This window comes from Malania oleifera, chromosome 5 (genome assembly GCF_029873635.1).
Source record: "Malania oleifera isolate guangnan ecotype guangnan chromosome 5, ASM2987363v1, whole genome shotgun sequence".
Lineage (NCBI taxonomy): Eukaryota > Viridiplantae > Streptophyta > Magnoliopsida > Santalales > Ximeniaceae > Malania > Malania oleifera.
The window spans coordinates 76,658,190-76,802,368 of record NC_080421.1 but is presented as its reverse complement, the minus strand read 5'-3'; the positions used below and the strand labels follow the sequence as shown (position 1 = coordinate 76,802,368).

General features: G+C 35.7%; 3 protein-coding genes across 5 annotated transcripts; 1 reads left to right on the top strand and 2 right to left on the bottom strand.

Annotated features, from left to right (window-relative positions):
* Positions 1 to 6,551: 6,551 nt before the first annotated feature.
* Positions 6,552 to 12,383, bottom strand: LOC131155687 (glutathione reductase, chloroplastic). 2 transcript variants are annotated; one of them, XR_009136880.1, is made up of 12 exons: positions 11,962 to 12,383; positions 10,992 to 11,217; positions 10,605 to 10,883; positions 10,352 to 10,528; positions 9,948 to 10,001; positions 9,718 to 9,866; positions 9,070 to 9,133; positions 8,823 to 8,993; positions 8,595 to 8,732; positions 8,100 to 8,190; positions 7,905 to 7,972; positions 6,552 to 6,898 (listed from the first exon to the last, which is right to left on the bottom strand). XR_009136880.1 is itself a non-coding variant. In XM_058108993.1 (11 exons), exons 1-10 carry the CDS (start codon positions 12,330 to 12,332, stop codon positions 8,149 to 8,151), a joined length of 1,671 nt encoding a protein of 556 aa, XP_057964976.1. In that variant the 5' UTR covers positions 12,333 to 12,383; the 3' UTR covers positions 6,552 to 6,898; positions 8,100 to 8,148. The 2 variants fall into 2 exon arrangements, 1 of the variants encoding a protein (XP_057964976.1); XM_058108993.1 differs by lacking the exon at positions 7,905 to 7,972.
* A 32,811-nt stretch (positions 12,384 to 45,194) lies between these two features.
* Positions 45,195 to 90,276, top strand: LOC131155122 (E3 ubiquitin protein ligase DRIP2). Of its 2 annotated transcripts, none has more exons than XM_058108049.1 (8): positions 45,195 to 45,468; positions 45,548 to 45,771; positions 47,630 to 47,729; positions 68,457 to 68,790; positions 68,934 to 69,391; positions 69,509 to 69,559; positions 79,339 to 79,411; positions 89,612 to 90,276. In XM_058108049.1, the coding sequence occupies exons 2-8, from the start codon at positions 45,657 to 45,659 to the stop codon at positions 89,783 to 89,785; spliced, it is 1,305 nt and encodes a 434-aa protein (XP_057964032.1). In that variant the 5' UTR covers positions 45,195 to 45,468; positions 45,548 to 45,656; the 3' UTR covers positions 89,786 to 90,276. The 2 variants fall into 2 exon arrangements, with proteins under 2 accessions (XP_057964032.1, XP_057964033.1); XM_058108050.1 differs by having other exon boundaries at positions 45,209 to 45,468; positions 45,558 to 45,771.
* A 27,933-nt stretch (positions 90,277 to 118,209) lies between these two features.
* Positions 118,210 to 119,366, bottom strand: LOC131155120 (PRA1 family protein F2-like). The gene has a single exon (XM_058108048.1). The coding sequence runs from the start codon at positions 119,212 to 119,214 to the stop codon at positions 118,630 to 118,632; it is 585 nt and encodes a 194-aa protein (XP_057964031.1). The 5' UTR covers positions 119,215 to 119,366; the 3' UTR covers positions 118,210 to 118,629.
* Between the last annotated feature and the right edge of the window lie 24,813 nt (positions 119,367 to 144,179).

The window sequence follows — 144,179 nt, the reverse complement described above, 5'->3', positions numbered from 1 at the left end:
CAAATCATACATATAGCTCGGCTCGTATGCTAGAAAATATATAAAAATCTCGACCCATATGCCGGTTTTCCATTATAAAAATCTGTACCATTCACACATTCCCAGAAAACAGCATTTCATAACAATTTTTACTCATGCCACACTAACAGGCTTTTCGCATATTCAACATATCATCATTTCCAACAGTATTTTCCCAAATATAAATCATATATATATAAATATATATTTATTTATTTCCTGAAATCAAATGCTATAACAATATACTTATTTTCATAAAATACTAGCTTAGTTTATCCCCTTACCTGTGTCCTGAAAAGCCCCTAAATCAAACACTCCTGCACTCGTAGGATTCTTCGTTCAACACCTTGAGAACAACATTCCCTATAACTAAAGTTCAGTATTCTTACGTATACTACGCTTCCTTTAAATGTCAAAAATCCAAATATTGAGTAGAAAGTCTTACCCTGGATTTGGGATGGTTTCCACCTCAGTCCCATCGACGATCCGCTCCGGTAGACTTGCAGAGAACTTTACCAGGAGCTTCGTGGTGGCTTCAGATCCTCGAACCGGTGGAAATCCAGCCCGAAATCAAAGAGAGAAGGGGGAAGGACCGAAGAATGAGAGAGAGAGGGTTTCTGCGCTGGAAAATGGACTAAAAATCACGTTTAACCCTATTTATACTGTGGGATTCTTCGACGAGCCATGTCACCTCATCGACGAGTCCTGTAGAAAGTTCGTCGATGAACTCCAACCCTCGTCGATGAATTTCAGGCTTCTGAAAATTCTCTCTCGGTATCTTCTCGTCGACGAATCCTACCCTTGTCGACGAGCTCCTCCTATACCCTCATCGACGAGTCCCCTGTGTTCGTCGATGAGCTCCTCCTATACCCTTGTTGATGAGTCCCCTGTGTTGGTCGACGAGGAGCTAAAAAAATTCCTCAGAATTATACCATCCAAAATGTAATGTCGTCGACGAAGTCGACTACCTCCTTCTGTTCCTATTTCGATTTCCCTTTCTTTTATTATTTAAATACCATTATTCTTCGGGTCGTTACAATATATAGTTTTACAAAGAACATGAACTATTTATTACAGTTAAAAGTATGTTCAAATAGAAAGTTTATTTTAAAAGGCATAGGTGTGAGTTATGATATGTTTTACATTGATATGTTATCATAGTTACAGTTGAATTAATAATTATGTTATTTAAGTAAAACTCATTTGCCACACACTGGATGTAACTTATTCTGTCTTACTGAGAGGTGTCTCACCCCAGAATTCCAAATATTTCAGGTGATTTAGATAGGCGTGTAGAGCGTGCTCCGAGATAGAGGTGACTATTGTATTGCCCTAACTGCAAGGTAAGTTTTTGAGTTGGGAGTTGTATTTTTGGGTATGCCCCTAGGGCATTGTATTTGGTTTTGGGAGATGTATATTTATATTTTGGGAATTACTAAAACTCTGGTATTGTAAATAAGGTTAAAATGTTTTTTATGTTTTTCCGCTGCATAGGCGGTGTGTTTTGTGAATAGGTATCCTCGATACCACTTGAGGTCCAAGATGTCATAGTGGATATTGTTATAGGTATTAGAGTAATATTATATTGTTACAGGATATATATATATATATATATATATATATATATATATATATATATTATATAAAAAAAATGGTAATAATTTTGGGGTCGTTACAAATGGTGGAACATATCTCGAGAAATTCATCAAGATGTTGATAAGGATTTTCCATGGAGTTCCCATAAAAAGTGGGCAGCATCGAGATGATGGAAGTTTTGATCTCAAATTGTGCAACCTGGACATCGAGGAACCCGATGCATTACGGCAAGCTGTATGCATTAGGTACAAAGTATTCCCTACCCTAAGAGGTCTAAGCAGTTGCTCTCCCACCACAGGTAAGCGGGGAGCTTGGGGTTTCGGGATTTGGTCAACGGGAACCGGTGGACGTTCGGCCATTGCTTTAAGTTTAGACAACTCTGCAAAATCAGGGTTAGAGGTAGGTATCCTAGAAGACCTACGAGATCTCTCAATCTCGAGATCCAGGGGAACTATCTCTAGCTCCAAAGAACGCAAACCAAACATACACAATTTAAGCACAGAGATTCAAGACTTCAGACTCGGCAAACAAAAACAAAAATAAAAAGAAAACAAATAAAAACAAAGCAATAATACTCTAAAATGGAAGTTGGCTGATAATCGTAGCTAAGTTCTCGGCAACAGCACCAAAATTTGATAGACTCGCCAAGGCTTGGGTCCTTAACTACCAAAAATAATATTTAAGGGTGCACTAACCATCCGGAGTATGGTCAGGAACCAGAGTATACTCTATCACAACGATCATGAGAACCTCTATGGGAAACCATAGCCTACTACGTGTATCTAATTGAAGTTGTAGAAGTGTTATCCTATCTCCTAAGTGTTCATCACAATCAAAGCTGTAAAGGAAAGCATGTAAATCAAAGCAGTATAGGAAAGCAATAAAAAGAAAGCATGTAAAGATGGCTTCTTTATCCCAGAACAAATCGTTTATCACTAACGATCACTCATACACAAAGAAAAGCATAATAGGAATGTAAATACAAAAGCATGTAAATCTAATCTACAGTGGTTCTCAATGGCGTTTCAAGTCTGTCACTAACCCAAAATCGGCCAGAGAGGAACCCACAGAACATGTTTGTAGCTATTACTTATACCTACTAGGGTTTACAAGATTTGGAATTCAAAAATGGCAACTTCTGCAAGTATCTCGCGATGCAAATCATTAGTTTCGACTAGGTCACATCCATGTTCTTCCTCGATTGCACCTTGGTCGGAGCTCCCGGGAAAGCAAGAAATTGAATTCAGCTCTTCTCGACATAGTCACACAATCGGGTCTTGTTGGTCGAGACTTGCAAGATCTTGGGTTTCAGGAAATCTCAGGAACTCGATTTTATCACCTGTAATGGTCTTTCTGGTCGAGCATTTGGTCAAGACTCTCAGTAGTTCTGTCTTTAGTCAGTTTCAATCTCTGGACCTAATCGCCCCAGAGAGTCACTGCGTCGAGAACTTGGTCGAACCTTGCAATTGTTCTATTTCAAGCTTGAACCTTGGAGTTTACATCTATTGCCTTGGTCGCCCTTGTTGGTAGCTAGTCGCTCCATATGGTCGAGCAAGATCTTTCTTCCTTGAATGCACCGAAGCTCTAGGGACTTGGCTAAACACCTGACTTGAGCTTTAAGTGTCCCAAATATTCCCTTGGCTTCTTATAATGCCTAACTACGTGGTTTTTAACCTGTTTTCCTTGAAACATGAACAGACCTTGCATAACTCCGAACTATGTTAACAAAGGGTTACCTACAAGATAAAAGAGAATAAACAAAGGTAATTGAGGGTTTAAAATCATGCATTTGAGGGACTCATTAGGCCAAGCGCAAGCTTATGACCTTCAACTAAATATAATGCCATATTTCCCTAAGCCTTAACAACCTTAGTTGACACTAGTGGATGACAAATTTATATAGCCAATATAAAATAAAGGTGTTATGCTCATTGTCATCGACAAAAGCACCCTTTTCGCCTATATATGCAACTAAGGAGCTAGATAAGATGCATTTGCAAGACAAATGTACCTTCATTCATGTGGTCAAAAACTGAGAAGTGTTGCAAGGTCCAAAAGAGTGACATTGAGGGAACCAAAAACTAGCCCCACAGGACCAAAATATCAAAGAGGACTCATAACTTCAATAAGAGATGTCCGCCTCAATCAATTGAATAGCTCTATGTGGATATCCATCATTCACCAAAAGAAGTTCGAACAAATTTCATAAAAAAAAATGTAATTCATAGGTGCACTCAACCAAAAACACATAAGAGGGCATGTCTTCCATACTAATATTTCTAGTGGAAGATTCTTAACAAGGGTTTGGATTTTTCGATAATGAGGAATGGATCTCCTAAATTTGGAAGAAGGAAAAGAAATGAAGAAAGTGTCGATGATGTATGTTCCATGATGGATGATAACTAAAGAATGCTCTTCAATATTGAGGTTACAACTCACATATTGGAACTACTTTGATTGTTTGCTTCATAGACTCATAATCAACTCACCCTAGTTGACCTTTATGGTCATAGGCTTTGTGAAAACTTTGGTGGACCTACTTGAGGAAGCCATCAAAACAAGTACCAGTTAAAAGACTATCACCTAGGAAGAAGATCAAGCATGGTTTTTAAGTTCTTGTCAATAACTTAAGATTCCATAAACGGAATGGATGAAAAGGGCAAAATCCTATACCAAGAAAAAAACTATAAATCGAGAAGAAATAACAACAAAAGAAAAACATAACAAAATCAGGTTGGGGAGATAGAAAGCAGCAGAATTAAATAGAAATATGAGAGCCAAAGAGGTTTCAATGAGTTTTTTCCCAATTTATCATTTTAAAAAAAGTATATATTAAATAATACCTTTTCTTGGGAAAATAATTCCTAGAATGATTCTGACGTAATCTCGCTGCTTGAAGTAGTGAAATTTAAAAAAATCTTGTTACTTCAAGTAGCGAGATTTGTCATGTGTCATTCCGGGAATTATTTTCTTAAAAAAGATATTATTTAATATATTTTTTAAAAAATGATAAATCAGGAAATAATTTTTTTTGCGTAATAAATCGGGACAAAAATTCTTTTAATATATTTTTAAAAAAATGATAAATCAGGAAATAAATTCTTTTATGGTAGCGAGATTTGCCACGTGTCATTTCGGATATTATTTTCCCAAAAAAGATATTATTTAATATATATATTTTTTAAAAATGATAAATCGAGAAATAAATTATTCTGCGTAATAAATCGGAAAATAAATTCTTTTATGGCAGCGATGAATCTAACGAGAATAATAAATAGATAATAATTCTTTGTGCATGGAAGTAGTGACTAAAGAGATACTCTCTAGTAATCTCAAGGTCGTTGTTTTTTGTGTGCTGCAATGAAGCGTGCAAGTAGTTATACAATGTATTTTTCTTTTGTGTTTTTGTTTTTGATATTGTGGTTGTAGGTGATGATACTTTTCTGGAGATATACGATCTTCTCTCAGAGGTGTTCGATTGCTTATTGATGCACTCGCCTCCTCTGGCCTTACAGAAGTTACAAGAATAGTTTAGACAAATTATTAGATAAAGAAATTATAACTCGTATTAAACTTAATTAAGTAACAAATTTATGATTATTTGAATCAGATAATTTATTGCATATGATGGATAATCTTTCATTCTCATTTTAAGTTCAAGCTTTTTTTTACCATCATAATTTATTTCGTAATATAATAACTAAGTTGTTTTTAAAATTATAATTTGATAAAATGTTGAGTATTTAAAAAGCTATCACAAAAGTTTTATATTATATATATGTTCTAAGTCATTTAATGTATAAATTAATTATATTTTGATTTTGATTAACAAATTTGTATTTGTATGATTTAATCTAGGCTTTAAATAAAAGTTTGATCTACATTATATGATCTAATGAGTAACTTTTTAATGTTGAAAACAAAAGCAAACGAATAAATAAAAAAATTTACGCACAAGAATTTATTTCGCAATTTATCATTTTTTAAAATATACATATATTAAAATAATTTATTTCCCGATTTATTATGCAGAAGAATTTATTATGCAAAAAAATTTATTTTCTAATTTATCATTTTTAAAAAATATATTAAATAATTTTTTTTAAGAAAATAATTCCCGAAATGACATGTGACAAATCTCGCTACCATAAAAGAATTTATTTCCTAATTTATTATGTAGAAAAAATTTATTACGTTGAATTTATTTCCCAATTTATCATTTTTAAAAATATATATATTAAAAGAATTTATTTCTTGATTTATTAAGCAGAAAAATTTATTTCCCGATTTATCATTTTTAGCGAAATTTGCCGCGTGTCATTTCATGAATTAGTTTTCCAAAAAAGATATTATTTAATATATATTTTTACCCTTAAAATGGTAGTCATAGATGGCCCGCTCACGTGGACTAATAAAGAAACAACATTGCAAGATGAGGATTGGCTACATGGCCTTGAGTCGAACTAAATGGGTTAGTTTCAAAAGTATGCAAGCAAGCTCCTAACCAAAACATGGTGAGAGTCAATGACTCAGCCTAGACATGATGAGCAAGATTGCCTAGATATACAAAATCAAGCCTAATGAAGTCGCTACCTAGAGAATTTTTAGCAGGAGAATACATTGCTACCATAGTGGAACCAGATGTCTGAACCACTCTTACTAATTGGCCTAAAAATCGAATAACATGGCTCGCCATCCAATGTGATTTCAAAGACATTAACAATTTGAGACAATTTCTTTTAAATTTCTTTTTATATTTTCTAACCATCAATAGTAACTGCCTATTTCTTATTCAATGCAACATAAATTAATCAACTACATATTTCAAAGTCACAAATACCTTATGCTATTACATGTCCATTTAACATCTGTGCTCGTCACAAGGAGCACAAGCTAGTTTATACAAATGCTGCAAATCTTTGAAACATTATTAGGAATTTGGGATCAAATCATTACGTTGTTGATTTATTATTCACACCTCGGCTAATCTATGCACTGTTATGAAGCTAATATACAATATTGATCCATTGACGCTTCAAAATTATATAGATATGGAAAACCCATAATATGGCTCTCAAAATGCAACGGCACTCACCTTGTGCAGCAAGTAAATAACTACATATAAATACACAACTACAGATGATTTCTCAAGACCTTTTACTTCTCAAGTTCTCTTTAGTCGCTCCCCAGCAGGGAACCTGCATTCTTCAGTCTCCCCTTCAGAAAGCCTTACCAACGACTGTTCCATTGTCAGGATCTCAACCTCAATTTCCTGTAACGCTACCTGCCCATGTGTTAAGAAATTTATAATGCAGAATAAAACCAAGATACTGTTTCTCTTATCTACTCACTTCAAAGAAATTAAATAATGGTACAAAACTGTTTAAAAATGAAGGAGGAGGAGGAGGAGAAGAAGAAGAAGAAGAAGAAGAAGAAGAAGAAGACCTCTATGGCACCCCTTCGCTCAGAAGTTGTACAAAAATATATTTAAGAAATTTATCGATCCCCAGGTTTTCCTTGAGTGTTTTTAGACGCTAGGTAACCTATACAATATTAGGCCTCCCTTGGTTGCAGCAGAATTCGAATCCATACTGAGGACGCTTACTAAGATTGTCCAGAATTGACTAAAACCTATCAGAATATTATTTAAGCTGGAACAACAGAAAGAAATTTGTATTGCCATATTAAAAGAAAGGAATAAATAAAGCAAAGAAGAAAAGAATGGAAGTCAATGAACTTGGTGGACTCATGTACGGGGAAATCCCATGCTAAGCATATCACACTAAGCTTGATATGAACAGTGCATGGTGAAAACAACACCCACATACAGGCAGAAAGTTTGAAGAGGGCTTAGGCAACACGGGCATGAGATGCAAGGGCACATTGGAGCCACCAATAGAAGCAACAAGGAAACATATGTAATGCTGTTGCTGTTTCCCACAATTATCTTCACATGTTTCTCAATTCAAATTTTTTTACTGTAATATGGGCCAAATTTTTTCCTAGGAAATTTGCCAAAGGAGAAAAATTTTGCCCAATGAATGGATTTTAATGTTCATTTGTCAGCTCAGTTTGGGAGATAAAGATTTGTATTTTCTCCAGAACAGTGACTAGATGTTTATCTATAGGCATGTCATGAACCACCTAACAAAATAGTAAAATGACATTGCTTTCATGGACATACAAAAGTAGGTTTGGCAGGTCAGATTATATAGCTCTTATGCTGCTACCCCTGCAGTTTTGATGTACAATTATCTGAGAAAAATGAGTATCATTTGTTATCAGCTCACCTTCACTGCCATTTGGAATCATTCGCAGTAAAAAAATTGTGAGTACCAAAATGAAAACAGTCTGGCTCCTGCAAGATTATTAAATTTCAATTTTTATGCACAAAACATACTGCAATATCTCAAGTTTTGTGAACTGGAATATAGATGATCTATGTTATTAAATGCTCTATATCTTGTCCAACACACTGTTCCTACCTAGAAGAAACTGTATCCAGTAGCAGATTGTTTTGAGATTCTAGACATGCTAAACCCCTGCTGCAGCTTTAAACTCAGGATCTGCCTTGCCCTGAAACAAATTAGAATAAGATTGAAGAATCTGCTAAAGCATATAGGTAGGCAAACAAATTTCAAATCTTCTAAAGCATATCTGTAGGCAAACAAATCAGTTGAGCTTAAAAAAGGCCACAAATGTCTACACTAATCAGATGTGGCTAAAACATATTGAGCATCTCAAAGCCTGGGAAATCCATGGCTAATCAGGTTGTGATCATCCCCAAGGAAAGGAGGTGGGTGTTCTAAGCAGACACCAGCAGCTAGGATATATGTAATGATTATGGAATAGATTATGAGCATAATTTCATATGGAAAAGTTGCCACTGATTTCTTTTCCCATTGAGGAAGTTGGGATTTTATTGCAATAATTAGGGCTAAAATGGTTGTTGACATAAACGTTCTGAACCCTAAACAAACCTCAGAAGTAGGATTGTTTCGAATCTTCCGAGTTGGACTCCTCATCGTGACAAGCTCCTCAGCCGCTGTTGGATGAATACCCACAGTGGCATCAAAGTCTGCCTTGGTCAATCCGGCTTTCACAGCCACTGCAAATCCCTGTATTAACAAAAAAATAAACACCACATGAATTGCAGCTCTCACAACAATAATGTCAAAAAACACTGAAGACAGAAACAAGGCAAAAACCTGCACAATTTCAGGTGAATCTTCGCCACACATGTGCAACCCCAAAACCTTATTTGTCTTTGCACAAACTATGAGTTTCATGAAGATACGATCAGGAAGCCCAGAGAGAGTGGCCTTCAAGGGTCTGAAGTTTGCAGTGAAGACATCAACATCACCATGTTCTAGGATTGCCTGAAAAACTTCTTAAAACGTCAAGTGCAATAGACCAATAACAGTTGTTGCAGTTATAACAGATGCTTAGTGTCACCTGCTCTTCGGTAAGACCAACTTGTCCGATGGGTGGCTGGGAAAACACAGCAGATGGTACAGCTCTGCTCAAGACAATATAGTATACCTATGAGTAAACTATTCGATAATCAACTCAATTTTAATTACTCATTCCTAAACCTACAAAGATTTTCTTCGTCAGAAAAATAAGCAAGAAAAAAATTGATGAAATTTGTCAAGATATTAAAAGTTCGGGCAAAAGACACTGACCTCCCCTAAAGTTTGGTAAAAAGACACCAACCTCCCTTCAGGTTTCAAAAATCCCATAGACCTCCTCTGAGATTTTAAAACTCTCACAAACCTCCCTTGACATTTGATTTTTGGGACACTTACATCTCTCAAAATTCTTGTCTTTTTTGCACAATACAAGAGGATGTTAGTGTCCTTTTGGCAAACCTCAGGGGAGGTTCTTGGAATTCTTGAAACCTTAGCTGAGGTCCTGGGGATTTTTAAAACCTCAGGAGAGGTCATTGTCTTTTTGCCAAATGTTAGTTTCCATTAATCTGTTAAATTCCAACAAAACTTGCTAAAGTCATTTCCTTACATTGGTATTTACTTAACAAGGTCTAGTTATAACTCATAGCTCTCAAGACTAATAAATAATTAATCTACGAATTAAACCAAGTACCGGTAATCTGGTACTGTAGGTTCATCCCCAAACAGTGTTTTGGCCAGTGCAGCTCCCTCCATTAATGCAACTGGAGTAAGATTTATCCTATCAGTAACATCTCCAACAGCCCAAATGGATGGAACTGATGTACGAGAGTATTCATCAACCTGAGGAAGTCAATAAATACAGAAAAAGATCAGGGAAAAAGGGAAGTACCAAAAAAAAGAGTTGAACCAAGAAAAGCCTACCTCTATTGCTCCATTCTCCGACATTCTCACCCCAACAGGCTCAAGTCCCAAGTTCTGCCATGCAGCAAACAAATTCAAAATCATGACGTACATCAAGCAAGCATAAGAATATAAGCATTGTGTTTTTTCTTATTTATTTTTTTCCTAAAAAAATTGATGAATCTGACACACACAACATTCAAGTTCATAGGTACTAGAGGCGGGGTAGTCCATCAAGATAATTGTAAACTGTCATTTCATTATAAAAGGAACTAACAAAATACTCACTAATAAAAGACACATTTTTATTATAAAAAAAAAAAAAATGAGACTCATTCATTTGCCTCCATTAGCACTGTGTTATTGGAAATGTAATGAATTGAAGAAACCTGAACCAAAAGGAGATTGCTCAGAAAAATTACCACCTTTGTGTTAGGTCTGCGTCCTGTCGCAAACATGATATGTGAGAAACCTTCCACAGTTCCTCTGTTAGTCTTCAAGGATAGTGAACCATCTGTTGATTTTAGAATAGCCTGAGGTAACTCCTGTGTGTGGAACTCGATTCCTCTGAGAGACATCTGTTCAGCAATGAAATCTCTCATCTGCAGGAATTGAAAAAAAAAAAGTTAGAAGAGTGAAGTTTGTGCAAGTCCAGCAAGCAGTATTTATGTTTCTCACCTCTTCATCAAAGCCTCTTAAAACCTTTTTCTGCCGTATGAATACATGAACCTCACTTTTAAAACCATTGAAGATGCCAGCAAATTCCAAAGCTATGTAGCCACCTCCAACAATTGCAATTTTCTTTGGTCTAGAAGGCAAATCAAGGGCAACATCTGAATCTATGGCAAATTCACTCCCAGGGATATCAGGGATGAAAGGGCGCCCACCAACTGAAATCAGTATGTGCCTTGCAGAGTAGAGCTTCCCGTCTACATCAACAGTGTGTGGACCCACAATCTGAATACATAATTAGAATCAAAGACAGATAAGAAAGATTACATAGTGAGCTTTAATCCAAGAGAAAAAACTGTGCTAATTCTAATATGACCTCAGACATCATCCAACCTTTCCACGACCTTCAATCAATGTGACGCCCGCATTTTTCAATATATTTTTGTAGATGCCGGTAAGACGCTGTAACTCAGCATTCTTGTTAGCCATCAAAATACTCCAATCATGCTGAGGATCAGTGTCATATTTCCATCCAAAACCACAACTTTCTTCAAATTCATGGGAATATTTGGATGAGTATACAAGCAGTTTTTTCGGTACACATCCACGAAGCACGCACCTACATTAAAGTCACACTTAGTGCATTGCCTATAAGCCCATAAGCCAAATAAGCACAACAAGAATTTCAATTCAAATATTTGATTAGGAAGACTCCTTATATAACAAGAAATTCCCAGGACCATGCATACGCAAGAGCTTTGTGCACTGGGCTGCCCTTTCACAACAAGAAATTCTATTCAAATATTTGATAAGGAAAGCTCCTTATATCACCAGAAATTCCCTGGACCCTACATAAGCGTTTGTGCACCAGGATGCCCCTTTGTAGAATTCTTTATATCACAAGAACTTTTTACAAGTGCATTTCACTATCTGTTAGAATGTGTTGGGTCCAACAGATCACGAGATCTCACATCACTTATGAAGAGAAGAAAAAAAAAAAGTATGCCGGTTTTCCTGTCATGAATTCATAGAATAGCAGGATAATGGTCTATCTATTTCCCCAATAACCAGATCAAGCATACATGGAAGCGTGAATCCACAGACTCTTTAATCCAATGAACTTAAATAAATTCTAATATCCAGGATAAAATTAAAAGAAAAAAAAAACCTCAAAACATGAGTCTATATTCAAATGAACTTCAGGAAAATCCAGATATAATAATAATAATAATAATAATAATAATAATAATAATAATAATAACTCAACCATAAACAAAAATTGTTGATAACCCACCATTCAGATTAACTTAATTTAATCTCAAGAGCCGATATTAATACAAAATTGTCAAAGTTCACAACTTACGTTCCACCGACCCCTCCAGCAGTCTCCGAAGAAATTGTGGCAAAAGGAAGCTCACACACGGCAACGGAAGCTCCAAAACTAGCTGCGAAGCGCGAAGCCCTGACGCCGCCGCTGCCGGCGCCTATAGTGAAGAGGTCGAAATCGTAGTGGGCAGGCTCGGCACCATTGTCGGACTCTGCTCTGACGGAGAAGCGGCGACAGGAAGGTAAAGAGGAACGGAAGTGAGAGAAACGGGGTTGGGCTTTGAAGAGAGTGAGAGATGGATGTTGAGAAGAGATGAAGAGAGGAGAGATTACGGGGAATCTTCTGCAAAGGGTTTGGAGGGTTGGACAAGAGAAGCAGAGCTTTGGTGTGCTAATGGAGGTTGCCATTGTTTTTGCTGTTTGTTTCTCGCTTGGGTGCTCGTTAAGAAGTGGAGACCAGAAATCGAAGTACATTTATACGGGGTCGTCTTTCTAAGGCCTAATTTGCCGTCGTTTTTAAATTACAATTTACAATCAAATGAGGTCATATGAAGGCTTTGTTTGGATGACAACATTCTTTTTTTTTTCTCTGTTTTTTTTTTTACCGCTATATGCATTATGAATCTTAATAATTTCTTTAAAAATAATATAGTAATAGATTTTAGATGTTTTGTAAACAATTTGATAACATAATTGAATTTTAAAATATAGCATTCCACACAACAATAACATCCTTTGTGCATTTGGAACATGAATTTAAATTTTCAATTTAAATTTATGTGAACTTGGAAAAATTATAATATAAAATTATATTAAATTAATTTTAAATACATAAAATTCTAAATTTAAAACTTTGAAATTGGCAAATGATACTTAAATAATATTATATTTAAAAATCATATTAATATTAAATTAAAATAATTGAATAATGTTGCATGAAAATTAAGGAGTACAAATGCATCACCTTCGATTTTTTAAAATTTTGGAAATGTTATTGATATATGACTTTTTTCATAGAAAATGTCAATAATTTATCTTTTTAAAAAAGTCAAGATTGCGGTAATTTTCTTCTATAATTAGCATGTCTAATGAGTAATATAAAACACAATTATAATACACTAATGTGCGTGTAAATCACTTTTTTTTTTTTTATATAAAAAATGTTAGGAGATGTTGCCATTAAAATATCACTGCTTTGATCTTTTCAAAAGGGAGCTAGAATTTGGAGGACTAGGGGTGTACCTTAAGGGATCTCTCTCATGCTTAAGTCGAGAATAGAAGATGTAAGGAAACGAAGGATAATAATAAAAAGTTGTGTTGTTGTGTGTTGTCTTACCTCCACCTTGAAGCTCTTTTTTTTTTTTAAATTGTAGGAACCCTTTTTAGCATTTTAATACTAGGTTTTCTTAATACACAAGGACTTACATCTCTTAATTTCCTCCTTTACGCAAGGGTTATAAGTTCATTATTATCTTCATTTCTAACCACCTTCAGTTACACTCCTAGTAGATATTTTGCGCACCATCAGTGGCCCTCAACTTCTAAGCCTAAAAATATTTGTTAGTCTTAGGAGTAGTTTATGAATTAAATTGCACTAGCTGAGCCGAACTGACCATATTGATCAAGTTGAGCTGTGTTAACCAAATCGAGCCACATTAGTTGAACCAAGCCACACTATCTAAGTTAAGTTACATTAACCGAGTTGAGCCATCTTTATTGAGCTTAGTTGCATTTGCTAAGCCAAGCCAGATTAGTCAAGCTGTCAAAACCTTTTGTCCTAGTCGCTGAGTTGTCGAGCATGTATTCGAGCCACCAAGCCATATACGAGCTACCAAGCCATGAATTTGAGCTGTTAAGCCACATATGCAAGCCGCCAAGCCACGTACATACATCGTTGAGCCTCGTGTTTTTCTCTCTTTCTTCCTTATAGCCAAGTGACACTTTATTCCTTTTTTTTTTCCTCTCTCCCTTCTTTAATTTAAGCTATGAGCCAAGTAGCTTAACCAAGCTAATCATGACCCCTTTTCCCTGAGCCAAGTAGATTGCTCCACTTTTGTCCAACGATTAAAAAACTTGAGCAGATCAACCTATGTTGTTTCCTTTTATTGTCAAGTATACCACTTAAAATATATATTTTTTTCTTTTTCTACTCTCTTTTGCTACTAAGTCAAGCCCTTCAATTCTATATCTTTCTCTATGTAAAATCTGCTTTGCAAATTTCTTTCATTAGGCATATGTTGACCTTATAGGTCACACCCAATTTTGATTATGGCAAATACTCTTAGTACTAATGGTTGTACTGAGAATTGCATGCAGGTTCACCTTGTTCGCACTTTAGAACTAAGAGACATATCATGATAACGTGCAGTGTTCGTGTCAAAGAATGAAGATCTATGTGTTGTATTTTGTATTCATTTGTTTATTTTTTTATTCTGGGATGTAATTTATTATGAACTGTGCACTTGTATGGCTTGTAATAATTTGCATCATGCATGGTAAGTAGGTATGCTCAAAACGGCCATAGTTGGACCTTAGGTACCTACACTAAAAACACAAGTCCCCTACATCACTTATCATAATAAGGGGAATCAAAATAAGGCTAAAATGAACTTAATGGGAAAAGATGAGAGGGTTCGGGCGACCGAACCTATGTCGTGTAAAGTAGCTCGGGTGACTGAACAAGTCAACATGTTGACTTGGTCTTCGGGTAGCCGAACCTATTTTGAACGTATCTTCCTCGAGCACCCAAAAGCTTATCAGAGCACTTTTCAACTACTCAGGCGACCGACCGTTTACATTCGAAAGAGGGCTCGGGCGACCGAATTGCCTAGTTCGGTTAACCGAACTGTGAGTCGGGCACCCGAACTATCGAACAAATTGCTACTAACTTTATTTCAGCCGACCGACTCACCCTTCAGGCACCCGAACCTCTAAAAGATGAATTTTTGACTGTGTCTATTTGAGCACTCGATCCTCTGGCCAAGCACCCGAACCTCGTGGGTTAAAATATTTTTTACTGAATTTTTAAATGAGGTAAAAAGGGTTAATATTCTTAATGGCCCTTTAAATAAATTTAATTATACCCACTATGTCCTAAACGGTAAAAAATTCCTCCTTACCCATATATACTCATTCATTTTGTCTTAATTAGCAAGAATTAGCAAACTTGATTAGGGAAAAATTCTCTCAACTTTTAAAACCCTATATTAGCCAAACAAAACTTCCAAACACTCACATACTCCTCATTCTTGATTTCTCCAAACATTGTGAGTATTTTCTAAGGCTATCGTGCTTAATCTCTGAAGCTAAAACTCTCACTTGCATTATTGTTTGATTGTTTTTATTTGAGAGTTTGGCATTAAAGTCCTTCCACCGATTTCATTTGATAAATCTTGTGTGGAAAGACCTTAAGGGTTGTGGTTCTTGCATTGTTGTTGCAAGTTACCTAAACCAAGATCTTGTGTGCAAAAATCCTTTCCAAAAGCTAGTACTTCAAACAACTTCGTTGTGTCTTGAATATTAGAATACATTATTGAGTTTGTTTGTTTGAACTTGCTTAACATATTTTGAAATCCTAATATGATATTGTAGTATTCACATAGCGTGTTTAAAATATTGCGTAAATGTACACTCTAGATTTGAACTGAAAATATATACGTGATTGAGTATTTAGCACACATTAGAGCACTAAGCATATTTATATATCATTTGTGCTTGCATTATTGATTGAGTTGTATAGGTGCACACATCTGCTTGTTTAGAAGCAAATTTTCATGTACACATTTTATACACATTGGTTGTATTCCAGGCGCGAGCCTGAAGAGGGAGACTAGCCATGTGGAATAGTCCCAGATTAGCTTAGACCCGGTTAGAAAAGTTAGGTGCACCATTATGTTAAGGCGTGTCGGTTGAGGTCAGCAACTTGAATTTACCTAGTTGTATTTGGTGTCGCTCCACCAGTTTAAGTGAGCATAGTAGTGGTAATCTTTGTGTTGATGTGGCCAAGGCGGGGACGTAGGCACAGTTGGCCGAACCCCGATAACATATCGTGCTTGTTCCTTACATTTCTACTCTTCATCTTTATTGCAACTATATGTTTATCTGTTGATTGCATAAACTGACCCTAGGTTGTATTTCACTGTTGATAAAACCAGTTAACCTAGGTGTTAAATTTTAAATACCCAATTCACCCCCCCTCTTGGGGTTGCACCAAATCTATCAATTGGTATTAGAGACTCGTAACCTAGACTTAGACATCATTCAGTTAAAAGATCATGATGGCTCGTTTTAGTGCATCCCCTTCATGTAAGGAAAGATTGGTCACACACCCACCTGTATTTTGTGGTAATGATTATGCTATATAGAAATTTAGAATGACTGTCTATGTGAAAGCTTTAAATTAGAAATTTTGGGAAGTCATTGATCAAGGTGATTGTGTGCCTATGAAATCTATTGGGTGTACTAATGTTCCTAAATTTGAGTGTGAAATGAATGATCATGATAAGAACGTAGTACAGGTAAATTTTGATGTCATGAATAGCTTACTGCATGCTTTAGATTCTAATGTTTTATGTGAGGTTATGGCTTGCAGCAGTACTAAGCAGATCTGGGATGAACTTGAGTGGAGGTATGGTGCATCCACGCAAAAGGAAGTCATCTCTCAGTGTGACTGAGGCTCCATTAATCTCAAGGGAGGTAACCATTGCTATGTGGCTTTAACTAATGATGAGGTTATCTCTGTACCCTCTATCTTAGTAGATAAATATGAACATGATTAGTGTGCTGAATTGAATGTTGTATCTAATTATAAATCATATGATAGTAGTGATAGTGAAAGCATGTCATCTTATGAAGAACTACAAATTGAATACATGAGGACTCATAAGTTACTTGTAAAATCAAATAAGAAATACTCTGTACTGAAAAACAAGTATGATGCATGCATTAAGGAAAGTGACTCAAAAATTCTTGCTGAAAGAGAAAATAATTTGAAAATTAAAAGACTAGAGAGCAAGAATGAATCATTAGAAAAGGAATTGGTTGTTTTGAAATCTAAAGCTTCTAATGATAATGAAAAAAACCACTTGATTGCAGATCTTGAAAGTAAAGCAAACAATATGTCTAAAGAACTTTTGAAACTTCAGAATGCTTATAAAGATTTGGAAAACTCAAAAATTCAAGATCTAGAGAAGAAAATAGAAGAACAATCTAAGATCATCTACATGTTCACTAGAGGTAAGGAAAACTTTGATAAATTGCTAGGTGCACAAAAGATGACCTTAGATAAGGAAGGTATAGGTTATAATAGAATTGAAAATAAGAAAAGAAAGAACCTATACATAGGGTACTTTGTAAAAGAATTAAAATATTATGCTAGTATCTCGTTTGGTCCATACACTCACACCACATGCATCTTATGTAAAAAGAACGGGCACACGAAATTTGATTGCCCATTTAAAAGAAAAGGTGTGAAACCCAAACAAGTATGGAAAACTAAGGAATCACCAACTCCTAACCCATCGAAAATAAAAGGAAGAAAAATGATATTGGTTGTTAAGAAAGAAAACCCCTTGAAATTCAAAGAAGAATTTGCTCAAACATGAATTACATGATCACACAATTCTTTTTTAGGAGTTAGGATTAGTTATAGGGGGTAGTATTCTCTAAGGGGCGAGGAAGTGGTTCAGGGCTGAAAATGTAAAGTTTTAGTATGTCCACTATTTAAAATCTTACATACTATGCATTTCGAAGAATCAAGCCAATCTGTGAATTCAAGTACATAACCAATTTGAACTTAATGAATATATTCATTGGTTGAAATATAAATTCATTGGCTGTTTAAAAAAAAAATCCACTCCCAAATGGACTTGGCTTGTCTACCTTGTATTTGAATTTCAAATTGCCTAACTCAAGCTCAATCAAAAATATCTTAAGTTAAGTATACTCTATCCATTACACAAGTCTAAGTGTTTAGGAAATAACTGACTATCATGAACTCATCTTGAAGCTCTATCAATGCCCTAAGTCTTGTAGATAAACCATAGGGTCTCTAGATTTGAAAAACTAGTCAAAACAAAACAAGGTGACCATGCTCGGGTGACCGAACCAAATAGTGCAATTGCACTTCGGCCGACCAAACTTGTAGTTTAACCAGGCCATTGACCACTATTCGGGCTGCTGAACTTTCATGTTCAAATAAGTTCGGGCTACCGAACCTCTTTGGGTCACCGAACTTATATTCGGGCTACTGAACGGGGATTTCGAGCGACCAATCCATTCAGTTCATTCTCAATTCAGGCGCCTAACCCTCGATTACACAAAATGGCGCCTAATATTCAGCCGACCGAACTAGTGTTCGAGCTACCAAATAAACTAAGAGAGTGCTCGTATTTAAAGCTGTTCAGGTGACTGAACTTATGCTCAGGCACCCAAACCATGTTGATATATATGGTTCTTCGCGAAAATCTATTCATTTCTTCCCACAACTTTTTAGAGCTTTCTCAGTTTTTCCCACATCTAACCCAGTTTTCCTTGAGATTTGTTTCCATGGCCAGAGATCAGAGACGTGCCACCATGGGTATTCCACTGGAATAGTGATTTCCCACACCCGATAAGCGAATCAAGTATGAGAGAATCTTTCGCCTCAAAGACCCCATTCGAGGAAAAATCCTTGATATCAAATTCATGCAAACCCATTTCAACAATGTTCTAGACATGTTTCGATACCAAGGGTGGTATGAGTTCATCGCCTTTCAGCCTAGGGGGGTGTACTTGTTGCTCATCTGACTCTTCTATGCCAATCTTGCACAAGATGGCCAAGGCTACTACTCCAGAGTGCTCGAGACGGATCTCCATTTCGACGATGCCTATCTGGCAAAGACATTTGAGATCCAGCGTGGCGACTTCATCTGCCCTGATTCTTCCTCCACCTGGATAGTCGAGTAGGACTTCACGGTAAGTACCTTTATCAATTTAGTTATGACAAATCCAGTAGCTGATCTGACCCACACTCCCAGCTACAGATCCTTGACTCTAGAGGCAAAGGTGATAAACCACCTAATTTTCTATAACATTTTGCCTAAGTCGGGATCGAGGGACCATGTATCCTATTTAGATTGCTTTGTGATGTGGTGCCTCTTCACCAGAAAGAAATTAGATCTCCCCAGACTGATCCTACAGTGGATGTCTGTTAAGACCGTAGGAAAGTGGATAATTCTACCCTACGGTGGCATTTTATCTAGGATATTCGTTAGGGAAAGGCTTAATAGGTCACCACTTGCCACCATCAAGAAGGTCAGACCCTCTTACATCTTTAACTCCACCACATTAAAGCTGATGGGATATGAGCTCACTGGCAACATGTGGTTGCCCACTGCACATGAGAGAAGTCTGAGAGCTCAAGAGATCCCACGCGAGCTGCCCCAAGTACCATCTAGTGCCGAGATCATGGTAGCCATCAACGATCTCTCTGCCTCGTTTTAGGAGTTTCGAGTCTCTATGACTAAGCAGGCATCTTCATCGTAGGCTAGACTTGACTCCCTTTACAGCGAGTTCATCGAGTTCCAGTCCGAGGTGCGGGCTAACTTTCATATCTTTGGTGAGCAACTGAGAGAGATGAATGACGAGGACATTGGGGAGGATGACCAGATGGAGTTAAGCGGTGAGGAGGAGGATGATGATCATGACGACGAGGAGACCTAGGAGTGCTTCATGAGGATCCATTTCATCATACTCCAGTTCCTTATTTGATCCTCTATTATGTCTCATTTAGATACACTTTTATTTGGTCTGTATGTATTTTAAAACATCTTTTATATTTGTTTCTTTTGACAATCATACTCACCAAACACACACGCAGAGACTATGATATGATGACTGTGCTATTGCTTATGATTCTACATATATATACATATATCTAACAGTACCTAGACTTGCATGTGTATTGTGCTTGGATGACTATTCTGTTAAAATGCATGCTTAGTGTAGAAAGCCTCCTACATGGCAGATGTAGTTGATGAGAATTGTCTGCTGGTAGATTATAGGTTCTCGCATGCCTTACTCTTGAGATACTGTTTGTTTGAGAATCATTTTTGTGCAGGTTAATTTTGGAAAATATCCTATTTACAGCCGGCATGCTGCTGAATTTTCTGTAGAAATTTGTTCAAATGATTGAAAAGATTTTATATATATATATATATATATATATATATATATATATATATTACCTTGTGTGCAAATGCAATTTAATCTTAACGTCTAAATATTTATGCTTGCTCATTTGCGTTGAAATTTTAAATTCCTTGGGGCTGGTTGTGCGTATATACTTAAAGTGCTTGAATATTGGTAGGTTTTTATGGATTGATTATATCTTTAGATAAAATGTTGCCAAAATTTTTAAAACCTTTGCACATAATTTTATATCATTTTCTAATGCTAAACTCCTTAAACTTGAGTTGTGTTTCTAAAATAATTTGTGAATTTTACTCAAGAATGATTTATAAAGAAAATGCAGATTCTTAGGGGGAGTCACTTAACATTAAAATCATTAGGCCCTGAGAAACAAAAATGTATTGTGCCTTCATTAGTACATCATTTGGCAAATACATTAACTAGGTGATATCAATGTGCATGTTTTGATAAAATCTTTATTAGATATCCCGCTCATTTCAAAACAACATGCCTTTACAAAAATTAGCATTCTTATCAATTGGTATGTTCATAATTGGTAGCCTCACTATCACGTAAGTATATCACTTGGTATCAGGATGACATGCTTTCATTATACTATGCCTTGTGGAAATACATGCTTGCTTTGGTAAACAAAAGGTGATTATGATAAAATTTACGTGAAAATATTTTTGAAAAGATGAGTGAAAGCCAAATGAAAATTTAATCTTCATCCTTACATAATCATCCATTGGGGGAGTATAGAACATTAAGATTATCAATATGTTGAATGCTACTCTTACTTCCTTGATGCACATTCTGTTTGGGTTCTTTAATTGAAATCTATTATATATTGTGTATGGAAACTCCAAACAGGTCACTTAGGTACAGGGTTATGATTGGGAATGCTCTATTTTCAAACAACATGCTGCCAAATTTTTTCTTCCTCCCAATATACCTTCTGTATCTAAATGACGTACTTTGCCTTCGCGTCTTATTGCTTAACCTTTTTTGCTGTTGCCAAAAGGGGGAGAAGGGGCAAAAGTGGGGTAAAACTGTGCTTAATTTTTCTTAATCTTTTATTACCCATTACTTTAATTATCTTTATGCATAAAGTTAGGGTGAGCCCTTCTTGGTTGAACCCACTTTTTGTATAAAGTATTTGTCATCATCAAAAAGGGGGAGATTGTTGACCTTATAGGTCACACCAAGTTTTGATTATGACAAATACTCTTGGTACTAATGGTTGTACTAAGAATTGCATGCAGGTTCACATTGTCCGCACTTTAGGACTAAAAGAGATATCATGATGGCATGCGGTGTTCATGTCAAAGAATGAATATCTATGTGTTGTATTTTGTATTCTTTTGTCTATTTCTTCATTTTGGGATGTAATTTATTATGAACTGTGCACTTGTCTGGTTTGTAATAATTTGCATCATGCATGGTAGGTAGGTATGTTCAAAACGACCATAGTTGGACCTTAGGTACCTACACTAAGAACACAAGTCCCCTACATCACTTATTATAATCAAGGGAATTAAAATAAGGCTAAAATGAACTTAATGGGAAAAGATGAGAGGGTTCGGGCACCAAACTTATGCCGTGTAAAGCAGCTCGGGCGACCGAACAAGTCAACATGTTGACTTGGTCTTCGGGCACCCGAACCTATTTTGAACGTATCTTCCTTGGGCACCCGAAAGCTTGTTAGAGCGTTTTTCAACTACTCAAGCGACCGACCGTTTACGTTCAAAAGAGGGCTCGGGCAACCGAATTGCCTAGTTCGGTTAACCGAATTGTGAGCTGGGCACCCAAACTATCAAATAAATTGCCACTGACTTTGTTTCAGCCGACCGACTCACCCTTCAAGCACCCAAACCTCTAAAAGATGAATTTTTGACTGTCTGTTCGGGCACTCGATCCTTTGGCCAGGCACCCGAACCTCGCTGGTTAAAATATTTTTTACCGAATTTTAAATGAGGTAAAAAGGGTTAATATTCTTAATGGTCCTTTAAAAAAATTTAATTATATCCACTATGTCCCCAACGGTCAAAAATTCCTCCTTGCCTATATATACTCATTCATTTTTCTTAATTAGCAAGGATTAGCAAACCTAATTAGGGAAAAATTCTCTCAACTTTCAAAACCCTATATTAGCTAAACAATACTTCCAAACACTCACATACTCCTCATTCTTGATTTCTCCAAGCATTATGAGTATTTTCTAAGGTTATTGTGTTTAATCTCTGAAGCTAAAACTCTCACTTGCATTATTGTTTGATTGTTTTTATTTGAGAGTTTAGCATTAAAGTCCTTCCACCGATTTCATTTGATAAAACTTGTGTGGAAAGACCTTGAGGGTTGTGGTTCGTGCATTGTTGTTGCAAGTTACCTAAACCAAAATCTTGTGTGCAAAAATCCTTTTCAAAAGCTAGTACTTCAAACAACTACATTGTGCCTTGAATATTAGAATACATTATCGAGCTTGTTTGTTTGAACTTGCTTAACATATTTTGAAACCCTAATCTAATATTGTAGTATTCACATAGCGTGTTTCAAATATTGCGTGAATATACACTCTAGATCTGAACTGAAAATCTATACGTGATTGAGTGTTTAACACACATTAGAGCACTGAGCATATTTACATATTATTCGTGCTTTCATTATTGATTGAGTTGTATTTGTGTACACATCTGCTTGTCTAGAAGTAAATTTCCGTGTACACATTTTATACACATTGGTTGTATTCCAAGTGCGGACATGAAGAGGGAGACTAGCCCTGTGGAATAGTCCTGAATTGTCTTAGACCCGGTTAGGAAAGTTAGGTGCGTCATCCTGTTAAGGCATGTCGATTGAGGTCAGCCCCTTGAATTGACTTGGTTTTATTAGGTGTCGCTCCACCAGTTTAAGTGAGCATTATAGTGGTAATCCTTATGCTGGTGTGGCCAAGGCGGGGACGTAGGTACAGTTGGCCGAACCCCGAAAACATATCGTGCTTGTTCCTTACATTTCTGCTCTTCATCTTTACTGCACGTGTATGTTTATCTGTTGATTGCATAATCTAACCCTAGGTTGTATTTCACTGTTGATAAAACTAGTTAACCTAAGCGTTAAATTTTAAATGCCCAATTCACCCCCCCTCCTAGGGTTGCACCATATCTATCAACATATATAATAAAACTTGCAGCGACACATGGCTTAAGGTTGTCATGTATGCGTTGCATTAAAAACCACAGGCTTTCTAATCTCTGATGATGAAGTCAAGTCTCAAGCTTCCTCCCTTCACTTTAATTTAGGCTCATATGCATGGCATGCATTGCATTAAATACCATAGCTTTCATGATTTAATCCATGTACACTAGCCTTTTGATCCTATATATAGAGCTAGCCTCTCGCTTCAAAAACAATATATGTGTACACACACACTATTCAAGTTTACATATGAATATACTTAATTCATATTCATATACCAATAAAAATAATATGAAACAAATGTGAATGCAAATCTTAAATGACAATATCATTGGTGATAATTAGATATTAGTTTAAAAAATTATTAATTATTTGTCTTCATTCATGCCTTTATTATATTGGAAAGGACTACGACTCCCCATTTAAAAGGATTATGTCAAAGCAATTATTTCTAAAAAAAAATAAACATATTCTTTAACATATGAATAAATAGAACTCATTTGTTAAAATTGGTTGAGCATGATCACAACCTTAAGCTAACTAAGCTTACCTCTTTCACCATATTAGGCCAAGCTTTGAGCCAAGTCAAACTAACTTTTCTTCTCAAGGCTATGAGCATTGGTCATCTGTCAATATGAGCATTACTCATCTATCAAGCTAATGGGCATTGCCCATTTGTGAATATGAATTCTACTCATTTGTCAAGCCTATGGGCATCACTCATTTATCAATATGATCTTTACTCATCTGTTAAGCCTATGAGCATCACTAATCTGTCAAGCCCCTAAAGGCATGACCCATCTCTCAATATAAGTTATGCTTATCTGTCAAGCTTATAGGTATTGCCCATCTATTAATATGAGTTGCTCATATTTCCGGCCTATAAGCATCACCCATCTATTAATATAAGCTCTACTCATCTATCAAGCCTTTACGCACTGCCCATTATTGAGTCTACTCATCTATTAAGCCTATGGGCATTGCCCATCTATTTGTAACAACCCCGAAATTATTACCGTTTTTTTATAATATATTATTACTCTGATACTCATAATACTATTCACTATAACGTCACGGACCCAAAGTGGTACCGGGGATGCCTATTATAAAACATACCATCTAAGTAGCGAAAAACATAAAACACTTTAACCTTATTTACAATACCAGAGTTTTAGTATTTCCCAAAATATACATATACATATCCCAAAAGAAACCATTGTCCTAGAGGCATACCCAAAAATACAACCCCCAACTCAAAAACTTACCCTGCAGTTAGGGTAGTACTAAAGTCCCCTCTATCTCGAAGCTCACTCCGCACGTCTATTTGGATCACCTAAAATGTTTGAAATTCTAGGATGAGACACCTTTCAATAAGATGGAATAAATTACAACCAGTGTGTGGCAAATGAGTTTTACTTACATAACATAATTATTAAATCATCTATAACTGTGATAGCATTTCAATGTAAAACATATTATAACTCCCACCTATGCCTTTTAAAATAAGCTTTTTATTTAAACATACTTTTAACTGTAATAAATAGTTCCTATTCTCTATAAAACTATATGCATTTATCTATATAAATGTGAAAGCTTCCCTAGATGGATAACTGTATGCATGAATTAATCTCGCACGCTCAGGTTGTGCGGCTCGAGGGCGAGACTTAACTCTGGCTAGCCTACTAGGTTAGGTCAAACTATAAACCTCTGTAGTACGATTGGCCTCCTCAACCTAGACCTGACTACCAGGGAGCTTTTGTCTCTCCTCTAGGCACAATCAGCTGAATAATCCACACTATATCTGAGATGTATGGTTGCATTATCTATACTGTATAGTTACGGTACCGTGCTCTATAATCAGCTCTGGTTCATCAAGGTTCTGATACTATATAATACTATGTCTGTATATTACTGCTTTACCATGATTCTATATAAACTATAATACAATGATTCTGTAATAATTATAAATCATAGCTCTGTAATAACTGTATATCATAACTCTGTAAAAGCTATATATAATCATGGTTCTATAAAAGTTGTATATAATCATGGTTCTATAAAAGCTGTGTATAATCATGTTTCTATAAAATCTGTATATAACTTTGTATTAAATCTTTGTACTATATCTGATATTTCTCATGCCACACAATTTTAAATGAAACTTTTATACTATAATCTGTACGGAAAAAAATGTATTTTCCTGCTATATAAAAATAATATATATCATTTGTAAAACTTTCCTATAACCCAAATTTTTGAATTTTCACAAGCATATAATAGATGCAAAATTAAAATCTCACAAACACGTGTTATACTTTAATTGATAAAATTCTCGAAAATTAACTGGCTTAACTTATTCCCTTACCTGATCGTTGAGAGGCTTGCTAAAATTCTATACTCACGCCCGTGGCGTTCAAAACTCAAAAACCCTGAAATCATATATACCCCAAAATAATATCACATTCAAATTTTCCCAAACCCACATACTCCGTTTAATCAATGAAACATCAAACAACCAACTATCTATTATTCTTACCTCATTCCCTGAGGAAACGCCCGCAGGGACCCTAAACCCATGTCTGCGGCGTTCGCACCAAAACCATGAAATTTACATTTTTCCCAGTTCAACCAACTTTAACCCACAATTATAATAATTTAAAACTCTCTAAACCCATATTCTTCATTTAATAAATCAAATACCAACGTTTAACACCCTTACCTCAACTCTGGAGTGGTGTCTGGGATCCTCAAAACATAATTATGCTTTGGTCAAATTGATGAGGATCGCCGCTAGGCCTAATGTGATGACCTGCTAATAAAATAATTTTTTTTCCCTAGTTTTAAATTCAATCATTAACCTAAACAGCGAAAGACCAATCATATAAAATAAAACCACACATAATACAATACCAGAGTGTCAAGTCATCCCACAATATACAAACATTGATGTTCTCTCAAAAACTACCCTAACAAATACCAAGGGTTTACAAAACATACCACTCAAAAACAATACTCACTCTCATAAGGGCAGTACAACAGCCCCTCTACCTGCAAGCCTGCTCCGCTTGCCTAGCTGGTTCACTTGAAAAAAAATTCAACACTCGGATAAGCCAACGCTCAGTAAGACGAAACATGCTATTACTAGGGTGTGGCTACCGAGTTATATTTCTATATAAATAATCTGATTTTGGAATAGTATGAATAATTGAATCTGAAAATGTTGATATTACATAACGTATAATAAAACCATTAACTATATTACTTAACATGCCAATCTGTATGAAACTACTTTCCATATTAATACTACTATTCCTGAAAGTCTGATAGTACTCATAATATTTGAGAAATTTTCCTGGATGGCTGTATGTCATGATTTAACCCCTCATAATAGGGTTGTGCGGCCCGAAGGCGGGACCTATCCTAGCTGGCTGACTAGGATAAGTCAACTGAACTCCGACAGTCTGATTGGCCCCCTCAATCCATATCTGATGGAGAGCCTATCCCGATGTGGGCATGATTGACCTCATACCACTTACTATCTGAGTAAAGTGGTTGCACTCTGAACTGAATATCTGTTGCTACGGTACCATGCTCTGCTGTTTGATCCATTAGGGTCTGATACTATATAGGTAACTGATATCAGTAATATACTGTTTTTACTGTGATTTCTAAAATAACCATAACCCTATAAAATTTATCTGAAATTCCAAATAAACTAACTGAAAATCTGATTTCAGTATAACTGAACTGCTGTCTGAATATCTGTATATCGAGGCGTTATGATACTAATAAACATGTTATTCTGAGATTACTGAAAATACATATTTCTGAGTATACTGTATACTGAAAAATTTGTCATTCTATAACATGCAAATAACATGGTATTTCTGTTAATAACTACAAACATGGTATTCACATATTCTATAAACATAGTACTGTTCGGTTATCAACTCAAGCCATACAAATACATATTAATATTATCAAGTTCTGGAAACTGTAAATATATATAACCTGAATAATAATTTGATAAAAATATATAATTCATGCTAAAATCATAAAAGAGTTTCCTAGCATAGCATGTTTCCCTTACCTGACTACTGGAAAGCACCTATGGTATACTGGTCTAACACCCGCAGGGCTTCTTACTCAATACCCTGAAACAACATTCGCCAGAATAGAATATCATTATTTCTTTACCTACTTCATTTCCTACAACTGCCAGAAGGTCAAAAACTGACTAAAAGACCTTACCCTGATTTTGGGAAGAAATTCAACTCGATTCCACTAACAATCTGCTCCGGTAACTTGGAGAGAACTTCACCACGAGCATCATGGTGGCCTCAGATAGTCGATCTGGCTACTGACGGGGCCGAAATCGAAGAGAGATGGAGGAGAGGTCGTAGGAGAGAGAGAGAGAGAGAGAGGAAGTTGCGTTGATTTTTCTGCAATTAAACTGAGTTTATGACTATTTATACTGCGGGGTTCTTCGACGAGCCACTTCACCTCGTCGACAAGTCCTGTAGAAAGTTTGTCGAAGAATATGCACCCTCGTCGACAAATTTTAGACTTCCCAAAAATCCTCTCTCGGTATCTTTTCGTCGATAAAACCCATGTGTTTGTCAACGAGGCCTGGAAAAAATTTCTTGGGTTATTATATCCAAAATGCAATGTCGTCAACGAACGCAAGTCTGCAGCCTCTTTCTGTTCCTGTTCCCATTTGCCTTTCTATTTATTATTTAAATAACATTATTCTTTGGGTCGTTACACCTAAAATACGGAGTCTGATCATCGATGGGGCGAGTTTCGAGTGAGAAAATGAGGAGAGAGAGAGAGAGAGAGAGAGAGAGAGAGAGAGAGCTCGCAACTTCCAGAGGAGAGAGAGAGTTTATGAATTTTTTAACAAGAAAATGACATGCAATGTGACACCCTAATTTTTTGAAACCATTTTTTTAAATCACCAATAATAATTAAATCATACACATCAAACATCACATCAGCCACATCAACAACTTTGATACCACTCACATGACCCGACCCACATTGGGTACCGGGTAAACAGACATTTTATTTATATTAGCTTAACAGCGGAAGATATAATGTACATACCATTCAAAATACAATACCCAAAGTATAAATATACATATACACACATTTCTATCATACCCAAAAACAACACAACGCTAGGGGAATTACACCTTTCTAGTCCAAAACTCACCCTGTATATCAGGGTATCCGCTCTCACTATCTCAGAGCTCTATCCCCTAGTCTGTCTCTATTCCCTGAAAAAGTTTAGATAATTCAGGTGAGACACATCTCAGTAAGAAGAAATAAATTATTTATAGTGTGTGGCAATATAAGTTCAGTTATAACATATTTTACTTTTCAAATCATCAATTCATCTGAGAAAAATACATTGATATATATGCTCATAATCATATAGATATAAAACACAAGCTTTTATAAGCTTTTAATTCCATTTACAATATCATTTGCATGCAACCCATATTTATCAGTGAAGTTCTCGAGAATAGGGAAGTCTACCCGCCCATACAAGTGGTTTCCCTCTGTCTTAATATGTTATGCAGCCAGATATGGCTACATCTGGTACCTATCAGGGCACTCACCTTACTCAATAAGCCCTCGGGCGGAGAGTTTTACTTCGCTTAATTATTTAGATTATTAAACTCACACTCTTTCATTTTCCATTTTCATCATTCTTTCCTTTTCCATTTCCATTTCACAATCCAACCTATGAGTGTCATTGATACCGAGTACCAACATCACGTATGTAACTCATGGCTGCCCTGAGGATTTTTCTCCACATCATGCTTCCCCCTATGAATAGGGTTGTGCGGCCCAAAGGCTGGATCTAACCGCGGTTGGCCTATCCAGTTAAATCAAAATGAAAATACATCCATGCATTTGCAGTACGACTGGCCGGCCTATAGCCCTGATCCGAACTCAAGAGGCACAACAACTCTACTAAATAGCTCAATTGACTGCTCACACCACACTCTCCACAAGACTGTATGGTTACACTAACACCTCACTAGCAACGGTACCGTGCTCAATATCACAACCCATCATTAGGGTTTCCATATCCATCCATCAGTGTTATCATTACCACATACTCGCAATCACTATGCGGTATTGGCATTTCATCAATCACATTTCAATGATCCCATTGTAGCTTTCGCACTTTGTAATGTTCACATTTTCCCAGTATTCACAATCAGTATTCTCATTTTAATCATTACATTTCAATTTCCATATTGCATTATTCACGTTGCAATATTCTTATTTTCTCATTCTCAACTCAGCATTTATTTTGTCATATTCACATTTCAGTATACCCATTTCAATATTTACATTTCAATATTCATATCCCAATTTCCACATTTCAATGTTCTCATATCAATGCTCATTTCATTCACATACTAGCATATATCATAATTCACGTGTGAAATATTTCTCAAAATACCCATATCAGTAATTCACACATCCTCATTTTAATAGAAATCGTTTCTATTCACATATAAATACCACATTTCATCATTTTCCACTAACATATCAATAATTCTCATTTCATTATTTTCTCAGAAATTACCCATCATTATATTTCACATTTTCAATATATGTCATATGCCACACAACTTTTGTCTAATACTCATAATATACTAATTTTTTAGGTAACACATCATATTCTGTTTTCACAAAATAATTCATTCAGTATTCTCCAAAATAACTGCTATAATTTATTCCCCTTACCTAGTTTCTTGAACTACGCTTGCAGGGGTCTCGAAATTATACCCACGACGCTCACCCGAGTCCTGAATTTCAAAAACCCAACTTACTCAGTTCAACCCTAGATTACCCAATATTTTAACATTTCCAAATCTACATTAATTAAATAACAATTAATCCCTAAATAACCTCCTTATCCTAATTTTGGGGCTATGCCTACGACAACCCCATGAGAAATCCGCTCTGTTAAACTTGTAAAGAATCATCCCTATATTCTCGTAGTGGTGTCTGATCATCAATTTGGCTTAAGATTTAAGAAAAAATTGAGGTAAAAGTGAGAATTTACCTTACCCCAGGAGATATACATACGTTGCTACTATGACAAATTTGCTCTAGTTGAAATATTGGTGACGGAGAATGGAGTCTAGTGGTATTCTCTGATTTTCGATCAGCCGAATATTAGTCAATAAATTGAGGAGAGTGGGAGAGAGAACGAAGAGAGACGGAGATGAGAGCATGAGAGACCAGAGGGGGGGCACCTATACTTCTTGCAGGAAATGAAATTCACTCCTGAAGCTTACTGAAGCTTTAGGAGTTAAATATATATATATAAATAATATTAATATATTAGTATATTATATTATATTATTTAATTAATATTAATTAATTAATTAATTTAATTTTTAATTTTTATTATTTTTGTTAGGATCACTACACTTAAATATTTTTGGGGTCATTACATTCTCCCCTCTTTATAAAAATTTTGTCCTCGAAATTGCTATTCATCATCTTCCCATCCTTAGAGAAAACACTTTCAATTTTATTAATTGCCCTCACTTATGGTGGAGGAACACCGTGATTACAAAGAGGGTTCTAGGAGATTACAACTATTCAAAATTCTTCAAAAGCCATTCACATCCCAAAACCAAAAACTCTATTTATCCTATGTCACAGTATACAAATCAAAATACAATATTATTATTCACTCTTATTTTGATCGGTTCAACTTTAAGCTCCACTAAATAGATGTGGGTACCCCTGGCGCATCTGCTTTTCTAATTCCTATGAAACTTCTTCTACTACATGATTGCGCCATAGTACCTTTACTAGTGGAATCTTCTTTGTGCGTAGCTCCTGTTCCTTTCAGTCTAAAATCTACACTGACACCTCTTCATAAGTCAAAGTATCACCTAACTCCAATGCTTCATAACTAATCACATGGGAGGGGTCTGGGATGCATTTCCTCAGCATAGAAACGTGGAATACGCCATGGATGCTAGACAGGACCATTAGTAATGCCAACCTATAGGCAATTGGATCCACTTGTTCAAGAATCTCGAATGGTCCAATATACTTAGGGCTCATCTTACCCTTCCTCCCAAACCTCATAAGCCCTTTCAACGGTGCCACTTTCAAAAATACGTGATCTCCTGCATCAAACTCCAACTCTCACCGGCGAGTATCTGCATGACTCTTCTGCCGGCTCTATACTATTCTAATCCTGTCTTTGACAAGTCAGACTCTATCCTAAGTCTATTGTATCAGTTCTAGCCCCAAAATCTGTATTTTCCCAATATCCTCTCAGTATAACGGAGATCGGTACCTCCTGCCAAATAACGCCTCATATGGTGTCATCCCAATGCTGGCCTAGTAGTTGTTATTATACACAAACTCGACTAGTGGCAAATATAGCATCCATCTGAGTAGTATTAATCCTTTCTTGTAGGGTGGGCTACAACACTAAATTGGCAATAAATGTCTAAGGACCACTCTCTACCAACTCTACACCGAGTCTTTCCAGATCCATCTGGATCGGATGTTGAACCTCCATAGCTGCTAATGCTAGTCCAACTGATTTCCTGCTCAGAGCATCAGTTACCACGTTTGCTTTCCCTGGGTGGTAAATGATAGTGCAGGCATAATCTTTAAATAATTTCTAACCACCTCCTCTATCTCATGTTTACCTCCTTTTGAGTGGAAAAGTACTTCAAACTTTTGTGATCAGAGAATATCTCGCATCTCTCACCATACAAGTAATGCCTCTAAATCTTTAACGCGTGTACCACTGTAGTCAATTCTAGATCGTGGGTAGGATAGTTCTTTTCATACTCTTTCAACTGTCGGGAGGCATAAGCTACAACCCTACCATGCTGCATCAATATACAGCTGAGCCCTTTCAAAGATGCGTCACTGTAAATTGCATAGCCATCACCCTCTGATGGAATCATCAGTACCGGTGCAGTGACGAGCCTCTGTTTCAGTTCCTGGAAGCTCTACTTGCAATCATCATCCCATTCAAACCTAGCATTCTTCCTGCTTAGATGCGTGAGAGGCCCTGATAAAGCTGAAAACCCCTCTACAAACCAACAATAATAACCCACCAGTCCCAAGAAACTCCTAATTTCCCAAACGTTCTTTGGCCTAGCCCAATTCAATATTGCCTCAATCTTGCTGGGATCCACTGAAATACCATCTCTTGAAATAACATGCCCCAGAAACGACATTTTCTCTAGCCAGAATTCACATTTGCTAAACTTGACAAACAATTTCTTTTCCCTGAGCATCTGAAGTACTAGCCATAAGTGCGTCTCATGCTCCTTAAGTCTACTCGAGTTGACCAGTATGTCATCAATGAAAACTACAACGAACTGGTCCAAATACTGATGAAAAAATCTATTCATCAAGTCCATGAACATAGTAGGAGTATTCATCAGCCCAAAAGGCATAACGAGGAATTCACAATGCCTATACCTGGTCCTGAAGGCCGTCCTCGAGACGTCTTCTACTTTAACTTTCACCTGGTGGTAGCCTTATCTGAGGTCAATCTTAGAATAGACCCGTGTATCCTAAAGCTGGTCAAATAAATCGTTTATACGGGGTAGAGAATACCTGTTCTTGATTGTCACCTTATTAATTTCCTTGTAATCTATACACATCCTCATGGACCCGTATTTCTTCTTTACAAATAACACTGGTGCTCCCCAGGGCGAAACACTAGGTCTGATAAACCCTTTATTCAACAAATCCTGCAACTGATCCTTTAATTCTCCCATTTTCGCTGGAGTCATTTGATAAGGGGCTTTAGAGATTGGCGCCATCCTTGGAAATAAATCGATAGTAAAATCTATTTCACAGTCGAGAGGCAACCCTTGCAATTCTTCTAGGAAAACATTTGGAAACTCTTTAACCACTGGTGTGCTACCAAGTTTCAATTCATTTTCTGACACCTCCTTTACAAGAGCCATAAACCCCTGACATCCATCTAGGAGTCGCCTTCTCGCTTCCATAGTTGACACTAATTGAGGTGGGGAACACACCTCCGACCCCGCAAACTTGAATTCTTGCTTGCCTGGTGGTTTGAAAATCACCTCTTTCAAATGACAGTCAATATTAGCGTAGTTAGTTGCCAGCGAATCCATACCCAGTATTACATCGAACCCATGCATGTCAAGTACAATTAGATCAGCAAGTAGTACTCTCCCCTGAATTTCTACTAGATAGCCCCTAAGCACCCTACGACACTTTACCACTGAACCAACCGGTGAAGCTACTGACAATTCTACATCTAATGACTATGTCTCGCCTCCAGAAAATTTAATAAAATTCGTAGACACAAAAGAATGAGTAGCAACCGAATCAAATAAAACAATATCATGGCATGATAAAACAATAAGGGTGCCTATCATGACGTTTGCGACAGTCTCAGCGTCTCTTGGCGTCAAAGCATAAACCCTCGTTAGGGCTACATTTCTCTACTTACCTCCACAAGACGCCTGGTAACCTCCCCTAAACTTCTTGGGAATAGGAGCCGTACCAATTGGTGTAGGACAATCTCGTGCCAGATGCCCCGATCCTCCACAACGATAACATACACCTCTCCCTGCTTGGCATTCCCCCAGATGCTTCTTCCCACATACCTGACATATAGGGTAGGTTTGAGCACCCAGAACCTCACAGCCCCTAGTCTCCTGCCTCTAACCTTTGCCATAGTTTCCTCTCCTCCACTGACCCCGACCAAAGCCCTGGTGGAAGCCTAAAGGTGTGGACCTCTTCTTTTGTCCCTACTCCTCTACACTCATCTGCTCACCAGCCTCAGCCAAAGGTACTCTATCAACTAACTCAATAAAGTCCTGTATTTTCAACACCATAACTTGCATGTAGATCTCACGCCTCAAACCCCTTTCAAACTGTCTTAATTTCTTTGCTTCGTCGGGTATGATAAACGGAGCAAAGCATGACAACTCGATAAACCTCGTCGTGTACTACTAGGCTGACTGCTGTCCTTGCTTTAGATTCAAGAACTCCTCCACTCTAGCCTCCCTGACAGTGGCTGAAAAGTATCTATCGAAGAACAAATCCTTAAAACGGCACCAAGTCATTTTTATAGGCACCGCCCTCTGATTCTCCAGTAATTTTACTGCAATCCACTATATTTTAGCCTCCCTTGTCAGTTTATAAGTGGTGTACAAAACTTTCTGCTCTTTAGTGCACTGCAGCACTGCCAAAACCTTCTCTATTTCCTGCATCCAGTTTTCGATGACTGCAAGATCAATTCCTCTTGAAAATGCTAGGAATTCATTTTGGTGAACTTTTCTATTGTGCACCCATGGACTGTAGACGAGCCTCCCTATTCTATGGAGCTCCGTGTAATCTCATCCATGACTTGCTAAGCTACACTACGTAATACGTCGTTTGGATCACCTCCGCCTGCACCTGAAGGTCCAACTTCATCACTGCGACTCACATGAGCACTACTACCTCCAGGGTCCATCTTGAAAAGACAGGAGCATGGCTTAGAAACCCTGTCCTAAAAATTTACGTATCTAACCCAAAACTCATATTATCTCTCTATCTTGACATCTCTGTCTTAATTCAAGATCTAGTCTTACACTTAGAAACACAACCCGACAATAGTTTACTATGACTTTCCTGAAATCGTCACTCCAGGAAAGGCACAAAAACCATCATGGAAATCCTACCTTTAAACTGTAGAACAAAACCTCAAATCCTTTTCCTATACTCTGATATTGTTTCCACTGCACTCTAAAGTTTACATAACCTAGCAATCTAGGCTTTGATACCAAACTGTAACGACTTTCCTAATTTACCATATATTTTTTTTCCATAATAAATACTCATAGTAAATCTAACACCTACTAAATTGATGTAATCATGATCAACCTGAACCCGCAGGTACCAAGGATAAACCTGTTATATAACTCTGATACCTAAGTAGCAGGGAACGTAATTACAAGCATGTCATCCAACCAACCAAAATACCAAAGTCCTACTAAATCTATTATACATATATATATATATATATATATATATATATATATATATATATATATATATACAATCATCCACCAAAAGATCAAAAAGTAACCTAGGCTCACTTCCCAAAAATAAATCTAACCCTATCTCAACAACTCACCCTTTTGACAGGGTAACTCGGTTGAACTCTACTGTCGCAGAGCTCTATCTGCTCCTCCACCTGGATTTCCTAAAATGTTTGAAATGTTGGGATGAGACACCTCTCAGTAAGGGAAATAAACTAACATTAGTGTGAGGAACCATGAGTATTTTCGTGTTATACATATAAACAGTATAATAAGCATATTTGGTAAAACTTGTCTACAACAAAACTGAGTAAATTATGAATTGTCATATCATAATAAGGCATACTAGATTTATGTACATACAAATCATCTTATATAACTGTATAATACTAAAATAACACCAGGATGGATAGCTAGCTGATGTCATGTTTTACCCCCACATAACTAGGTTGTGCAGCCCGAAGGTGGGACCTAACAATGGCTGGCAGACCATGTTAGATCAAACATAAGTTTGTAAGTACGATGAGTCTGCCCCTCCTCGTCTCGGACTGCCAAGGGAACAACTCCATTCTACACTGAAGTCACATCGACTGTCATCTCCCACACTACTGGTCGTGTGGTAGCACTCTCGTAATTCTGAACATATAGCAACGGTGTCGTTGTGGCAACTCGAATAAAAATGGAATTTAAATAATAAAGAGGAAGGGAAATGGAAACAACAACAGAAGGAGGAAGTCGACTTCGTCGACGACATTGCACTTTGGAAGGAATAACCCAAGGGAAATCATCAGGGCTTCGTCGATGAATACAGGGGCTTCGTCGACGAATACAGGGGCTTTGTCAAAGAATACAGGGGATTCGTCGATGAGGGCTTAAGAGAATTCATTGACGAAGACTGAATTTCGTCGATGAAATTATACCGAGAGAGGTTTTGAACCGATTGAATTTCTTCGATGAGGACAAAATTTCATCGACGAAATTATTGAAGGATTCGTCGACGAATGACGTGGCTCGTCAACGAATCTAATTCTATAAATATCCAAAATCCGAGTTTTAGCTTCCCAATTAAGAAATGTCCCTTCTCTCTCTCTCCTCTTTGGTTTTTTCTCTCTCTCTCTCTCATCGATTTTGGGCCGCATTTTCGCCGGTTCAACATTCCGAAGTCACCACGATGCTTTTAGGGAAGTTCTCTCCAAATCTGCCAGGGCGGATCGTTGGTGAAAGTAAGTTGGAAATCATCCCTGAGTTGAGGTAAGAATTTTTAAGCCAAATTTGGTCTTGAGATAGTTATAGGAAATGATGTACACATGGAAATACTGAGGTTTAATACTGGGAGTTTTCAATTTCAGGATATTGATCAGGAAATCCTACGAGGGTTAGATTAGGATACTTTAGGGGCTTTCTTAGTAGTCAGGTAAGGGAATAAACTAAAACAATTATTTTCCATGCAAATTACGACTATGTATGAGTAAGTTTATTTTCAGAAAAACATATATTACATATGAATATTATTGAGAAAATGTATGTTATTCAGAAAATACTGCTGTTATACAGGAATGTGATTTTTGAATGAAATGTACGAATTTACTCAGCTTTGTGTGGCATGAATATTATTTTCGCATGAATGTATTATGATATGGAAAATTTTATGAGAAAAAACATGTTTTCAAGAATCACGAAATAATGCAGTATATAATGACTTTGAATTGAATGATAATTGATTTATTTTCAGAATATTATTATGAAATGTTCGGCATCATACCGTAATTATGATATGTTTGGCACGAGACCGTAACTATGAAATGTTCGGCACGAGGCCATAATTATGAACTGTTCGGCACAAGGCCGTAATTATGAAAGATGTTATAATATCACGTACTATATGTTATCAGAACCCGAATGTTAGTTTAGTTCAGTTTCAAGAACTCGGTAGCGTAGCTATATAGATAAGATATCTATGTTCAGACTTGTGCTAACCACCCCAAGAGGGGGTGGGAGATGGATAGTTGATGTGACTTTCAGTGTAGAGTTGTAGACGTCCACCTGGCAGTCCAGACCAGGGTGTGGTGGGCCCATCATACTTACAGACACTTTTGATTCGACAGTGGTCGGCCAACCAATGTTAAGTCCCACCTTCGGGCTGCACAACCCGTCATGGGGGGTAATACATGACATCGGTTAACTATTCATCTTGGGTATGTTTTTAGTATTATCAGATATAACAAACGATTTATGAATGATATGAGTACTAGAATAATATGAATGTATATGATGATTTAGTATGTTTTGACGTATGTTCACTGATATATGAAATGTATTGTATATGTATAACTGCATTATATATATTCATGTTGCCACACAGTTGTATTTAGTTTATTTCCCCTTACTGAGATGTGTCTCACCCCCAACATTAATTAATTTTTTAGGAAACCCTGAGGGACCGGCAGGTCAAGGTCGCTGTTGAGTGGGTATAGCTTCCCTATTAGAAGGGTAAGCGTTACACCAAGATCAAGAGATTTTTGTTGTATGATCCTAGTGTTATTTTGACTTTTTGGAGATTGTATGTATATACAGTATTTTGATGATGTAGTAAACTCTTGTATTATGTCTTATGGTTGGATGATTGAGATTTTATACTTACTGCTGCTTAGGTTTCCGCTGTGATTGACAGGTGTCCCCGTTACCCACGAGTTCGGGTTGACTTTTCCATTTATTATGTTACATTTCATATTAAGAAATTGAGGTCGTTACAACCGTGCTCCTGAAAATGAACTAAACCATACCATCCGGGTTCTGATAACATATAATATGTTTCATATATTGAACAAAACTAGTTCGTATTTCATAATAATATCTGACATGGTAATGTTTCATGAATTCTGTTTTATCATACATGATTATGGCATCTGCGCCAACATGAATCACGACATCTGCGCCAACAAAAATCACGACATCTGTGCTAGCATAACATAATATACTAAAATGATTTCTTTGTACTGTTTAACATTATATTCATAAAATCATGGTTCATGTATTGTTTCATAATTGCCCTGAAAACTATCATATCATGCTTGATTTGAAAAAAAAAAAAAACATATTATTTTGATATATATAATTACATGGAAATTTAAACTCATGCCACACAGAAATGGGTACATTCTAAATGTAAAATATGTTCTAAAACCATAATTTCTGATAAAACATGTTTAAACCATATCCCTGTTCATAGCAGTATTTTTCAGACATAATTCTATAATATACATATTTTCCTGAAATTTAATGCTGTAGAATAATAAATAATTTCATGAAAAATTCTAACTTAGTTTATCCCCTTACCTGACTTATTGAAAAGCCCACAAATTAACCTATCTTGCACCCGTGGTGTTCCCAGCTCAATACCCTGAAATTACATTTCCCCCAACAAAACTTCAGTATAAACCCATCTAATACCTTTCCTCAGCCCATAAATACCAAATGCCTTAATAAATATTAAAATAATTAACTTACCCAAATTTTGGGATGGTGCTCAAATTGACCTAACCAACAAATCACTCAAGCAGATTTGTACAGAATCTTCTCAAGGGTAACGTGGCAGCTTTGGATCATCGAACCAGCGAAGAACGACGCCAGAATTGAAGAGAGAAGGTGAGAAAGACGTAGGAGAAAAAAAAAGAGAGAGAGAGAGAGAGAGAGAGAGGGTTTCTGAAAATTTTCTCGCAGGAAAAAATGAATTCTTAGCCTTTTATAGAATTGTTGTCCACGTGGCCTCGTTGACAAGTCACATTTCCTCGTCGACGAGTACAAGTGATAGTCTCGTTGATGAACACCTTCTTCTCGTCGACGAGTTTCAGGCTCTAGAAGAAGTTCTCTCGATAATTTTTCGTCAACGAGGCACGAGTTCCCATCAATGAGCTGAAGAGCCCTACTTGTTGACGAGCACTTCTTCACTCGTCGACGAGACCCTGCTGAAATCCCTTTTAAAATTTATTTTCTCTTCTTTTTTTTATTATTTAATTACTATAATTCTTTGGATCTCTACAGTCTAAATATCTGTTCTAATAACTATACAATAATCTATAAATGGAAGGTGAAGATATTCTCTAAGTGATAGGTGCGCGCGAGAGATAGGCATGAGCGGATATCGAGCAGATATAGATCTCTCGCGAGAGATCGCTCGATCTCGAGCGAGGCCTTCTTGAACAAACGTAGTGTTGTTTGACTCTTGGTGCTATAAGAACACAAAACTCTGTCAAGCTTTCCAGGTCATGGTTTTGTGTGTCGAGGGTATAGATAGAGAGAGATACTGCTTGTCGGAGATCTTTTAATGAACAAACTGGTAATATTTAGACTTGCAATCTTTTTGGAAGAGCACAAAAATAACAAGCTTTGCCATGGGCCATGGGTCCACTCGGTCGGGGGGGGCCCAAAGAATACATCTGATCCCTACTCTCTCCGGTCGCTCTTCCCTCTCGCTCTCTCTTCTCTCTCGTACGTCTCTTCTGCGCGAACGCTCGGGCCTTATGATCATTTACGCACAAACTTACGTTATGTTGGCAACCTTACCCTCTTCTGTACGCGCCCCCCAATCTGTATACATCTTTGCCATGGAGGCCCATAGGCATCATTAGTCAAAGAAGAGAGGTAGGGTCGGAACTACGAGAGAGAGAGAGAGAGAGAGAGAGAGAGAGAGAGAGAGAGAGAGTACTATAGATGATAGAGGTGTAGACAAGTTTTACTACTAGGCTGGGGAGGTTTAGTAAGCTAATAGTCGATAGGCGATGGTGGGCCTGACGACAGTTGGTAGTAAAAGTAAGAGACCTTTAGGGAAGAGGAATAGTGGGGACTAAGGTTTCATTTGCACTAGGCAGTATAGGTGGGGAATTGTGAGGGGAGATTGAAGAGTGATTTGATTTTGGGTTTGGGTTACATTTGCAAAACCATACCCCTCTTAAATGTTAAACTATTTAAAAATTAAACAGTATATTATATATTTTAAAATTTTACATATATATATATATGTATGTATGTATGTATGTATTATATCGTTTCGACTTGGTTAACCGCAGTTAGTGAAGCTACCATAATTGAAACTGAATCATTAATAAAAAAAATATCAAAATTTTGAACTGAAAAAAGTGGTTAACAAATGTTTTGGTTCAGTTTGATTTAGTTCTACAATTTGGTTTAGTTTTTCAATATTTCATACCCACCCCTACTCTCCACATCATCACCTTATAAATATTTGCTCATTAGGAACCTTATGGAGGGGACATCTTAATAATGCACATTTTATGAACCGAATGTAACTTAAATATTCCATTTGGATAGGGAATTTTGTGAGAAAAAAAAGAAAGAAAAGGAAATTAAGAATGTATCGTTAATAAGCCTAGTGGTTCATTAACTCAATTTTGATGATACCAAACAACTTGGACTAATTTTAATTTGTTGAATTTAAGTTGTGATTCAACAAGTTTTTAAGTAATCAAAACAGTTCATTAACTCATTTTTTATGATACCAAACTTCTTGGATTTATTTTAACTTGTCAAATTTAAGTTGTGAATCAATAAATTTTTAAAGTGATCAAAACAAAAGTTTGAGAGAGTATAAAGATCTTTCATTTGTAAATTTATACTTGAAAAATCTCTCGATTGTATTGTTATGTGTGCTTAAACTCTACAAATTATCATTTTATGGCACCACAAAAACAAGTGAAAGCAAACTATTTCAAGCTATGCTACATGGATTGGTAGAACATCCCAAAGGTACCAATCGACTAACCTTAGCAGAATGTTTGGGGGTTGATCCATCCAGAGAGATGGTTGATCGAATAGGTCGATCAATCAATATTGTAGTGATCCCAAAAAAGTATAATAATAATAATAATAATAATAATAATAATAATAATAATAATAATAATAATAATAAATAAATAAATAAATAAATAAAATTTAAAATTAAAATTAAAGTAAATAATTAACTTAATTAAATAATGATAATCATTAATTAAATTATACAACATAACATATTCATATATATTAATATAATATAATATATTATTATAAGATATAATTTTACTAAAGGATCCTGAAGCTTCAGCTTCAGGATCAATTTGACAGAACACTCACGCCCCCCTTGAAATTTCCTATGCGTCCCTCACTCTCTCTCTCTCTCTCTCTCTCTCTCTCTCTCAATTACTTGATGGATTTGCGACGGATCGAAAACAGAAGGTGCCGTTGGATTTCTAGTTTCGCCGCTGACATTTCTACTAAAGCGGATTTGTCGTGGGAGTGGCGTAAGCACCATTCTTGGGGTAAAACAATTCTTTTCTACTTTCTCAATTTCGCTTTAAATCTGCCGCTAAATCGACGATCAGGTACCACCATGTGGTTCTAGTCAAGGTTGTCGTCATTTTAGTGTGGATAAATTTTTAATTGGGGTTTTTTAGGCCCCACTCCAAAGCGAGAGTGAGATTTGAAAATTTTGGTAAATTGACTATATTTAAGGGTATAATTATTTATTTAGAATTCATGAGTTTAGAAAATATTAAAATAGTATTTTATTTAGGATTAATTTAACGGAACTAGAATTTTTAATTTCAAGGCCTGGGTGAGCGCCACAGATATTTTTGGGATCCTGTCAGCGTAGTTCAAGAAATCAGGTAAGGGGAGAATATATATTAAACCAAAATTTTTATGAATTTAATGAAAAAATAAATTGTGTTATATATACGTGTATATGTTTCGGTATGAGTTTAAAAGTGCCAACCATTTAAATTACATTTTTCGAGCTTAGGACTGTTTATTAGATACGTATATGTGAAAATGAACTGATGAAAGTGAAAGATTTTTTCATAATTATGTAAGAAATGAAAGGTATTTTCAGTATATAAATGTTAAATGTTGGTTGGCTTATTTTACAAGCAATGTATGAATTCTATTACTACATTGTGTGACATGAGTAAATGTAAGTTATGTGCAAATATATGTTAAATGTATGAGATGAAGGTTAAGTAAGTAATACATTGAGAATGAAATAAGATATGAACTATGTTGCTTGTGTATGTTAATGCAACCATGTAAACAGTTGAAATATGTTGGGTCAAATAACTGAAAGATGCTGGGTAAATGTATGACGACTGAAAAATGTTGGGTAAAATAGCTGAAAGATGTTGGGTAAAACAGCTGAAAGATGTTGGATAAAACAGTTGAAAGATGTTGGGTAAATATATGATAACTGAAAAATGTTTGGTAAAACAGCTAAAAGATGCTGAGTAAAATAGCTGAAAGATGATGGGTATGAAATGAAATGAAATGAAAATGGAAATGAATGAAAAGGAAATGAAATGTGAAATGTGAACAATGTAAAATGAGAAAGAGTCACGTAAAGTGAAATGAAATGAAAAGTAAAAGATGAAAACATGAAAGTTGAGAGATGCAGAATAATGACAAACAAAATAATGTATTATGGTATTAGTAATATTTATGCTAGTAGAACATGTTATATTTGGGCGAGGCAAACTCTTTGCTCGAGGCTTGTTGAAAAAGGCGAGTGCCCTGGTTGTATTAGGTGTAGCAGTAGGCTGCATAACGTGCTAGGGCAGAGGGAAACTACTTATATGAGCGGGTAGATTTCCCTATTCTTAGGAACCTTCGCCGATAAACTTTTGTATAAACTGTGTGAGTACGAGATTAATCTAATATTTGAGGGTTTACTGAGTAAGGTGAGTGCCCTGGTATGCTTTAGTAGCGACCCTAGGGTTGTCTAAGTATCAGAGCAGAGAGATGCTACTTGTATGGGCGGGTAATCACTCCTATCATCGGGTAATCTCGTGGGTTAAATCTTTTGCATGTGTTTGGTTAGGATCAGAGAATGATTTCAAAAATTATGTTAACGATTTTCAAATGTTAAATAATATGTTATTTATAAACTCATGTTGGCCACGTACTATTTTAAAATATTGTTTCTTCCCTTAGTGAGATGTGTCTCACCCGAATATGAACTAATCTTTTTCAAGACCTCCACGAGATCGAGCTTAGAGAGCTCGAGCTATTACAACACTTGAAAAAAAGGGTATAATTTTGATAATATTTTGGGATGTAAATATTTTATGTTTTAAATCTTCTAAATATTATGAATGGTTGTGAAACATATTGGTGTTGTGAATACTGAATATTTTTGGAAATATATGTATATATAGGAATACAAGTGGATGCATGGTTTATTATGGTGTGTAGATAGATTTAGAAAACTCTGGTATTATATTTGTTGGAAGATTATAATTATATTTTCCGCTGCGTACATGATATTAGAATGTAGATTATTTGGTAAATGAATGAATTAGTAGCACTTCGGGCCCATGCAGAGGGTCGGGGCGTTACAAATATGACTGACACATTATGAGGTAGAAAGTATACATTTGACCCCAAAATCTATATAAATGTCCTCTAATCCCAAATAAATGCAAAAGAGATTACTAATATCATATTTGTTAATCATATTATTCAATCTCTGTAAAATCTCATTTCCTTTAAAAAAGAGAAAACCCTAAAAGCACTATATTATGACCTGATTTTGTTGTTGTTTTTTATTTTGTTTATGTACAATGAAATAACATATTATAAAAGTGCGTTTGTTTATGTTGTCAGTTTTTTGTTTTTGTTGTTATTTTTTTTTTTTTACTATTTGTCAAAAAATTGAAAACTAGATTATATGGTTCTTAGTTATTTTGGTAACTCGTTGCCAAATATTTTAATATTCAAAATTTTTTTGGATTAAATTATTTATTTTATACACTTTAAAAATTAAAATTTAAATAAAAGGATAATATAAATTTAAATATAGTTGAAATAAAAATATTTAAAAATATCAAAAAATAATAATAAAGCCAATTACAAAATATTTTTGCTATTTTTCAATCGTCACGCCTAATAAAATTTTAACTGCAAAGTAAATTTTGAAAGTATAATAATTAAAATAATTGTAATAATTTTTATTTCTATTATTGTATTCTTTAATATGTATTATTTTATATTTTTATTATCTTAATCATATTTTTATAATATTATTTGATTTAAAGATGAAAAATATTTTTAAATTATTTTTTAATTTTATAAATATCAACTAAATAAGTTATTCGTTTCTAATTTTTTATTTTTATTTTTAGTTTCTGTTTCTTTAATTTTTAACAGTGATATCAAACGACATCTTAATAAATACATATTTTATGAACCAATTAATCAAATGTAATCTAAACATTTCATTTGGATCAAGAACTTTATAAAGATTCTAAATATTCTAATTTTATTCCTTCATGTTTTAACGATTTTGTTTATTCTACTTAAATTCCATTTTGAACATCGTTTTTATTGCCTCACCCTTAAAATATTAAAGTCCGATAAGAAGAAGAAGCATTACAAGGAATATCAAAGCTTTGATAAAACATAAAACTTTGTTTCTTTGGGAAGGACACAACAAAAAAAAAAAAAAAAAAAAAAAGACTGAAACATGTGTATGTTTCAACGAGCCCTGCCAAAGTAATGATGGGTGTTCGCGGAAAAAAATGTGTGTTCTATAAATAAGATGGCGTGCGCCAGAAGAGCACTTTTCCCCTACGGCCCGGCTAAAATGCGCCCGTGCGCAGGCATTAACACGTCCCCATTAATCTGGCCGTCACGCACGCGGAACCTTGTGCGTAGGCTTTGCCCAACGTACACCCCGGCGCATTTTATCCCATCTCCCGCGGTAAACGAAGTCGTGAGCTAGTTTTTATTTTTATTTTTTACAATTTCTATATATAAAAGCAAAATATATTAAATATTAAACTCTATAAATATAACAGGAAGTAGCAGCACACTTTCTTTCGGTTCACGCTCGTTTCGACGAGCCCCTCGATTTCGACTCCTGAACAGATCATCATCATCCGCGGCTCTGTACAAATCCGTCGTACCCCACGTCGTTTCTGCACAAACCCTCCACACCCACTTCATAATCTCCCCTGAATTGCTCTGTTTTTTCTTCATCGATCTTCCCTTCAGATCAATAGGTCTCTCAATCTCTATGCACGTCTCCGGATGCCCGTACAGTAATATTATTGCTCGCTGTATGTTGTTTCTCTTTTGGGTCTTTCTGTTCTTGTTCTTCTCTATCGTTTATCTTGTTTTTGGGGGGGTTTAATGCAGGTGAATGCAGGATATTGGACGTAAATTATGCGTATTTTGAGTTACGGCTGACATGCACCGAGTTGTTACGTGGGTGAAAGATTAAAGCAGCTGTGAAAGGGGTTGGGAGATGTCGAATCAAGTCGTGAAAGTTAGGAGAGAGACGATTGCGGCATGCATGACATGCCCGCTTTGCCATAAGCTTTTGAGGGATGCTACCACCATCTCTGAATGCCTTCATACGTGTGAGTTTCTCGAATCTGTATTTTTTTTGTGCTTCAAATCCTCCTTATTCGACCAATTTTGGTTTCAATTCTTCAGATTGTGAATCTGTTAAACCAGTTCTTTGCATTTTGCGTGTTCCATGATGTGGCTTATTTCTATTTTGCATCTTCTGACCTGGCTATGGCTTGGCTTGCCTTTTATTGGTCGGAGAATACAGTAACTTTACTATTATGCATAGGTTCTTTTGTATATTATTATTTTTTTCTGAGATCTCTGTTATGCTTCTTCTGAAGATCTGAAATTTTGAGCATTGGCATCAGATTACTGGGTGTTAATGTAATTATTGGATTAACTTAGTGCAAGCTGGATTCTTGTTTCATTGGTATACCAAATCAGAATAATGGGTGGATATTTTGAATATCGAGTGCGGATAGATTCTTAGGTTCTTTATTTTTGTTTTTTTCCACAATTTAAAAAAATATTAAGCAAACAAGGCGCAAAAGCCCCTTTTGGGAAGCCCTTGAACAGAGGCTGTGGTAAGCATTAACTATGAGAATACATTCTAAAATCTAGTTTGTCTTCTCTCTTCTGTTTCTTCCATAATTTCAGTATATCTTTGCCTCATGGTGTTCTACGGACACTTTGCTTTTGTCAAGTGTCTTTGTGTGTTGGGTCAGTAAGTGCTTCTAGATGAATTTGTTATGCTTGGAACTCTGAATTATATTCAATGACTCACCTTTCTGTTTGTTTTTTTTTTTTTTTTATAAAATTTAATTATCTGTTAGACGAACGAACAAATTTTACTGAACACTCTCTCTAGCCAATGTGACCTTGTAGGCCCAGAAATACAGGAGTCATAGCTCCATTTGGAATAACTATAAGCATTAAAAAACAACTTTGTGTGACATGTACAACAAAAATAAGATGGATCTGAATTCAGTTGCCCACGCAAATGTAAAAGTCTTATCGGTTGAAATGTATGCAATAGGGAGAGGGGACTTTATGTTCTTAATTTACAGCTTCTCCATGAAACACCATATGCCTTCTCAAAATTTTTTGTGCTACTTAGTCATTAGTAGCTGAAAACAAATCGAGGCAAACCAGCATTGGCTGCAAGAGACAAACCTCTAGGATGGCTTGTGGCTTATGATGGGCCACTTCAACCGTAGTCTCTGCAGAAGCAGAAAAAAAAAAAAAAAAACTGAACACCTCTGGAATCAAAACGCCTAAAGAAAAACTAAACGATTCATTAGTATTAAGAACCACAGAACCTGTATCATGGCGGAAGGGGAGCTTAGGTGCAACGGTAAAGTTGTCGCCATGTGACTTGGAGGTCACAGGTTCAAGGTGTGGGAACAGCCTCTTGCAAAAAATGTAAGGTATACTATAGACCAATTGTGATCTGCCGCTTCCCTGGGCCCCACATACACAGGAGTTTTGTGCACTGGCCTGCTCTTTTTTTTTTTTTTGAGCCTGTTTCATGGCTCATGAGGCTGCCATTTCTAAGCAGTATGTCTTATGATGAAAAATAGGTTGCAAGCCTTTAATAATTTTCCCACCATGTCTTTCCAAAAGGGTCCCAAAAAGCAAAATTTATCATACTACAAATTTTCTTCCCATTTCCAGTAAAAATCATGATATAGTTCTTCATAGAGTCCTTAATAGTCCCCATTTCTTCACATGAAAATGCTACCTTTTGATTTTTGTTTGTTTCAGTTTCTGTATAATATTTCAATGTAGAATTCATCAATACTTTATGTTCTGATGTACAACGCAAATTACAACCTTTGATGCATAACAATTTATTTTTTCTTGTGCTTATTTTCATGACCTATGAAAAGAAAATTCTAATAGCTTTTCCTATTGAAATTTGTGTAGTTTGTAGGAGGTGTATACGTAAAAAGCTCTCAGATGAAGAGTTAGAGTGTTGTCCAATATGCAATATTGATCTTGGTTGTGTCCCCTTGGAGAAGCTGAGGTCAGATCCTTCTTCTAGCTTAATGCTTTGCTACCATAGTACCATATGTGCATTGTGTGCATGTGGATCACATTTTCTTTACCCATATTACATCAATGCCATTGCTGTATGCATAATGCTAATTTTTGTTTCATCATGCAAAAGTGACTATTTCAAATGATATGATTAACTTGTAACAATATTTTATTCTGCAAAAGGGGAGCACCTCTGGTGCACATGGTGCATAAGCAACTATGCAGTACATGTGTAAGGCACCTATTGGTGTAGCACTTTATTAGAACATCAATTAATATTTTTTGTGAGATAAAACAAATATATTGAGTAGTTCCTATGAATTCTTCCCTTATTTTTTTGGTATAACATTTGGTGATGGATCGATGGTTTCATTCATTTTATTTTAAAAGAGAGCTGCAGATCATGTAATGAACCTTAGTACTGCCATTTGATCATATGATCTGTTAATTAAAGCCCATCAAAGATAAAAATATAATACTTGAAATTTCACCTTAATTTGTTAATAGGACTCATGAAACTTATTTCTTGGGAAACAAAGTCAAGGACTTGCAAAACCTATTTCCTAGGAAACAAAGTCATAGGCACCTAGGTTTAGAGCCAGACCAACTACTCCAAGAGTACTCATCCATGAATTAGTTACTTGTACAAATAACGTAAAGAAATGTAACCGACATTTATTGGAAAAAGCAACCCCAAATATTTGGGACCAAAATCGGTTAACGTAAAGAAATACTTGTGCAAATGCTCTATTGAACATTTTTTCAAATTCTTTGAAAATTTTATGACTTGGATGAGATTTGTTTGGTTGATGTTGTGATTAAAGAGTTGCATCCATCCTAGTACCCTCCTTTTGAAGGATACCTAGCTTTGATTTTTGTATTTTTGCAAGCTTAAGAAGATATGCATATCACTTTGCTAATTTCCAAGGATTTCAGCACTAAAATGATTTTGCATTTGCTTTAATTTCACAAACTAGCACTTGTTAATCTGTGATCCTAAGGTGAACATATGGAACAATACAACACATATGCCATGTGGATGGGAAGGGGGATCTAGATGAGGTTGAAATGGCAATATTTTTTGCTCATGCCTTTTGTATGGTGAATTTGAAAGTTTGATAAATGGATTTTCGAGGGTTCATCCCTAATGCCAATCTAAAATTGGGGTGGTATGACCATACGAGTTATTGATCTTTTAGAGTGAAGAGAAGAGGAAAGAAACAGTTTTTCTCCACTTCTTGTATTTGGTTCACATAAAGAGGGAAAAAGAGAAAAGAAGTGGAGACTGGAGAGAAAAAAGTGGAGAAAAACATCCACTTTTTTCTTTCCCGAATTGGAGAAATTTGGAGAGAAGAATAGAAACCAACTCATAACTTAGCAAAAAGACGATTATAGGTTGCAACAAATTAAAAGTTCCTAAAAGCACAAATCTTATGTATGTTATTTTATTACTTTATATGGTTTAGCTATGTTAAGGCTTGATATACATTGTTGGCCCACAACCTAAAAGCTTAAGCTTTTAGGCGAAGTGGTAATCTAATATGGTATCAAAGCTGGTTACTAGGAGGTTTTGGGTTCTAGTCTCGTTGCCTGCGTTTATTGTATTGTGTTTTATTTTGTGTTTATCTTGCCATGTGCTTTTGGGCTGCATGTGCAGGGGAGTGTTAAGGCTTGACAGACATGTTGGCCCACAACCTAATAGCTTAAGCTGTTAGGTGAAGTGGTAATCTGACAGGTTATTTCTAAGGAATATGCTCAATGAAAATATTGTGATGGTGATCAATGTGCATATAAGTTTGTTCTGCATTCAATGGGATCTTGAGCAATTGGATTAATCTAAAAAAAATTGCTATTTTATTTTTTTAAATGTAAAAAGTCATTGCCTTATTATCTACACTTTTCTTACAAGGGTAATATTGTAAAAATGACTACATAAAGTTATTTTCTTTTCTCTCCCATTAATTGAGCAGTACAGGAAGAAAATAGATATCTTCGTGATTCTCTCATGTTGAACCAAACATATAGGAGGGAAAGTAGTTTCTATTATCTTTTCCTCTCCTAATAGTTTCTTTCTCTTTTCGTCACTTCTCCCCAACCAAATGTGTTTTTAGTTTTACGTCGTTTTACACACACACCTACCCCACAACATGCAGGCTGCATATGTATGAAATCTACTTAAAAATAGACAAAATAAAATTATTAGGTGATTCCATCTCTATTTGGAAGGATTTGTGTGTCCGTGGATGCGTGTAGTTGGGATCGGTTCAAACTTTAAAGTATTTAAACCTGACCTTGGTTGTAGTTGAGGTTGGGGTTTACTTCAATTGGTCAGGGTTGGAATCACCTTGTTGCGATCCCCAAGTACTGCCTATCATGGCAAGTCACAAGTGCATGCTCTTATGGTAGAAACGATGTAATTTCTGCTAAAGCTTTTCAAAATAAGGATAGAGAAGAACATCATGAATGACAAGTTATATTTTAAATTTTTGGTGAAAGCATGTTTGACTAGAAAAGGAATGCCCCCTTGTTGGGGTGTGGTGAAGAGGAAGAAATGGGATCAATCTAATGGTTTACAGAAATCAATTGAGGCTTGTCTCAAGACAAGGCATGCCCAAATTGCCTTGAGGTTAGTCTAAAATGCCGAATTCTGAAAAGACCAGCACATTATACATTGAGGTGTACACATCAGTATGAAAGGCAAGCCTTTAATCAAGGCTTGTGCATTTTGGGTTTGTGAATCTTTCGTTAGATTTGGCTAGAAAGTTTTAACCACACATTTATATGAATGGAATATCTTAATATGAGTTGAACTCTAGAACTTTTTTAAACATTGGTCATATTAGTGAAATTCAATGTGTTTTTTATGTTTTTTTTTTTTGTTTTTTTTGTTTTTGTTTTTGTTTTTTTGTTTGGCAAGTGAAACAATATGGAGTACTCATCAAAGGATAATGATGTATCCAGGAAATTGAGAGCATTTGATAAGTGAAATTCAACGGGGTGCAAGGTCTTAAATTTCGATTTTGACTCAAATTTCGAAGCTCCAAAAGTACAGAAATTTTGACGGAAATTTCGATTTGAAAAAATAACGGAAACTAGTAGTAAAGCATGGAATTCTTTGTGAAACTTTAGAAATGGTTAGCAAACATAAAATATAAGTTTTAAGACTAATATATTACAAATTAAATACATCTATGTTTTGTATGAGGTGGAAAAGTTGTAAAATAGTATGTGTATCAAACATGTTTGTAAGATAATGTACATTAAACATATTCAGTTAATGCAAATGAAATTCATAAATCATTTAAATATTATTTATTGTACAAATATTGATAATTTAGACATGAATGGTTAAATAAAATATTACTATAAGTTTATTTTTTCGTATAATTTCAAAAGCGCTTGTGATAACCTTTTGTTTCAATAAAATAAATAAAAATTAAAAGAGAAATTTCACTTCACTCTCGAGGTTTTGATAAATTTCGACAAATTTCGCTAAAATTTCGAGGTTTCGATAAATTTCAGATGATTCGTTGAGATTTCGACAGAAATTATGCAAGACAGAAATCGACAGTCATTTCGATTTCGAAGGTGACGGAAATTGGAAATTTCGACAGTTTCGTGGAAATTTAAGACCATGACATGGTGCCTATCAAATTCAAAACATAGGTACAAAATGTAATGTAGAAGTAGGTGGCAATGGTGCTCATCATTACTGGTTTTCAGTTTCTTTTGTTGGTTTTCAACTGTTGTGGCAAAAACTGAAAACCAGATTTAAATAGGGAGGCTAATTTTCAGGATTTAAATAGGGATTGGAGGAACTGGCTGGTTTGATTTTTGTTGTTATAGCTTTTTTCTGGATTGAACCAGATTTTTTCCGGGAGATATCTTATTCTCCCTCCTTGTAAATTTTTTCCCTTTTAATGAAATTTCTTTTGCTATATATTAAAAAAAACTGAAATCCAGATTTTATGATTTTCTCCCTCCTTGTAAATTTTTTCCCTTTTAATGAAATTTCTTTTGCTATATATTAAAAAAAACTGAAATCCAGATTTTATGATTTTTAATTGTTGCAGCGATCTTCTGCCACATACCAAAATTCACTTTTGTAGAATAAATTATTCTGTACATAGTGTTTTTAATGAAAAAAAAAATGAATTTGTCATGTGATTCACTTAGTTTTAGTTTTAGGAAATTTAACCAATCAAGTTGTTAGTAGTTTTTAGTTTTAGTTTCCAATTTTTTGGCTTTTGTTTTTGTGCTTTTTGATAATGATACCGAACGGACCCTAATTCAGATTATGGAATTGTTTGGAACTACTTATAGAAAAGTACTTTTTTTGGAAAAGTACTTATCTAAAAAAGTGCTTACCTAAAAGCAGTTTGGGATTACTTATCATAAGTACTTTTTTTCAGAAAAATATTCCAAAAAATACTTATTTTTCTTTAAAAAAAATATTTAGGAAAAATACTTTTTGAAATAAGTACTTATTTAAGTGTAAACAAAAGTACTTATCTAAAAAAGTACTTACCTAAAAAAGTAGTCTAGGATTACTTATTATAAGTACTTTTTCAGATAAGTGCTTATTTAAGTGTAAACAAAAGTACTTATCTAAAAAAAGTACTTACCTGAAAAAGAAGTCTAGGATTACTTATTATTAGTACTTTTTCAGAAATTTTTTCAAAAAATATTTATTTTTCTTAAAAAAAAGTATTTAGGAAAAGTACTTTTTGAATAGTAATTATTGATTCAAGTACTTAATTTAAGTACTTTTCGTAAGTACTTATTTTGTAAGATGTTTCAAATAGGGGCTTAGTGTCTTACTAGTTTTATAATTGGTTTGGTAGCTTTTATAGTGTTTTGATTTTTTCTTTTTCTTTTTTTTTTTGCCCTGGGGGATGGGGGTGTTTCGTTTATACAACTTCTAATAAGTCTTTTCAAGCATTGAGATTGCAGATAGATAACACTATTCTAATGAATTAGAATGAAATTTACACACACTCTCTCTCTCTCTCTCTTGCGCGTGCACTCGCCATATATATGCTACATTACAAAAATAGCATGTTCTCTTCTAACACTCCCCACCTTAAGCTGGAGGTTTATAAATATCACCTAATTCTAGCTTGTTACAACCATCAAACAAGGGAGGCTTAAATGAAGCCTTCGTACTTCCCAAATGGGGTTCTCACACAACCTTTGCAAAATGAGAATCAACTTCAATGTGCTTTGCCCTCTCATGAAACTGGGTTGCTAGCAATATAAATGGTAGCTTGATTATCACAAAACATATGTATGGTGTCATTACCAGGAATCCCATTGATATGAGATTTCAACCACATAAGCTCACTCAAAGTATGAGCCATAGCTTGGTATTGCTTTTGCACTAGATCTTGCTATAGTAATTTGTTTCTTGCTAAGCCAAATAAAAAGATTGCCTCCCATAAAATGCAAATGCAGTATCCGCTAGTAGTCATTCCATCGTAAGCAGAGCCAATCTTATTTGTGTATCCCATGATCTGATGGTTTCTATTACATTTATGTATCAAAAGTCTGCCACAACAGCCTTTGAGATACCATAATATCCTACAAACATCCTCCCAATGTGACTTTGGGATTTTCCATAAATAGACTTACCGTCAACTTGCCAATCAACTGCCTATATTGACATTTGTCTTTAAGGTCTTGTCCAACTTGTCTAGACTACTTCACATTGGGATCTATAGAAGTATAAATTGATTTAGCTCCTAGCACTCTGGTCTAATTTAGAAATTGCAAGGTATTTTGTTGGTATAGATTCAACTCTTTCTTAGTACAATCTCAATAGCAAGAATGTAATCTAGAGTGCTCAGGCCCTTGATTTGAGATTTTGCTTGAAGCCATTGCTTGACATTTGCTATCCTGCCCTTATAAATGCTGTTAGAAGATAATATGTTATTTTAGTAATTAGGTTGTGTATGACGGTATTTTTGTCCTTTAATACTTTATTATTATTATTATTATTATTATTATTATTATTATTATTATATAAGAGGGCAGAACTGAAGCTGATGTAGAAACCAGGAAACTGCCCACTTTTTCATTTTTTTTTTTCTCTTCTTCTCCTCTTCTCCTCATTTTTTCTTCTCTCTACCATCTCTAACTTAACAATATGGTACCAAAGCTAGTTACCAGGAGGTCCTGGGTTTTAGTCTTGTTGCTCACGCTTATTGTGTGGTGTTTAAAAAATTATTGTATTACTTGTAATGGGTGTTATTTATCATGTGTTTATCTTTCCATGCACTATTAGGCTGCACATGCTAGTGTTAAAGCTTGATATAAATTGTTGGCTTACAACTTAACAACTTAAGCTTTTAGGTAAAGTGGCAATCTAACATGGTATCAGAGCCGTTTCCTTCTTTTTAGACAAAGACCAAGTGATTAGAGTAGAGCATTGGATAAATCCAAATGCATAGGCCACTATACTAAATTTGTCAAGCCAAGCTAAAAGTGACTATGTAAAACATAAATTGCCTTATGCAACCTCCATAACTTACCATCTTCCATCTGATCAGAATGCCCAAGAGGTTGCTCCATGTATACCGCTTGCCAATCTTTGTACAAGAAGACATTCTTCACATTCAATTGGTTTAAGGGCCAATCAAAATTAGCTTCTTAGATTAATACACGAATTGAATTTAGTTTAACAAGACGGAAGGGCTCAAAATAATCAATACCATATGCTTTGAGTGTACCCCTAGGTAACTGATTGAGCCTTATGCTGACCAATAGAGTTCATGAATATAAGCTTTTAGGTAAAGTCGTAATCTAACATGGTATTAGAGCTGGTTACGAGGAGGTCCTGGGTTCTAGTCTTGTCACTTGCATTTATTCCGTGGTATGTAGAAAATTTATTGTGTGTTTATCTCTCCACGTGCTGTCAGGCTACACGTGCGAGGGGGTGTTAAAGCTTGATATACATTGTTGGCCCACAACCTAACATCTTGAGCTTTTAGGTAAAGTGGTAATCTAACAATTTGATGGTGTAGGCCCAATGACATTTAACTAGTGGTGGCAAAATAGGTTCTCGGGCCGGGTCTAGGCAGGTTGTAAACGGGTCGAGGTTAAATGGGTCACAACCATGTAAACCCTAACTCGCCCGTTTAATTAATGGGCGGGTCACGGGTTACCCGTTTAAAAGATATAATTTATTTATTTTAAAATTTTAAAAGATAGAAAACATTTACAGAACAAACGGCCAGAAGAGAGGTGAGACGAGAGACTAGGCAGATGTTGAGACGAAAGACGTGAGAGACGTGCTGGTGAGGGAGGAGACGACGACTCGAGGAGTGGAGCTGTGGAATGGAGACTGGAGTTGGGGCCTGTGGAGTGTGGAGGAGACATCGAGGAGCAGCAGGAGGACTTTGGAGGAGGCAGCCGCAGCCGCGGCCTGGAGGAGGAAATGAGGAGATTTAGGGTTCTCTCGCCGGTTAGTGCCTTAGTGGGTTAAATGGATTATTGAAAAAAAAAAATGGGTCACCCGATGGGCGGGTCATGGGTTGACCCGATTATAAACGGGTTGACTTGCATAAACCTGAACCCGTTTTAAACGGGTAGGTCACGGGTCACCTGTTGGGTTTCGACCCGTTTTGCCACCCCTACATTTAACCAACTTGTTACTAGGACGAAGATCCACTGAGTCCCATGTCCCTTAAGTGGTCAAGGCATCCAATTTCTACATGCATTGCATGCTTCGACCTAGGATCAGCAAGCGCTTCAACTTATAAGGGAGGGATGGAAATGAAGGAAATAGATAAGCAAAAGGATGCATATGATGCAGGGCATAACCCAAAAAGAATATTGCGCATGTGATGTAGGGCATAACCAAAAAAGAATTTTGTGACAACCAGAAACAGCTGTAACCAAAACACGTGCAAAAGTAACCTTGTATTGTAAAGTAGTGGGTTTACATTAGGACTGTGGGAGGAGGCATTGGAATCAATAACCTAGGGTGAGGAGGATGAAGAGGCAACAAGTACTTGACTCCTTGGTGTAGTGGTTAGGTGCACTTAAAGTGTCAGCAGTAGAATCACCCTTGCAGCAAGAAACTTATTGGCCCAAGTTGATTTCTCATATTGTCCTCGCCACAATGTGTGCAAATGCAAGAATTGCCACAACAAACTCCTTGTCGTGGTACACTACCTCTGCCATGGCCACCATCCAAACCTCATACTGTCCTCCAATACTTTTCCCACCATGATTAAAGGAAATGCAGAACATGAATGAGCTATCATGGCTAGAATCTTGAGAAGAAAACTGAGACCCATCTTTGGTGATCCCTTGGATTCTAGCACATGCTTCATTCATTGTGCTATGGATTCAACGTGCAAAATTTGATCATGGATCGCTTGCAGCTTGGCACTCAACCCATAAAAAAACTGTGAGGACAAGAACTCTGCTCATGGCCTTTCAGCCATCTCCACACCAGAACTAAATGTTTGATTGATATTGAGTTCCTGCCACATACCCTTTAGAGTACCATGATGCTTATGGATGGACCTACCTTCTTGGTCATATTTGAAGAACTTCTCATACTTGTCAAAAACATGAGTTCGATTTTTATCTTGTGAGAAGCTTTCACAAAGATCATCCCATATGGCCTAGGTTGTTCTATGAAAAATCACATTCGCAGCATTTCATGGTTCCATTCTATTCCCTAACGAGACAAGCTATGGATCATTCTCTTTCATTCAATCTTTATAATCCTCGGGATTCTGGAGGTGGAAGAGATGCATAAGATACTTGGACTTCCCTTTTGCATTAATTTACACATGCATTGCCTGAGGCCACAACAAGTAGTTGGAAGATCCAACCAATTTGATGATGGTATCAGCAATTCTTTGAGGCCATCATAACCAACCCCAGTAAACTACAATCAGCATACCCCAGTATCATGAATGAACAACACAGCAGCAATGCAAAATCAGACAGCACACTCTAGCAGAGAAGAACACTTCAGAACTTCAAAGGTCCAGAACTTTAGGAAGCTATGACTGCAGAACTGAAGTTAGAATATCCTAGGAGGAATCACTTGACCACACAAAACAGGGCAGACCACAGCAAAGTTCTGCAGGCACTTCATAGATGACCTGCAGCAGCTATAGGCTTTATGGCTGGCGGAAACTGGAAGAACAGGAAATAGAGTCGTCAAATGCCAATTGAAACGAACCGGAAAATGATAACAAGACTCCAAGCATTCCATGACGAAAATGTGCAGTGCCAAAACCACATCATCATGTGACAACCAGTGAAAGAACGTCAGAACAACAACAGCAGTATACCAGAAATAGTATGCAACTGAACTCACATAGCAAATCACCACAAACACACATCCAACAAAGGATTCTGCACAGCCTAACAGATAGGAAGAGTGTCCCTAAACAACTCTTACACCGACCAGACAATCAAATTTGATAATCAGTTAGGAAATGATAAGGAAAAATAATAGTGTCCAAAATTAACTAAGGTAAACCAGATTTAGAGGAGATTATGGCTCTGATACCATGTTGAAAAGTTTGAGTTGGAGAAAAGAAGAAGAGAAGGAGAGAAGTCTGGTGGCAATTTTCTGGAGCATTATGTACTGCTGCAGGTCTGCCCTCTTATTTATTGATAAAAATGTCATGCAAGACAGAAATACCCCCATTCACATCACATAATTACTAAAATAGCACATTCTCTTCTAACATCTCTCTCTCTCTCTCTCTCTCTCTTTGGGCAAGCCTTTTAAAGTATGCTTCAAGACCAGAATAAATCCATTTTAATTTTATTTTTTTCATTTTTCTTTCGCCATAAATTTTAGAAGACCTAAAGCAAGTTGCATTTGATATATTCCAAATAATGACATTTTGCTGAATTGGTGACATGAAAACTGTGTGAATGATTGGATTTTTGAACCCTACCCTTGCAACTGCTTGAAGTTAATTTGACGGATTTAAAGTTATACCAGATAAGGATTTAGTATTTGTTTATAATTTTTTAGAAATGGCATAAGAATGATTTAATGAGTGCTTATGTGCAACTCTTCAATGTTCATAATTAGAAGCTTAGGGGCAAGGTTTAAAATTTTAATTTCAACTAAAATTTCGAGCCTTCAAAAGTACGGAAATTTCAATGGAAATTTTAATGTCGATTTTGATTTTAATGAATGATGGAAATATGCAGTAAGCATGGGGTTCTTTTTGAAACTTTATAAACTATTAATAAACATAATAATGCAATAAACATACATTGAGGACAGATATGTGGTGTATAAGGTGCAATCAGTGTAAAATAATAATGATGTCACACATATTCGATTAATATAAATAAAAAATGCAGCCTGGTGCACAAAGCTCCTGCGTATGGATGGAGCAGACCATGATGGGTCTATAGTACACAACCCTACCTTGCAGTTTTACAAGAGGCTATTTCCACGTCTTGAACTTGTGACCTCCAAGTAATTAGTTAAATATTATTATTATTTTTTTATAAAAATACAGATAACCTAGACATAAATGGTCAAATAAAAGGTGGCCAATATCTAAGTTCAATATTTCATATGATTTCATATACCCTTCTTGTATTAATCTTTAGTTTCAACAAGAAGAGAAGATGATTTGAGAGAAATTTCAGTTTGGGTTTTGAATCTCAAATTTGAATTTCAATGAAATTTTATTTTATAGTTAAAATTTGGAAAAATTTTGCTGAAAATTAGAGATTTCAATAAATTTTTGGTGGAAATTTTGATTGAAATTTTGTAAAACTGAAATTGACTATTATTTCAATTTTGAGGGTGGTGGAAAAAGAAACAAGACGAAGGATACAATGTCTACGCACAGATAATGGGGGAGAGTATGCATCAACAGACTTTTTAGACTATCTGCAAGTATGTAATATGCGTTGAAAATTGACTTTTCCTGACACACCACAAAAAAACGGAGTAGCGAAAGAAATAATCATCATCTTGCAAAAATATGTAGAAGTGTGCTACATGCCAAGAATGTGCCATCATGTTTTTAAGCAGGGTGCATGAAGACAGCAGCGCACATAATTATCAGGCTACCTCAAGCAAAGTTGGGGTTTGCTTCACCCTTCGAGAAGCTGTGGAACATCAAACCTGTGGCTAGTCATTTTCAAGCACATGATTATCAGGCTACCTCAAGCAAAGTTGTGGTTTGCTTCACCCTTTGAGAAGCTGTGGAACATCAAACCTGTGGCTAGTCATTTTCAAATATTTGGCTGTGTATGCTAGTATTTTAAAAGGTTCACTCAAGGCTTGCAGCCTCCAGGCAAGGCATGCTTAAAATTCTTTGAGGCTCAATCTAAAATATCAAATTCTAAAAATGCTAACGCATTATATGCTGAGGCTTAAGCATTTTTACAAAAGGCATGCCGTTTGCGTCTTTCTAGTTGAGGCTTATGCATTTTGGGTGTGTGATTCTCAAGTTAGAATTAGTTAGAAAATTTTAACTACATGTGTGTATAAAAAGAATGTCATAATATGAGTTGATTTCTAAATCTCTTGAACTTCAACCTTTCCAAAATAGTTTGAACTTTGTAATAGTATAGCTATCTCTTGTCATAATTTATGTCATGAATTCAAGTAGCAATTTTTGGATTACCAACAAGAAATTTGCAAATTATATTATTTTTTGTCTTACATTATATTTTTGATTTTCTTAATTTTTTCTTAATTTTTAAAATATAATATTTATTTACACATTTTTATCTAAAAATAAAATTCTCAAATGGCTTATGCCTCAATGCCTTGCCTCTTAAGGGTTAAAAAGCCCAGCCTTTTAAAACATTGGTGTATCCTATGTATTTGTGCTTGATCATTTATGTAGCAAGTTCAATAAGAAGGCAATTTGTTGCATATTTGTGGGCTATGACAGTCGAAGGGATGGAGATGTTGCAATCCCACAATTGGTCAATGCTACACATCCAGGAATGTAGTGTTTGACAAGACATCATCATGGTGGTCTTCACAAGCAATATTGCTTCCAAATACCAAGGAAATTAAGGAAAAGTTGCAAGACAAAATGGAGTATACTCAACAATGCTCAGCCAAGTCTAGAGAGAGTTGAGGAAGGTGAACTTTTGGAAGGTCAAGCCAGAGAAGAATCTAGAACTAAGCCCTCAGAAAAATCTAAAAGTCCATGGCAGATAGGAATTTACCCCAGGGCTGTTGAAGAAGATAGATTGAGTCAATTAGATGAGTTGGTAGAAGAAGAAGCTCCTTTGCCTCAACTTCTCCTGATCAACTAGACAATGGAAGGTGGATCCAAGATATGCTAATATAGCTATGACTTAAAAGGATGGAGTACAAGAGTGCTTTATATTGAAGACCAAATTGCATTTCTATTTAATGAAGGACTCAACAGTATCAATTTAAGAGGATACAAAAAATGTGGTAGGACTTCTAAAATGGCGTGAGAGAGACTAGTTGTTGAGGGGGAGTGTAGAAAGAACACTGACTCTCTCTGATTCTTTAGAACCTTCTTCCCTCTCTACTTCCTAGAAATTACTCTCTCCAAAAGTTCTTTCCCTTTCTCTTCTAGGAAATTTCCCTCTGTCTAGAAATTTTTCCCTCTCTCTCTAGAATGTTCTCTCTCATTAGAAATCCCTCTCTAGAATTCTCACTTCCTTTCTCTTTAGAAAATTCAAGGCATATTGCTATAGTAACTCTCTAGAATTTCGTGAGTTGCTTTATGAGGAGCCAAGGCTCCATTGTTGGTGTGAGCAAGACAGAAGTGTGTGTGTGTGCAAAGTGCCAAGAGAAAGTGAGTGGTGGGTGCTAGATACCAATCCAAGTGTGGGTGTAAGATGTGCGTTGGGCACATTGTCATTGTGAGATATACTTGAGTGTTTGTGAGTATTTTGTTGCAAGTCTAAGTTTAAGAGGTTGGGCACTTAAATTTGTTTCCAGAGATTAATGAGAATTAATCATCTGTTATGGTCCATCACCTCCAATTCCCAACAGTTATGCCTACCACCTTGGTTCCTACCTTTATCTTTGCAACTCTCTATAAGGCCCCTGGCTGTGCCAAGGAAGATCATGTTTAAGAGCAGTTCGGTGATGATCTTGAGGAGGGTGTTGATAACTTATTTGAGGCAGAGGAAGGCTTTCTATTTAATATGTTGAGGGAATTGGAAGCCAATGCAGAGGATTAGATTAATATGTCTGGAAACTTAATCGAGTTGAAGCTGAGAGATTGCGATACCTATGATTTTTACATTAAGTGTTGATGTTAGTAGAAGTGTGTGGAGTGTTGATGTTAGTAGAAGTGTGTGGGAGGAGGAAAGGACAGATCTGTTCATTTTGTCTGAATCCGCTCAGGTTGGTGTTTAGAATTTGAAGGATGTTTGCAAGTCCAAAATATAGTCTCGACCAAAGGGGAATTTCTAGCTCATGTTTCTATTCAAACTAGTTCTCCCTCATTGTATTGTTACATGAGTTGATAGGAATCTTATTTGGAATATTTGGGATTGGGTCACATGTTTTAAGGATTGGGAATGTCTTCCTTCTCCGGGGGTCTTTGAGGGTCAAGATGTGGCATGGGATTCTAGGTGGTTCTCTATGGTGGAGAGTTTTCTTGAATATTTCACTCTATTTCTTTTGTTGGCTTTTCAAGGGAAGGGCCATGGTTGTTTTCCTCGCCTTCTCAACAAATTCTTTAATCCTTGTTCGAGGAGGAGCTTTACTATGTTTTTGATTTTTGTAGCTGGGTTTTAACTTTGGACTTGCATGTCTATAGATTTTTGATGGAGAAGATAGGAGGCTAGGGTTACTCTTTTTTTTTAAAAAAAATAGAAGAAGAACTTCATTGATAGAAAACAAAGGAAACTACAAGGAACAGAGGATAACATATCCTTAAAAAAAAAAAAACAAAAAGTTACAGTAATCCCCGCTTCCCCCGCCCTCCCCCCCCCTCCAAAAAAAAAAGAGGAAAATCCCTCTACACATAAGATATCCCCGAAATAGTCCAATGAATGAGCTCAAAAGGAAGCAAGGAAAGCAATTCTATCCCATAATAAATGAGATGGAGTTGTTTTGCCATTGAAAATCCTTGCATTCCTTCAGATTCCCAAGGTCAGCAAAAGCAGCACATTTACATAAGACCATCCTTTTCTTACTCCTGTCAAAACCTCTAAACCACACCTGCAAGAAAGTGTCCAATTCAACAGTCTTTGGCTGCACTAATACCTCGTCAAAACTAAGAGGCCCAAAGCTTCTTAGCGACCTGACAATGGAGAAACAAATGGTCACTAGTTTCACTTGACTCTAGACACATAATACAAATGTCCAGACTGATAGCTTACCTGAAGTAAATCATGAGTATTAAATCTATTGAGAGCCAAAGTCCATGTGAAAACCCTAATCTTGAAAGGAACCTTAGCCTTCCAACTGAAATTATTCAGGGGGAAGTAAGAAGGGTTCTGTGATTTCAACAGCTGTGAAGAAAAAGACTTCATGGAAGAAGAACCAGAAGAATCCTCAATCCAATCCCTCAATTATTTCTTATTTGAGGAACAAAAGAATCCATCACTCTCAATAAAAAGGTCAAATCATCAATCTTTCTCTCATTGATATCCTTGAAAAAATGAAAATATCAAGAAAGAGAAGCCCCCTTCAAAGAGTAAAAAGCATTAATTAGATCATTATTGATGGAAGACAATCTGAAATGATGAGGTACCAAAGATTCCAATAGAACCTCACCTTTCCCATAACTAAATGTGATTCCCATTTCCAAGTTGGAATTAGGTAAGAGGGTAGAAGAAGTGAGCAACTTGTGAAATGAACTTCCAAGGGCTTGCATAAGAACCAACCACTACCTCTTGTTTCCCATCTGTTCCAATGCAGCCATACTTGCTTCTGATTACCATGTGCCATATGGAGTCAACCTCCATAACCATATCCCAACCAAAGAAATGTTTTTGGACACCACATTCCTAAGGCCTAAATCTCTTTTTAGACTTAGATCTTCTAACCCTATCTTAGCTAAAAAAGATGATCCTTCTTCACTTCCCATATATACTTGACTGGAAAAAAATCTCTCACAAGCCTCTTTGGGGCAGCAGCTGCCCCCGCTGGGCTTTTAAAAATAGAAAGGAAGTAAATAGGATTTGTTAAAGCTTGATATACATTGTTGGCTCACAACCTAATAGCTTAAGCTTTTAGGTAAAGTGGTAATCTAACATGGTATCAGAGTTGGTTACTAGGAGGTCTTGGGTTCTAGTCTTGTTGCCCGCGTTTATTGTGTGATGTTTAAAAAAAATTATTGTGTTCCCTATCTTGGGTGCTATTTATTTTGTGTTCTCCATGTGCTGTTGGGCTGCACGTGCGGAGGAGTGTTGAAGCTTGATATACATTGTCGGTTATATGAATCTGATTTGAGTTGCATGTATTTTTTTTTTTTTTGGTTTAATTTTTTTTCCCTTTTTGGATTTGTGCTGATAGATTGAGTGAAGAGGTGTTGGTGGCGCTAGGCAATTTAAGTTAAAATCATGAACCCTATGAGTGTAAGTGAAAACTCACATACGTCCTTGTCAAACGTCGACATTCATGGCGATTTGAGTTGAAATTGCAAACCCTATCAAATAACACTGATAGTCGTGTTGGATCAGAGTCTGTTCTAGTATCACTTGATGCATGACCACGTCCAACAACTTTAATTCTCAATTCCATCTCCTAAAAACTAATACATCGCCTTTGGTAGGCATACAACACTTGGAAGATAAGGAAACTAATTAAGAAACCTAATTAATCCAAAATACTAGTTTCCTAAAATGATCTAGAATCTTGTCAATATGATTCTAATAAAAATACTATGAATAAAAAAAGGAAAGTAGAACTAAATCCTTTAGGCTAGCTGCATCAGGAGGTGATGTGGTTATGAATTTGGTTGCTATTATGAAGGATGTCACTGGTTTTTATTGGAGTCCCATTTTTGGTGATGTGTTGACATGGTTGGGGAGGCCTTTTCCAGAGGTAAAGAAGGCGGTTTTTTTGGCATGAATCATGATAAGGAGAAAAACTTGGCGGTGATGTGGTTAAGCCTGATTTTTTATGAAAGTTTTTCCGGAGCTTTATGCTAATGGAGTGATCCCTCAAAATATGAATTTGATTTTCACTTTCTTAGTACTTCCAAAGGGATCACTCTTTTAGGGTTAATGATTTTTTGTCCCTGTTAGTTTGATCACGAACATGATTATTGTAGAAGTCATTGCCAATTGGCTTAGGGAGGTGTTACGTGGTTTTTCTAGCTTTCAACTTTCTTTTGTAGGTGGGTGGTCTAATTTGGATGCTCTCCTTGTGGTTAATGAGAATGAGATTGTTGAAAATGGTAGGAGTAAGAAGAAAGGTTTAATGTTTAAGCAAGGTTTTGATAAGCCATATGGTAGGGTGATTTGGAATTTTTTGGATGAAGTTTAAGATACGAAGGGCTTTGTGTTAGTCATATGGTGTTTACATTTGGAAACTAATTTGACTTTGGCATAAAGTGATTAAAAGTAGATTTTTCCTGCTAGCAAATGAGGGGGATCAAGGATGATAATATTGAAGCCAAATCTTCTCATGAAAGCCAATGGAAACACATTTCGCAGGTGTCTCCCCTTTTCTTTCCTTGTATGAAATATAAATTGGGAGATGGCTGGTTCGTTTTTAGGAGGTCCCTTTGGCTTGAGGAGCATTGTTTTTCTGACACTTTTCCTTCTTGCTTTCGTCTTACTTGCATCCTGAGGAGCCTATTTCTTCTTATTTTACTATTATTATAATTGATAGTGACTCTGTTTCTTAGGATTTTCATTTTCGTAGGAATCTTAATGTTAGAGTGGCTAAGGAGTTTTCTTTGCATCTTAGTCTGTGGAGTCCTTTTGTATTTATGTGGGGATGTCTTGAGTTTGGATGCTTCTGGTGTGTTGTCTTGTAAATTTTTTATTCTCATCTACTTGGCTCTTCTTGTTCTTTTCCTCTTATTAATGGTTGTGGAAGCAATGATTTCTTCGTAAGTTGAGGCTTTTGTGTCGATGGCCATCCTTAGTAGAGTTAACACCAATGATCTATTGCATATAGAAGGCCCTTTAGAGCTCTATCTCCTTGCGTTATGCCTGTTGTGAGACCCTAGTTCCTTGAACCTTTTTTTGCTGATTGCTTTTAGATATTTTGGGAGGTGAACAGATGCAGTGTCTTTATGTTGGTGTGCAGTTTCTTTGCTGCTTTTTGGGTGCTTCAATGGGAGAGAACTCATCGCACTTTATCTTCTGATTGATTTGGGATAGGATTGTCTTTATACTTTGTTGTGGATTTTTTGGCAGTGTGGCTTTCTCTGATCTTCAGTGGGATTAGAAGGCTTTGCTAGCCTGATTTTCTGTTCAATTTTTTTTATGTACTTGTTTTTCTTCTTTTTGTTTTCTATTTGTTTAGTTGGTTTTTTTTTTTTCAAATTTTTTTATCCTCGTATATTATATTATTTATTGTAGCTGTGAAGACAACATCAATCCAAACAATTTTGGGAATATGCATTTGGAAAAGCAAAGACCATGCTATCTAATATGTATGTCTATTCTTCTATTCAGCCACTATTTTGTTGAGGAGTATAAACACAATCAATTTGATGAATGATTCCTTTGTCTACACATGAGGACTTGAGTTTGAATAAGTTCAAAAGCATTGTCAGACAAAGAAATTTTAATGGTGACACATACTGGAATAATCCACTTTAGAATCACTGTAGCAAAAGACTTGTTCAACTTAACAACAATCGACAGTGTGACATTCCTTTGCTCAATGGGTGCAAACACATGGTAAAAGACTAGAATCACTGTAGCAAAAGACTTGTTCATCTTAGCAATGATCAACTGTGTGACTTTCCTTTGCTCAATGAGTGCAAACACATAGTACCAGTACCACCACAACTAGCACCTCTGCCAAAGTCATAACCTCTTTTATGACCACATCTCCAACACAATCTCCCCCACTAGAACTACCTTTCGCACAGACAGATGTACAAATTGTGACTATCCTTAGAGAAACTTGAGAAAAGAAGCTAGATTTATTTGTGATGATCCTCTGGATACTAGCATGTATGTCATTTGTAGATGGCATGAATTCTCCAGCAAAGATCTGATCATGAGTTGTCTAAACCCTAAAGTGTAGAACCCAACCCAAAAAAGAATTTAATGGTAAAAAATTCTTCCCATTGTTTGACATCAATAATACTTATCAGTTGTTAGAGATTTAATTCCTCCCACTTGCCTTGTAGACTACTGTAAGGCTTTCTCTTATAGATCTACTCTTTTTATTTTTAGACAATAAAAGCAGATATATTAAGATAGGGAAAAAGTGATTACAACCTGAAACAGGACAAGCAATCCTCATAAAAAAAGATCAAGGGAAGAAGAACAAAGGAAAAATATTACCAAGAATTGAAATAAGAAAACCCCTCTTTAAAGAGTTTCCATTGTAATTCACCAACCACTTCAAATTTTCTTATTCTTGCTGCCCTTTTTGACTTCCTTTACCCCCATCCAAATGAACTTTGCTTACCTCTAGGATCAGATAACAAATAGCCTATCTTATCCATCAATTGCTGTGCCTTCAATTGTGAGTCTCCCAAGTCCTTCCCATTAACCTCATCTACAGGAGTGGGTGATATCCCCATCATTACACTGCTGCTCTTTACCCATTCCATGCTCCTCAAATGTAGAAATACCCTCTGAACCTTTTATCGGACATGGTGGCATGTGCGATATATCCCCAACTAAGACAACATAAAAATGTAGCCACATTTTTCATATCTCATCCGAAAGCAAACCACCATCATATGTAAATTCATTAACATCATTACAATCATTATCTGACAAATCACATCATGCTATTCAGGGATTCCACAATACACAGATTTCCTTCATCATTCTCCTTAAAATTTTTTCATAATCCCAAAGGAATCACCTCGCTTGCGCACCTGATATGCATAAACTTTGTCCTCGTCATAATTCCTTTCCTTACCAGCAGATTTTTCTCCCATGTCACACACCCTTCCTGGATCTTGGTGAAAACGCTTTCATTAACCATTGCCAATGGCAAATAAACTGTCTTGGTTAAATTTGAAGAACTTCTTGTACAGGTCAAATATATGTGTTTGATTGTTATCTTGGAAGAAACTCTCACTGAGGTCATTCTGCACAGCTGTGGCAGGTCAGTGAAATATCATGTAAGTTGCAATTTTCTGTTCCATACTATTCCACAGCCATACAAGAATAATATAATTTTCTTTTATCCACTCAAATCTTCTGAGTGAAGAGATGGGCGATCACCTTAGTCTTGTCTTTTCTGTTAATGCACGCTCTCCCAGCCTATGACCATTAAAGATAATTAGCTGAAGCTGCCTGTTTTATGGCTGTAATCTTCACAGTACATGACTATCTGAGCCTTTATCTGTTAAGCCAAGCCAACAGAGAATACAAAAAATATGCAGAATGGTGGATGTACACATCAGAACAGAACAGCAAACCAACACAGTGGGGAACATGGCAGTCCACAGCCAAACCAGTAGCCAACAGCACACGCTGACCAAATCAAAGAGCTGGGCATTCTACATGCCCCAAGAATACAGGAACGCAGACCAGATACTTGAAGTTACATACGTGTGGCAGGCATTCTAGCCTTCTAGGGCTCAAGGAATCAGCTAAGAACACAACTGGGCAACAGCAGTGACTTCATATCAAAAGTGTCTCATAGCCATGCGATGCATCAAGCACATATGCACATCACAAAACCAACAAGTGATGAATAATGATGTAAAGAGTGGCAATGAACAGTGATGTGAACAGTAGCAATGAATAGTGATGATATACTATGAACAGTATCACAATGAGTACCCTGCGCTAATACAATGTCACAAACATGAAAAATTTGAAAATAAATATTTCACATGAAAAAAGTGCAATAAGATAAATGACCTAAAATCTACCCACCCACCCCCGCCCCCGTGCAAAAAAAAAAAAAAAAAACCAAAAGAGAAAACAGCCTTAGATAGAGTCCAAGTGGAATATGATCCATATATTGGAACCCCGTTGTCTTTTTCCATCCCCTTCAATGAAATTCTTATTGTGATTCTCCCTCGGTTTCAAATTCCTGAATTCAACAACTCCTGGTCCATCTTATATATGATTCAATCAACAAAGCACAATCCAAATGAGTTTAGGGTTAAAGGTTGTGAAAGCAATTCATGTTGCACTAGTGGATTTTATCTCTCTTTTGCATTGTGAGCCTCCACTGCTTGTTGCTTGTTATATACTCATTAAAAGTTACAGTTACTTTTTTTTGGAAGGCGCTTTGGGCCTAACCTGTACAACAGGGGCTAGCCCATCCCTAGAGGAATAGAAATTAAAAATAGTTGTGCAGACCTGTCCATGTGCACACATGTATGCATCCACTTATGTTGGTTTGCTTCCACTGCAATAGGCCTTTGGTCATCGCTGTATTCTTTGTCCCCTTGTCAATGTATGTTCATTCAAAATTCTTTTCCTAATTTGCAGCTTACCAGGTTTATCTATGCCATTTGTCAGTATTGTGATTGTGCTTCCTTGTTATCTATGTACATGCATTTATGTCAATGCATAATCAATTGAGCAAAATTTAGGTATTTTGTAATATGTGTCCCTGTATTAAAGAGCATCCACTCTTTTCGATAATCAGGCCAGATCACAATTTGCAAGATGTAAGGGCCAAGATGTTCCCTTTCAAAAGAAGAAAAGTGAAGGCACCTGAAATTTTGGCCCCAATAACATTACCTGTTAGAAGGAAGGAGAGATCGCTCTCATCTTTGGTAGTTAGCACTCCTAGAGTATCAACTCAGACTACCATGACTGGAAGAAGAACAAAAGCTGTTGCAAGAAAGGTGACTGCTTTACGAGGTTCCTCTTTTGCCATTGGAAAGCCTGTTAAGAAAGAGGAAGATCCTCCAGGGGATCGTGCAGAGAGCTCAAGCTCACCAGAGACTTTGAACAGATTTACTCAAAATACGAGGCAGGTAAAGGAGCCCAACATGCCGTTCTGTCTATGTTTGTGTGATGACCTATGTTTTATTGTGTTGGTATGATATTGTTGCATGTTTCTGTTTTTGCTTGAATTGATTACTATCACTTTCAAGGCTTATCTGTCTAATTGGTGCAGAATTATTCTACTGCCGAGCCATCTAGCCACCTTGCACCTAGTGAAGAAACCAAAAATGGACCTGAACCATGGGAAACCAAAGTTGATCTTTGGAAACCTCTAAATTGTTTGGTTGAAGTAGCAAATAGAACCAAGTCTTTTAGGTATACTTCTCAAAGTTCTGCTGCAAAATCAGAACCTGTAAATGTTCCGGATGGTGAAGTACCTGCACGTAAAATCAAAGCTAAGGAGCATTTACACAAAACAATACATAAAGCTAAAGTACAGGATGAAAACAGCATTTCTCCTATCTCTCCAGGACTAGTAAAGCCTAAGAAGATCCGCAGGGTTCATAAAAAAGAGGCGTCTTCTTTTGGGGAATTAGGTGTTTCACCCCAAGCTGTGCTGGATGCTGCTAGTGCAAAATATGAAAGAAGAATTGGTCCTATATGGTTCTCACTGGTGGCTTCTGAAGACCAGTAAGACCACTTCAACTTTCAACTTTTAAAAAAATTGATTCATTATAGAGACCATTAGAATTTAGTTAGTATTTCTGTTCTCCCCTATGTTTATTTTCTGATTATTAAATATTTCAGGGAAGGAGATGCGCCCTTGCCACAGATATCTGCAAGTTATTTGCGAATAAAGTGAGTTCTATATGTGCTCTAGATTTTTTTACAATATTTTTATTTTCAATGATTGTAGTTTTCAACAAGGTTTGTAGCCATTATTTGCAATTTTCCTTTCAAATTATTGAAGAAAATCATAGGTTTTCGCCCTTTGACACCAAGTCCTTGAAAAGTTCATCAAAACAATTTAAAAAAAAAAATTGAATTGGGGAAAAAAGCTATTGCTCAGTGTTGGTCACATAAAGCGTGGTCATGGACTCATGGGAAGGGTGATCGGCAATGTTGCATGAAGTGGCGACTGTCAAGACTCAAACATAAACATGGGCATTTGGTAGCCCAAAATGTTGGGCCCTTTATTTTTGGATGAGGAATTATCAAATTAATGACATGAAACAAAGTACAATTAAAGGAAGGAGAAGATGTTCCCCACAGAAAGGCATAGCTACACAAACAAAACAGATACAGGAATCATGATATCCCCATAAAGATGCGAATATAAAAAAACTCAATGAAGGACTAAAATTTCAATGGAAATTTTAGTCCCAATTTATTGAAATATTAATATAAATTTTGATTTCAATTTAAAGAAATGGCCCAAAATTATAGTAAATTATGGAAATTATGAATGATACTTTGGGGAATATCATAATATGTGATGAATAATTTAGAACAAAAATGCAAAGCCCGAGATTGCCCTTTTTTCCCCAGTTCTTCATTTTTAAGCCTGAAATTAAGCCAATATGTGTGAATTTTTAGCCAAATTTTGGGAAATTCCTGGAATTTCAGAAAAAAGTTTGGCAAAAAAGTAAAGCTGATTTTCATTCCAACAGCTCCCAAAATCTGGAATTATTGAAATTTGGCGAAATAATTGAAATTTAATACCGTGAACCCAACTTTAACTCAATGGAGGATATCAACAATCCCTGAGCTTATCTAATATATTTGTGTGTTTGTGCGTGTGTGTACATCAATGACAAATCCTTTAGTGTCTTTATGCGAGGTTGGGTCTGTGAATCTCTCTCTGTCATTTTGCTTGTTCAAAGGCAACATCTTCTAAAAGTTTGAGGCCATTATATCTTTCTTTGTTACCTCATTCCTAATTTTTCTTTGTCTGCATCTCCCCTCTTAATGCCTCCTACCACTAGGGGTGAGCATGGCTTGGGTTGGTGGGTTCAACAGCTAGAACCTGGAACCTACCTTGGGAAGACTGATTCTAGAAATTTGGAACCTGGAATATATCATATAAAAGGTGGAACTTGAAGCCAAAATGAACCTGTTGGTTCTAGGTTCTACCATGGAACCTGCAAATTCAAGTTGGTTCTTGCTTCTAGGTTCTATCCTTAAACTTGTAAATACAAAGTGGTTATGGGTTCTAATGTTGAACCTGCTGATACAAATTGATTCTAGGTTCTACCCTGTATTGCAACTTGTCAAACCCATATTAGAACCCTTAGTGTGCCGCAATGTTTTAAAAGGCGAAGGCGTAAGGCGAGGCGCTCTAACCCTTAAGAGGCAAGGCATAAGCCTTAAGGTGTTGGGGCGTAAGCCTTTTGAGATTTTAGTTTTAGATAAAAACATGTAAATAAATTACATATTTTAAAAATAAAGAAAAATTTAATAAAACCACAAATATAATGTTAAAAAAAAAATCAAATATAATTTGCAAACTACTTGTTGGCCATTCAAAAAAACTGCTTATTTAAATTCATTACGTAAATCGTGACAAGAGATAGCTATAACATTACAAAGTTCAAATTTTTTTCAAGATCTAAGATACAATTAAATTGTTTTGGAAAGGGTGTGGTTCAAGAGTTTTAGAAATCAACTCATATTATGACATTCCTTTTATATAAATATGGAGTTAATATTTTTTAGCCAAATCTTACTTGAGAATCACACACCCAAAATGCGTAAGCTTCTAGTAAAAAGGTGCAAAAGGTGTGCTCTGTGCAAATGGGTAAGCCTTAGGGTCTAATGCACTAGCCTTTTTGGGATTTGGTATTTTAAATTAAGCCTCAAGGTGTTTTAGGCATGCATTGCCTTGTGGTGAGCCTCGATTAAGCCTTTTAAAACATTGGTGTGCCGGTTACAGGGCTGGTTCCATAAACGGACTCAGTGTTTTGGTTACAAGGTCAGTTCTAGGGGGACTAACCACAGAACCTGGAACCAAAGTGGTAAATTAATTTCAAAAAATGGAACTAAAACCTACCTGGGTAGGCCTTGGAATAACACCAGAACCTAGCTGCCAAGGCCAGTTCTAACCGGCTCTCAGTTCTGCCCTGATCTGATGCTCACCCCTACCATCTGCAATCAAATCACCTCTTTTTTAGTGGTCCGCTATCTAGTGCTCATTGTACTTCCACAAATTATTTTAAATGCCCTTCCCTTGTCTTATCTTCTGCATGTGCCAGTTCTGTTGATATATTCAATATTGTCATCCACTTTAACATTCTCATTTCTGCTACATTTAACAAAATTTTGAAAAAAAAAATGCTAGAGTTTCATTTTTGTAGATGTTTTTAGATGCCCACTATTCTGACCTATATAATGTAGCTGATTTATACATAAACCACCTGTTGTTCTCCCATCTTGCTCCCTTCATCCTTCTCCCCTCTTGATCATTATGATTTCTTAGCAAATGGGTTTTTCTCACTAGGACCACTATAAATAATTGTCAAGATATGTTTAAAGTCAGTTTATCATTGTAACCATTGTCATAATGTTGTGTAAAATGCTACTTCTTTTCACCTTTTAATGTTTCTAAAAATTGAACTTCAAGAATTTTTAATATTACTCTTAACAGTTTGGTAATTCTCAAAAGTGCAAGAAAAAGTTGAAGCCTCCAAACCATCAATGACTTTCATGAAGGCATAGAGTATCTACAAGGGCCATGAAGGCTTTCTTTGGCCAAGCAATCTTGGTAGAAGAATGACCTCTGACTGCTAGATCACTCCAACCCACATTTTCACATCTAAAATAGAAACGACGAGTAAAAAGAAAAAGCAACCATCGCCACCACTACATTTTGGGTGTCTTAAAAACCTTGCAACAAAGTCATAAACTCAAACTGCATTTCTCCAAACTTAATTTTAATGCATAACTTAGCCTATCTTCTCACCTAGATGTCCCCTTCCTGAACTCCTTTAAGCTGCACAAGCCCTAGAATGAAGGTCCACCCCTCTTTCCCCCCTTTTTAACAAGAGATATTCACTCTACTTCCTATTCATTTGTGGGTTGTGATTGAGGGCCTTTTTATTTTAATTTTTTTTTTCCTTGAGAGGTGACTTTGGGAACCAAACAACCAGCAGAATTTTGATAAGTTGGTTAGGGATTCTGGGTTGGAGATATTCCTTTGAAAAACGCGTTGTTTTCTTGGTCAGTTGGAGTGGGGACAGCAGTGTCTAGTAAGGTTAAATGAGTCCAACCTCATTCCTTTTTGAGAATATTGATCATTATACTTCTCATTCCTTGATTGAAGATGTGGAGTGAATGCCTTGTGGGGGTGAGAGTGTTTTAGTTTAAAAAAGTCTTTGATGAAGTGGAATTTAGAAGTATTTCAGGATACTAGGGTTCAGAAGTCTGGCATTCTTGGAGCCCCTGATTCATTGATTAGAAAAGAGGAAGTACAGGCCTACAGGGGCTTTTGGATGTTGATCCTGCTAAGCGTGTATGTTTGCACTTTGCAGAATGAGATGCAGGATGTGATTCTAAGGAACTGAGGAGCTGTAGGCAAAGACTGAATTTAATAAGGTTAGGGAGGGAAATTGTAACTCTAGATTTTTTCTTATATTGGCTACTGAGAAGGTGAGATATAATTTAAGCCGTGCGCCCCGGGGGTGGGAGGTGTTTGGTTGTAAGAGATGATCCATTGATTGCTGAAGAGATTAACAATTTTTGCACTAATCTTTATACTGAGGAAGATCACTATAGGCCTACAATTGAGGAGTTTTCCTGGAAAGGCCTTTGGAGGAGGAAGTGAGGGCTATTGTGTTTGGGTTGGAGAGGGACAAGGCTTCGGGTCTGGATAGATTTAATGTGGATTCTTTTTCCAAGATTGTTAGGATTGATTTTTTGAAGATTTTTAATTAATTTTATTTGAATGGGGTTGCTTGGAAGAGTATTTTTCTATAGTTTGGTACCTTAGATGAGTCTTTCTGTTAAGTTGTCAGATTTCATCCTATCAATGTCCTATCCAGTTTGTATACAATATTATTGACAAGGTTCTTGTGAACAGGTTGAGTTTGGTATTATGTGATAGCATTTTGCAAGCTCATACCTATGTTGCTGTTGTGGGGCTCTCATAGAATATATATAGATGATGGCGCAAGATTTTTTAGGAAATCTATCAAGAGTATGTTAAGGCACAAAAAGAGATAAGAGAGTGATTAAGCACTTGGAAATTCAATATGGAAAGCTTCTCTACAGTTACTTGGGCTTGAGAGGGCATATTATGGTATAAGAAGGCAATTATGGTATTGGAAACAAAGCAAACTTCTGAATTTCAGTAGTTAATGAGGCGATGGAGGATGTAGATCAATGGAAAGACAAGGGAATTGTTTTTAAGATAGACTTGGAGAAGGCATATGATCTTGTTAGTTGTCATTTTCTAGATATAGTTTTTCTAATTGAAGAGATTTGGTGAGAGGTCGCAGTCTTGGATGAGGTGTTTATCTAGTGCATCTTTCTCGGTGATAATTAATGGGGAACCTAAATCATTGTTTAGGTATTCAATGGATGTTAGGCAAGGGGATATGTTGTCACCTTTCTTGTTTATCCTCTTGTAGTGGATGCTGTTAGTAGATTGATAAAAATGGCCTTGGATGGGCTTTGTAAGAAGAATTGGGGTGCTTAGTGAGAGGGTGGTACGTGGTAGTAACTGCCAATGACGCTATTATTTTCATGCAAACCGTTGTCCTTTATTTATTTATTAATTTTTTTTAAAAAAAATTCTAGCAGTTATTCAGAATTTTGAGTAGATTTCCAGGTTAAGAATTAATTTGAGGAAGAGTGGGATTGGATCTATTAATCTTAATTCTGTTTTTCAGATTGGCCTTTGACCTATTTAGGAGTTCCTTTAGATGGTAATATCCTAGATATCTAGCTTTTTGGATTTTGTAGTCATTAAAGTGGTAAGTGGGGGCCGAAGGGCACTAGTTATCTCTAGGTGGTCTTGTCACCCTCACCAGGCGTCTCTCTCTACTTTGCCTTTTTATTATTTTTCTATGTATTATGCATAGAATTTCTATTAATAATAAGATTGAGAAAGTTACGAGGGACCGTTTGATTAGTTGGGAGGATGTTTGTTGGTCTAAAGAAGGAGGGGAGCTTGTGTCTTGGAGAGTTGGTGTCTGTAAAAACAAGATTCTATTGAGAAAATGGTTATGGCAGTTTCCCTAAGATGAACTCCCTGTGGCGCAGGGTTATTATAGAAATGAATTTGGCTTGAAAGTGAATGGTTGGGATGCAAATTTGGGCATTGAATGTTCTTGAGAGTCTTTGGAGGTTTATGTTACAGATTTACATTCATTTTCCACTTTTGCTAAATATAAATTAGGTGATGGTTTCATATTCACTTTTCATAGCATATCCGGTTGGGAGATTGTACCTTTTATATAAATTTTTAAGGTCTATTGCCTTTATATCGTCCATAATGCTGTCATTTCTTCCTTTTTAATCTCTGTTGGTTACACTTGGGATTCTCATTTTCGAAGAAATTTAAATGATAGTGAGGTGGAGCTCTCCTCTTTGCTTTCATTGATAGAGGATTGTTGCTCTTCAAACTGTAGGGATAACTGGTTTTCAGAAGTGGATTCATTGGGAGTTTTTTCTTGTAAACCTTTCTTTGATCATCTGATGTTTTTCTGATTCATCATGGTCTTGGAAGGTGAAAGTTCCCTTCTAAAATTAAAGCATTCATTTGGCTGGTTTTTATAGGATTAACATTTGATACTGATTGTTACAGAGTAGGCAACCTTCTGAGTCATTGTCCCTATGTGTCTGTACTTTGTGCTTTAACAGTTCAGAGACTGCTTCTCATCTTCTCTTGAAACTGGTTCAGAAAATGTGGAAAGTGTTGTTTTAGAGGGTTTGGAAGGGTAAGGATGATGCTTGTTTGTGGAGACATGTGGTGATTTGGTTGTTATGGAGTGTGTGTTCATCATTAAAGACAGGTTGAATTTAACTTTGCTTTGGGATATGATATAATATTGTGGCTTCTGTTTAGGCTTTTGCAGTGGGGTGCTGTAAGGGATCATGTTTTCAGATTTCCAGTGGGATTCACAGGCTTTATTAACTTGATTATTATTTATTTATTTATTTTTTTGGTTTACTTTCATTTTTTTTTTTCTTATTTCTCTTTAATTTCTTCTAAATATTATCTTTTCTTTTTCAACTAGGTCAAATGTTGAACTTAATATTATTTGTTCATGCTGCAGTCCAAGAAAAAACTGCAATACTCATTGGTCAGGAGTGCACTGACCTTCAAATTCTCAAAAAATCAGCCCCCCTTGGGAGCACTTTAAAAAAAAGTGTGCTTATAGCACTTAACACCGTGGTCTTAAATTTCCACAAAATTGTTGAAATTTTCGTCGAAATTTCTGATTTCCGTCACCCTCGAAATTGAAATAGCAATTGATTTCCATCTTGCATAATTTCCGTTGAAATCTCAACAAATCATCTGAAATTTATCAAAGTCTCGAAAGTTTAGCGAAACTTGTCGCAATTTTAACTATATGATGAAATTTCATCAGAATTCAAATGAGAAGTGAAATTTATATCTTAATTAATTTTATTTATTTTATCAAAACAAAAGATTATTACAAGTGCTTTTGAAATTATATGAAAACAAAAAGAAAACAAGACATAATGTAACATTTTGTTTAACCATTCATGTCTAAATTATCTTTATTTGTATAATAAATAATATTTAAATGACTTATAAATTTCATTTGTATTAACTGAATATGTTTTTTGTGCATTATCTTACAAATATGTTTGATACACATACTATTTTACAACTTTTCCACCTCATACAAAACATAGATGTATTTAATTTATAATATATTAGTCCTAAAACTTATATTATTATGTTTTTTAACCATTTCTAAAGTGTCACAAAGACTTCCGTGCTCTACTACTAATTTCCGTTATTTTTTCAAATCAAAATCGAAAATTTTGTCGAAATTTTTGTACTTTTGGAGCTTCAAAATTTGAGTCGAAATCGAAATTTAAGACCTTGCTTAACATCCAAAATAAGTACTTATTGAAAAAAGTGTTGTTGGCTTGCATTGCAATATGCACTAATTGAAAAAAGTGGTACTGTACAACCACTTATATAAGAAGTTATTAAGTGATTTTGAAAAAGCAATGAAGGATTGCTTTTTGGCCACTTATAAGTGGCACTGTAGAGAGATAGCGGCGTCATTGTAAATTCCATCAAATTTAATGGCAGTCTTGTAATTTGAAGAATTTCTTACCCCCTCCCTCTCTCTCTTTCTTTCCTCTCTGCCTCTCCCCCAACTGGCTGTGTGCGCAGCAGCCTCTGCTGCATGCTCCCCCTCCCTGCACTGGCCAGCCACCTCCTCTTCATGTTGCTGTTGCTGTTGCTGCCTCTCGCTGCCATCGCCTCATGCTGCCGTTGGCAGAACTTCCCTTCCCCTGTCTACCTCTCTCTTGGGGTTATGTACTGGGAGGAAAACCATGCCAATCACGTCTGCCTGTCACCTCTGCTCATCGCCTCCAATTCTGGACTCTCTCTGTCCCCAAAATCACTCCAGATCTGTTTCCTCTCTTCCCCCCCTGGAACTCTGTTTTCCAGATCTTTGAGGCTGCTGCCGCTACCTCCTCCCCCTATGGAGCTGTTGCTCTCTTTCTGAAGTAGCAATTATTTTAAATTAAGATTAAATTAAATTTGAATATAATTTAATGAATAATATTATAATTATATATACAATATTATTGTTAATTAGATGATAATCATAGGTTGTTTTACTTAATGGAAAATATTTATATGTTAATTAAAAATATTAATTTAAACAAATATGATTTAAATTGTTAATTCAGAAAATACTAATAATTTAAATTAAAAATATTGTTTAGAAAATAATCATTTATTAAAATGGGTATCCAAACACCACTTATCAACCATTATAATCAACACTTATTTTTATATGCAACCAAACACCACTTATGATTTTTAGAACTTTTTTCAGTTCAACACTTATTAGTAGAACTTAATAATTCAGCACTCTTTTAGAAAAAAAAAAAAAAAAAACACATTTATATAAGTGGTTCCAAACGATCCCTTAGTAGGTGGTAATTTTATACTTCTCCCCATCCTTTCCAGAGTCCCATATAAATCATTGAATATTCAATTGTTCCTTTCATCCAAGATGAACTAGCTAACTACGACTGTGGTCTAACTATAAGATGGAAGATCCTCCATCTCCTTTGCAAGGAAAAAAATTTGAAAAGAAGGAACTTGTACACGGAAGTTAAAATTTACAAAAAAGAAGGATAATGACCCATAGCACTAACTTCTCTTTTTCATGCCAGACAGCCTCTACTAAATTAAGTGAGCAATAGAATAATGAATATCAAAATAACTAACCTTTTCATTCTTCCCGTTTAATATGAGATCAATATATAGAGATATAGCTCTGTTAGATCTCTTTTATTAAGCATGTCATTAGCATTCACCATTTTGATGCATGGGCTTTTTACATTTATGGGAACTTCATTGTATCAAGTTAGTATAGTCAGCAAACTAGATGTTGATTTGAGGTTCCTTGATGAGAATTGAGAATATGGACTAGAAGATTTTGACAAACTCCCACTAGGATCTAGAGTCCTCCATTGTTCATTGAATAGGCTAGGAGTAAGAAATATTCCTTTTTAGAACTATTTAGAAGACCGTGTATTTTAATGGTTTTTATTAGAATTTCCATTTGGGTTGATTATCATTTTTTTTTTTAGGTATCTTTAAGCAACTCTTTTAATGAACCAAACCTTGTGGGTAGGCCCATGCCTGATAGAAAAATTTACACAATTAGATGTCTGAACCAGTAACCAAAATCATAGGATAAATGACTAGCTGGAACTTCTTATATTAGATTCTGTGGAAAAAAATGACTGGGTTCTTGGAGATTAACTTGGCAATAACAGATCCAGCGGCAAAAAAGTGAGAGAAGAGAAGAGTCTTACTGGTGATCTCCAGTTGTTTGATATGGCTATGGTTTCTTATCCCTCCGCATTTACAATTCTTAAATGGTTCAACCTGTCTTTGTTAGCCATACTGGCTTTACTGCTCTTGCTTGGGTTCAACTTCTAATATTGTCTTGATAATTATCCTGCCAAATGTGGTCCTTGAAGGAGGGTTGGTCTCAATATGCTCTGGAGTCCTAACCTCCATCATTTTTGCATGTAGTAGCCACTTTCAAGACTCAGACCTGCACGCTTCTGCTTGACAACCCTAGACATTTGCCATTGGATTCATATTCTATAATGGGTTATTTGTATGCAGCATTCTCTGTCCCTCAAAATTTACTTCTATCTGGTCACACTATGGGGTTTTAGATAAGATACGATTAATAATTGACACTTTTATGCAATTGCATTCGAGTGATATGAAACTTGCTGTAGTAAAATGTTCAATATATCAGTAATTGTTTCAACTGATGCTTTCTTTATATTTTCGTATGCTGTTTCTGATGGAAGAATGTCTCTGTTATTGATGTTAATGTAAAAAGTCCTGATTCTCATGAGACATCTCATGTTGTATTTGCTTCATTCTGTCACAGGGATGGGAGTATACCTGTTTCCTTTATCCAAAAGTACCTGATGAGGAAACTAGATCTGAAAAGTGAAGCTGAGGTCAGTAATCTTGTTTTTCTCTTCTTCCCGATTTGTAAATATTGTTCGTTAAAATGGTAATATTGTATGTAATTTAAAAATATGCCCCTGAAATATTTAGTTCTTTATTTGGTTTTTAGGATGTCTGAGCTCTGACAATCTACTATAGTCTGTTTTGACCTCAGTTTCCTTTTGCTCAATATTGGAATTGTAGCATGTCATGACAGTGTAGGCTCAATAACTGTCATGAACACATGCTATTAAAAAAATTAAAATGTCCCATATTTTATGTGTGTATCTCCGTCAATGCACATGCATGCAGGCACATGCAGACTCTCTTTCTCAAAGCTGTTATCTAATTGACCAAATTAGAAATTAGAGTTGGGGACGAATTTACCATAAAAAATGCAAGATCCTTTGGTGTTTTTAGACTAATATCAAATGGGCACTCAGTGTAGGATCGATAACAAGAAAGAGTAGAAGAAGGAAAATTAGAACAATAAACACACTGAGAGATATTTAATTAATTAATCATACTGAATACAAGACGTGAGAGGAAGGCAAGAGAACTATTACAAGAGACCTGTAGTTCTTGCTTGCTCTGGCTCTCTTCGGGCTAGAAGACCCTTTATATAGAATAGAGGAGGGGAATATGCTGCAACATATTCCGTTACAATACATGTGACACCAGCTACTTTTCTAATGCTACTTTTTTAAAGCTGACAATACAAGATAATGCTGACAATACAAGACTGATGACTAAGCTACTTTTCTAAAGTTAAAGCGGGCAGTACAACACAACCGACACAAAGCTGAGGTTGACAAGCAATCAGAACATGTGATCAAGACTCAAAAAGCTGGGCTGGTGCTGTCGTGGCAACTTATAGGTCATATTTTGCCTTGTATTCCTCTTCTTCCTCTGCAGGATAGAGAGCCATGACTTCAAGATCGTCAAGAGTTCCATTATTGCTGGTTTGTTCAACATAATATAGTGCCCACATGTTTGTTGTATAGGTTTTTATAGAGGGCGGGAGGTGGGCGAAATAGGACTGAGTAATGAGTGGTTTTTGCTCTTCCATCATCTTGGTAATGTACTAGGTTGAACAATTCTTGTGGAAGCTTCTCTGGATCAACATTATTAAAGTAACACATTATTTCTTATTTCAACCCAGTGGGAAGCTGAAAGGTGAGGATCTGCGAATGGATTTTCTTTGAAACTTCTTGTCCTTTCACGTATGGGGAAGATGTTGACATATCTCTCCTCTCTGAGTTTGGACTTCACCCTTGAGATGGAAAGTGACTAGTAAATATGAAAATCAAGTCATGAAATCAAGCCAATTTACCCATTCTTCCTTAGTTTTAAAAAATAGAAGCCAATCTTTCAAAAAAATGTATTGTTGGGGCCTTTGCTTTTTTTGTTTTTGTGAGGAAAGTGTATGTCCATGGTTTGTGTAGGACCATAGCAATACGATATAATTTGGCAAGATACCAAAGAAGAAGGAAGGCCTCTTTTGGGAAATTAATATTAGATAAGGTGGGTACGTAGAGACCATTGAGGTAGGGATAGAGTGGGTGCCAGTCAAGATATTTAAGTGGGGTGTCAGCCAGACCATAGTTGGAAAGAAGAATGGACTGCAGACCTTGTATCATCTTGCTATTTCCCTTTTCAATGGTGTGGCAGAGAATATTATCCTAGGTATCACTGGGGAGACTTTGGATTCTTTTTGTAGAACTAGATGAGCTGGAAGAAGATGAGATGCCATGATGAAAAGAACTTGGAGGTTTGTTGGTCTCGAAAGGAAGTAACTAAGGATATTGTGTTTTATTTGATGTGATTCACCTCAAATTTATAATGTGAAAACCAGTTAGCCCATCTAAGAAGTTGTCCTTGCAGGAGGATCTTTTGCTTGAATTGTATCATCTTTGGAAAAGACGACATATCTATTTCAACTGTAAAAGTATGCCCAATTAGATGGAACTCAAAATTTTCAATCCCCCTTTTTACCGCCAAGATCTCTTTGAATGTGGAGTGATAGTGCAATTCAGATTCGTTGAATGCTCCACGTTTGTATCCACACACGTGCCTAGTCCCATCTTCTTTTTCTTAAACTAAGGCTGCACCTCAGTATTTGTCACTTGCATCAGTTTGCAAGATTCTTTTTCCCTTGTCAGGAATCTGGAGAGGTGGCAATTGCATGGCCGTATCTTTAACTGACCTTATCGATTCGGTGTGCCTGGATTCCCATTGGAGCACATATTTCATTTTCAATAACTGATGTAGTGGCGCCATATAGACTGCTAGCTTTGGAACAAAGTTTGCCATGTAATTGACAATACCAAGAAATTCTTGCAGTTGTTTTGTCATCATCTGTGTGTTTGGAAAAGTGCTGAGTTTTGTTGCAATGTGTGGCTATAGTTCGTACTTTCCTTGGCTTATCTTCATCCCAAGGAAATCAATTGCTTCAACACCAATTATCATCTTCTTTTCTGACAGCATGATTCCATATTGTGCAAAAATCTCCATGAATTGATTTAGGAGCTTGGCATGGGATGCTGTATCTTTTGAAAACAGCAGAATATCATCAATGTAGATCAAGGCATGGTGGAGAATGGGTTGGAAGATCTTAATCATTGCCCTTTGGAAGATGGATGTGGCCACCTTAAGCCTAAATGGCAAAATAGTCCATTGGTAGTGGAAATTGGGTATGTAGAAAGTTGTCTTGGGTCTGTCATCTGGATGGATTCCCAATTTCAGAAGCCTATTTTAAGGTCAAATTTTTAGAATATTTGGGTCTCAACAATTGTGAGAATAAGCTAGTTCGATTTGGTAATGGGAATTTGTCATCAGTAAGAAAATGATTGAGTGGCTGATAATTTATGACGAGTATGAGTTTTACTTGAGCTTGTTTAGCCCTCTTGTTGACATAGAAAGCATCACAAGCCTATTGTGACTTTGTTGGCTTGATGAGTCCTTCTTCTTGCAGTTGGGTCAGCTCATTCTAGGCCCGAGAATAGTGTTATGGATTCATTCCCTTATAACTTGCCTTGGTTGGGTTGATATCTTCATTCTTCTTGAAGGGAAGGCTGACAAAGAACTCTTGATTATTTTATAATGGCTTTGAACATTTCTTTAAAAATTCACTGTGGCTGTCAACACAATTTGCTTCGATTAACCAAGCCTTAATCTCTTCCAAAGACTGAGTGATTTGAAAGAGATTAGGGATCCTAGTCCATTGCAACAGATATGACCTGAAATTTAATTCGTGTTCTGTCCACTGGACCTTGTTTAAGTGTTGGATAATGTCGAAGCCAATGAAGAGATATTTGTTTGGAAGGTTTAACCCAAAGAATGTAGCCTTGATTTAAGCATTTTGAAGCTTAATATAGATTGACACACTCTTTAATTTGACCTAAAAATGTTCTCCATTTTCCGCTTTGAAACCTTGATTACATGGCTTCCATTTATTTTTCGGAAGAATGCTTGGCTTAAGGAAGCTACATGCTGCTCCTGTGTCGAAGAATGCAATAACTTTGATTGGCTTTGAGTACTTATCAGCTAACACCAAACTGGGGCAGAGGGTAAAACATAGTGTCCTTTCTTGAATTGTGCTGATAATGATTCTTGAATAGAACATAGGTTGTGAATTTCTTCCTCTGTGGATGCCATTGGGTCGCATTTAATGGGTTGAATATGGGAACAATCCAGATTTGATTAACCTGATAGCTCTCGAAATCTTCATCTTCTTCGTTCGAGGAGCTTGATAGATCTGTTTATTCGCTTTGCTGAAAAGCAATGATAAAATCTTCATTTTTTTGATCATCAATAGAGAAAACATATTCAATATCGTCATCAGAATACCAATTTGAAACTATATGCAGCATTTGAATCAGCTTGATTTTCTTTCATTTCTGGGGGCACTGCTTTGCATAATGCCCTTTTGATTGCAGATGTAACATTGACGATCCTTTAAATCTTTTTTATACTTCTTCTTTCTCAGATATTTCCAACGTTTCTCCTTGTGCTTTGATTTTTTGGATCTTTTGGGAAGATAAACATCCTCCCGTTCTCCTATTGGACAAGTGCACTGCTTATTTCCTTTGCATTTGATGAGGAGATCCTTCCTTTTGCATTTTTTGGTTATATTAATGCATGCTTTTTGGACTCGCCTGTACATGTCATACTTTCTGCAGAATGCATCCAGATTCATAAGAACACTTTGGTAGAACTTACCAAGAGAAGTGTTTTCAAGTATTTGAAGTTCTCGGAGAACTTCCTCTCCTAGTGGATCAGGTAGGTTGTTAAGATAAGCTTGCTTGAGGTTGATATCATCTGGTCCATTGAGAGTGTAGTATCTTTCTGAGATAAGACTATAATACTTCTTCATATCTTTTCTCTTAAGTGAACAACATTTAATCTTCATGTACTCTTCTCTGGCTTGGGTAACGTGGTCTTCCCAATCACCACAGAATTCCTCAAGGATTGTGTATATGAAAACATTAAGATTCGGAACTTGCAAGATCTGCAATTGCCTGTAATCTCCAAGGTTTATCCACCAGATTCTCAGTCTTCCTACAAATTTAGAAACAACCCTTCTGATTGACCTCTTTGAGGGTAATCCCTTCTTTCAACAATTCTGCTGTGCACCAGGCATGGAGCTCAAGGATCTTATTCCTCTACTAATTTGGAGGAATTCCTTCCAATGAAATGGTTGGTCCATTACCATTTGCACTACTTGAACTTTATGTGGGAATAGCAGATGAGGTATTTTCTGAGAGATTGATGTTGTAGTCAATCCCTTTGTCATCTTTGGGATTGTCATATTCCGATCTGTGGGTGGATGACTGGGTCATCATCATAGATTTGGGAGGATGTACATCCTCTTAAATGAATCATCATCCGTTATGATAGGAAGTGTTGATACAGGTATTTCCTCTCGATGTGAGGGAACAACCATCTCAACAAGAAGCTTGGAGATAGAATTTTTTTTTTTCCAAAACTCCAATTTGTGGCTCTCGATTTGGATCACTTGATTTTCCAAATTTTTCTTATCTTTCTTCTTCTGAACAGTGGAGGCTGCCGTTGATTCAATCCTCTAGGTTTGGGTTGGTCTTTGAGTGTGTTGCCTCTTTTTAATGTGGAGAAAAAGATGCTTGCATTGATATAGGCTGATACGTCGGGTGAGGAGAGCTGAAAACCAAAGTGGATGGTGGAAATAGAGGATCAATCCTCGCCTGTCTTTGCTGCTGCTGCTGCTGGTGGCTCTGCTTAAGAGAATTTAGCTGAGCTTTAAGGTGTTGCATCTCTGCTTCCTTATTTTTGAAGGCAGGAAAGAATGCTGAAATGTGTTCAATCATTTGCATCAGCTCCTTGTGCAATCTTTGGATGTGATGCTGACATTTATCGATGAGGATGAGCGTGATGCTGAACTTGTTTTCAACCTTGTTAGCCAAATCCCTCTGGTTGCCAACAATTTGTTGTAGCATTCTATTCTAAGCAAGGGCATTCTTTGACTGCTAATTGGGTGCTGCCTCCGCTGGAGACACGTGCTTAGTAGATCCGTCTTGTTTGACAACAATTGGATCTTTGATCTTCCTAGAGTGCTTTGTTCGAGTCCTCACATCTTCATATTCTAATGGTGGAAAATCACCATCATAGTTTGAAGGTCTTAGCATGTTAATCTATGGAAGATCACCATCTTATGTCTTCTTTCCTTTGTATTTGACATACTAGTCAAATTTTTTTTTTTATGGTTCTCCCAACAAGCCGACTTTTGGATCTCGGTCTTCATATTTCTTTTTGAGTTTCCGTTGGGAGTTGTTCTTATTTTTGTTACCTCTAACTTTTTCTTCATCAGATTCATACTTTGGATCATTAAGGCATTCATTATGGGTACAGTCAACATTAAACCACTTGTGGCCGGATTTGGTTATGGGTTGGTAAATCGGAAAGTCATCTCCCTTGAAATATGAGATCGGGACCTGAGATCCTAGAGATGCTTGATTGGTCAAGTCGATGGAAATAGTTGGTGGTCTAATCTTGATCCTCTGATCTTTTGGAAGTGTCGGTTACTCCTAATGCGATTGATTCATCATGGTGAGAAATACATGCTGAGAGGATGAACTTGTTGGAGATTCCTGATCCTTGCGGAAGGAAATGTGGACATTGCCATTCTACAGAGTTTTATTGATTGGATCATGGAGGATGAGATTGGCTTGGGGATCTGATGCCTCTACTCATACTTGGTCACCTGAGACTCTGGGAGGAGCTTCAGGAGCTCTTCTCGAGGTTGTTGTCTTGGGATATGGACATGGCTCGGGACAAGAGTAGTGTAATAATTGACAAGGAGAGCATCTTGATTTTTGCAAGGGGTTGCCAGATCAAAAGGAATGGTTCTAGAGTCTATAGACCATTTGATGGTGGAGAGTGGCTGCTATGAAATTTGAGATTTGGGGAGCTCCAACAATCTAGATTTGGACTTTTAGAGTAGTTTTCATATTGGGATCAGATAAGTGTAAGCAGAAATTGGGGAAGATTGTAAAGCTGACCGTCCCTACATTCAACGTTGTCTGCATAGTGGCAATACAAGCATGTTCATATTTACAGAACTTTGAATCAAGGGGAGCAATCCTGGAGCAAACACGAAGACATTTTCTCCCATGGAAGGTAAGGTACAGCTTGACTGTACCAATATGGATATGGGTGAATCCCTGGTTGAGATATTTTTCGGGACAATCTAGGGAGAACTCCAAGGTAACAAATTGTTTTGCTTTGGTTGCCAAGAGTTGGTGAGAATTGAAGGGAGAAGCATCGATGATCTCTTTGATGCCTCTTGGCATGACCGTTTTGCTAGTGATTTTCTTCAGAAGATTTAAATGATACTTGGTTTTGTCATAGATGTAGTATGAGTTTGTAATTTGGGGACTCTTGGTTTGAGGGACAAAGCCATCTTCTGGTGCATAGTATACTTCGTACATATGATCAAGACAATCTAGACTCAACGCAGATGAAGTTCCGGGGGAAGAGTTGAAGGATGGGGATGGAGTGATCATGGCTCTAGAAGACATTACTTCTTAATTGACACGTTCAGAACCTCCTCTCACAACCTAAGAATGAACAGATCTCTTGCCCATCTTGTAAAATAAGACACAGAATCAATCAAAGTATTCATGTTCCTTATCAATCACTAGAGAAGCCAGCTCTGCCCAACCAAAACACAACCTTCCATGGCCTTTCAACAGGTCAAGGGCACCTTAGGTCTTATTCTCTAATGACTTCAAAAGGAAAGGGATGCTTGGAATGAAACATTCAGTCTAACTTTGTTCATCACTATTCTAATGTGAAGGATCCACATAGGAAGTGGCAACCATAGAGCATACTGGGTTAGAACAATAGAACAATTACCTTTGTTGCGGGCGAAAAGATCCGAGTGATGGAGGCTCTGAAGGAGTCTTTAAGCTGTTTTGGCTTTGATACCAAATGGGCACTTAGTGTAGGATCGATAACAAGAAAGAGTAGAAGAAGGAAGGATAGAACAATAAACACACTGTAAACACAATATTCTTAGTGACTTCCTTTCGAAACCAACAAACCTCCAAGTTCTTTTGATCATGGCATCCTCGTATTCTTCAAGCTCATCTAGCTCCACAAAAAGAATCCAAAGTCTCCCCAGTGATATCCAGGATAATATTCTCTGCCACACCATTGAAAAGAGAAATACCAAGCTGATACAAGGCCTCCAATCCATTCTTCTTTCCAACTATGGTCTGGTTGATGCCCCACTTAAATATCTTGACTGATACCCACTCTGTCTCTACCTCAATGGTCTCTGGGTACCCACCGTGTCTTATATTAATTTTCCTAAAGAGGCCTTCTCTTTGGTATCTTGCCAAATCATACCGTATTGCTATGGCCCTACACAAACCATGGACGTACACTTTCCTCACAAACAGGAGGCAAAGGCCCCAACAGTACAGTTATTTGAAAGATTGGCTTCTGTTTTTTAAAACTGAGGAATCTATATGTGATCATGGTATTTAAGCAAATATATTTAGTCCAGTATTTCCACAGCCCTAAAGAGATGATGCATGCTGTGTGGACAAATGTAGCACATACAAGACCTGGGGAGAAGTCCTGCTTTTCCTCTCAAAATGGCAGATCTTCACTGCCCATCTCTCTGAGATTATTTATGCAGAGATCAAGAATGAATTTACAGAAAATGCAATATTATTTGATGTTTTAGACTAAATCCGGAGCTATGGAATTTTTAAAGGGCATGTCTGATTATTGTCATAAACTTGTTAATATGATAACAACACTTTGTTACAACAATTAAACTCACCCTGTGCCCTCTGTGGTTTAGAGTCAGTTGTCCCCTAAGTTTATGCATGTTAGAATTTTTCTTTTTCTGCCCAGCCTTTGCATGTCTGAATCTCAAATGAAACCTCAGTTTCAAAAACTAAAAATGTTGCTGATCCCTTCAATTTAACTATAAAGAATTTGAGGGCAGCCTTGGCACACCTGTACAATTGCTTCACTGTGACCTGGGTGTCACACGTTCAAGTATCGTGGGTAAGGCTACATACTTCTGACCCTATTTGAACACTACTTTGAGGCGATCTTGCTTTTGCTGCCTTTTTTGTCATACCCTTGGCATCCAAGTGAGAATTCACATTGGCACAGTGGTCAAACTCAGAATTAATTTATGCAGAAGCATCTCCACTGGTAATGCCCCAATATCATGTGTCTCTCTTGTTTATTTATCCTTATATGATATGTTAGTATTTTAAAAAATGTCATTAACAATTTAACACCATGATTTGTGCAGATCAAGCTCCTTTCTTAGGGAAATTATACTTTTATCAAATTGGCATAATGATAAATTATAAACCCTTTGTGATAAAGGATCATCCACAACAATTTCAAAAAGATGTTTCTTTTGTTCATTTTTTGTTATTTTATTTTATTTGTATTTTTTTTTGTGTGTGTTTTTTTTTTTTGGGAGAGGGGGGTCGGAGTGGGGGTTTAAAAACTGGAAATGGAAAATGAGAATTGTTTTCCACAACTATACAGACCCTTAAATACCTTCTGGTTGAAGGGCTTTCTATTCAAATTTAACAGGCTTGGATATTCTCCTCCAGACCTAGAAAATTGATATGATTCTTCACATGTAGAGGAGCAGCAAAATAAGCAGAATGAAGTCTTCAATTTTTATTAATTTTTAATTTTTTTTAATTTTAATTTTAATTTATTTTATTTTTGGCTCAGTAGCAGAATAATATCTTTGCTTCATCAGATGGATGCTATACAATTTGTGAGATTACTCTAGCTAATAAGAAAGTTGGCTAGTGTGCAAGTTTCTATTTTTCAATTTTATGTGGACATATTCCTAGTCGAAACTAGGATTCAAGCATGAACCTCCTTGTTGGTCTAAAATGGTCCAGGCAGTCTTAGCAATTATGTTCCATGATGTGGTGGTGGCTGGTATTTTCTGAGCATGGGCTTTGTAGTACATCAGATGCAGGTTCACTGCAGTCTTCATATCATTGTGGGAATAGATAAGATCTCCTGTTTATGTATTGAAGAGAAATGTAAGATTGGCTGTGTTCTTACAACTGAGAGCTGTTGGCACCATTGTCATATGTAATTGTTGTCTATGTGTTGAAGGGATGTTTGTGACAAGCCCTCGAGATTGTTTTACGGTTTTATCTTGCAGGCTGCTTTGAATCATTCATAGTCACTGCCATCTAAATTACGAGGGCAGGTACAGACATTCAGTTAGAACCACTAAAACTGCTATTTTGGCATTCCTCTACTACATTTTAAATTTTTTAATTAAGAAGAAGTCGGACCATCTTTGTTTATGTGGAAGAATAGAGATTTTCTATTGCATATGGCAGTGTCATGGATTCTCTAGCTCCCAGATCCTGGTTGCTGGAACATTTCACTGTTGTACTGCAATTTACCCAGTGGACAAACCAACAAAGGTTACTTTTTATAATTATATGAATATAGGCACAGAGGAAGATAATGTTTTGAAGTTTCACATTTTCTTTTGTTGAAATACTGGTGCTCTGAACCTGTTCCTGCATTCCTTTGCATGCAATGGATGGATCGACTGACATTCTTGGTGCTTCCCTTGCCATTTGTGGGTGATATTAGCGTAGAAGAAGTTTAAGTGTTTAATTTTCTTGTTTCTGATGGTTTAGTTCATTTTCTTGCAGATTGAGATCAAATGTATGGGCCAACCTGTAGTCCCTGAACTGCAAATGTATAATTTAGTTGATTTGTGGCTCCAAACAGCATCAACACCACAAAGAATAAATGCATTTGTTGGCTCCTCAGCGAAAGATTTTGTGATGGTGCTGGCATATGCTCGAAAGGCCCCAGCCTCTTGAGAAAAACATCTTCAATAATCTCTCCATACTTTTATTCTTCTTATAATCTTCAATAACCTACATTCTCAGATTTCGAGGCGAGGTTGCCATGCCCTTCGAGCCAGGACATCTCATATATTTAGGGAACGCCTATTTGCGTTTCGTGGTTCGCCTATGACACTTTAAGATACTGCATTGCAAAATATGACGCATATGAGCTGCTGTCTGGATACACCGATGAAGTGTACTGTGACTGGTAACAACTTGGTTACAGATAACTGTAGAAATGGGCATGTGCAGACTTTTCATCTGTGTAGGTTTGTTTTTCATTTTATACATTGTATAATTTTGGATCTTGTTAAGCATGAGTTGGTATCATAACATGTGTATTATGATGATCTCATTTTCAGTCCTTGAACATTTCATCCACTCGCTTGAAGCAAGATGTTATAATAATACTACATTCAATATTATTGTCATCATTGTGCTATTAGTTATATGCACAAATTAAACGCACTTGTTAATAGATTTTTAAAATGTGTTTTACCTCCACTCTGCTGATGTACCATTATTTGGTTGAATGTTTTTTTTTTTTTTTTTTTCAATTTCTATCTTGATAAAATGAACCTGCACAATAAAAAACCCAAAGGTGGAATGTACAAGTATTCATAGAAAACATATGGTTAAGATTGATCCAGGTACATTCACAAGTATATTACATTTTTGTACATTCTTTTATTGACTTTGGATCAGCATGTTGAAAATTTGAGCCGAAATTTAAGCTGGGCTTTCTGTATTTGGTCTATTTGCCTCTATTGGGGACAATAGACAAACAGTGATGCCTTTCACTTTCTAGCAGCATATAAACTGTCATGACCGGAAACAAGGAATATATACCAGAAAGAGGTCCATCTGTATAGGGGACAAGTTGAAGCAATGAAGGTGCAATGTACAATAGTGCTTTTTTTGAGTTGTCTGGTTGCTGAAAAGCTAAACTAGTAGTGTCCAGCTAGGTGTTTGAAATAAAACTCTCTACAATGTTTATACAATAAAGTAAAGATGGAAAAGACTAATCTTTCTTGAGATTTTCTAAAAAGACAGCAATCTCACTTAGCATTCGAAAAATGGCAGTGATCTCCTTAATATTTAAATATAATAACATTCTATGTCTCTTAAGTTAGTTAATTTCTTATGATGTGATGCATTCATTTATATTTTTCATAATGATGAATGTTGCTTTTTTATTTGTGCTAGCCGACAAATGTAATTTCTAAAATGGTAAGTGATAGGATCCCCAACGCCAATAAAATAGAACACACCATTCTTGGATAAGTTTGTGGAGGAGGATTAATGTAAACTTGGCAATACTATTAGACATACTTGTAGGGAAGAAGATACACACCTACCCTTTATATACTTTGGTCTAAAGAAAGGAAAGGGAAAAAGGCATGAAAATATTCATCTTTCGGCATATTAGTTGGTTTTCGTTTTCTTAAAGACCCATCAACTAATGCAGGCCTATTTAGTTTATTATCTTGCCTAGCTAGGAGGCCAATTTCAAATTTTAATGTCACGTTAGGCTTTCATGTTTTTGGTAAACCTAAAGAAAATTTCTTTTTTGCCTTACCTTCATATCATCCTACATTTTGTACATAATTACACATGTATATATCCTTGATGTTGGTTAATTCCTTATGAAGTGACATTTGTCATAACCATGAACGTAATTGCTCGAATGGTAAGTGATAGAACCTTAATGCTATTCCTTTTTTTTTTTTTTGAGTAACGCCGGGCATCTACCAGAGCAAGTCCTGGGATGCACAACAGCAGAGACTAATCCCATACCCCACAGTTCCCACCCTAAGGCCTTGCAGGAAGGTAAATCAGGATTTGCTCAGCGAAGTAGGAATCGAACCTGGGACGCCTACTTGGGTCATAGGCACGTACGGGTCTGCCCTTGCCACCTGAGCCAGCGCCCAGGGGTAACCTTAATGCTATTCTTGGATGATGTGAAGTTGGTCCCTAACATATGTGTTGCGAAGAAGACAAATACTTATACAAAGATGCTATCAACGAGGAAGCTGATTGGAACATGTGAAGTACAGGATGGGTTTTACCATTTTAAACCTCCCTCCGCCTCAGTTTTCCACTCTCAACGTGTTTCTGACACTATTCTTCGACATCAACGTCTTGGTCACCCTTCCATTTCATGTATTCCGAAAAATCTTAAATATTTCTTCTTCTCATTTGCCTTGCGATGTTTGTGATAGACAAAGCACACTCATTCACCTTTTTCATTGACTACACATAAGAGCACATTTTGTTTTGATCGGATTTATTGTGATATCTGGGGTGGTTATCCTACATCTTCACTTTCTGGTGCACATTATTTTTTAACAATCGTGGATGACTACTCATGTGCAACATGGGCTTATCTTATGCGCATGAAATATGATACTTTCACTTGCCTAAAAAATTTTTGCGCCATGGTCAAAACCCATTTCAATTGCACTGTTAAGCATGTACGCAATGATAATGGTTGAGAATTTCTATCCACTCCGCTTCGAACTTTTTTTCATGATCAAGGCATTTTTCACGAGCGCACGTGTAGATACACCTCAGCAAAAATGGTGTTGCCGAGCATAAACATCGCCATCTTTTTAATGTGGCTCAGTGTTTACGTTTTCAAGCCGATCTTCCCATCTCTTTTTGGGGCGAATGCATTCTAACAGCCACCTATTTAATTAATCGCACTCCTTCACCCAGCTTCAATCATAAGTCTCCTTATGAACTTCTTTTTCAGAAACCACCATTATATACACATTTGCGAGTGTTTGGGTGCTTGTGCTATGCCCAAACCACTCGCCAACATCGCGATAAATTCTCTCCTCGTGCTCTTCGATGTGTTTTCTTGGGTTATCCTATTCATCATAAGGCTTATCGTGTATATGATCTTGAAAACAAAAAAATTCTCATCTCCCGTGACGTCACTTTTCAAGAACATATCTTTCCCTATCATCTCATACCTCCACCTCCTACATCTTCTCCCGTCCTTCCCCTTCCTATTCCTGATATACAACCTTCCTACACACCTCCCCCTAGCCTCCTACCCCCCTACCTCTCTCTCCTTCTCCCTTGGTATCCTCCCCGACACCCTAACCCTCGCCCTCTCCACCCACCTCTTCAAGGCCCAAACGAGTTGTCACACATCCCTCTTTCTTGGCTGATTATATCTACCCTACTTTACCAAAGTCCTCCACGACTTCACAAGTTTCAAGATGTTCCTTAGGTACGGTTCATTGTTTCTCCACTTTTTTATCTTATCATCGTTTCTCTAATCACCATTTGGGTTTTCTTTCTGTCATGTCCCAACATCTCGAACCCACCTCATATTCTCAGGCTAAGTTGCACCCACATTGGCATGATGCCATGGCTTCTGAAATTTAAGCCTTAGAAACCAATAATACATGAGTTCTTCAACACCTTCCACTTGGAAAAAAACCAATTGGCTGTAAATGGGTGTTCAAAACAAACTTTGGGCCGATGGATCCATAGAGCGACACAAAGCTGGCTTGGTGGCCAAGGGCTATACTCAGGTAGAAGGTTTGGATTATCATGACACTTTTGCTCTTGTTGCTAAACTCGTTACTGTTAGGTGTATTCTTGCAGTGGCTGCAACTTGGAATTGGCATCTCCTTCAATTGGACGTCAACAACGCTTTTCTTCATGGTGACCTCGATGAGGAGGTCTATATGCTCCCTCCACTGGGTTATTGCAAACAGGGGGAGACTCGTGTTTGTTGTCTTCAAAAATCCCTTTATGGTCTTAAGCAAGCCTTTTGCAATTGGTTCTCTAAATTATCTTCTGTTTTACTTGTTGCGGGTTTCACCCAATCTTAGGCCGACCATTCTCTTTTCACCTGCTCTCGGGGTCAGTCTTTTACTTTCATTCTTGTTTATGTTGATGACATTCTCATGGCAGGTAATGATCTCTCCGATATTAGCACTTTCAAAGTCATGCTTGGTCAAAAATTCAAACTAAAGGATTTTGGGAAATTGAAATATTTCCTTGGCCTCGAAGTGGCTTGTTCTCCTACTGACATATTTCTTAATCAATGCAAATATGCTCTTGACATCCTCACTGATAGCGTTCATCTTGGTGCTCGTCCTACCCACTTTTCCATGGAACAAAATCTCAAGCTCAATAATACTGATGCTGCTCTTCTCTCCGATCCAAGCTCGTTTCGGCAACTCGTTGGACGTTTGCTCTATCTCATCATCACTCGTCCCGATATTGTGTTTCTGTTCAACATTCTCAGTCAATTTATGCACTAACCTAGACGGCCACATTATGATGCTGTTGTACGTGTTCTTTGATACATTAAGACTTCTTCAAGACATGACTTATTTTTTCCTACTGCCAACACTCTTCAAGTCCCAGCCTATTCTGATTCGGATTGGGCTAGTTGTCCCCTCACTCGCCACTCCACCACTAGTTTTTTCATTCAATTGGGCACTAGTCCAATTTCCTGGTGCACTAAGAAACAAACTACTGTGTCTCGCTCCTCCGCTAAAGCTGAGTACCGTGCACTTGCTTCCACTACATGTGAACTTACATGGCTCAAAACTCTTTTAAATGATCTTGGAGTACTGCATTCCTAGCCTATGCTCTTATATTGTGACAACTAAGCGACTCTTCACATTGCCTAGAATCCAGTTTTCCACGAACGTACAAAACATATAGAAATCGATAGTCACATTGTTCGTGAGAAGTTACATGTTGGCTTTTTTTTTTTCACTAAGCATATTCCTACCCACAGTCAGCTTGCCGATATCTTCACCAAAACTTTGGGTCATGAACATTTCCAAGATTTATCACGCAAGTTGGGCATTACGGATCTCCATGTTCCAACTTGAGGGGGAGTATTAGAGAATTATACCCTTTTCATATAAAAAAAATATATAGTTTCTATTTTTCAATTATCTCATGTATATGTATATACCCTTGTATCCCTTGTAATGAGTGTGCATCAATAAATAATTTTATTCCCTCCAAATTGAACAGATGCACTAAGTGTATACCAATGTATTCATTTCTTTTGAACCGTTTACAATTTATATTTTGGTTCCAAAGAAAGGCGAAAGGGTAAAAAAATATTCATGTTTTGGTAGATTAGTCTACTTTCGTTTCTTTAAAAATAATAATAATAATAACTCATCAACTAAGTGGGATGCATTAGTGTTATATTTAAATGCCAAGGGAGGCCATTTTTTTTAACACCTCAAGAAAATTCACATTGTGTTTAGCATATATCTTTTTATAGGCTTTAGTATTAGTACCATGATTAAGTACCAATACTATTAGAATATCAATCCTAGACGATTTATTCTATCAGAATTAAAAAAAAAAAAACAAGTCTCCTCATTATTTCTAATGCCCGTTTTGTTCAAGATAAAACAGTATGTCAATAATGCCTTTCTCCCACAACTTTTGTTGTGCATTAGAACTATATAACATAGAATTAATCATGTTCATAAAGATTCTATTTTTCCTTTTAGCTACACCGATGATTGAGGTGGATAAGGAGGAGTTAACTCATGAATTATACCATTATTTTCATAAAATTCTTTAATTCATTTGAACTATATTTTCTTCCCTATCAAGCCTAATTATTTTAATTTTTTCGTCCATTTGATTTTCAACCTCATTCTTTTATATCTTGAATTTATTAAATATTTTATTATTTATCTTTATGTTATATTGTTTGATTAAAAATCAAGCACCTCTTACAGTGATGATGTGATTGTGTGATCGAATTCATTATGTCAGCCTCCATCAGAGGTGTGAGGGATAGGGATATTGAGGGAGTCATAGAAGTCGTGTGATGTAGAATTCTTCACCAAAGTCCTTTTCTATTATAATTCTTTTACTTTTTATAAGTTCAAATGATTTATTATTATCCTTCGTGTTGGATGCTATACCACTAAATTGTGTTCTACGATTTGAAGAATTATTAGAATTTTTTTGTCTAAAATGAAAAAACTATATATTTTTAAAATATGTAAGCACCACTTCGGTATGTATATAAAAATTTGACCGCTAAGAATCTATTAGCATTACATTTTAAGAATATATTATAATAAGACCAATCCTTTTCTTTAGGCTCTAGTATTACTACTTGACTAAGCACCTAACACTTTTAAAACTATGTAACATAGAATTAATCATGTCCATTAAGGTTCTATTTATCTTTTTAGCTACACCATTTGATTAAGGTGGATAAGGACGAGTTAATCTATGAATTATAACATTATTTTCATAAAATTTCTTAAATTCATTTTAACTATATTCTCTTCCTTAATCCAATCTAAGTAGTTTAATTTTCTTTTTTACTTGATTTCCAACCTATTTTTTTAGATCTTAACTTTATTAAATACTTCATTCTTCATCTTTATGTGATATTATTTGATTAAAAATCAAACACCTTTTAAAGTGAAGGGGTGATTGAGATGGGAAGATGGTAGACTGATTGTGAATGAACTCATCATGCTAGCTTCTCTCACAAGTGTAAGGGACATGGATAATGAGAGAGTCATAGAAGTCATAAAAATCATAGAAAGGGTAAAGAAAATGAGGGAGGTGACCAGAACAATATTAGTTGTCCTCAATCTTTGGCTACAAGTTTCCATTTTGAGACCCTTTTATCTGTTTTTAGTCATTTTTGGTGGTTCGGGATGGTCCAGAATGATCATGAATGGCTTGGGATAGTTCGGGGAGGTTTTGAGCTTTTTGTACAAAAATCAAGAAATCCTTTATCTAATTAGGATTTTTCCCTTTTTCTTGTTATATTCAGCCTCTCTAGATTTTTTTTTGAAAATTTTGGGTATTTTTTTGATGAGCCCCACTTATGATTTTCTATAATTTTAAAAATGGATTTAAAAAAAAAAAATTAAATAGTGAAAAAAAAATGATGTTATTTAGTGAAGGAGATTTTAAAAATAAAAAATAAGTAGGGGGTGTTCACCAAAATGACATTGTTCCACTAAATATTTATATATATATATATATATATATATATGTATGTATATATATGTATGTATGTATGTAAAATGGACCAAAACATCGTCATTTCGGCCCCTATCTTCTCTTTTTTGCCTTCCACCTACGTATGGCTTCGACCATTTATTATCCTTTGCAAAATTTAGAACGACTTCAACCATCAAAGTCAGTCATTGTCCACTCCACACTGTTCCTAAACCTCCTCCACCTTTCTCTTCTCTTGCCCGACACTGCTTTTGTTTAGTCCTCTACTTGAGACTCCCCCAACTCGCCACCTCAAGCTGGAAGATCTCCCTCTAGCCAACTGCCCATCTCCTTGCTTGTCCCTATCTTCCTCCCCTTTTCCCATATTTCCCTCCTTTTCCCTCTATAAAACCTATATAAAGGGTACTGAAAGATAGGGTAAATCCCAAGGACTTCCTCCTCGCTTTAGCCAACTCTCTTTACATGAGCATGCATGTATTCATATGCATATGAATGTGTTTGTGTGCATGAATGTGCATGCAAGCCTATGTGTTTGAGCATTGTCCACATCGGGTTTTGAGAATCTATTTGGAATTGGTGACCATAAACAAATTTTGAAAATGGAGTCGCCACTTTAATATTTTATTTTTGAAAAGGTAAAATAATGGAAAGTATTTTGAAGAGATTAGGTTCAAGAGTACAATTATACATAGAGAAGTTAACATTTTTTTTTAAAATCCTCGTTCTTGATAATTTAAAGGGTTAGCACCCTAAAACACTCATTCCATCAAATGGTTGCTATGCTTACCTTGTGTGTGTGTGTGTGTGCGTACACCCTATTTGAATTGATTTTTGAAAGAACTAACCCTTGAAAAGGCTTTATAGGATTTATGAAAATCCTACTGTTCTGCCAAAAATAAACAAACAATATATATAAAAAAAAACACATATAACATACATGTACATACGAAATGAGTGAAAAAAGAAAAGGGATTTGAGTTTTTTATTTGTTATAGCTAAATCTGCAAAGTAGATTGTCTACATATCCTTAAAAGGGGAATAAAGACTTCTGTAGTTTAAAAAAACAATTTCATTTTTGGAAAAGACATCAAACAACATGAATTTGCATGATTTTTTAGGAGGAAAATCATAAAACCCAACTTGAAATCTCATTTTATCTTCTAGAAAAGAGGTCTTTTAATCCACTCATTTGCCACATCATGAATGATCTATTAAAAGGGTAAATTTCCTAAAGACAATTTTGATTTATTTTGAAGGAATACCATGAAAACCATTTGAAAAGTATAGATTTTTTTAGAAGGAGAACTTCTGTTAGAAAAGGTGTAGTCCCAAGAGGGAAGGGGGGGGGGGGGGGGATGAATTCAGTATTTAAAAAAATTATGCAAATGCTTTAACAATTTTAACCACAACTTAAGCACATGATCTAAATGAGCAAATGTAGTTAATAATCACAACAAATATGAACAAATATAAATGCGCTTAATTTAAAGAGATTAGAGAAGAAAGAATAAAACTTATATTGTAACAAGGTTCGGCAATCTTTGCTTACGTCCTTGTCTCAAGCAACTCACTTGAGGATTCCAATATGTGTTCCTTTAATAGGCAGAGAAACCTCTCTCTTTCAGTAGGCGGAGAAGCCTTTACAATTCCTCTTTCTATAGGCGAAGATGCCTCCCTCCTTTACCAGGTGGAGATGCCTCTTTCCTTTACTTAGGTGAAGTTGCCTCTCTCCTTCAATAGGCGGAGTCGCCTCTCTCCTTTAGCAGGCGGAAATGTCTCCCTTCTTTAATAGGTGGAGATGCCCTTACAAAAATTGTTGTACAAAGAATGCTCCAAACTTGAGCGTACAATACAAATACAACACTAATACACTCTCAAAAGATTATGAATGAAGCTCAAGAAGTAACTAGAAGGTCTCTCTTCAATCAATGATTTTCAAGAATGATTTTTAAGCAAGAGAGTAAGTGTGTGCTTAAAAAATGAACTAGAAAAGCAAAGTGCTTGAAAAGGATTTTCAATCTAGATAAAAAAAAACTTGGATGTGTATATATATCTCTTTCCTTCTTCATAAAACAAGTTAAAAGCCTTATATTTATAGACAAGATGGGCTACTAGCCGTTTCATGGTCTTTGGGTGATTACACATCAAAGTTGCATAATTAGGTGTTTAACTACGTTAATTAAGTATTACAATTTTACTTAAATGCCTAATTATATCTAGTATTTTAACATTGAGCTGAATTGATGACATTGAAATTATTATCCTATCTTTGCCTATAAATTCACGACATTCGTGCTTAATTATTGCAGGGCAATGCTCGAGAATAAAAGGTAAAGGCAAGTGTATTTTAAAGCAATGAAGGATGCACAAGGAGGACACACTTTATGGACGGACCATGAAGACTAAAGAGAAACAAGAGCATGGGCCATGCAAAGAAGGGCCATGCGACTATCCTTTGTTGGATTAGAGTTCTAAAAGATCAAAAGAACTATTTTTGGTTGGATTTGGGGTTTTGCAGGTTGCAAATTTGTGCATATATGTTGTGGGCTACAAGGGGTGGCCAAGCTAAGAGGAAACAAGACACATGGGCCATCTAAATAGGCCCATGCGCATGCTTGAAGGAATACCACACGGCTAGGGATGATTTTGGGATGAAAAACATGTTTAACTTAGTGGAGGCCGTGTGCAAGAGCTTGTGAGCTGCAAGGGCAGCTGGGTTATTTAGAAAAGAAGCTACATGGGTCATCCAAAGAGGCCCTGTGCCTATGTCAAGGGGGAAGCACGGCTAGGGCAGCAAGTGTGCAAGGAAAGGAATGGTTTTTATGTGTGTGTGTGGCCGAATGTGACTTTGTGAAGATTGGGAGGCCGTGAGTTTGAGAGCAGCAGCAGCTAGAAGTTTTGGGGCATCCTTGTGTAATCAAAAGGATTAGAACCCTCTTCTCTAATCTTCTCTCCTCCTTCCCTCTCCATTCTTCCATTCCTCGTTCTTGTGTTCACCATTTTGGAGTTTATTTTGAAGGCTATTGAAGGGAGTTTGTTGAATCTGGGGATTGGGGTTATTGGGGCAGCCGAACCTAGAGAGGAATCCCCTCCATTCGGCCATACCACGAAATCTTCTCTCCTCACCTTCATTCTTCCATCTTTTATCCTTTATTTGCTTTAATTTCATGTTTATTTCAAAACTGTATTTTGATTTATTGTTGGATTAAGTTTGTTTCATTTAAGTTATTAGATTAAGTCGTTTCATATAAGTTATTGTTGAATTGAGTTTGTTTCATGGTTGAATGTATATTAGATTGATGGAATTTTCATGTTTAGTTCATGATTGGAATTCTTAAAGGTTGGATTTGGTTTTTTGTCCGAATGCTTAAACGTAGGATTATTTTGTTTATTCAATTTCGTCATTGTTTATTTTATTATTTGAATGAGTTATTGGATGAGTAATATTGATTGCGTTGCTTTTGCATTGGTTTTGCGTAATTGTTTAGGTTTTACTTGCATTCATGGGATGTTTTAAAACACAAAAGACTAAAATTTGGTTAAGTAACAAGGTTGCACACAAGGTGTTTGATAAAATGTCTGTTAAAGCATGAACACTATGTTTGGCCATTTATTGCTAGAAATAGTGGATTAGGTGATGTTCTTGAATTTGGTTTAGCTCTTCGAAGCAAGGATAATCACTATTCATTCAACACATATGCTCAATTTCTTATGATTTAGGGACAAAAATAGTGTTGGTGACACAGACATTGGCGCGTGAATTTTTAAACTTGTTACATAACTATATTTTGCCTTACTTGGGTTATGAACATGTGGCATTTTAATTTTATTTAGTCCACTAATTAGATAACTTACCATCTTATACAAAATCAATAAAAAGAACCATTTTCGAATCATGTCCGAATCCATTTTTGGATCATGTCCAGAAACATTTTCAGATCATGTCTAGAACCATCTTCGGATCATGTTCGAAAACCGCATTTCATTGTAAATACCATTTTAGTTAGTTAAAGTATTTTAATTCTCTTCAATTTCGGATAATAGTTAAATTTGAAATTCACATACACCGTTCCTTGTGGAGATGACTTAGGGACTCCTCTTAATTACTACTTGCTGACACTCTTACTTGGGTTATGAACATGTCGCATTTTAATTTTATTTAGTCCACTAATTAGATAACTTACCATCTCATACAAAATCAATAAAAAGAACCATTTTCGAATCATGTCCAAATCCATTTTTGGATCATGTCCAGAAACATTTTCAGATCATGTCTAGAACCATCTTCGGATCATGTTCGAAAACCGCATTTCATTGTAAATACCATTTTAGTTAGTTAAAGTATTTTAATTCTCTTCAATTTCGGATAATAGTTAAATTTGAAATTCACATACACCGTTCCTTGTGGAGATGACTTAGGGACTTCTCTTAATTACTATTTGCTGACACTCTTATACTTGTCAGTTATTCTCTAAGATGTTTTTAGTGTCAAGTCATTAGGCTTTGAAAATATTTAATTAATTTGAAAACTAGTCATTTTATGGCCGTTGTGGTGTTTTGCTGTGATTTTTGGTCGACTGAATTGAGACTCGGTCGCTTTAATGACCTGGTTTGGTCGCCCGAGTTTCTGGGAAATTTTAACCGCGAACACCCTTCAGTATTTGAGGCATAACTTTTACTAGAAAACTCCAAATAAGGCAATCTTGGTATCAATAGAGAGTTAAGAGAAAATCCCACAACCTTTGTGTTAACATTTTTGAAGAGGAGAAGTTAATGATTGAAACAATTGCACATCAATGCGGCGGCAGAAAAAAGAAAGGGATTTGGAGAATCTTGTTTTGAGGTTTTTTATTCCAAAAATGATTTTAACATTTTGAAATAATTTTACACATTTATAAAATAATTTTCAATGAAATATAGAGTGCCTAGGGTTCAACTAAGGTCACCTATGAGTTTCTTTACATAACCAATGATAGTGTACTCGCATAGGTCCTATTTGCAAAATAATGAATTAAATTCTTTTAATTCCTTCAAGCTTCGACTTCATGTGCTCCATAATCATAGTCATAGTCTTTAAGCTTGGTCTTTATAAGCTCTATGCTCATAGCCAAATATCATCGTCTTGTATGCTTCATGACTTTCCAATTTGCATGTTATTGTGTTTAATACTTTAATTCCTATGAACACACTTAGTAGCACAATTAGATACGTTTGTTTGTCATTATCAAAACGGGGTGAAATTTAGAAAAGTCAACAATCTTCCCTTTTTTGATGATGACAAATAAGGAGCAAAATGAGGTAGTCTTGACAAGACTCTTCCTCACAATATGCATAAAATAAAAATAAGTAATGTAAAACATGTTAGGCATATTGAGATTAAGACTTAGAAGTTTTCAATTTATAGTCATTTAAGCTCAATTTTGATTAGCTTTCAAAATGTATTTTGCTTATTATAATTCTCCCAAATTTAACCATATTAATAATCATAATTCTCCCCCTTTGGACTTAGAATTTAAAAGTATTTTGCTCATAGTTCTCCCAAATTTAATCATATTAATAATCATAATTCTCCCCCTTTTAACTTAGAATTCAAAAGTATTTTCTCCTAAATTCAGTTAATATAATAATTTTAATCATAATTCACCCTCTTTTGACATCAACAAAAGGCGTCATCTAAACATAATATCTTCAAAGATAGTATGACTTTAGAAGAATTATCAACTATTTATTATAAGCTTAAACTTTTGAACTTCATGAGCTAAATTTAAATTTCATAATATTTCTAATACCAAATGTCATGAATGATTTTAATTCTCCATCTGGCGGCTAGAATTTTCTTCCTTTTGATATTATCAATTAGATATGATTTCCATTTTTGATCAAAGCCCACCCAACTTTTGATTTTAGAGTATAAGATTCCCATTTTTCTTCAATGGTTACTTAGCTTTTGATTTCAAAGCATAAGATTTTCAATTTTTCTTTATGCTCACTTAGCTTTTGATTTCAAAGCATAATATTTCCATTTTTGATCTATGCTCTTTCAATTTTGCTTTTAAGTTCTCTTTTTTTTTTATATCTAAGTTCAACCATTTTGCATCTTGCTCTACATTCTCCCCCTTTTTGATTTAAGATTATTTTTGTTCAAAATTTTCCCTTTTTGGTGAAAAAATAAGATTTAACATTTAACAACATTATCTTCCAAAGATTATAATAATTTTCTAAAATAATTTTCAATTATGCTTTGGAGTAATGAAGTCATTTTGGATGCATTTTCATTTAAAAAAATTATTCCAGCATTCATCAAGTCATAGACATGATCCAACCAATATAACTATGGATATAGAACATAAAACTTAATACCAAGCCATATGTATAGTGTTCATAAATCCATAGAAGTTCAAGTCATATACGATGTTTATGATTCCATAAAGAACTCAATAACAAGTCAAACAAACCATATATAATGTTTATAAAAGAAAACTATACAAGATATTCTATTAGATTTCTTCATCCTAAGATTAAGGGAAACCATCAACAGTTTGCTCCTGAAAACCATAGTTGCTGCTTTCTACAATGTTTTCTTATTTGTACATGCGTTCCACTCAACATATGAGCCACATATTACAACAATATCCATCTTGGCGAATATACACCCCTTAGAAGAAACCCAAAAACATAACCCGCTGCTCCACCTAGGACAATAGGTTAGGATCGCCTCCCGTCTAGCAACTAGAGACAAAAACCAAGTCCAAGCAAAACTTAAACTTGTCTGTGATAGCTTCGGCTACTACCAAGAAAAACGACTCAATTGTAGATAGTGCAACCAAAGACTGTACCCTAGACTTCCAACAAATAGGCCCTCCCACAACAGTAAACACATACCCTATTATAGACCTCCTGTCATCTAAGTCCCCTGCATAGTCTGCATCCACAAATCTCACAACTGATGAATCACTATGTTGCCTACCAAAACATGTCACTGCACTGGCATAGGGAACCTTTAACATATCTTGAACATCATCGTCTGTCCTTAGGCACTGAACGATAGACAAATATGATTCATAAACGATTTACCAGTGACCGGTTTAACCATGCTAAACCTCTTTAATACCTTCTCCACAAAACCAACTTGAGACAATGATAATCTCTCTGCAGTTTTGTCCACAAAGCCACCCTGAGATAACCCCAATCTCCCTGCAGCTCTGTACTTGCGAATCTCCAACCCAAGAATCTTCTTGGTCATACCCAAAACTTTCATGTAAAATTCTTTTCTCAACAGAGTTTCCAATTGATTAACCTCAGTTAAAGTCTTCCCAGTAAGTAACATGTCATCAGTATAAAATAACAAAAAAATTACCTAGTTGCATCCTCTTCCCCTCTTCCATTCTGGAAACTCCACTAACTCCCACATCTGATTCTTTTGCAATAACTCCATTACCTCCATCATAGCACTCATCCATCTATTTTTCCTTTTACTATGCACCTCATCTTGAAAAATAGTAGGAATCTTGCTAGTGGTAATGAATGCATAAGACACCAGATCATCAAATTCACACATGAGTGGTGGCTTGATAGTGCATTTGGATCCGCTATGATCCTTCTGGTCTCCAGAGCTATAACTCCCTGCATTATGAATAATGTCATCTTAGCCCTGAGTCAGTAACTCCACCTGCATCACATGCTAATTGCTGTTACAGTTTTATAACACCTATTTCTATTCATCTACCTGAGTACGTTGCACCATAGTTTTCTCACTAAAAATCATGTATCCACTGATTACCATCTTATTTGTCATTGGATCACATAGCTTGAACTCACCTTTCTTATACCCCAAAAAGATGTACCGTCTAGACATTTCACCAAACTTAGATCTCACCTCACTAGAAACGTGTATGGCTGAACATTCAAACAATTTCAAACTAGAGTAGTCTACCACATTACTTGTCCACACCTCTCTAACAACTTTCCCATCTAGTGATACTTATGGCGATATGTTAATCGAGAAGCACGCCATACTCACTGACTTTACCAAGAAGTTCCTCGCGAACCCTGCATACAACCTGACATGCTGCTCACAAAACTCCTTGAATACCTGCGTACTCAGTTCCAATGTCTGACTTGAGGATCTCTTTCCCAATTTGGCTTTCCACCTCAACCACAAGTTAAATCTGACAAACATCTCTGACTTGTGTCATATGAAGTACAATAAGACCTTTCGTGATAAATTCACGAAATACATATGTATAACCTGTGATGCTACCCTCACCGGCCCCCAAACATATGAATTAATGTAGTTAAGAAAACCATTTGTTCTGTGTGTGGTTGTTTTATACAAAATAGTATAACCTGACACAGAATCTGCAGCTACAGCTCCGGCTACAACTGTGGACCCAGCACTGCATAAATATTTCTCGCTAACTTTTTTTAAAAGAAGAAGAGGTCAATTGACTGCCTGGTGTGGTCCGTCGATCACCTGAAAAAAAACTTCAGCACAAGCATCATAATTTGACACGTTAGCATGCTTTTTCCTATGAAATCATAATAGAAACATTTTTTTACATCTAATATGCAATTTTAACATAGAAAAATAAAGAAAGGAGGAAGTATGAATCATAACATTCAAGAAAATACAAATGTGCCTTAACATACCAAAATCAATGCAATATATGAAAATGAAATGAAGTAAAGGGCTTGACCCTGATCTTTTTGAAGAAGAACCCTCTGTCGATCAAACTGAAGACCCCTCACTTCAAATGACACCCCCAAAGTCTCCTTCAAGAGAAGAAAAGTGTGATCTCTTTTCGTTCTCTCCTTCAAATAAAGATCCTCTTGAAACTCATAAGTTCTTTGAAATTCTCACATTGCCCTCTCCTTGATCTGCCCTAAAGTCTCCCTAAAAATGTGTTTTTATAGACCTTCAAAAGGCGGAGGGAGAGCCATTTTCAAATTCAAATTTCAAAACTCAAATTCAAAAAATAACGACCGATAATCGTTAATAACCGCCAACCATTAATTGTCAATGTCAGAGGTTGAGATGTGGCTTTTAATGGGATACGTGGTTGGCTAAGAATCTCTAGCTAAACATTCGAGGGCATATTTAAAAACTTTGAATTTGTCACAGACCGGTCGACTACCTTGAGGGACCAGTCGACTGCTTGCAGGTTCTGGCCAATAGATAGTTTTGGAGGCAAGCATTTCGACTCCCTAAGGGATTGGTTGATTGCCCAATGCAATTTTTCTCTTTTCTCTTTATTTTTTTAGAAGTTTTGCATTTTTCATTTAGATTTTATGTGTTTGGTCAAAAATTGACTGTCGAAAAGCATAAATAAGTATATAAAAATACATATTTCTCAGTGCATGTGTATGTATGTGGGTATGATTCATGTAATTATGCATATGCATGAATGTGTATGTATGCATTGTGTTTGAATACACGCATGTATGGTGTTGATAAGCATACGTGCACATGATTTTGAGTACAATGATTACATGATTTGTTTTTATGATGATTTTCAAGAATAAAAGTAGTGCATGCATGAATATGTGGTATGATTTGCATAGGTATATCTCTGTGTGTGGCCATTCATGAAAGAAAATATGCATGTCTGTGAACGTGTACGTGGGTTTGAATAGATAGTGCATATAGTGATGCAAGTGTGCATGTGGATGTTTGTATGCAAATGTGTATTTGAGTTCGTATGCATATGTGTGTGAGTATGAAGGTATTTGCATGCATTGCATGAATATAATTGCCATGTAGGGAGGCATATATAAGTATTGATACACATACTATATCAACGATTGTTGTAAATGCAAAAACATGTTAGTATCTTCCTAGATATTTGTTATTGCCTCCTTGGTTTCCTTTTAGTAAAAAACCAAAAAGTAATACTCAAAATGCAAACAAAATCCAAGAAATGTGACCAAGTTTTTAAACCAAATTTGAGTGTGTAGCATGACATTCGATACCTTACATCATAGTTTTGTCATCATTTTGTATGGATATTAGAAGCTCCAATGACTGAGAAGTAGATACAAGGTATTTAGACCTTCCCTACTTTATTTTGGAGGGTATTTTGCGTAATTCAATTACTTTAAGTCATTTAGGTGATTATATTAGACAATCTATGGTATTTTTTTACATGATCTCTGCGTTTTCTCTTTTGTTTGTGCGTATCCTTTGAACCGTTAAATGTGAAATCAATCTGATGGTGGAACTCAAAAGTGGCACAATGGCGTCCTTTTGTGACTCTTGAAGTGACAACAATCTCTGCAATGGCGAGGTTGTTCAATATTTAAAGGCTAGTAATTGAAGAATCAATAGTATATATCAATTAAATTTGGAAAAATTAATCATCAATTAATCACATTTGCAGAATGGGTGTTTATGGGGTGTTAATACATCTCCCCACTTTAGTTATGTTGACCAATATAAGTTTTTAGACCTAAGGTCAACTTAAAGACCAAGAAATCAAAATAAATTTGATGACCTAATCACTCAGTGAAAATAACAAGTTAGTGGGGATTCTATTGAACATTGTAAACCCATTATCTCATCCATAGCCACTTGATCAGCATCTAAGTCTATGTGGTTCTAGTCGACCCTTAATTGGTCTGTGGATGCATCGACAGGAATGCATGAAATGCATATCCGTTTGTAAGATGCTTATGAAGAAAATGATATCTAATTTCAATGAGTTTTATCAGAGATTGCAAGGATTCTTACAAAGAGAAATAACATTAGTTATTACCATGCATAATAGGAAAAAATTTAAATGCAATTTCATAATCAACCATTTGATTCATAATCCACAAAATTTGAACACAACTTCTTTTTTGTAGTAACATATTCATCTTCAATGGTACTAATCGTAACATAATTTTGTTCATTGCTAAACCAAGAAATCAAATAATAACTAACTGAAACATAATTTTGTTCATTGCTAAACCAAGAGATCAAACAATAACTAAGGAATTGACAAGAACAATTAATGCTTTTTTGTTTTAGGATTACAACCACCAAATCAAATTTTGAATATCCTAGAAAGTTTAAATTTGTAAATTTTGGATATCAAGGACCCAAATTTATATCCCAAGCAAATATTTAAGCATTTTTTATAGTAACAACTAAATGGGAGATTTTTGGGTTTGATTGGACAAATAAGAACAAATTAAATTGAATATTAGGTATTTTTGCAATTAAGCAAAGTATATAACCAACCATGCTTCTATACAACTTAACATTGACAAATTAATGTTTCTCATACAAGTCAAGTTTTAAAGAAGCACTTAGAAAAGTAGGCATCACCTTTGAGTTTTTCATCCATACGTTTTCAAGTGTTTGTGACTATACTTGGTATGGCTACTAAAAGACCCCAATTCTCACATTGTTTGATTTGCAAGCTAAAAAAATAACTAAGCTTGTCCATAAGACTCATCTTAAACACTGACTATGTCATCTTGGAAAATTTTTTAGATAGAATTTCATAAGTAGCTCTAACGATAATATTATCTATGTAGACTTGAACAAGCAGAATATCAGTATTTATAGAATTGATTAAAAACATTTTTTTACTACTATTTGGGCAATTTTGTGCACTTTCTTGAAACATTGTGATGACCCAAAAATATATATATGATTAAAGCATAATAATAATAATAATAATAATAATAATAATAATAATAATGGTCATTAAGTTAATATTAATACAGAAGTGTTTTTTGTAAGATCTTTGATTTCATGTTTGATGCTTAAGAAAGACCTTGTCTTAACGAGTGCTCAGAGACCATTGCGGCTCAATCGCTCCCTGGAGGTTGGCTTGATCAAAATGAAATTTCATAAGATATATAGGATAGACACTATTTATACACGTACATAAAATAACGTTTTGACAGACATAATTTGTAGAAATACATGGTAAAATAGGTATCCTATGTGGGGCCCACAAGACTGTGTAGGACCCACATGAGTCCTGAAGTCGTGTGGGGTCCACTTGAGTTCCGAAACTATGTATAGAACTCATAAAATTGTGTGAAGACTATTGGAGTTATATAAGACCCACTTGGGTCTTGAAGTTGTGCGGGGAACTATTGGAGTTACGTAAGATCCACTTGGGTCTCAAAATTGTGTGAGGCCCACAAGATCATGTGGGGTTTCATATGAGTTTTCGAAATTCGAATTTAATTTTTTTTAAAAAATAATACTAAAACATGACTTAAAAATAAAAAAAAAATGATAATAATAATAATGATGATTTAAAAAAATAAAAAATATATAATAATTAAATTAATTAATTAATTAAGTAATTAATTAAATGGGAGTGGTGACAAACACTCCCACATGCCCTTCATCCCTATCACATACTCAACCCATACCTAACATATCCCTTGTCCATTCTTTAATTTTTTTAAAAAATTATAATTTCACCCATTTCCCAACGCTTTTACAAATTCCATTTTTTTCCCAAAATTTTCCTATAAATAGGAAGTTCTCAACTTTCATTTTTCATAAAAATTTTCAAAGGAAGAGAATGATTAGTGAGTGAAAGAATTAGTGGTGGAGAGAGAATTTTTGAATAAGTTCTCACTCACCCACTCTTTTCGATCTCATTTTTTAAAGATATCCGTTGTATTCGTAGCACAAGGTAAAAGAAGAGGTAAGTAAATTTAATTACATTAGTTTTTTATTTAAAATTCAGACCCGAATTTATTTGTAAGTAAATTTGATTATGTTAGTTTTTTATTTAAAATTCATACGTGAGTTTATTTATAAGTAAATTTGATTATATTAGATTTTTTATTTAAAATTCATACTTGAGTTTATTTGTAAGTAAATTTCAATTATGTTAATTAGTTAGTTTCATAAAATTCTCTTGAATTTATTTTTACGCATATTTAATTATGCTAGTTTTATCTTCAATATTCTTGCACTTATTTTTGAGTTAAGAAATGTTCTAAACCCCTCGAGTATTTTACATCATTAATTTCTATTCAAGAAAATATTTTTAACACGAAAATTATGTGGCATGAGTTTATTTATACGTTGCATATTTCACGAAAATATGAGTAAAGATTACATGAGTTGATTTTTTTTTTAAATTACATATTTCACGAAAATATGAGTAAAAATGAGATTTTAATGATATTATTTTCATTGTACAAAATATATAATAAAAATATTTTTAAAATCCCTTATGGTAAAGAAAGTTTAAAGTTACAGATGCTCGGTACCGCAGTTTAAAGATTATATGGATCAGAGTGTACTCACACTATTTACAGAGTGATTTTATATGATAATGAATTTCTCCTGAGTGCACACCTGGGTCGGACCAGAGTTTAATAGGGAAAATCTCACTTAATGATGATGTACGTTGATTTAGTTTAAGTCCAGTTTTCGGACTGCACAATCCAGTCATAGGAGTTAACATGACTTACGATTAACAGGCCTAAAGGTGATTTTTACAGTATATGTATATACATATTTAATTACTTGTACAGAGTTATTGATGATTTGAAGGTAAAACATAAGTTTATATGAATATGACCATTATTGTGCCTAAATGATGATCTAAAGGAAACGTATAAGGAAAAATATATATATGTATATAATTAAAAATTATAATTACAGTTTTTTTAAAATTAAAAGTTTAATTTAACAGTTGTAGTATATGATTATAAAATTTTACTGTTGTAGTTGATGGCAAAAGTTTTTATGCAGAAATTTTTAAATTTACATTTATTTTAAAAATATTTTTGAAATTATAGTATTAAATTACGAAATTATGAAAACTTATTTTGGCCACACACTAATAATAATCTTATTTACTTACTGAGCGTCATCTCACTCCAATCATTATTTTACATTTCAGATCGTTTTGAATAGAGTACCCGAAATCTGGCGTAACAAATGCATGAGCGGGAATAGAAAGAGCAGAGTAGAATAAAAAAAAGTAGCATAATATAATTTAGAATATGTTTGTATATTTTAGAATTTTAGAAATTTGCATTTTAATAGTTGAGGCATATATTTGTAATAAAGTTAATTAGTGCTCTGGTACTAAAAATAATTTAGATTTATTTGCGTCAACTGAAAAATTTATATGTAGGAATTCACTCGGGTTCGGGTCCTTACAAACATGGTCATAATAGCCTAACAAAGGTATTCACTCGAGGAACTACCCAGAGATCACCCAAGTGAAACACATGACTAGCATTGCCAAAGGATAAGCAATCTCGCCCAAGCTAACATCTCCTAGGCATTTCATCGCCCAATCGTTCTAAATGACCAAGGAAGTCATTGAAGGTGAAGCACTTGCCTAGGGAGTTAAAATGGAACGCCTTATAACAAATAAACTTGGGGCAATATTCTAGTTAAGGTGGGAATGAATCGAAGCGAATACTGCCTTAATAATTGGCTATTGCTAGTCGGCCAAATGAGGTTACCAAAAGAAATGCAATCAAATAGTACTTGTATTCGGTCTACTCAAATTTACAATATTTTTCTAGTGCTTGGAACTTAACTAGATAATTATAAGATAAAAAGGGGGGCTCCTAGAAACTAGGTGAGGGTAGGCGGGTTTCGTAGCCATCAAATGAAGTCTTCATGGTAAGTTATTATCATCTTCACCTTAAAAACCTCGTGACTAAAAGATTGGATAATATCCTTGGTCTCTAAATGCATTGCCTTCTTCTCTTGTGTTGCATCAAAGTACTGAGTGATGAGCAAAGATGAAGAGCTCATTTTATCGCGAATGACCTTAGCCTCAGTCTCTAGCCTTGCTAGTTCCTGAGCAATTCTATATCATTGATCATAGATCTTCAAGAATTGGCCTCAAGGGATTCCAAGCTAGACCTTAGATATGCATCTTCTGCAAAGTAACTTCCCTTACTAGTAGGATCTCCCAACAAGTGTTATGCTCCTCACGAGCCAAATAGAGGAACGTCAATAGTTTGGCGATCCACCTACTGATCAATAGGAAGGTGGTGGAGATCACCTCAATACTAACTACCCTAGCAAGGAGGGATTCCACTTTCACCCCTTTAGATATAAATGAAACCCCATCAAAGAGCAATTATGATAATTGTCAAAGCCCTTTTGACAATATAGTTTATCACAAAGGGATGATTTCTCCCTTCTAGAGGAGAGAATCAAAGAATACATCCATGAAGCTCCCAACTTGTATTTAGGTGATTATGATTGGTTCTAAGGGAAGGACTAAGAAAGGGGGAATAGCCTTCTTACAAGGGAAACAAAGCTGAAGGCTGATAAAAAGGGAATGGAAAAAGGCCTAAAGGAGATTAGAACTATGAAAAGAAGGAAGGAAAGGGGGGTTTAAATAGAGCACAATGAAGAAAAAGACCCAAGAAATTTAACCCTTGAATCGCGAAGGATTTGTGATGTAGTCACACCATACAACAGGCAATTATAGAGGCAAAAAGAGGTCCAAGCGACAAAGGTTGTATAGTCATTGGTGATAAAACTCGCCTAGTTAGTGAGTGATGTGAACAACTTATCGTCAAGCTTGAAGGATCTACAAGTTGTCATCCAAGAGATAGAAATTATCCAACCATCAAGCAACAAGATAGAGTAGATTGGTGTCCACCTATGTGCGGCCAGAGAGGGAAGTCAATGATTAGGATCTTTGACATTAGATAACTCCCCAAATTTATGATTAGGATTATTATTTGAATTTATAATTTGTAACCATAGAATTTATAGTGGCTATGTTTTGGGCATAATATAAGAATCAATTGTAATTCAAAGTTTAATTTGGAATGGATATAAATAGGTGTGCAACCTACCTTATAAGGGGTCTCTAGGGTGGGGTCATGGTTTAGTTAACTGAACCATTACCCCTAAACTATTACCCAAACCGAATTTTCGACTTGCCAAAAAATGCAAATTGAAACCAAACTAATCTGAAATGGTTAATCAGATTTCAGTTAACCAAACTTTATACCAATATCCAATGGTTAACTGAACCAAATTGAACCTACTGAGTGACTCGTATTCCACCTAAGAAGAAAAAAAGAGAGTACCTGTCAATTTTTTTAGATCTGTGACAATGATGAAGAGTAAGTGGTGACGGCGAGGATAGGCAGCGGTAGCAGCAAGCGGGCAATGGTGACGATGAGTGTGCGGTGGCGACAGTGAGACGGTGCTTGTCTGCAAAGATGCGTAGTGGCCTGGTCGCTTGGGACGTAGGATGATGGCTGCTGCCTACTGCGAGTGGTATATCAAATTTGTGATATTTGTTATTATGGTGGTAAGTGGGCAGCAACGGCGAGGATGGGCAGTGGTATTGGCGAGTGGGCAGTGGTGACGACGAGATGGTGCTCATCTGCAGGTCGGGCTAGGTCACGAGCCAATGACAAGGATGCGCAATGGCTTGTCTGCTTAGGACGTGAGACAAGGACTAGTGCCTATTGCAAGTGGGTGCCAACAATGCAAGGGGATTAGGTCATTGGGGTTTCTTTGGTTTTGAGGGGAAGTGAAGAATGAGGATGAAAGAGGAATCTAGATATGAAATTTGAGGGGAGTCTTGGATGTAAGTACTAATCACTTGCCTAATTACCTTATTTTTTAATTAAATAATATATAATAAATATTATATATTTATATTATTGGTTTGGTTTAGTTAGTCTTGGTTAATGAAGTTGTTAAAATTGAAACCAAACCATTAATCGAAAAAAAATCCAAATTTCTAAACTAAAATTGAACCGAAAAAATGATTAACTGATATTTTGGTTCAATTTGGTTCGATTCTACAATTCGATTTAGTTTTTCAATTTTCCTTCCCCACCTCTAAGGGTCTCAACCAATTTTCATATATCAATACAATAGCCTAGTTCTAAAATAGGCCAAATGCCTCTTTATCCCTCTTTTAGCCTCTATATTGCCTTCTTAATTATCTTTTTAATATATTCCTTCTCTATCTTATTCCTCCCTTTTCTACTCTAAGTCCCTTCACCCCCTTCTTTTTCTCCCTCCTTAGATTTTTATTATTCTCTCATACTCCTTATTTCACGGGGTACCTCTTATGAAATAGGGTTACTATCCCTACATCTTTCACAAGGGCTAGCATAACAAGTGCACTTCACCCAAATCACCATCTCCCCATCTCAATCCATACCATTATATAAAAGATGTTTAATTTTTTTTTTTCATCAAAAATCTTTTTAGTAGGCCGATTCTCACATCTCTAATGATATAACAACCATGGTGAAGTAATCATAGGGGATTTTAGAACGAAGATGAGATCCTAGTGTCAAAAGATGTGTTTGGTACTTTAGGATTCACTAAAGAACACCCATGAAGGCTTCTAGAACAACTTGCCTATAGTCCTTCTCCAGGTGTGGACAAATCATTGTTTATAACTATTGCGATGAATTTGATCAATCTACCCTTTATCAAGTACCAGTCACTCCTTGGTTTCTCTTGGTCAAAGCATTGTCCATGATGACTTTTGCTTGACTCAGTAAAGAAAGGGGCAACAAGCTCTTGCTATAGAGAACATCGGCTATGGAGACTATAGGAATGATCTATCGGTCGATTATTTAAAAGAAAGTCAAGAGGCTAAGCCCCCAAAAATATAAGATTTCCTTATGGCTAAACATACCAAGGAAAAGGAGGATTTCAACTTAACTAAGCATGAAGAATAAAAAATTTTATTTTTAACCAAACTCAAAAGTTATGAAGAATCTTTAGTGGCTAGATATACAAAGGAGGAGAAGGATTTTAGCTCGGCTAAATATGAAAAATACAAAAACCCCTCTTTGGCCAAGGATTTAAAGTTTGCCAATGATGAAGGCCAAAGCTTGAGAAAGAAAATAATCTCAAAAATTACTCGGGCATTGGAGAATTCATCGGGAAATGTTTTGATTTAGGTTAGAACCATCGATTTGCTTGGCCAAAGTCTAGTACTGAGTGATTAACTATAATTCCCCACTCTTAATGGATCAAGACATGCTCCAAGTTTAGTATGTTTCTTATAAATAAATTGACTAACATTTAGCCTAGGGCAATAGTGAAATAAAATATTTCATGGTCGAGGGATATAAAAGTTTATTATAACTATCCAAAACTTCATTTGGCATCATTGTTAAAAATTAGACAAACAAAAACCAGAAACAAAAATCAAAAACCAGAAATTAAAACTAAAAGCTAGAAACCAACATCTTGTTTGCTTAGCATTTATAAAACTAATATAAATTAAAAATTAAATTAAAAAAAAATCATTTTCATCTTTAAATCAAATAATATTATAAAAATATAATTAAAATAATAAAATTAAAAATAATACACATTAAAAATTACAATAATAAATATAAAATATATTATAATTATTTTATTTAATTATTCTATTTTCAAATTTTACTTCATAATTTAAATTTTATTGAACATGACAATTAAAAAATAATAAAAGTATTTTGCAATTATCTTTATCATTATTTTTTAAATTTTAAATATATATATTTCTTTTAATTATATTTAAATTCATATAATCATTTAATTTTGATTTTAATTTAAAAGTATATAAAATGAATAGTTTAATGCAAAAAAAAAAAATTATTTCTAGATATTAAAAATTCCTGTCAGTCTTTTGACAAATAGCTGAAAATTGACAATAAAAACAAAAAACTGATAACATAAACAAAGGCGGAACATCAGAGCATGGCAATCCACTAGCTAATCAGCAGAAAGGTGGCAGACAACATCATTATCCTAACAACCCAAATGAGGAGGGATTCCAGACATTGCTTAGTCATTGAGGAGGTAGCCTACCCAGTAGGTGATGCGAACAACTAACCATCTAGGTGATTGTAATCGCCCAGCCATCAAGGGACAAAGTAGCCAAGATCGATGGCCATCTAGGTAGAGAGAGGGAAGTATTTGCATTTAAGATTAGGATCATTATTTTATAGTGGCTATGCTTTAGGCATAATTTAGGGATCAATTGTTACTCCAAAGTTCTACAAAAAGGAAATTCAACATGAATTGGATTTGCATAGTGAAGGAATACCATAACTGGCAGGTCATTGGGCTGTTTTAGTCACCCATAAGGTGACTAGGGCACCGTAATTTTCTCATTTCAAGCCTGAACCAAACTAGGGCAAAAAATTTAAATGATGAAAAACTGCAATGGGCTAGAAAAGGTGACATTTTTACAATTTAAAACAAGAAAAATGATTACACATTCTTGAAATTCCACAGCATTCTCCATAAAACACTAAAACATCAGGCGACGTATTCCATTTAAGAAAATGAAACTCACAATTTGCCTGCGATGGACCTCCATGGATGCAGCTCACAAATGATCGAACTACGCCAGAGATTATAATAAAATAAATAAGTGATGCAAGTTCTGCACTTGCAAAATTTTAATTTTTCACCATTGAAACAAGGGAAGCCTCTTCTCAGGTGTCAAGTGGGTATTGCTTTAGCCATGAAGAGATCAATCAGCAATTTAAATGGCCATGAAAGTCCAGGAAGGGAGTTCTCCATGGCATAACAAATGCTTCTTAAAGGCAGGAACAATCAGTCAGCATTCAAATGAAATTGACAAATCAAACAATGAAGTTCCAAATACCAAACCCAATACCATACCAGCAATCCATATAATTAGAATTCAGAAGGCTGAAATAGATCATAAGATCGTTAAATCATAAACAAGAAGCAGGAATCCCTTTTCCTCCTCCTATTTATGACATGTTATTTTCCTTGTTAGGGTCCCCATGGATGATATGCATTTTCGATAAACTTAGTACATTATACACATTCATGACAAAGCACTTCCAACACCAACCCCCCCCCCCCCCCCCCCCCCCCAAGGGCCCCCAAATTATTTCAGTTCTTCAGGTAATGGATTATTGTTTTTAACATTTTCTACATGATAAATGTGTACATCTTTAATGTTCCTCAACATTATTCTCCTTCATCAAAAGGAATACTTATGTCTAATTAATTATTCAGAAACAATCAAATCTATAATAACTTGCTGCTGAACCCATATTGTCGTAAAGAACACACACAAAACCATTCTTCACAGACAATCAAGGACACAATGAAAACAAAATAACAGAGAAATTGCAACAAGTATTGGCATGTACAAACAAGCACACCCTTCTAAATTGATAAGCATATTTTACATTTAGGTGGTGTTTGAATTTTGGAATCTAAGATGCCCCTGTAATATATAATTTGGGAATCATACTTCAGAGGAATCTTATTTCTCAGCATAAGAAGTCTAAGAATATTTATTTTGTTTGCATTATACGATTCCTAGGGAATGTGAAATTATCACGGACTTTCTGCCCCAAAACAACACAAGAAGGAAAAGTTGTGGGCATCACATTCCTGGGAATCCTAAAAGATCCCACAAACCAAATGCCACCTTATAATTTTTACAACAAAGGTAATTAAGTTCCAAAAGATTGTTGAGCCAAACTTTTAGTACACTCATAGGGATTAAGACCATGGAGACTGATAAACAGTAAATCCACTCGCCCCACTCCTCTTCCTATCTTACCCTAACCTCCTTTTCCTTACCCTTCAACGCATGCCCCCATAGTGCACATGGGAACATCAATATGGCCATGTGCATACCAGCTTCAGCTTTTAATGACTTCCCCTAAATAACTTTGAATTTCTTTATGCTTCCATTACTTTTTGTCTCTGCCTTTGTTTTGCAATTATGGGAACTTTCCTCACACGGGGTATGGGAAATACACTTATCTCCTTTCCACAACATTGGTCTGTCCCTATAAATTGCAATAATCAAACAGTAATCTGAAAGCCAATTTGAGCCCATCCAATGGAAGACCCATGCTCAATCCTCCACAAAACATCAACCTAATGGATCATAAAACAATCTGCACCACCCATTTTCGTTAAATAGTAACCTCAAAGGCAGAAGGGCGTTTGACTGCAAGACCCACCCGTCGAGCAAGGACGAAAGTCGGCCTTAGTGATCCGACAGAGCCGAGTAAAGGGTTGTCGCTCAACAGATAAAAGTTATTCTAGGGATAACAGGCTGGTCTTCCCCAAGAGCAACCATGGATGGAACATTAATGATTAAAGGCCACAGATATTTAGAACGTAACTTCTTGCTTTTCTAGTTTCTACCAACAGAGATTAACTCATCATATCCTGCAATCCTTTTCCATAGGCATAGAGTAGATTGATTGAACATCATTTGCTTTAAAAAATGGATTTGATCATCACCGGGACATTGGACAGAGGTAAAAGTAAATCTGGGTCGAATCAAACAAACGATAAGGGTACTGATTAGAAAATGCAATCAGAACCTTTGAAAAAATTCCTACTAATTGAATACCTAAAGGTAAAGCTGAGTTGAATTAAACATACAATAGGGGTACTAATCAGAAAATGCAATCAGAACTTTGATAAAATTCCAATTAATTGAATACCTTAACTTTACAAACCACAATACATAAGATGGAGACACCCATCAAATACAAAGATAAACCAGTCACTAAAAATTGCACCAAAATTCTTGTAATATTCTACCTACAACAAAAACACTTGATATAATATTATTTTGCAGGACAATATTTACAAAGAAATGTATAAAAAAGACACACATAAAATCGGAAAAGGGTAATCACCAATAAGGGATACGTGTTGAATGAATGTGACCTAAACCAGCTCGCTGAAAAGTAGCGATCGTCTTCTCCGATAGCCTTTGAATATCTCATCTATATGCTGAAATATGAACTGCTTGCCGAACGAAAATCATTGGAATTGATTCAAGAAAAATGAATCAGGACCACAAAAACCAGATAGAATTCTCGCAAGACTATCAAATACGAGTATACGTAGTTCGCATGGGACTGCCTACAACCGGAAGCAATCCTCCATCGGCAGCTTCGTTCTCATCAAGGAACATATCATCCGTACCCCTAAAAGTAGCATGCAAAATAACCACCGCGGCCCCAATTAGAATAGAAACAAGAACGTTCAGCCACACGTGGGTGAAAATCAACGCCACGACCGTAATCACTCCGAGCACAGTCAACACAACGCAATCGTCCACCGTGCGGCCAAAAATCAACAGAGGCTCGTCTCTAAAGAAGTAGAGGAAGAACCAGGCAACGAACACGACAAGGAAGACGATCATGGAGACGGGGTGCCAGAGGAGGCTGAGGAAGAGGGCGAGGAGAACAACCATGGCGTAGTTGACGCGGAAATAGTAGAGGTTGCGCTTCATGCGGGCGGTGGCTTCGCCAAAGGAGTAAGGGCGGGTGAAGGAGGAGGGAGAGAGGAGCTCGCGCCATGGCCGGCGGGCAGCGTAGAGGGAACGGCCTCTGGTTCGGAAGCCGGAGACAAACTCAGGGGCTGAGGTTGAGGTCGGAGGGAGGGCGTTGTAGCCCGAAGAAGACGCCATCGGAGCGGAGGAGTGGGGAAGGTTAAAACCCTAAACAGCGCTGTGCGGGCTTCGTGATTTGGAGTGTTCTTGTAGGGGAACACAAACTTTGGGCGAGTTTGCGATGAACCGACGTCGTTTTTGGAGGGTTTTGGGAAAGCAACTTTGTGTTGATGCTGGTGGACCGGATGGACAAGGCAGCGTGCATAATTAAGTGAAAACCGAATTTGGCCGGTTATTTGGTTTGATTTGATTTTATATTTTGGTAAAATTAGTTATTAAATTTTTTATTTGATTATGGAGAAATTATATTTGAGTTAATCAATTTAATTGAATATTATAATTAATTAATAATAAAATTATAAATTATATAATTTATAATTAGGGTTTCATAATTATTATATAATTACTAATTAAATAAAAATTAAATATTGAAACATACAATCATATTTTTTCATAATTAACTATAATTTGATTAAGTTAAATTTAGTTAACCGAATTAATCAAAAATTCGGTTTGATCGGGTAAGGTTCGGGTGAGAAGGGTAATTCAATCGGTTTAGTTATGATAAATAGTTAATAGAATTTTTTCGAATAATTTGGTTAATTGGTTGAATTGGCCGAACCAGCCGATTACATACCCCTAGACGGGACAGACGTGAAACGTGAGAGTGGAACCTTTTAGTAAAGGGAAAGTAGCAGCTCAAACTGGTTGGCAAAATTGGAAGAAAATACGAAATAGTTTAGGGTTGGAGTTCATTGTTTGTGCAATTGGAGGAGTAAAATTGTTGTACGGGAAAAGCAAAACTTGTAGGAAACCAAAAATTATGAGGGATGGTTTTCAAAAGTACGAAAATAAAAATTATAAAAGAGAATTGAAAATTAAAATTTTATTTTATTAATATTTTAAAATTAAAATAAATTAAAATCCTGTTTGAATATATGTTCATTTTTTCTTTAAAATAAATAATAATTAAAATATACAATTACAATAATAAAAGTATAAAATAATATAAATTTAAAATATTATAATGGAAAAAATTATTATAATTGTTTTACTCCATTATTATATTTCAAAATTCACTTTACAAGAATAATTTTATTGTACATGATAATTAAAAATAATAAAAAAATAGTAAACAGACTAAAGCTTCAAATATAAAATTTAAATAAAATAAATAAATTCTACATATTTAATTAAAATATTTTTTTAAAAAATATAAAATCTCAAAAATATGTATTATGATCAAATCTATACTATAATGTTAAAAGATATGAGAATCCCTAGAATTAGAAGTGCCAAAGGAGTGAAGGCTGAGTTGGGATTTGAGATTTTGGGGAAGGGAACATTACACGAGCAGGGAAAGGAAATTGGGAATTACTATTATATTATAAAACTATAATATACCAAACATTATACAATTACAGTGTACACTACTCTATGATATACATATATTATGTATTTTATATGACTCATTTGCTAATTTGGTAACCAAAATTTAGAAATTCTTGAAATCAAAATAATTGAACTTTCTATTATTTCCTATCGAACCAACGAACTACAATTTGGTAACCAAACCAAATTAGCTGAATAAGTCCATTACGTTCGATTAATTTGGTTAATAGCAAATACGGGTCACTTTTACTATTTCGTAAACTGCTCTCTCTCTCTCTCTCTCTCTCTCTCTCTCTCTCTCTCTCTTTCTTTATATCTCTCTCTCTCTCTCTTCTCTCTCTCTCTCTCTCTCTCTCTCTCTCTCTCATACATTGTTCTCTTTCACACCTTATCAAATGGTCAACATTTCCCACATAAGCAAATCTCCTTCCATAATTTGAAATAGAATCTCACAAAAAGCAAGATTTCATCATCCCAACATTCATCATTTCTTGAACAAGTAATAGTTCCTTTTTTTTATTTATTGATTTTTAGTTTAAATCTATGTTTCATATTAATTTTGTTTATAATATTATCTGCTACACCCCGTGTTCTCAAAATTTATATTCTCTTGATTTTATGCATGTATTGATTTGTGTTTTCTTTACTTTACTTATTATAACTATATGTTGGCACAATTAATTTGGTGATTATTTCTTAAAAATGAAAAAAAAATTATAATTGTGTCACTCTTGTGTGTTTTTGTTGCATCCCAATTGTTTGAAAATTTCACTATGCAATATTTTTTTCTTAGTCTCATTTCATAACATCCTATTTTGAATTAATACTGGAGTGAATCTTCTTGATTGGGATTTTCTATATTATTGGTCTAAAAAATTGAAATGAAATTTATGTGTCGGAGTTTAATGTCTATTAGGAAAAAGTCACCTCTAAAAATTTAACCTAAGAACCAAAAATCCATATATTTGTATGTGTCTTTGCTACACTTTAATTGTTAGAAAAATTCCTATATTATATAATTTTTTTCTTAACCTCATATTTGAAATTGTTGTTAGAGTAAATTTTTCTAATTGGACTTTTTCATATTGATTTAGAAAAAATTGAAATGAATTTTATCTAGCGAAAGTTAATGTTTGTTAGCCTTAGTGGCCACACTATCATGGTTTATATGTGTTGATGATATTAACCTATATATTGTTCCTAATATTTCCTGTCTTTGTAGATCATGTTTACTATAGGTTCCAATGACGAATTCATGAAGTATTGGATCGAAAGCAAAGATCGGACCGAATTGACGTCAAGAAGGAAAGATCAAAAGGACACTCACTTAAAAAAGAGCCAAACACAACCAAAGGAAGTTTAGAGTTAAATTATATGCAATAAGGGTTGTGTGAGGTAGGAACATTTTGTAACTCTTGCGAGTGTGTTTTTTACATGATTTCTGAGTAAGAGTTGACAAAACGCATACATAGTAGGACAAATGAGTAAATATGATTTCACCTAAAGTCACAAACTAAACTTTAAAAGTTTTCAAAGTTAAAATTAAAGAGTTTGTCAAAAGAATCCTAAACTCAAAATATGTTTTCAAAGGGACAAATTTTTAACATCCTAATTTTAAAGACATTTACATAGTCTTGATCTTATCAAAACGAGCTTTTATGTCCTAAAGCCTCAAGAAAGTCAAGCATATTTTTTTATAAAGGACATACTAAGCATATAAGATATTGAAACGAGCTTTCAAATGTGTTTTCATAAACAAGATATTTATATTCATGGGGAAACTTTTTTGGACAAGTATTAAACTTAATTGGACTTAATAGCTTTCAAATACTTTTGTCCAAGAATGTTTTAAGTCATCATTGTTGTTTTTTGTCCCACATTGGTAGAATAGTTCTACATTGGTAGAAAAAGTTGTTTTGAATTTTTTCTTTGTTTGTCTCACATTGGTGAGAAGTGTTTTTTGGACTTGAGGTTAAAGTTAGATAAAGAGCTCAACTCTCCATTTGTAAAAAATACCTCAAAGTTGTACTTTGTCAAAAAGTAGTGGATTGATCGCCGGCGCCCGAGGACGCAGACAATTCTATAGTGGATTGATCGCCGGCGCCCGAGGACGCAGACAATTCTATACCGAACCTCGTTAATTTCTTGTCTTATTTTTTTTACTGTCTTTTATTATTAGTTTCTGCATTTGCTTTAGTTCTTTATATTTTCAATAGCATTAGTTGTAGTATTGGTGTTTGACACAAGTGGGGTGCCCGACACAACAATTGGTATTAGAGTTAGGTTGAATAGTGTCGATATGGAGGTATTTCTCTGTTAGGATCTTTAATTCCGCATTTGATGCCTAAGAAAGACCTTGTCTAAGCGAGTGCTCAAAGACCATTGCGGCTCAGTTGCTCCCTAGAGTTCGGGCTGGTTAAAGTAGAATTTCATACGATAAAACAGAGTAGACACAGTTGGTACATACTATTCATCCTAGGCCTTTTGCTTTGTTGGTGGCTATTGAATATATAGAAGATGGCAGAAACTAGTTTGGCAATAGAAGAAACTATGTCCACATGAACTCCAACCCCTTTGGCTTCGACATCATCGTCAAAGACGATAGCTAATGCTCAACTTGGAGTGGAGAAATTTGATGGTACCAATAATTTTGGTATATGACAATGTGAGGTGATGGACATCCTGTATCAGCAAGAGTTAGATATTGCTTTGGATGATAAACCAGTGGATATGAGTGACAAAGATTGGGAAAAGATCAATCGTTAGGCATTTGGTACGATTCGTCTGTGTCTCGCTAAAAATCAGAAATATTGTGTTATGAGGGAGACATCTGCAAAGAAATTGTTGAAGACATTTGAAGATGCATTTATGACCAAGAGTCTGGAAAATCGACTCTATTTGAAAAAGAAATTGTTTCACTTCTAGTAACAACCAGGTATTTCAATTAATGACCACATAAATGCTTTCAATAAAATTTTGGCTGATTTGTTAAATTTGGATGAAAAGGTGAAAGATGAAGATAAAGTCATATTGTTACTGAATTCTCTCCTTGATGATTATGAATATTGACCACCACTTTATTATATGGGAAAGATAAAGTTACTTTTGATGTTGTTTGTACTGCATTGATTAGTATTGAATGCAGAAAGAATGATCAAAGGGACCATAAGGAAACAGCAGAAGCACTAATAATAAGGGGACGTTCTCAGAGTCATAAGCCTGGAAGGAGGAGTAAATCTCATGGGAGGAGTAAATCTCATGGGAGACCTGCTAAAGATGAATATGCCTTTTGTCGTGAGAGAGAAAATTATAAGAAAGATTGTCGTAAATTAGAGTAGAAGAATAAGGGTAAAACACATTCTAATGTCAATATTGCTAATGATGATGGAAGTGAGTCAAAATCTTCTCTTATTGGAACATTTTTGTCACATTATTTTGGTGAGTGAATTTTGGATTCTGGTTGTTCCTATCACATTTTTCCCAATAGGGAATGGTTTTCTAATTTTGAAGAATTAGATGGTGAGGTTGTTTTTAAAGGAAATGATAATTCCTGTAAAACAATTGGAATATGATCAATACAGTTGAAATGTTAAGATGGAACTATTAAAACCTTGATTGATGTTAGGTATGTTCCAAGTCTAAAGAAAAATCTGATTTGATTGATTGCCTTAAAATCTAAAGGATTCACTATCATTTTGAAAAATGGAACCTTAAAGATTAAATTAGGTGCACTGGTGGTGATGAAAGGAATAAGGAAAAATAACTTGTATTATTTACAAGGTAATACAATTATTGGCTCAGAAACTATTGTTTCTAAGAAATATGTAGGTACAGATACAACCAGGTTATGGCATATGCGAGTAGCATATGTAGGAGAAAAATATTTGCAACAATTAGCTAAGCGAGATTTGTTGAAGGGTGCAAAGGTGTGCAAACTTGAATATTGTGAGCATTGTATTCTGGGAAAACAGATTAGAGTGAAATTTGGCACTGCAATCCACCAAACTGAAGGTATTTTAGACTACATTTATACAGATGTATGAGGGCCCACAAAAACGACTTCATTGGGTGGTATGCATTATTTTGTCACTTTTGTTGATGATTTTTTTAAAAGAGTTTGGGTGTATTCTATGAAGAATAGAAATGAAGTGTGTGATGTTTTCCTTAAGTGGAAAAAATTAGTTGAAACTCAAACTGGCAGAAAGATTAAATGGCTCAGATTAGATAATGATGCTGAATACAAGAGTGACCCGTTTATGAAGGTATGTCAGGATGAAGGTATTGCTCGACACTTCCTAGTTAGTGATACACCACAGTAGAATGGGGTAGCAGAGCGCATGAATCGGACTTTACTAGAGAAAGTTCGATGTATGTTGTCTAATGTTGGGTTAGACAAAAAGCTTTTGGGCTGAGGCTGTTAGATATGCATGTCATTTCATCAATCGTTTACCATCATTTGTAATAAGGGGAAAAACACCCTCTAAGGTATGGTCTAAAAAGCCTGCTAGTGATTATAATTCTTTACATGTATTTGATACTATGACTTATTATCATATTAAAAAATCTAAGTTGGATCCAAGAGCCAAGAAAACAATATTCTTGGGGATAAGTGCAAGAGTCAAAGGATACCATCTTTGGTATCTTGAGACGAAAAAAATGATTTTAAGTATGGATATGACTTTTGATGAACTTGCGATAATGAAGAAAACAATGCGCAAGAAGTCACGAGTTAAAGAGAAGACCAATAGTACTCAATAACAGGTAGAGGTTTGGGAAACTTTACATTAAAAAAAAAAAGAAAAATAGGAAAAAATTTTGACTTCGGGCCGACTTTCGGTCGCCCAAGCTACAGTCAATATTTTGACTTTTCACTTGTTCGGTTGACCAAGGCATTTCCAACGCACAAGTTCGGTCGCCCGAAGACCTTACAATTTTCAATTTTGGTCCTGATTTTGACTCTAATTTACGTGCAGGGTCTTAGGGTCAATTTATGGTTAAGGCTTTTTAATTTACCCTAAAAATTTGGCGTCGGTCGACCGAAGTCAACCCTAAAGTCTGTTTATGATTCTATTTGAGCATTCGAAACATATCATGCATGATGCATGCATTTATTACAAACCAAAATATAAAAACCTAAATGCATATACAAATAAAATCAAAATGATTTCTTCTTAATCTTCTTTACTCTTCAATTTTCATGGAAAACCCCTGATCATATGAGTTTTATGCATCTTTAGCTTCCATCCTCAATTCCCTTATGTATGTGTTGAATTATAACTTGTTCAATCATTAGATACACACATAAGTAATTTACGTTTTGTCATTATCAAAACTAGGGACCGGACTCAAAAAGCTAACAACTTATATGCTTTAATAACACTCTAGGCCCACGTGGCAGGTCGGGGCGCTACAAGTGGTATCAAAGCATATTTGATATATTTAGCAGGTTAAATATTTGGGTTGCTACAATTTTAATGTTAATTTATTATGTGACAATTTAGCTATTTTTACTGCATTTAATAGACCTTTTTTTTTTAGCAATAAAGTAAATTTTGTATGTAATAACATGTCATAGTGGGTTAAAAGGTTAACTTCTAAAAATAATTCTTCAAAAATTTGATGATTTGTAAATTTATATTTACAATTTTAAAATTAATTCATTATGTTATAATTTAGCTATTTTTACTTATATATTATGAATATATGTTATTTTAAAAATAATAATATTAATCTCTAAAATTTAATAAATTAAACATTTAATTTGATAATAATATAAAATCTATTTTTATAAATTAGACATAAAAATGAGTCGTTGTGGGGGAAGGTTAAAAAAAAAATAATTTTAATTAAAAGAATATTGGAGAAAAAAAGCTAATATTTAAATGTCCATAACTGAACTCCTTAAAAAAAAAAAAGACCAAACTATTACATTTTGAAATACAAATAAATTAAAATGTATAAATACATATAATAGTTTAAATATAAATAAATTATAAATTATACATATATATTTTCATTAAATATATGTGGGGTGGTTGACCAAGTCAAAGCATCTGTTATGCCTCAGGGCTTTCATTAGAATGTATTATATATATATATTTTCTCCATGCAATGCCAGGAACAGACACGTCAGCAGGGAAACAGAAACTACTTAACAACTCAGCAGTCAACCCACCTCCAGAAAAGAGAAACGTGGCCGCTTCCCGAACTGACGACTGGGCACCTAATTGAACTGGAGTTTTTTTCAATTTTAATTTTATTTTAATTAAAATTATTTTAAAACAAATTGGAAACACTATTTTTAAATGGTACTCAAGGGTTGGGGTCGTGCATGTTATTATGTTTTTATATTATTGCGCTTAAAAGTAAAAAGTTAACTTCTTCCCAATAAATTATTTTCTTCCGTTGTCTTATTATTATTTTTATATTACAAAACTATCAATATCTTAATCACATTTCCTAAAATGCATATTTGTTTTAGTTATTTTAAACATTTTCAACTAGTTTATTAACTTTTTTTTACCAAACTCTCTCAACAAATTGAGACCCATGCTATGCACTATAAGGATTTCAAAAACAAATAAAATAAAATAAAATAGAAAACAAAGTAACTATGATATTTAAGTTTGTAACTAGATATAAGATGTCATAATTTTTTTTTAAAAAAACACATTGGATAAATTTTAAATTTATAAGAGTTGACATTAGTTACATAATTCAAAAACTATATATATATATATATATATATATATATATATATGTGTGTGTGTGTGTGTGTGTGTGTGTGTGTGTGTGTATTGTTTTTTGTCCCATATTGGTAGAAAAGTTGTTCTAAACTCTTTTTTTTTTTTTTTTGTCCCACATTGGTGAGAAGTATTTTTTGGACTTGAGGTTAAAATTATATAAAGAGTTCAACTCCCCATTTGTAAAACACACCTCAAAGTTGTATTTTGTCAAGAAGTTGTGGATTGATCGTCGGCGAATGTGGACGTAGGTAATTCTGTACCGAACCTTGTTAAATTATTGTCTTGGTTTTTTATTTTTTATTTTTTTACTATCTTTTATTATTAGTTTTTGTATTACTTTAGTTTTTTATATATTCAATAACATTAGTTGTAGTATTGGTGTTTGGCATAAGTGGGGTGCCTGACACAATAATTGGTGTTAGAGTTAGGTTGAATAATGTCGATATAGAAGTGTTTCTCTGTTAGGACCCTTGATTCCATGTTTGATGCCTAAGAAATACCTTGTCTAAGCGAGTGCTCAAAGACCATTTCGACTCAGTCGCTCCCTAAAGGTTGGCCTGGTCAAAGCGAAATTTCATAAGATAAAACAGAATAGACACATTTGGTATGTACTATTCATCCTAGGCCTTTTACTTTGTTGGTTGCTATTGAATATATAGAAAATGGCATAAACTGCAGTAGAAGAAACTTTGTCAACACGAACTCCAACCCCAACGGCTTCGACATCATCGTCAAAGACAATAGCTAATGCTCGGTTTGAGATGGAGAAATTTAATGGTACTAATAATTTTGGTATGTGGCAATGTGAGGTGATGAACATCCTATATCAGCAAGAGTTAGATATTGCTTTGAATGATAAACCAGTGGATATGAGTGACAGAGATTAGGAAAAGATCAACCGTTAGACATATGGTATGATTCGTTTGTGTCTCGCTAAAAATAAGAAATATTGTGCTACGAGGGAGACATCTGCAAAGAAATTATGGAAGACATTGAAAGATACATTTATAACCAAGAGTCTGGAAAATAGGCTTTATTTAAAAAATAAATTGTTTTGCTTCCAGTATCAACCAGGTATTTCGATAATGATCACATAAATGCTTTTAATAAAATTTTGGCCGATTTGTTAAATTTGGATGAAAAGGTGAAAGATGAAGATAAAGCCATATTATTACTAAATTCTCTCTCTGATGATTATGAACATCTGACCACCACTTTATTGTATAGGAACGACAAAGTTACTTTTAATGCTGTTTGTACTGCATTGATTAGTACTGAATGCTGAAGAAGGATCAGAGGGTCCATAAGGAAATAACAGAAACACTAACAATAAGGGGACATTCTTAGAGTCGTAAACCTGAAAGGAGGAGTAAATCTCATGGGAGACCTGTTAAAGATGAATGCACCTTTTGTCATGAGAGAGGGCATTGGAAGAAAGATTGCCCTAAATTACAGCAAAAGAATAAGGGTAAAGCACATTCTAATGCTAATGTAGCCAATGATGATGGAAGTGAGTCAGATTTTTCTCTTGTTGGAACATCTTCGTCATATTATTTTGGTGAGTGAATTTTGGATTATGGTTCTTCCTATCACATGTGTCCTAATAGGGAATGATTTTCTAATTTTGAAGAATTAGATAGTGGAGTTGTTTTTATGGAAAATGATAATACCTGTAAAACAACTGGAATATGATCAATACTGTTGAAATGTCAAGATGGAATTGTTAAAACTTGAATGAAGTTATGTATGTTCCAAGCCTAAAGAAAAATCTAATTTCATTGGGTGCCTTGGAATCTAAAGGGTTCATTATCACTTTGAAAGATGGAACCTTAAAGATTAAATCAGGTGCGCTAGTGGTGATGAAAGGAATAAGAAAAAATAACTTGTATTTTTTACAAGATAGTACAGTTACTAGTTCACCAGCTGTTGTTTCTGAGAAAAATTCAGGTTTAGATACAACCAGATTATGGCATATGCGATTGGCACATGTAGGAGAAAAATATTTACAATAATTAGCTAAGCCAGGTTTGTTGAAGGGTGCAAAGGTGTGCAAACTTGAATTTTGTGAACATTGCATTCTAGGAAAACAAACTAGAGTGAAATTTGGCATTGCCATCCACCAAACTGAAGATATTATAGACTACATCCACACAGATGTATGGGGGCCCACAAAAATGACTTCATTGGGTGGTATGCATTATTTTGTCACTTTTGTTGATGATCTTTCCAGGAGAGTTTGAGTGTATTCTATGAAGCATAAAAATAAAGTGTGTGATATTTTTCTTAAGTGGGAAAAATTAGTTGAAACTCAAATTGGCAGAAACATTAAATGGTTTAGATCAGATAATGGTAGTGAATAGAAGAGTGACCCATTTATGAAGGTATGTCAGGATGGAGGTATTGCTCGACACTTCAAAGTTAGAGATACACCATAGCAGAATGGAGTGGCAGAGCGCATGAATCAGACTTTGCTGGAGAAAGTTCGATATATGTTGTCTAATGTTGGGTTAGACAAAAGGTTTTGGACTGAGGTAGTTAGATATGCGGGTCATCTCATCAACCGTCTACCATCATTTGCAATAGAGGAAAAAACACCCTATGAGGTATGGTCTAAAATGTCTGCTAGTGATTATGATTCTTTACATGTATTTGGTACTATGACTTATTATCATGTTAAAGAATCTAAGTTGGATCCAAGAGCCAAGAAAGCAATATTCTTAAGGATTAGTGCATGAATCAAAGGATACTGTCTTTAGTGTCTAGAGACAAAAAAAAAAAAACAATTTTAAGCAGGGATGTGACTTTTGATGAACTTGTGATGATAAAGAAAACAATACACAAGGAGTCACCAATTGAAGAAAAGACCAGTGGTACTCAACAATAGGTGGAGGTTGAGACAATTTTGGGAAACCCAATGAGAAATGAGACTACATGATGTAACTCTCCAGTTACGATGGGGAATAATGTATAAGAAGAGGAGATTTCAATCTGAGAATCTTCATAGCAACAAGAATCAATTGTTTATCAGAGGCCAAGATGAGAAAATCGAAAATTTGCTTGGTATACTGACATGGTGGTTGATGCACTTCCAATTATAGATGATGGTGTTCCTTGCACTTTCAAAGAAGTAATGAGGAACTCTGAATCAGACAAGTGGAAAAGAACGATGAATAAATAAATGCAGTCTCTTTATCAGAATTAGACTTGGGAGCTAGCCCAGCTGCCCAAGGGTAAGAAAGCAATTGGTTGCAAATGAGTTTATGTAAAGAACTAAGGATTTCTAGATGCAAATAATGTTCGCTTCAAAGTTAGATTGGTAGCTAAGGGCTACGCACAGAAGGAAGGCATTGATTATAATGAGGTATTTTCTCCAGTTGTTAAACATTCTTCCATTCGAATTTTGGTGGCTTTAATAGCACAATTTGATCTTGAACTAGTTCAGCTCGATGTAAAAATTACATTTTTACATGGTGATTTGGAAGAGGAAATCTATATGACTCAATCAGATGGATTTCAGGTTACTGGAAAAGAAAATTGGGTATGTAAATTGGGTAAATCATTGTATGGTTTAAAACAGTCTCCAAGACAGTGGTACAAACGATTTCATCAATTTATGATGGGTTATAAGTATATAAGAAATAAACATGATCATTGTGTTTATTTTCGTAGATTACAAATTGAATCTTTTATATATATTTACTCTTATATGTTGATTATATGTTGATAGCTTCAAAGAAAAGGGAAGAAATCAACAAGTTAAAAAGTCAGTTAATTAGGAGTTTGAGAAGAAAGATTTTGGTGAAGTAAAGAACATACTTGGCATGGAGATTCGTAGAGACAAAATGAGAGGAAGAGTTAGTTTGTCTCAAAAACAGTATTTGAAGAAGGTAGTACAAAGTTTTGGCATGTCTAAACAGTCAAAACTAATAACCACTCCTTTTGCTCCTTATTTCAAACTTAGTGCAGTTTTATCTCCTAAATCAAACGAGGGACGTAAGCATATGTCACAAGTTCCTTATGCAGGTGCTGTTAGTAATCTGATGTATGCAATGGTTTGTACTAAATCTGATATTTCACAAGCTATTAGTATGGTGAGCAGGTATATGCATCATTCGGGTAAAGGACATTGGCAAGCTGTGAAATGGATTTTGAGATATATTATGAATACGATTGATGTTGGTATAGTACTTGAGAAAAATAATCCTATTGATCAACGGGTTGTTAGATATGTGGATTTTGATTTTGCATGTGATCTGGATAAACGTAAATCAACTACTAAATGTGTTTTTACATTTGCTATTAGTTCAGTGAGTTGGAGGTCTACCTTATAGTCTACCATTGTCTTGTCTACAATAGAAGCAAAGTACATGGCAGCTTCAGAGGCTATTACAGAAGCTATTTGGTTGCAGGGTTTACTTGAAAATTTGGGAGTTGTTCAGAAGTACATTGTTGTGTTCTGTGATAGCCAGAGTGCTATATATTTAGAAAAGAACCAAGTCTACCATGCACGAATGAAGCATATCGACGTACGGTTTCATTTTATGTGGGATATTATTGATGGAGGTAAGATACTTCTTCAGAAGATTGCTACAGTTGAAAATCCTGTAGATATGTGAACCAATATTGTGACAACAATTAAGTTCAAACATTCTTTGGACTTGATCAATATCCTGCAAGTCTGAATATTTTTGGAAGGTGCCGATGATGTGGAACTCTAGAGAATCTTGGTGACTTAAAAAATTGTTGAATTTATCGTCAAGGTGGAGATTTGTTGTTTTTGTCCCAAATTGGTAGAAAAGTTGTTTTGAACTTTTTTTTGTTTGTCCCACATTGGTGAGAAGTGTTTTTTTGGACTTGAGGTTGAAGTTATATAAAGAGCTTAACTCTCAATTTGTAAAACACACCTTAAAGTTGTACTTTGTTAATAAGTAGTGGATTGATTGTCGGCGCCCGAAAACGTAGGTAATTCTATACCAAATCTCGTTAAATTCTTGTCTTTTTTTTTACTATCTTTTATTATTAGTTTTTGCATTACTTTAGTTTTTTTTTCTATATATTCAATAGCATTAGTTTTAGTATTGATGTTTGGTATAAGTGGGGTGCCCGACACAACAATATAAACTTTCACAAAAATAAAAAAAATCTCAAAATTTTCATGAAATTATTTAATGATTTAGCATGAAAGTTAAAATATCTCAATATTATATATATTATATATATATATATATATATATATATATATATATATATATATATATTAAAATAGATCATTGTGACCTCAAAAGCCTCATAATCTCAAATGGTTGCTTAGCAAAAACCATAGGCTAAAGGGGAAATTTTGCATCCTAAATTACTAGTATCATTAGGCAATTCATGCCTTTTGACCATCATACTTTACTATTTAAGTTTAAGTCAATCATATAAGGCTCCCTAATTTACATTAACGATATCCTTTTTTTTTTAAGATGATTATAATGATGAGGACCTAATAGAATTGTTCAACTTTGATAAAGCACAATGGAATCATTCTATTATAGAATCATGCTATAATTGAAATAAAATGACAAAGTAATCGAATAGTAATTTTCATGATGCATTTGAAATTTTTTTTGAAGAATAAAAGGGGAGTGTAATGTCAATTTATATATTAAATCTATAAAAATTATTATTTTGATGTATTGCAAGACTGGAGCTCTTTGATATACTAGAATTAAATAAAAAAATAACTTTATTGTTCGGACTAAGAGTATTGATTATTGATTTAAATTATTAATACTATTAGTAGTTAAATAAACTATTTCAATCAAAGATTTCCAACTAATGGAATGATCATTATTTTCATAGCAATAAGTTCACAGCAATTATGCCTAATTGACAACAATTATAATTATGTTCGTATGTAAGACGATAGATAATTAAGAGAACTTTGAAAGATACGATATTCTGTTTCTTGTAGGCTTTTATTATTTAGAGATTACTAGTCTAGATGGCAGGAAGCTCGAGCATTGTTCCAGTGACTGTCCTTTTTTACATTGGGTGGGAGGGGAATGATCATAGGAGTAGAAGAAGTTGGTTATAGCAATCATCCAGTTCTAGAAATTTGAATTGGTAAGAGTGAAAAATTAAACAAACTATATAATAAGATATACAAATATCTACACATTGACCCAAACAAGTATGCATTAATGTGGGCGATTGCAAGATACCCTATGAGGGGGTTAAATGATGCAGTACTCTTCCAAGTTGTTCCTATACAAGATGATTATAGTCTACGCATTGCATTGGACACACACAACACTTGCTTGATTATTTACACTATAAAGTTTTATGTGGACACCATTCTTCAAACATCATTTGTGGAAGTTGGTGTCATTGAGGAAATGCAGACGTTGACGCGTGGTAAACGAGTTGCTGAAGTGGAAAAGGACACCCAACCAACACCTCAGTATGAAATGGCTGCGTGTGGCATGGATGAGTAGTACAAAAGTGCAGTATTTGGTGGAGATAATTTGACTAATATGGATTTGAATGAATGCTCAAGATCTTCATTCCAAAAACCTACTTATGGAATGCTTGTGTATCACATGGATGAGAAGTATAAGCGTGCATATGTTTCTACTGCTTTGTATGCCATTACGAATATGGAATTCGACGAGGTCATGAACATTACGAATGATGTTGATTTAGAAGATAAGGAAAATGTCAAGTAGGAAAGTGCTGAAGGGTTATATGAGTTCATCGGTTATACAAACTATATCGCCCACGATGAATCACATCCCTCCTCCGTGAAATGAATGATGATGTACACAATACGCAGTTTATTGATGAACCTCCAATGTATGCTGAAATTTATGTGGAGGCTGTAGATGTGACACTTCAAAAGGAGCTCTCCATGTAGGTGACTCATTGGGATCAGTTGTCTGAATTGTGTAAGGGGATGAGTCAAAGGATCAACTCATAGCTGTGGTGTGGACTTATCATGCTCAAATTCACCATGACTTCTATGTGGTGCAGTTTAACCTATAGTTACGGGTTGCTAAATGTAAGGAGGAGTCTAAGTGCAGATGGAGATTGCATGCTATGCTGCAGAAGAAACACAATCTATTCGAAACACTCAATATGGTGGACCACATCCGTATTTAAATCAAATGCGCGCTATTGCAAGATCATAGCCAAATTACTTCGTCCCTCATTTTTGGAGAGATAGTGAATATGATCACGGGAGATGCATCTACTTCAATTGCTACATTGAAAGTGTAAAGACCTAGAAAATAATAGTAATTAAATGAAGAGGAAAAAAGAAAAAAATTTTAGGAGGTAAAGTAGGGTTCATCGACGAATGCCCTGACTTCGTTGATGAACTCCTATATGCGATTCGTCGATGAGTTATAGAGCCTCATCGACGAAAAGATACTGAAAGGGATAATTTAGACTCTTTTGGTTTGTCGACGAGCTCTCTTCTTTTGTTCGTCGATGAGTCAACGTGTCTCGTTGATAAGGTCACGTGGCTAGCCATCTATAAATGTTCAAAAATCACATTTCCAATAAAAATTTTGCCCCTCTTCTGTATCTCTCTCTAGGTTTCTGTTGCTCTGACTTCTTTCTACAAATACGGCCCCGTTTCTCCCCGGTTCGACGATTAGAAGTTGTCACGTTGATCCTGAGGAGATTCTCTACAACTTAGTCGGAACATAATTTTGATTTGAGAAATTTGGGAACCATCCCAAAATTAGGGTAAGTAGATTATTTAAGAGTCATTTGGTTTGTAGGTAGTTCTGAACCCAGATTGGGTTATAGATGTTATTAAATTGGTGTTTGGGATGATTTATGTGGGTGGGCTGAATTCAGGGTGTTGGGGCTTTTATTGCAAGCAAACTAGGGAACCTAGAGGATGTTCCCAAGAAACTAGGTAAGATAATGAATGGTTTATAATTTAGGAAATATGAGTATGAAAATTATTTCGAGTATTCAGTTGATTGACAGGAAAATATATATGTGTCTAATTTCAAGATTATGGAGTTGTGAACATCGTGGGTGTGAGTTAGAATCTGTAAACGAGTTTAGTTAGCCAGGTAGGGAAAATATGCTATGCTAGGAATTTCAGAATTTTTATTTGTAATATATATGTGTTTCAAGGTAAATTTTATAGAGTATAAATTATCTTCATTATTAGAAATTACAGATTTCATTACAGGGGTTTCTATTTATTTAGTTGTGTGGCATGAGTTAATATTAAAATAGTTTAGAATTTATAACAATCTTTTAGAATATCATGATTTACATTATTTTTGCACAAGAATATGCTTTACCAGACTTTATAGAATTATGAATTACAATATATTTATAGACAGATATTTTGCAGACGAATATTTCACAAGATAGATATTTTACAAATAGATATTTTACAGTATTTGTAGAATACCATGATTTCTAGAATTTCAAAACCATAACACTCAGATATTTTAGTTTATTCAATCATATATTTCAGTTTATTCAGACAGATATTTCAGTTTATTTAGTCAGATATTTCAATTAGATATTCTAGTATTTTCAGAATAGTTTATGGTGTTATGGTTATTTTGGAATCATGAGGAAGCGATAAGATGTATATATAGAAAATAGTATTATACAGTATCAGACCCTGATGAATCAGTTCAGATATCAGCAGAGCACGGTACCATTGGTATTTTAGTTCAGAGTACAACCATATATCTTAGATAATATGTGGATTTTCAGCAGTCGATCGTGCCTATTTTGTGGACAGACTCCCTGTCAGTTAGGGTTGAGGTGGCCGATCTGACTATCGGAGTTCAATTGACTTATCTTGGTCGGCCAACCAGTGTTAAGTCCTGCCTAAGAGCCGCACAACCCTGTCATGAGGGGTTAATTCATGACTTTCAGTTATCCATCAAGGGAAGTTTTCTCATATATTATTATATATCTAGATTTATAGAAACTGCAGTCTTACCTATATATATTAAAAGTATTTTGAATAGAATATTTAGGAAAACAATTTATGTTAAGCAACGTAGGTGTGAGTTATACTGTGCTTTATTTATACGTGTTTTCTCATACTTAGTTGTTTACAACATACAGTACTTTTAAATCAGATATTACAGTTATGCAAACTCATCTGCCACACACTAGTAATAACATATCTCTTCTTACTGAGCGTTGTCTCATCCTAGTGACTTAACATTTTTCAGGTGATCCAGATAGACGAGCATATCAGGTTCGTAGGTAGAGAGGTCGTCTACACTACCCTGCCTGTAGAGTAAGTGTTATTAGGGGGTTGTATTTTTGTGTAGCATTTAGGAGTTTTGAGTAGTGGATGTTGGGATGATGAGTAGTTATATATGTATATTTTTGGAAAATATTGGATTTTGGTATTGTAAATATAGATGTATGACTTTATGTTTTCTGCTGCATAGGTATGTTACTCTGTAAACAGGAATTTTCTTAGTGCCCACCTAAGGCCTGAGATGTTATAGCAGACATTATCAGGGGTAATAGAGTATTTTATTTTGCAGTATATTTTATTAAAAAAATGGTAAGAATTTTCGGGTTGTGACAATTTGGTATTAGTGCTTAGGTTGTTAGGTTTTGTAGACTCTAGAGTATAGTGGAAAATAATGCCAGAATATAGGGGGTGAAATTTTGGAGATAGATAGAACATAATATCAGTGAGCTAATGTTGGGAAACTAGGATGGGGATTTAGGGTTCTGTTTTGTAGTCTGGAAGCAGGAATTTCGAGGTGGTTTTTGTGTTTTTCCTGGGGTGACAATTTCAAGAAAACCATAATGAACTATCGTCGGTTTCTATTTCCATTTGGTAGGACTAGACCTATAATTAGTGATAAGAGGTATAGGGTATTTTAGATAGAATAGCACTATGAGGTAGGGATTCTCAGATCATATTTATTTTCTTTTCAGAATGGACCCTGAAAATAGCAACAAATATGCTGAAAGAAGTGGCAATGTAGGGGCATCCAGTATGGGTGGCAGTGGCTGTGAGCAGATGTTGCGTGGTGCAGGCCAATAGGTTATGGCTAGAATTGTGCGGAACCTTAGGGGATAGAACTGGTCACTAGCTGATTCAGGCTGCTCTATCGAGGAGTTTATTAGTACGAATTCCCTGACTTTTATGGGAGGAGCTGATGCAAGTACTACGAAGGAGTGGATCTAAGAGATGGAAAGTATATTGACCAATCTCCATTGTGCAGACGAGCATAAGATTTTGTATGCTGTCTTCAAAATGACTGGGGAGGCCAAGCATTGGTGGATGTTGGTGAAGCTACTCGAAGAACAAAGGCCAAATTCAACAACCTTGATGTGGAACCGTTTTAAAGAAATTTTCTACGATCGATACATTCACTTTTCCACCTAAGATGCTCAGGCGGAGGAGTTTATGAACTTGAACTAGAGCAAGAGGCCTACGCCTCTTGAATTTCAAGCGGGCTTTAGCTGGGGCCCAAGGGGAAGAGGTGGAGATAGAAATAAACAGAGACAGGAGATTATGAGCTGTGAGGTTCAGGGCAAGCAGATGTACTCTATTTGCCTCATATGCAGTGACATACGGGAGCATGTCGGTTGGGAAACAATGTTTGCTACAGATGTGGTAGACCGGATCATGTAGTATGAAATTGTCGTACGCAGTATATTACAGCTTCCGCTCCCAGGCAGCTTCGAGGTGATATTCAGGCGCCCCGTGGAGGCCAGCAGAGAAATACCATGCAAGCGCGGGTTTGCACATCGATACCGGGTGATGCTGAGGCTGTTGAAGACATTGTGACAGGTATTATTAATATTATTAATATTATTATTATTATTATTATTATTATTGTTGTTGTTGTTGTTGTTGTTGTTGTTTTACCATATAAAGTTGTAATAACCCAAAAAATGGTTACACAAGATAGTGGAGTGATTTCAAAAAAATAAAAAATAAAAAAAAAATAAAAAAAATAAAATAATTAATTTTTATTTTTATTTTTATTAATTAAATAAATTATTATTATTAATTAAATATTATTATTATTTTATAATTATATATATATATATATATATATATTTAATTACTTCCTGAAGCTTCAAAGAAGCTTCAAGCTTAGATTTGTAGAGAGGAGCTGCGTAGAGCTCCTCCTCCAACCTCTCGTCTCTTTTCTTGTTCTCTCTCCCTCTCTCTTCATTTTCCTGATGGATGCTCGCCCGATCGCAAATCAGAAGATATCGTTGGACTCCATTTTCCGCTGCCGTCATTTCTCTTGGAGCGGATTGGTTGTAGAAGCGGCGTAAGCATATCTCCTGGGGAAAGCTAAATTTCCACTTTACCTCAATTTTTTATTAAAATTTTAAGCCCAATTGATGATCAGACATCACTGCGAGAATCTAGGGGTGATTCTCTACAAGTCTAGCCGAGCGGATTTCTCGTGGGGTCGTCGTAGGCATAACCTCAAATTTGGGATAAGGGGATTATTAAGGGGCTAATTGTTATTTAATTAGTGTTGATTTAGAAATGTTAGAATATTGGGTATTATAAGGTTGAAGTAGGGTTTTTGAAATTTAGGGCTCGGGTGAGCGCCGTCTATGTAATTTCGGGACCCCGTAGGCATAGTTAAGAAAACCAAGTGAGGGTGTTAAATATTAGTTTAAATGATAATTTGGGGTATTATTTTGGAAAATAAGTTAATTAATCTAGGAAAAACGCGAATTTGCAGGATTTGAGTTTCGGGTGCCGAGGGCGTAGGATTTGGGTTTTAACAAGACTTTTAGTAAGTTAGGTAAGGGGAATAAATTATAATAGTATTTTTAGAGCTACTGTTTGAATTGATATGTGAAAATGAGCATATGGTATTTTGTCTGAAAATTATTATGATATAAATATCAGATAAATTGTGTGGCATTTGAGTTATATTAAATTGCGATATTTTGGAATATGAAATATGATTATAGAAATATTATCTACAATAAATGGGGAAATATGAGAATATGATTTGTATTATTGAAAAGTGTGGAAATTCACGAAATGGGTTATTTATATATTATTATTATTATTATTATGAGAGTGAAATGTGTATATTGAGATGGGGAATTATGAAATTATGAATATTGGAAATGTGAAAATTATATTGAGAATTCGGCAAGGTAAATACTCAAATGTGAAAATGGGAAATATAAATATTGTAATGTGAATGCTACAATATGAATAGTTGAAACATGAATATTGAAATGAGTGCACTGAAATATAAATATGACATTGTGAATTTTGAGTTGAGAATGAAAAAACGAAAATATTGCAACGTGAATATTGCAATATGGAAATTGAAATGTGATTGATGAAATGCCAATACCGCATAATGATTACGGGTATGTGGTAATGATAACCCTAATGGATGGTTATAAAAACCCTAATGATAGGTTGTGATATTGAGCACAATACCGTTGCTAGTGGTGTAGTGCAACCACACGAACTCTTGGAGGGTGTGGCGTGACAGTTTACTAAGCTATTTAGTAGAATTGTTGTGCCCCCTGAGTCCGGATCCGGGCTATAGGCTGGCCAGTCGTACTACAGACGCAAGATATGTGATATGATATTTTGATCTAACCGGGTCGGCCAACCGCGGTTAGATCCAGCCTTTGGGCCGCACAAACTTGATCATGTGGAGAAGCATGGCATGGAAAGAAAGATCCTCAGGGTAGCCATGAGTTACAGACGCGATGTTGGTACTAGATATCAAGGATACTCATGAGCTGAATAGTGAAATGGAAACATAAAGTGAAAAAAATGATGAAATGGGCTAAAATGAGAAATGAAAGAAATAATGGAAATTGAGAAATTGAGAATGATAAAATTGAGAAATGGAACTGTGTGAGTTAATAATATAAATAATTGAAACGAAGTGAAACTCTCTGCCCAAGGGCTTACTAAGTAAGGTGAGTGTCCTGATAGGTTATAGATGTGGCTATACCTGGCTGCATAACGTGTTGGGGCAGAGGGAAGCTACCTATATGGGAGGGTAGTCTTCCCTATTCTCAGGAACTTCGAGGGTAAATATGTTTGGAAATGATTAAATTTGAGAAATGGTTTTAAAGTTTATAAAAGCTTGTGTTGTATATCTATATGATTATGAGAATATGTTTATTACTGTATTTTTCTTAAATAAAATGTTGATTTGAAAAGTAAAGTGTGTTATAATTGAACTCATATGACCACACACTATAAATAATTTATTCATTCTTACTGAGATGTGTCTCACCCAAATTATCTAAATTTTTCAGGGAATATAGATAGGCCAGGTGGTAGAGCTCCGAGACTATAGGGAGCTGAGACCCTGACACACAGGGTGAGTTTTTGGACTAGGGGAGGTGTAATTCCCCTAGAGTTGAGTTGTTTTTGAGTATGGGATGGTAATGTATATATATGTATGTTGATATTTTGAGTATTGTATTCTGGTTGTTAAGTATGTACTATCTTCCGTTGTTAGGTTGTGTAAATAAAATGACTTTTTACCTGGTGCCCAATGTGGGTTGGGTCATATGAATGGTAATAGGGTTGTTGACGTGGCCGATTTTTGAATGTTGTTGATGACGAGTGAATATTTATTTATTATTTTTTTATAAAAAAAATTTGTACGAAAATTGGGGCGTCACAGTTTGGTATCAGAGCCTAAGTTGCTAGGTTCTATTGACTTTAGTAGATAGCGGAATACAATACCAGAGTATAGGAGTAGATTTTGAGGGAAATAGGAGATGGGTATATTTAAATGTGAGTTAGTGATTGTTAAAGGATGAGGGAAAATTTAGGGTTCTATTTTGCGGCCTAGAGATAGGAGTATCAGGGTTGTTTCTGTGTTTTTCCTGGGGTGACGATTCCAAGAAAATCATGGATACTATTGCTGGGTCTTGTTTCTAAGTGGTAGGACTGAACCTTAAATGAGGATTAAGGATGTGAAGATAAATGGTCATGGAAGAGTAATTTATGAATTATAGTAGTGTATTGGTTGTGTGATAGTAATTATATGTTGAGATTAGTTGCTTCCTTTGCAGGATGGATCCAGGGAATAGTAACACGAGTGCGGGAGGTGATGGAGTAAGACCTTCCAATATACCTGGTGGAGACAATGACGCAGTGTTGTGTAGCGTCACTCAGCAGGTGGTGGCTGATATGGCTAGGAGCTCGAGGGAACGGAGCTGCAAAATTGAGTAGTTCACGTGTATATGACCCCCTTATTTTGCTGGAGAAGCAGACCCACTCGTAGCAGAGAACTGGGTTCAAGACATAGAGAACATATTGGCAGTTCTCTCATGTACATACGAGTAGAGGGTGTTATTTGCCACATTTAAATTGATTGGGGAAGTAAAGCGCTGGTGGAGGTTAGTGAGATTACTGGAGGAGTAGAGGCCTGACCTTATAATGATGACGTAGAGTCACTTTAGGGAGATTTTCTTTGAGCGGTACTTTTACGCTACGGTTAGGAGTGCAAAGGCATTAGAATTTCTGTATCTAACACAGGGGCCTTTGATGGTGCAGTAGTATGCAATGAGATTCATTAAGCTATCCCAGCTTGCCCCGTATCTGGTGCTAGATGAGGAGAGGAAGGCAAGGAAGTTTGAGGAGGGCCTGAGGCAGAATCTGTATAAGCAGGTGGTAGGTTTCCGAGCTCAGACCTTCTCAGAGATAGTAGATAGGGCTACAGTGATTGAGAGCGGCCTATAGAGAGGCACAGTAGCACAAAACCAGAGGAAAAGGCTTATGCCTTATGATTTTCAGGCAGGGTCCAGTCGAGGGCCATGGAGGAGATATGATAATAGAGGGGGATGATGATAGGGAGGAGGAGATTGAGCAGTACAGGACAGACAGATGCCCTCTCCTTGTCCTAGATGTTTTAGGAGGCACCTAGGAGAGTGTAGAGTGAGGGAGGTTGTCTGCTATTAGTGCCACCAGCCTAGACATAAGAAACTGTCAGGCACTGCCATCAGTAACGGCTGCTCCTCGACCATATAAAGGAGGCTATTAGGCACCTTGAGGTGGACAGCAGAGCAATACTGCTCTGGTGGGAGTTTATACACTGACGTCGGAAGATGCTGAGGCGGCAGGAGATGTGGTGATAGGTACTGTTTCAATATTGTCATTTAAAATTACTGTCTTATTTGATTCTGAGGCGACTCATTCTTTTATCGCCTAGGAATATGTTAAGTTATGTGGGTTTGAACCTCAGCAGTTAGATATTAGTCTGTCTATTGCTACGCTGACTGGGGCTGTAGGGATATGTAGAAAGGTACTCAGAGATTATCCAGTGGGTATTCAGGGGAGGTCCTTGTTAGCTAATCTGGTGGTTTTAGATATGCATGGGTTTAAGGTAATCTTGGGAATGGACTGACTAGCTGCCCACTATGCCAACATTGATCGCCATAAAAGAGAGGTAGTGTTCAGACCTTCAGAGGGACAGGAGTACAAATTCATGGGATCACGTGTGCGTACCCCACCTCAGTTATTATCTGCTATTTAGGCATGTAGATTGCTATTAGAAGGCTGATAGGGATATTTAGCCCGTGTGAAGGCATACTCTAAAAGGGAGCTGAAGGTGGAGGATATCCCAATGGTAAGGGATTTTCCTAATGTATTCCGTGAGGATTTTCCGGGAATACCTCCTGATAATGAGGTAGAGTTTGTTATTGATCTGGTTTTGGAGACAGCATCGATTTCGAAGGCGTCGTATATAATGGCAGCAACAGAGTTGAAAGAATTGAAAGAATAGTTGTACGAACTATTAGATAAGGGGTTTATTCGACCCAGTGTGTAGCCCTGGGGAGAGCTGGTTTTGTTTGTGAGGAAGAAGGATGGGTTGATGAGGTTGTGCATTGACTACAGGGAAATAAATAAAGTAACTATCAAAAATAAATACCCGCTCCCTCGTATCGATAATTTGTTTGATTAGTTACAAGGGACACAGATCTTTTCGATGATAGACTTATGCTCTGGGTATCATTAGGTGAAATTCAGGGTAGAAGATGTTTCGAAGATGACATTTAGAACATGGTATGGTCACTATGAATTTCTAGTTATGCCGTTTGGTTTGACGAATGCTCCTGCAGTGTTTATGGATTTGATGAACATGGTCTTTCACCAGTATTTGGATCAATTTGTGGTAGTATTTATTGATGAAATACTGGAATATTCGAAGAGCCCAGAGGAGCATAATGAGCATTTGAGGATAGTGCTTCAGGTGTTGAGAGAAAAGAGGTTGTACGCGAAGCTCAAGAAGTGCGAGTTCTGGTTGGAATGGGTTACCTTCCTTGGACACGTTATATCCAAGGGTGGTATTTCTGTTGATCTGAGTAAGATTGAGGTGGGAGTAGACTGGGTACGACCAAAGAATGTGCACGAGATCAGGAGTTTCCTGGGATTGGTCGGTTTCTATTGTAGGTTTGTTGAGGGCTTCTCTAGACTATCAGGCCTATTGACCAGATTGACCAGGAAGGGAGTGAAGTTTGAGTGGTCTTATGAATGTGAACAGAGTTTCCAAGAATTGAAGTAGCAACTCATCACTGCGCCTGTGTTGACAATTCCTTTAGGAGAAGTGGGGTTCGTAATTTACAGTGAGGCATCCCATAAAGGGATCAGATGCTTGTTGATGCAGCAAGGGAGAGTGATAGGCTATGCCTCACCACAGTGAAAGAATATGAGAAGAACTACCCTACCCATGATCTAGAATTGGCAGCAGTTGTTTACGCGTTAAAGATTTGGAGGCACTATCTATATGGGGGTAGGTGTGAGATATTTACTAACCATAAGAGTTTAAAATATTTCTTCACGTAGAAGGAATTAAATATGAGGCAGAGGAGATG

What these genes read in the sequence shown, in the direction of transcription:
- LOC131155122 (XM_058108049.1), top strand. Translation starts at nt 45,657, where the DNA reads ATGTCGAATCAAGTCGTGAAAGTTAGGAGAGAGACGATTGCGGCATGC. An exon ending in CTCTGAATGCCTTCATACGT is followed by an intron (nt 45,772 to 47,629) that starts GTGAGTTTCTCG and finishes AAATTTGTGTAG; the next exon opens with TTTGTAGGAGGTGTATACGT. An exon ending in CTGGTGGCTTCTGAAGACCA is followed by an intron (nt 69,392 to 69,508) that starts GTAAGACCACTT and finishes TAAATATTTCAG; the next exon opens with GGAAGGAGATGCGCCCTTGC.
- LOC131155120 (XM_058108048.1), bottom strand. Translation starts at nt 119,214, where the DNA reads ATGGCGTCTTCTTCGGGCTACAACGCCCTCCCTCCGACCTCAACCTCA.
- LOC131155687 (XM_058108993.1), bottom strand. Translation starts at nt 12,332, where the DNA reads ATGGCAACCTCCATTAGCACACCAAAGCTCTGCTTCTCTTGTCCAACC. An exon ending in TTGGTCTTACCGAAGAGCAG is followed by an intron (nt 8,994 to 9,069) that starts GTGACACTAAGC and finishes GAAGTTTTTCAG; the next exon opens with GCAATCCTAGAACATGGTGA. An exon ending in ATTCACCTGAAATTGTGCAG is followed by an intron (nt 8,733 to 8,822) that starts GTTTTTGCCTTG and finishes TTGTTAATACAG; the next exon opens with GGATTTGCAGTGGCTGTGAA.